At 44.3% G+C, this 144179-nt stretch overlaps 2 protein-coding genes across 5 annotated transcripts; one reads left to right on the top strand and one right to left on the bottom strand.

The window, feature by feature from the left end:
• Window positions 1-77449: 77449 nt before the first annotated feature.
• PTDSS1 (phosphatidylserine synthase 1) lies at window positions 77450-125850 on the bottom strand. The gene is made up of 13 exons (XM_053243482.1): window positions 125527-125850; window positions 112937-113028; window positions 108561-108605; window positions 106854-106978; window positions 105078-105236; window positions 101387-101538; window positions 99047-99188; window positions 95363-95475; window positions 94340-94405; window positions 90141-90240; window positions 87292-87360; window positions 86003-86072; window positions 77450-81595 (listed from the first exon to the last, which is right to left on the bottom strand). The coding sequence occupies exons 1-13, from the start codon at window positions 125703-125705 to the stop codon at window positions 81486-81488; spliced, it is 1422 nt and encodes a 473-aa protein (XP_053099457.1). The 5' UTR covers window positions 125706-125850; the 3' UTR covers window positions 77450-81485.
• Window positions 125352-143676, top strand: MTERF3 (mitochondrial transcription termination factor 3). 4 transcript variants are annotated; one of them, XM_053243486.1, is made up of 8 exons: window positions 125352-125371; window positions 129149-129482; window positions 133452-133601; window positions 134469-134658; window positions 139586-139733; window positions 141136-141207; window positions 142162-142323; window positions 143424-143676. In XM_053243486.1, the coding sequence occupies exons 2-8, from the start codon at window positions 129155-129157 to the stop codon at window positions 143616-143618; spliced, it is 1245 nt and encodes a 414-aa protein (XP_053099461.1). In that variant the 5' UTR covers window positions 125352-125371; window positions 129149-129154; the 3' UTR covers window positions 143619-143676. The 4 variants fall into 4 exon arrangements, with proteins under 4 accessions (XP_053099461.1, XP_053099460.1, XP_053099459.1 ...); XM_053243485.1 differs by lacking the exon at window positions 125352-125371 and adding an exon at window positions 125883-126139; XM_053243484.1 differs by lacking the exon at window positions 125352-125371 and adding an exon at window positions 125883-126174.
• The last annotated feature ends 503 nt before the right edge of the window (window positions 143677-144179 follow it).

Raw genomic sequence — 144179 nt, 5'->3', positions numbered from 1 at the left:
GGTACCCCTGGGTGCCTACCACCCACCCTGGTTTTGTGCCCCTAGGTGCTCTACATAGGGAGTAATCGGAGGGTACAATTCCCCATTATACCCTATGTAGAACCTTTTAGAACCGGTTCGAATTCGATTCGATTCAAATTCAAACCAGCTTCGAACCAGGGTGGGTAGGTTCAGTTTTGGTTTTGCTCAAACCCCCCCTGGTTTGGTTCGAATTCAAACCAAACAGGCCAAGCCAGTTTTGTGCACATCCCTACTTGTCTCAGCAATTTTACCCCATTCATACACCTATACTACTTACTTAGTACTATTATTTATATACTACTTTTCAACAAAAAGGTTTTCCAAGCCATTTGCACAGAAAAAGAATAATAATATGAAAATGGGTCCCTGTCCACCAAAGAGCTCACAGTCTAAAAAGAAACACAATATAAAATATATTGGTTGACATCCAGACTAATGACATGTGCATGGAATAATGTTTTGGGAGCACAATGACAGAGAGAAACTTTTCACCAGCCCCCCTTTCCCTCTGCTGAAGAGGGGTGGAGGTGCTGCCAAATATCCCTCTGATAAGACCATACTGAGAACTGTTGGTCTTGCCAGGATTCCGCTGCTCTGGTGCATGTGAATTCCTCTTTAATCATGATCTGAGGACCAACCAGCCATCTTCCCCACTAAGTGACCTCAGCAAAGGGTTGAGGAATTGGGACTTGCACCAGAGTTGTGATCTCAACTCAGGAATTTGGCTTTGGAAGTGATACAGGAAGATGATATCAGTAGTTTTTTCTCTCCCTTTCGTACACAGGCAGATAGCCAAGAGAGATGTCTGAAAATTATCTCTGAAAGCCAACCCACACTCTTTAAGGAGCTTTCATGTCCCCAGGCCATACAACAAAAGCCTAGCTTCAAACAACAAGCAGCTAGAGCTCTGCACAACTTCCCTTCCTTTTTAAAATCCACTGCACTTCAGAAGCTTGCACCCACATATTCCCCAAACTATCTGAGGTTAGGGTGAGTAATACAGCATAAGAAGAACAAATCACTGAAGCACAGCACAAATGTGACAAGCATAATTCTGGCCGTACCAGCTTCCTGGATTGCTCTACATTTCAAAAAGCTCTCCAACTAAACATGTAAATAAAGGACAAACTACGAGGCACTCAGCTAATTGTGTTTCTAAGGTAAGTGCTTCAAAGCAGAGGTGCCTCTTCTTTAACTGAAAACAACTACAACTGTTTTACCTGAAAATAGCTGATCCAGATTGGGATTGTGGAGCATGGAGGAGGGGGTGTTAATCCTTTTTCCTGGTGTGAATTCCTGGATGCAAATCATCCTTCTTCCCAAGCTGCTATTTCTCCTAGAATCAGCAGTTTGCTGCAAATTGAGCTAGACTTGCTTAATTTCAACAGGGTCACTGCCTTGACCCTGGATCCAAGACCCTCCCATGTGAGGGATGAGGAAACAATTCAGGGCATGAGACAGGGTGGGAAAACTCTATGACCCAGATCCTGGCTGACCCTGAGCCACATGAACCTCTGATGCTAGGAGAACCAGGGGAAGCCAAGGCAGCACCTCCACCACAACCCAAGGACTCAGCCCTATCTTTGACTTGGAGGAGTAACCTGAGGACCTGCCAATCCTAGTAGAGTTTTAGTAGAGCCCAAGCAGAGGAGATGAGGTTGTAACTTGGTGGTAGAGTATCTGCTTTGCATGCAGAAGGTCCCAGGTTCAATCTCTGCCATCTCCAGGTAGGGTCGGGAAAGACTCCTGCCTGAAACCTTGAAGAAACCTGAATCTTGCAGAAGCCACTGCCACTATAGACAAAACTGAGCTAGATGGACCAATGGTCTGACTTGGTATAAGGCAGATTACTATGTTCCTATGTTCTTCTCCAGTACCGCCGCAGCCAATACTTAAGAAATCAGGCAAGACTTATTTAAGAAACAGAATCTTCCCAAGGGCAAGGGTGGGACCAGTTTACTTTGTTTGGGTGACAGCTGTATACAACTGACAATGTGCTCCAAAGGCTGCTGGAGCAACATTCCCTTTATGTTGCCACACCTAGCTGCTTGGAGCTAGCCAAGGTTCTGACTCCCCTTTGGCACTGTCCAAGGTCTGGGTTGCTCCTGGATCCCTTCCTTGGCAGAGACCGCAGTCTAGCCAAGAACAGGATAGTCACTGCATCATGTGCCTTCAAATTATGTCCTGAGACCAGCAACATCTTCTTAAGACACCTGCATTTTAAATGACTTTCATATATGCTTTACTCTTGCATTGTAATGTATTTTGAATAATATACCACTGAATGGGGAACCACATGTTTCTCCCCCAGAGGTGGGTTTTTCAAAGGACCTTATCTCCCCATTAAACAGCTGTGTTATAGGAACAATTCTAGTACCAACCAAATGACACACAATCAGAAGAAAGCTTCTGAGTTATTCAGAACTCCTCCTCAGGCTCTACATAAACAGAGCAAAAGGGGTGGGGGTGGGGTAGGCAAGCAGGGCATGGTATGTAATACTCTTTAAAGCCCACATTGATTAGCCATGGGGACGGAACAGGGAAACTGCTAGGTTTCATAACTTCTAAATATGGGGCAAGAGTTACGTATTATCATCTCATCTCAGAAGCCCTGAGCACAGCCTGAGATTTGTGTTTAGCACTTAGTGAGGCTAAACTCCTCCAAGACTTCATCTTGACAGTTATAAAAGTGGAGTTTAGGGATAATTAAAGCAGGCTTGTGTTGATTAGGCCCTCTAAGTGATCTCAGGTTGCACCCAAGGCTTCTGGGATGAAAGAGAGAAAATAATAACTACTCTGTATTCATTCATTCAAAAGATTTGTACTCCACTGTTCTGCAATAAAATTTAAGGTGGCTATATTTAGAATATATAAAATCTAGCAGTTACTCTATTCTATCCTGACAGCTAATCAAGGGGATAGAGTAGAGTTTTACCATCTGTAAGGTGGAAAAATAGAAGTAAAAGAGAAACTTAGTAGCATTATTAGCAAATCTGGGACTTAATTTTAGAAGATGCACTCAGGAGATAAACTGCAGGTTTTTAGGGCTATGATACAATACCCAGTTATCACCACCATCCCGTTTTTTGTTTTTGCTTTGCTTAACATGATGAAGAGTTCTGAAGAACTTAAAAACTTGCTTAAGATGTTGGGTCTGTTTGGTCCTAATAAATGTATTACTAGAATTGTGGCATTTGGATTTTTTTTAATGGACCAACTTGGCTATATAAGATCTTTATTTTATAGGGTTAGGAATATAGGAAGAAGTCAGATCCTTGGTCCATCTAGTTCAGTATTGTCCATACTGACTGGCAGTGGTTCTCCAAGGTTTCAGGCAGGAGTCTTTCCCAGGCCTACCTCGAGATGCCAGGGACTGGAATCTGTTATGTTTTTTGCCAAGCCACACGGAAAGTTCCAAAATGCACACCATTCCCCTATGGGTAGTCCAGTTCTAGAAAAAGGATTCCAGTCTAGTTGTTGGAGTTTGTCTAGGATGGTTTGACAACATTAGGTCAACACTTGAAGTTCATCTAGGTTAGACACTCCTAACCTAGTTTCTAACCGGGAAGCAGAGGCACACTAGTCCCCTGACCTTGGGGACCCAGTCTGGTCCTCCAGGGTCCGGGAGAGCCTTCAAATGGCTGGGGCCAGGGGCCTCCAGCAGCTGAGCCACCCCACCCTTTCCCCACCAAAGCTCCATTGGCTTCATTGGCTTTCCATTGGTGGCTGCAGGGGGGAAGTGGAGCAGTCCTTCTCCCTTCTACTCCCCTGCTCCGGTGGCAGTGGGGTGTGAGTAGGAACAATGCTGAGCCCATCCGTTTGGGCCAGCATCTTTAAGCAACTGCGAGGTGCGCCTGCACAGTTTAGAGATCGCCACAAGCCCGTGATGGCACGGGCTTGCGACAATCTCAACTACTCAGGTGCTCCTCGCAGTTGCTTCAAGTGGTACATTCATTGCTGTTGTAATCGAGTCCATCCACCTTGCTGCTGGTTGTCCTCTTCTTCTCTTCCCTTCAACTTTCCCCAGCATTATGGACTTCTAAAGGGAGCTGGATCTTCGCATAATGTGTCTGAAGTATGATAGTTTGAACCTGGTCATTTGTGCCTCAAGTGAAATTTCTGGATTGATTTGTTCTATGATCCATTTGTTTGTTTTCCTTGCTGTCCATGGTATCCTCAAAAGTCTTCTCCAGAACCAAAGTTCAAAAGCGTCGATACTTTTTCTATCTTGCTTCTTCAAAGTCCAGCTTTTGCATCCATATATTGTCACAGGGAATACCATTGTCTGAACGATTCTAATCTTTGTAGGTGTAGACATGTAATGACATTTAAATCTCCTTTCCAAGGCCTTCATTGCTACCCTACCAAGTACTAATCTGCAGCATATTTCTTGATTGCTGGATCCTTTACTGTTGACAGTTGATCCTAAAAGGCAGAAGCTATCCACCACTTCAGCGTCTTCATTGTCAATTCTGAGACTGGCTGCTGTACCCGTTGTCATTAGTTTAGTCTTCTTTACATTTAGTTGTAGTCTTGTAGTCTCATTTTTTCACTGTGCTCCTTGACTTTCATTACTAGAGCTTGCAGATCATCTGCATTCTCAGTTGTCAGAGTGGTGTCATCAGCGTAGCGCAGGTTATTGATGTTTCTTCCTCCAGCTTTAAAAGCACACTCATCTTCTTCTAATCCAGCTTCTCTCAGTATATATTCAGCATATAAATTGAATAAAGAATGAGAAAGTAGACAGCCTTGTCTTATTCCTTTGCCGATCTGGAACCAGTCTGTTTCACCATGTTCTGTCTGGACTGTGGCTTCCTGTCCTGTATATAGGTTGCTCATGAGAATAATGAAGTGTTCTGGGATGCCCATTTTCCTAAGGATATTCCACAACTGGCATGGTCAACACAATCTAAGGCTTTTCTGTAGTCAATAAAGCACATATTGACTTCTTTCTGGTATTCTTTGACTTTCTCAATTATCCAGCGTTCATCAAAAATTGTTTCTCTTGTTCCTCAGCCTTTTCTGAAACCAGCTTGAACATCTGGCATTTCCCTTTCTGCATAGGGTTCTAATCTACATTGGATGATCCTGAGCATTATTTTGCTAGCATGTGAAATTAAGGATTTGGGGTATCCAACATATGGGTATGTAGACTGACCTCTTCCAATCTGTTGTAAGGGTGTGCACAGAACTGTCTGGCCCAGATTGGTTTGAGTCCTGTTTGGACTCCAACCTGACCAGCCAAGTTCAATCCGGCCATCATCAAACCCACCCACCCCCGGTCCAGTCTGGGGGTGGGGGGGCGTGGTTTGCTTTTTTTTTTTTAATTGAAAAAAAATTGAAAATACCTCTAGCCCCTTCAGGAGGTTTCCTGTAGGCCATTGGGGGTGGGGTCTGAGAAGGGTCCCCCTCCCCCCACCGGTTCACCGCAGCAGCCCGGGAAAATGCATCATTTCGGCCGGTTCAGGCCTCCATAATTGTGTGTGGTGGCCATTTTGGCCACTGCCATGCATGCGTAAATGGCCTCTGCAAGGCCTGGCATGACCAAGGGCCTCACAGACATCATTTGCGCATGTGTAGTGGCCATTTTGCAAAAAATAAAATGGCCACTGTGCATGCACAAATGACCTCTGCAAGGCCCTTAGTCATGCCAAGCCTTGCAGAGGCCATTTACGCATGCGCAGTGGTGGCCAAAATGGCTGCCACGTGCACTTACGGAGGCCCGAATAGGCCAAAATGATGCATTTTCCTGGGCCGCAGCAGGGATTTAAGAGGCCAGTGGGGGGGAGGGGGAATCTTCTCAGACACACACACCCATGGCCTACAGGAAGCCCCCCAAAGGGGCTAGAGGTATTTTCAATTTATTTTTCAATTTTAAAAAAAAATTCAAAAAAATTCAAGGACTTGTCCGGAGGTTCAGTTCCAGTCTGAATGGAACCAGGGTGGGGTTCGGTTCAGTCTCGAACCTCCGGACTGAACCCGTGAACCTACGGACCGGTCCACACATCCCTAATCTGTTGGCCACTGTGGTGTTCTCCAAATTTGCTGGCATAGTGTGGTTGGAGCCTTGACTGATTCTTCTTCTGTTGCCTGCCATATTTCTGTAGCTATTCCATCAATTCCTGTAGCCTTCTGACTTGGTAATGACCGGAGTGCTGATCTAACTTCATCTTCCCGTACTAGAGGTTCTTGCAAGTTGGGAATATCTTTTAGAGTATCTTGGATGTTGACGTCCCTGCTGTACAGATTTTAAGTATACTTCTTCCATCTCTGTCTGATCTTCTCTGAATCAGTTACTATCTGTCCTTTGGCATCCCTTAACATACCACGTTGAGGTTAGAACCTCCCTCTGAGTTCAGAGACCTTTTGGGAAACTTTCCTTGTTTTTCCGTGTCTATTTCCATCCTCAAGGTCTTTACAGATGTCATTGTAGTACTGCTCCTTGTCTCTTCCAACAGCTTTCTGAAATTCTCTATTAAGTTCCTTCCTGAGGTCTTTATCTTTCTTGACTTTGGCTTCTCTCCTCTTCTGGGCAATTTCCACCATCTGTTCTGAAATCCATTTTGCTTTCTTCTGTTTCTTGGTCTTTGGCAGTCTCTTTTCACATTCATCCTTAACAACTTCTTTGATTTCATTCCACAATTCCTCTGGTTCCCTATCAATGACGTTCAGAACTTCAAAGCAGTTACTGATGTTCTCCTTGAAAATGGTGGGTACATTCTTAAGATCACTTTGTGGAAGCTGGATAGCTTTGTTTTTCTGCTTTAGCTTGACTTGGAATTTGCACATGAGCAGTTCAGGATCTGTTCCACAGTCGGCCCCTGGCCATGTGTTTGCTGTTATAACTGAGCACTTCCACCTTCTTGCAACAATAATGTAATCAATTTGATTTCTATGTACTACATCTGGTGCTGTCCATGAGTATAGGCGCCGCTTTGGTTGTTTGAAGAATGTGTTAGCAATGAAGAGATCATTGGCTTGGCAGAAAGTAATAAGTCATTCTCCTGCTTCGTTTCTGTTTCCTAGGCCATACAGTCCAACTGTGCTTTCCTCCTTACCTTTTCCAACTTGCTAGTTGGAATGCCAGTCTCCATCCACCAGCATCACATCTTGCTTGCATGTTCTGTCAATTTCAGACTGAACTTGAGCATAAAACTCATCAACTTCCTCTTCTTCTGCATCAGTTGTTGGGGCATAGACTTGAAGAACTGTCATGTTAAAGGGTTGTCCATGAAATCTAATTGATATTAGTTGATCACTTACCGCATTGTACCCAAGTACTGTCATTGCTATATCCTTCCTGACTATGAAAGCAACACCGTTCCTTCTTTGGTTTTCGTGACCTGAGTAGTAAACGGTATGGTTTTCTGACTGTAAGTGTCCCATTCCAGTCCATTTTAATGCATTGATGCCCAAGATGTTAATCTATAGTCGATTCATTTTATCTTTCACTGTGTTGGGCTTTCCCATATTTATGCTTTTTACGTTTCACGTTCCCATTGTAATTCTGTCTTTGCAGCTTCAGATTTTCTTTTCCCACACAGCAACATCAGCTGCTAGACATCCAAAAGTCTTTAGTCTAACCATGTCATAAACACCATCGGTACTCTGAGAGATCCTCAGCAATTTCTCAGTAGCATATTGAGTACCATCTGATCTGAGGAGCCCATCATCTGGCACTACATCAACAATCATTCCATTTTGTCTATCCATATGGTTTTCTTGGTAAAATACAGGAGTGGTTTACCATTGCCTTCTCCTGTGGAGTATGAAATGATGCCTTTGTTGTCGTCACTGAAGTGATCGTCCACTTCCAACACCTTCCTATATCGCTGCTGCCCAATATAGATGCCTGCTTGCTTTAGCTGGGCAGCTGGGATGACCTTCATGCTTTGGGTGACCCTACTGGGAGTATACCTCCCGGCGTACTTCACTCATCCCTCCCAGGAACACTCCTCTCCCCTCCACGATGAGGCAGCATAGCAGGACTTGGGGGGGAGTCTGGGATTACTAAGCTGGGGTTACTCAGAAGTAAATGATTTAGTTCAATGGGCTTCCTCTTAAGTAAGAGTGCCTAGGATTGCAGCTGTAGAAGTGTGGCTTGCTTTTAGAGGTGTGCATGTACACAACAGATTTAGAAAGAATGACTTTACTTTACTGGGAAACAAAAAACTGTACAGTGCCTTGCAGCAGGAATCAGTAGGTTTGTGTCTCTTTAACATTCACAGCACATGTCGCTGTTGTCAGACAGGAGAGGGAAGGATGTGGGGGGCGGGGCTGAATCTCCGAGAGGTGATTGCTGTCAAAGAGAGGCACTTAACTGCAGCTAGGCAAGAGTCTGCCTTTGGGTGTAATGCTTCGGCGTCAAAATCACAGTTATTGGGAGTGCACCATTGAGGAAAGCTCAGGTCCCAATTGGAGTTTGTTGTGGCAAAATGGAGTTAACTTTTGAGGCTTAACTCATTGTGTGCATTCAGTCGTACTACAGTTAAAAACTCTGGCAACTTTAACCGCATATACACACACGCATATATATATATATATATATATATATATATATATATATATATATATATATAATATTTATATATATACACACACACACACATATTCTATACCGCCCAAAACTTGAGACTCTTAAATGTCACACGTACATTTAAAGTGTATGTGTGTACCAGGGGACTAAGTTAGTTGTGACGAACTTAATCTTCATGGATTTTAGTAGGATTTAGTAGGATTAGTAGGCAACTAATTTTGGTTTGATGGGGGCCAGAGGTAGCCTTTAATTGATGCAGAAATGTTTTCATTTTCAGTAGAGACACTGAGCTACAATCTCAGTACAGTCTTAAGTGAGGACATCAAATGCAGCATGGAATATGTGAATGAGTCATCACAAATCTAACCTCACAGATAAGGCAATGGTCACCATGCAATGGTTTTCAATGGAGTCATTTAGAACATTAAGCAATGAGTCATCAAGGGAAGAGTCATCTGCTGCTACATTGTGAACATGCACATTCTTTGGGGACAATACTGTTTTATTATGCCAATGAACCACAGGAAGTGCTCCCATATTCAAAGTACTATTTTCCACAGACTCATGAAGACATTTTTGCTTCCCATGTTGTAATGAGAAATTACAACATATTGGTCCACATTGATCTGCCCTGCAGCTCAAGAACAACAACAACAACAACAACGCCACAGTAGTTGTGTTGTGGACATTTTGCCAGGTAATTGAGAACATAATGTAATATTTCCATTCTCAGCTCTGGTGTCTCAGCACACAATCAAGAAGCAGTCAATAATAGACAAAGCGACTGAACTACAATGAGATAACAGTGTTGCTATTAACAGGGGCGGTTCTACCACTGGGCGACCATGTGTCGTGAACACAGGCCTCCCAATGTGGGCAGGGGGGCTGTGCGCTCGCTGTCTCCACAGCCACCACCATACACTTCCCTCTCTTTGCTCTTGTCACCATCAGCAAAGAGGTGGTGCATGGACAAATGACATCACCACTCAATGACACGGGCCAGGTGGTGATGTCATTAGCCTATGCTAATTAGAAATAATGTGAGCTGTGTTGCTACAGGATGTTTGCTAGCAGTGTCAACAGGGTCTCCACACTTATGGAGCCAGCGTGTGCACCATACTCTTTCACTACACTGTATGTAAGGCAGTATCTTTGAATTTCAACAGTGATTTCCCCTACAAAATGGCGGTGGGGAGGGGCCATAACGTAGTAGTAGAATACATGTTTTGCATGCAGCTACACTCCCTGGTGTCTCCAGGCAGGACTGAGAAATAGCTTTATCTGAAACCCTGCCAGTCAGTGTAGATAATACACAGTCAGATGGACCAATGGTCTCACTCAGCATAAGGCAGCTTCATAAGTAAAACTCCTGTGGGTCTCAGATAGGACTTGCCCTATGGTACCCTGAGTGAGAAGCCTCTTCAGATCCCCAGCCATTATTCAGCTTTTTGAATATCTATTTTTATTGCATTTTGTAGCTCCTTTCATAACCTTGATGCATTACCTGCATGCATGATTTACTCCTGTCATGTAAGCCAATACATTTGTATGTAAAGGTAAAGGTAAAGTTGTGCTGTCGAGTCGGTGCCGACTCCTGGCAACTACAGAGCCTTGTGGCTGTCTTTGGTAGAATACAAGAGGGTTTACCATTGCCGTCTCCCACACAGTATGAGATGATGCCTTTCAGCATCTTCCTATATCACTGCTGCCCGATTTAGGTGTTTCCCCCCATAGTCTGGGAAACATACCAGCAGGGATTCGAACCAGCAACCTCTTGCTCTCTAGGCAAGTTACTTCCCTGTTGCGCCATTAGGTGGCTCACATTTGTATGTACAGATCGATAAATCTTTATGTATTCATCTCGTATATAAGTAAATGAAAACAAATGTGCTTCCTCTAATTTTACTGGTCAATGACCGCAATAAACTTATCTATCTATCTATCTTTCTCTAATGACTTCTAAATCTTAAGAATAATGAAATGCCCATTGCCTCCCCAAGCCCAGTGCCCCAGATGGCTGCTTGGTTTGCCTGTTCTGAAATCTGGCCCCGATCCCAGGCTTCACATTAAAATCTTGCAGAAGGAATGCTCCTATGAAGAGAGAATACCTCCTGTTTTTCCAACTCTGGAACTGAGAAGTACAGACCATTCCAACATATCTCTCCGTCTTTTAATTGTTAAGGCTTTTCATAACTCTTTAGTTATCATGACCAACCTTCTATTTTAAGCCACTAATGGATCAAATACAAAGAACAAACTACAAAGGTTAAAAAGGGATTATTTCAATTGCTCCCTTGATTCAAAAATACTGCCACTCATTTTTAGACACTCCAGCACATTGATGTAAGTGGTGCTTAATTGGAACGGTCTTCTGTATGACTTTGGTTATAGACAGACAAAACATAACTTAGAACCATAAACTGTGTGGCTCATGCCAAGAAGAAAAGGCTGTAATTCACATTTAGCTTCAGCTTTTGAGGCTAACGATGCCAGCTGGCAGCTGGCCATGCTTTCCGTAATCTGTCTATCACATTTCTATCCCACCCTTCCTTCAAAGAACACAGAGTGGTGTTATTGTTTTGCTTTGTTCTGTTGATTTTAAATGTTCGCCAGCTTCTTAATTTAGCTCCTGAAGTTGCTTACAAAAGAAAACAAAACTTCATAAAGATGCATTAAAAATACATAAAAACAGAACATTTGGAAACTTCATAATAAAGATTATAGGGTCCTATCACCAATAGTGGTGTGCATGGTTCGGCCATTGACAAGGCCTCCAGACCGGTCCGGAATTCCCCTGGTTCGACGCTGGCAGTTTTCAAAACGTTCTTGGGACGGCAGAGTTCCTCCCTGCCGCCCCTGCCCCTCGTCTCCGCTGCTGACGAGTCGGAGATGAGCATGCGCGCCGCAAAGGGCGCATGCGCGCCACCAGCTCTGCCTACTTTTAAGCTAGCAAGGACAACGACGGGGGCAGGGACAGCAGGGAGGAACTCTGCCACCCCAAGAATGTTTTGAAAACCGCCAACGCCGGAGGGGGAAGAGCAGCAGCGGAGGGGGGGGGTAAGTACTACCACCACCACCCTTAAAGAGAAACTCCCCCCCCCCGTGCCGGACCATGGGAATTTCGAACCATGCACACCACTAATCACCAATAGACTTTACTTCCAGCAACAGAGCAGCCAAATCAATGGGCTCATTCACATGACGGGTTAGGAGAAGCATCCTACCCAAGTTTGGGAGCTGTGCGTGCTCCCATTTTCTGCAACAAGGTAGGAGGTGCAGGCAATGATCGTCTGCTAGCCTCCAGCTGGGTAGGAGGGTTTTTCCTCCTACTTTATTCAGCAGTTGAGTAGGCTGGAGCCCTCCTATCCAGCAGGAGGCTATCTGACAATCACTGCTGGTGTCTCCTGTTTTTCCCCTCACACATGAGCAGAAAAAGGGAGCCCACACAGCTCCCAGAACTGGATAGGTGCTTCTCCTACCATATTTAGTATTGTGTGAACAAGCCTACACACATACACCCCACTAAAAGTTTTCTACAGGAAACTGAGTCCTAGATTTTGCTGCAGGATGTAGAGGTAGATTGAACCCAGTTTCTAAGTTATGAGGAGAACTGAGAAAAGCAAAGAAAAAGAGTGTTATGGTTTTATCCTGTTCTTTTAAATGATGGTAGGATTCAGAAAGGGTCCCTAGGCTCCTTTAATTCAAGAGGCTTGTTCATGCAATTGCATCTAGGTTTAATGTGGGTTACCAACATTGAAGTGATTGTGTGAACCGATGCCAAGCTGGCTTATGGCCCAGGATTCTCTGGGTTCACATAATCACACAAACGTTGGTAACCCACATTAGATCTAGATTCAAACAATTGTGTGAACAAGCCTATGATCTTGTCAGCTTTCTAGTTTCAGGAGGGAAGAGGAAGGGAGCGGATTGTCAGGCAGTGTCTCTCACTCTTACATTTACCATGTATAGGCACTGAGTCAACTCTGAAAGGCACATACATGTTTTATTTGCTTTATGGTAGCGAACTATTGTCAGGACCTCAAGATATTTTGGTCTTTGAAGTGGACCATCAGACAGCACCCTTTCCCATTAATTAACATGGGCACAATTTCCCATGAAATCCTCTTTCATTTCACTAGGCCTGATGCAGAAGAGCCTACCAGTATATTTTGCTCTGGAGGTCAGATTTGCTCCCATGGGTCAGATTTGTTTATTCTTAGCAACACCCCAAAGGTGTTGTGGTTGCCATGTTTCTGGCAACTGTTGCTGGTGCTGCAGCTGTGGAATTCAGGTGCTGGAAAATGTGAATCATTATTCACAGTCTGTACTAGGCCCATTGGTCTTAATATTTGGAATAAGATTTCATGGTTCTCTTTCTCAATTTGCAACCTAATTTGGACTCTCCCTTTAATTAAGAATTGAGATGCAGATTACAGAACTGGAGCAAATCCAATAACATTAATGGCTACCCAAGGCTTTGGATCATAAAATTGCTGTCATGATGCAAATTAGAGCCGTATAAGCCACTAAAGGTACTCCAGCTGTACCATAACTTCTCGCCACCCATTCTGGATCCCGTGGGAAGCATCACCCACCATCCCTGGTAATCGTTTTTGACGTTAATACTTAACATAGGTCAAAACCATCTACTCTTGCTTATTTTTTGTGAAACAGGCTTAATAATTATTAACTCCAGCCTAGGTTATGAGGAAATGGATGTTAATTTGAACTTCCTAAGCAAACATTTATTCAATGTATCTTTTGAAAGTGTCTGCTTTGATTGTACTTTTATTTGACTGGGAAATCCTGGACCTAATCCAGCCTCCTTAGCCATTTCGACGAAGCAGAGTTGTACCTACTACTATAATATAACATTGGAATAGCATGACAGTAATTTGTATCGTATATTTCGCTGATAACGCTATGGTGTTTTGTTTGATGTGTGTTGTGTCATAGGCAGGTTACGGGAGAGGCAGTGGAGGAGGCTGCCTACAGTGGCAAATATCCCCCCAGTGGCATTTTTTGAAATACATAAATATATTTACATTATGTTTTACTTTTTCGTGTCTTGAAAACTCTCATTGTGGGTGGGAGGCCGCCCTGAAGGGACAGGGATGGCAGCAGCAGAAGCAGCCAGCAGACTGTAATGTTGTTGTTGTTATTGTTGTTGTTGGAGCTGGCATCCAACTTCTTCTGCAGACTGGTTGGCTGCTGCTGCTCCCGGGCTGGGGAAGGAAGGATAGGAACTGTGTCGGTGCTGTGTTAACCCTACATTATCAAGCCCACCGCCTGCTGGACACTGTGATCCCAATGGACTCAGCAAAACCCCCTCATGGTGAGGACCCAAGGAAGGACATCTACCACCATTTCCTGGGCATAATGGCGAGGGAAGAGGGTGTGGCAGCGTCTGACTTCTTAAGGCTGCCACTCCTGCATTCATTCCTTTGCAGAGATGCCCCCACCCCACCCCCAGCGCTCTTGCTGAGCTCAGGTTGCTTTGACTTGTGTCTATCGATCTCCCTCTTCCAGCTACATGCAGCAGCTTCTCACATGCCCCTCACTGATAGCAACACGGCTTGACTGGGCGGGCGTTTCTCCGTGCAGGGAAACCACTGGCTGCAGCATATGGGGTGGTACGCGGCACACAGAAAAGGGTGGCAAGTCTCCACAGCAAGAATATCCTCATTTCCCTTAAGTTATGGAAAGCGGGAGGCATGGCCATACCATTCCCCCTCCCCGCCATAGGTGGGAGGCCAGGGCCCTGATTAAATGCACACCTCCTCAGGACGAGGCCATGCCACACTCAGCTGGACTTACTCCCGAGTAAAGTTAACTCCGAGTAAAGGTTTTCAGGGCTTGCAGGCTTAAAAACAAGGAGGCTTGCCTTGAAGAAACTGGGAAGGTAATGGGGCGGGGTGCAAGGCCATTCAATCTGCCTTGCCAGGACTTACCAACTGGCCCTTCTGCCTCCTGTGGAGATTCCAGCCCAGACGGGGAGCAGCCTGCTTGTCTGCTGCCGAGATCCAGCTGGCTGGTTGCCAGCCTCCCAGACTGTTGAATGAAACTGCCTGTCGCATGTCCTGGGAACTGTTTGTGGGAAGAGTGGCTTTTCAGGCTTGCAGGCTTAAAAACAAGGAGGCTCGCCAAAGGTATAGCTGTCAGTCCACCTGTAGGGAGCTGCCAAAGAGGGCCAGCCTTTGGAGCCGGGACCTTGAGGGTGGGACTGAGGTCTGGGGGGTTGGGTTGGGTTGGGTTTGGTCGGGTCGGGCTGTGCCATGCCGTGCCGTTCTGGGCTGGGCCGGGCCGGGCCTTTCTGCAGGTATGTGTTTGGGCGCTCTTGAGTGGGATGGTACTGGGAGTGCGCCTGGCAGTTCTGGGGCAGCTATTACTATAGTTGTGGGGAATAGAAGAATTGGCACTGGCAGAGCAGCTGGCCATTACAGGAGAAGGGAAATAAGAACACATAAGAACATAAGAACAGCCCTGCTGGATCAGGCCCAAGGCCCATCTAGTCCAGCATCCTGTTTCACACAGTGGCCCAACAGATGCCGCTGGAAGCCACAGGCAGGAGTTGAGGGCATGCCCTCTCTCCAGCTGTTACTCCCCTGCAACTGGTACGGAGAGGCATCCTGCCTTTGAGGCTGGAGGTGGCCTGTAGCCCTCTGACTAGTAGCCATTGATAGACCTCTCCTCCATGAAGTTATCCAAACCCTTCTTAAAGCCATCCAGGTTGTTGGCTGTCACCGTATCTTGTGGCAGAGAATTCCAAAAGTGGATTATGCGTTGTGTGAAAAAGTACTTCCGTTTGTTGGTCCTAGATTTCCCAGCAATCAATTTCATGGGATGACTCCTGGTTCTAGTGTTATGTGAGAGGGAGAAGGATTTCTCTCTATCCACTTTCTCCATGCCATGCATGATTTTATAGACCTCTATAATGTCTCCCCACAGTCGTCTTTTTTCTAAACTAAAAAGACCCAGGTGTTGTAGCCTTGCCTCATAAGAAAGGTGCCCTAGGCCACTGATCATCTTGGTTTCCCTCTTCTGCACCTTTTCCAGTTCAACAATGTCCTTTTTAGATGTTGTGACCAGAATTGTATGCAGTACTCCAAGTGTGGTCACACCATAGTTTTGTATAAGGGCATTATAATATTAGCCGTTTTATTTTCAATCCCCTTCCTAATAATCCCTAGCATGGAATTGGCCTTTTTCACAGCTGCCCCACATTGAATCAACACTTTCAACGAGCTGTCCACCATGATCCCAAGATCCCTCTCCTGGTCCGTCACCGACAGCTCAGATCCCATCAGTGTATGCTTGAAGTTGGGTTTTTTCGTCCCAGTGTGCATCACTTTACACTTACCAACATTGAATCGCATTTGCCACTTTGTTGCACATTTACCCAGTTTGGAGAGATCCTTTTGGAGCTCCTCACAATCTGTTTTGGATTTCACTACCCAAAAGCATTTGGTATCATCTGCAAATTTGGCCACCTCGCTACTTACCCCTGCTTCTAGATCATTTATGGATAAATTAAAAAGCTCTGGTCCCAGTACAAATCTCTGGGGGACCCCACTTCTTACTTCCCTCCACTGTGAAAATTCTCCATTTATACCTACCCTCTGTTTCCTGTCTTGCAACCAGTTAGCAATCCACACATGTACTTGTCCCCTTATCCCATGACCGCTAAGTTTCCTCAGGAGTCTTTGATGAGGAACTTTGTCAAAAGCTTTTTGGAAGTCCAGGTATATTATGCCAACTGGATCACCTTGATCCACACACTTGTTGACACTCTCAAAGAACTCCAAAAGGTTGGTCAGGCAAGATTTACCTTTGCGGAAGCCATGCTGGTTCACTCCCAGCAGGGCCTGTTCTTCTATGTGCTTTACAATTTTATCCTTGAGGATGCTTTCCTCAAGGATAAATTACTAAAATCAGTAATTTAGTAACTGTTTCCACTTCCAACTGTTTGTCAACTCTCAGGCCTTGGGGAGCAGCTCCAACTACCCACAGAGTCTGGCCTTGCTCCTCTGCAATGCCAGTTCAGTTCAGAATAAGACCGAAATTGTCCACAATTTGATTGTGGATGAGGGAGCTGACCTGGCATGTATAACTGAGACATGGTTGGGGGAGGCGAGTGGTCCAGTGTGGGATCAGCTTCTCCCTTCAGGTTATTCTGTCATGGAGCAGGCTTGGGGAAGTGGGGGGAGGGGTGGAGTGGCTGTGGTCCATAAGAATACCATTTCCCTTACCAGGGCCCCTGTGAAACAGCTGACTTATATTGAGTGCATATTTTTGAGGCTGGGAACTAGGGATAGATTGGGATTCTGTTGGTGTACAGATCACCCCGCTGCCCAACTGACTCCCTAACTGAGCTGACCGAACTGGTTGCAGAGTTGGTGTTGGAGTCTCCTAGACTTTTGGTGCTGGGGGACTTCAACATCCACTTTGGGGCTGGCTTGTCTGGTGCGGCTCATGAGTTCATAGTGGCCATGACAACTATGGGCCTATCCCAATTATTTTTTGAACAAACTCATGTTGCCAGCCATGCACTCGATTTGGTCTTTTGTTCGGATCAGGGAGGTGTTCCATGGGTAGGGGATCCAGTGGTTTCCCCATTGTCATGGATGGACCACTACCCCATTAAGGTTGGTTTCACAGCCACAATCACCCCTGCAGGGGTGGTGGACTGAAAAAGCTGCTGGACCCAGCAGGATTTCAAAAGACCTTGGAGGATTTTGATGTTGGTGTGGCCGGTGATTATGTCTATTACCTGGTGGGAACCTGGAACAGGGAACTCATCAGGGCAGTAGACAGGATTGCTCCTAAGCATCCCTTCCGACCTGCTTCAAAAATGGTCCCTTGGTATACTGAGGAGTTGCGAGGGCTGAAGCGGTTGGGTAGGCGACTTGAACGCAAGTGGAGGAGAACTCCGTCCGAATCTGACAGGAAGCGGCATGTGACCCATTTTAAGGCTTATGCGGTGGCAGTGCATGCAGCGATCCTGGGTTGTGATGAGATTAGTTTCTGCTTTCTACTTCAGATCAGTCCCTGGGGTTGTTCTGCTAATGTGATGCTTTTAAGGGGTTCTTTGTTAACAAGAGCTCCTGTATTTGGGCCGACTTGGACTCCACTATTTCTGCAAGGTCTATGGAGGAGGTGTCCAGCAATCCTTCTTGCAGTATTAGATTGGATGAGTTTCAATCTGTGACTCCTGAGGATGTGGACAAGCTACTTGGGGTGATGCAGCCCACCACTTGTTCTCTGGATCCTTGTCCAACTTGGCGGCTTATATCTAGCAGGGAGATTGTTGGAGGTGGCCTAGTTAATATCATAAATGTATCACTGAGGGAGGGTAGGGTGCCCCCCTGTCTGAAGGAGGCAATGGTTAGACCACTCTTAAAGAAGCCTTCCCTGGACCCCTTAGCAATGGATAGTTACAGGCCAATCTCCAATCTCCCTTGGTTGAGCAAGGTGATTGAGAGGGTGGTGGTGAACCAGCTCCAGGCAGTTTTGAAGGAAACTGATCACCTAGACCCATTTCAAACTGGCTTTAGAGCTGGCTATGGGGTTGAGACAGCCTTGGTTGGCCTGATGGATGACCTTTACCGGGGAAACGACAGAGGGAGTGTGACTCTGCTGGTTCTTCTGGATCTCTCGGTAGCGTTTGATACCATCAACCATGGTATCCTTCTGGATCGCCTGCAGGAGTTGGGGATAGGGGGCACTGCTTTGCAGTGGGGATGGGGGCAAGCCTATCTGTTTGGCCTGGCCTTCCAAGGTTTTTAAGTTGTTGTAATTTGTTTGACCTGGTTTTCCAGGGTTTTTAACTGTTTGAATATTTAATTGGTTTTATTCTGTTTTTATAGTTCTGATTTTAATTGTTAACTGGTTTTAATGGTTTTCATTTTGTTGTAAACTGCCCTTAGCCATATTTGGAAGGGCAGTAAATAAATAAATAAATAAATAAATAAATAAATAAATAAATAAATAAATAAATAAAAATACACCTCCCAGCCCCCCCCCCACAAACTTGCAACCCTCATTCTGGAACTTGTGTCCCTCATTCTGGCAATGAAAAGTTGGCAACCCTACACCCAATTGAGTTTGACACCCCTGATCTAGGAGAACCTGATGGTTGACAACTTGATGTATAATATACAGTATCCATAGAAACTGAATTATTTTAATAGATATTGACTATCCTCCAGTAAAATCTAGACAAGTTCCTCTTCAGGACCGATGACCCTGGAGGTCATCCTTCGCTTGGAGGCCAAAGGCCCTTTCTCCTTCCTGAGGCCTTCCTTGCCTCTGGTGATGTTCCCTCGACACCCCCAAACATAAGAATCAATATGGTTAGCTGTGGATTTGTGTGTGCAGAAATTATTATTACTATTGTTATGAAACATATTAAACGGCACTTCAAGGTCTGTGAAATTGATCTACCTTAGGCAGATTGTCAGTCACTTTGCATACTAAGAGCTGAAACTCTTCCTATATAGCTTCACACAGTAAATGTGCTGTTGACGGTGTACCACTGCAGGCTGCAAGTGAAGAAGCTGATGCTGCAAAAAGGTCATCCTAGGGATCGCTCAGGAAAGAAACAGCAGTTAAAGGAGTTGACAAAAAGCGATGGGGGCGGGGAGGGACAACACGATCTGTCACCCTCACCCCCAGCCATCCTTCTCCATTGCAATCGGCACAGGTTGTGTTTTTTTAATTGCTCTTTTAAGCAACCGCTGGAGAGATTGTCTCCCCCCGCCCGACCTCCCTCTAACAGCCACGTGCTAATTACCCGCCCCTTATTTACAATACAGCTCTCCAGCATGTTGCAAGAAAAGGATGGGGAAGTGGGCTGGGGTGGGGGGTGGCTGCATGGAGGCCCCTGAGCCACCTCCAGCACCGGCTACATTTGATCTGGGCTGGGAAGTCTTGGAGAAGCGGGAGACAGGTGGTGAGTGATGCTATGCTATTGAAGACCGGGGCGGAGAGTGGAACCAGAGCTAAGATCCAGGCTTGTTGAAGGAAGAGCCACAGCCTGCGCTGGCTAGGGCTGGGGTTGGGGGGAGGCTTGGGGGTAGCAAATTCCTTCTGCCTACAAGTGGCAAAAGGGTCAATCTGCCCCTGTGGTGTGTGTGTGTGTTGTGTAAATTGGAAATGTTTCAAGTCATGGAGCAAAGATGATCCACTTCTGCATTCATGCAGTGCCACTCTGCTTACCATATAACTGCTACCTGAGCAAAGAGGCCCCTTTCGAAGTGGTGACTGCCTTACATTGAGCAGAGGGAAAGGAAATGACCCTATCCAACCCTAGCATCGTTCCAGTGGGTGCTACTGGTGTCTACCTCCTGTTTTGTTTTGGACTGTGAGCCCTTTTGGGATGGAGAATTCCCTTATGCTTTTTTCTGTGTAAACCTTTTGTATTGAAAAGCAGTATATAGAAACATAGGAAAGTGTCTTAAGCAGAGTCAGGCCATTGGTCTACCTAGCTCCATATTGTCTGCATTGACTGACAATGGCTCTCCAAAGTTATAGGCAGGAGACTCTCCCAGCCCTACCTGGAGATGCCAGGGCTCAGGGGCATAGCAAGGTTGGAGTGGGCCCAGAGACAAGATTTTTAAATGCCCCCCCCGCCCCAGCTCACTGAAGCTCAGCTCATGAAGTAAAGAAATCTTAAATGAGGCTGAATAGTGGTAACAAAAAGCATAGCAAAATTTACACACACACACACACACACACAACCAATGTGCCACAATAGAACAAACTGTGAATTGTGGACGATGCAAGTCATTTAATGGTACTAGAGAAAGACATGCTGTTCTGGTAGCTCCAGGTCTTAACACTCACATCAATTTTGGCGGATGAATACTACTGAAGGAAGCCCGGGTGGGTGCGTGGCTGGGGAGTCAGTCATGTGACTTGCCTCAGGGGGTCCCCAAGGCAGTGGCCCCCCAGAAAACTGTCTCCCCTTGCCCTGTTATAGTTACACCCCTGCCAGGGCTTGAACTCAAGACCTTCTGCACCCCATAATTCATGTTCTACCACTGAGCTACTACAGCCCCATCCCAGCTTTCCTCCAGGCCAAATAGTAGTTGCAGAAGGCAGGGAATGGAACTGCATGTGGACCATGGTGGGCAAAGGTGTAAGGCCCCTCCTCCCACACCACTGTCTTGATCCAGATCACCCTGCTCCACGGCTTCTATTTAGTGAAGAAAAGTTAAATATATCAACTCTAATTACTTGCTTAATGTAACCTGTAGTTTGGCTATGAGGGATGACCTCTGACGCATGCTTTGGAAGCAGAGCTATTCTGAAGCAAAATTCTCTAACACCTTGTCAGCATTCCTGGAGGGGAGGAATTCTCCCATTTCTGCCCTCCAGCACTAAATTCTAGGCGTGGGCACGGCCTCAGAGCTGGGGAAGGAGGGAATTTCATTCACTCTCTTCTTCTCCTGTCCCTTCTTCTCCTGTCACTGGGAGCAAAAAGGTCTGAACTCCTCTCCAGGAGACAGTCAGACACCAAGCCTGTCGCAGCTGATCTCTTCATTCTTGGCAGCCCCTGGCTTAAATAGATCCCTGCATTTCAGACACTCCTCCTCCCTTCCCACCTGCTCTGCCTTCTCTGGCTGGACAGGTGTCGTGGTCAGCCAACCCCTGGCTCCCAAAAGGGGCTTGTTCTCTAACTCCACCCCCTTCCCTAATATCTCTGCACCCATTTGCAGCTGTGGAGTTAATATCATTGCTATTCCCTCTCCACCAAGCTGCCACTTTCTGCGCTGTCCCTGCCCATCCCCCAGCAGCTGTTGGACTTCTCTCCGAGCCCTCCCTGACTCTTGAGAGATAATTACTGGGATTGCCTTGGCATTTGGAGCTCCCGGCTTCCCTTGGCACCCTGCAGTTTGGCTGGGTACACAACCCTGTCTCACGGGGGAGGGGAGGAACTCCTGACACACCTGCAAAGGAAAACAGGTCTGCTTATTTTAGTATAGGTACACAAAAAGTTTATAACATTGCAATGAACAGGTGAAATGAGGGAGACACAGATTCATGTTGGTACACAAACTGACATCAGTAATCTTGGTGTGAGTTCACACAATCACGCTAATAATGGTAACTGACTTTAAACCTAGTTTCAAACAATTGTGTAATCCAGGCTAATGACCATTGCGCTTTCCTTTAATGACATACTTCCTCCCAGCTCTGTGATCCACTGCATTCTGCTCCTGATAAGGTGTGGAGAGCAGGGGTGTATCTATGGTAGGGCAGGCAGGGCACGTGACCCAGGCGCCACTTGAAGGGGGGGCACCATTTTTTAAAATTAATTTTTTTTAAATGGCCACCAAAAACAAAATGGCCACCGCACATGCTCAAATGGCCTCTGTGAGGCCCTAGGCCATGCCAGGCCTCACAGAGGCCATTTGAGCATGTGTGGTAGCCATTTTGTTTTCAGCAGCCAATTTTAAAAAACAAAATTTATTTTAAACAATGGCCACCACACATGCTCAAATGATCCCTGTGAGGTGCTAGAGGCCAGTGGGGGGAGGGGAACCTTTGCAGACACCCCCCAAGGCCTTAGGGAAGCCCCCCAAAGGGGCTACAGGTTAAAAATGTTTTTTTTTAAAAAAATTAATACGTCACTGTACACATATTTAGTTTGGCACTATGTACAGAGAATCAGGCCTTGTGAATACTGAGCTGAAGCTTATGAGCTAGGATTGTATTCATTTGCTCTTACTTTGCTTCTTGTGATAAGTGAGTTAAATGTGGTGTCTTAATAAAATGGCGATTAATGGTGAGTTTGTCTTTGAATCAGTGTGAAATCCTTAATATTAAGGCCACTAGGAGTTTCTTGCTCTCTTTCTCTCATTTTAACTGTCTTTCTGAAATACTAGAATATATTTCAAGCAGTGACACAGTTTACTCTGAATATCCTTTAATTATTTTCAGAGTATGTGGGGAAATCAAATTCTCTATTTATTTTAAAAACTTACGTAATAGTGATGCTACAATGCATAGTAGAGAATGAGACAGGTACTTCTATTTAGTTTTCCAAGTACACCTCCACATAGTATTTGGGTATTTCATGAGCCCCAGCATACTGAAATTTGTAGTTTTCCAGCATTTTTTGGTCTGGCTATGTCCACTGCTATATAGTTTTTGAAATATTAAAAGATTAACGAGCTTGACTTGTATTGTTGAGCTGATATTATGGTAAAGTTATCTAAAAGATGTGTGTCAGATGTTTGGACAGGGGGCGCAATTTCAGTGCTTGCCCTAGGCGCTATTTTCCCTAGATATGCCTCTGGTGGAGAGTGGTATTTGTTTTAACTTCTACAGTTCTGCCTTCCTTGCCATCTTCTGGTATGCACAGTTTTTCTTGAGCATGCCACCTATTGATCCTCAAAGTCTCCATAGCTCAGAATGATCTTGCCACCTGGCTTTGCGGCAGAAGCACCTATTACCCTCAAATCAAAGCAAACATTCAACTAATTCCTTGTCTGACCCAGCCTGGCATGAAGCAAAACAAGTGCGTAAGCCACCTAACAAGGTTGGCCTCTGGCTCATAAAAATAATCCATCTCTGTATGAAAAGCAAATGCTTCATAAAACTGTCATGCTGATTTGAAAAACAATTTTACAACTCAGGAGAGGAATGCCCAGCCAGGATAATTCATTACACTGAGGAGGCTTTAATAAGGCAGCCAAAAAGCACAAGGGAGTTCCCCTTCAGCTATAATGGAACCCAGATGCCATAACAGAGCACATGCAGCCCTTCTTACAACCCCAATAGTTTTGATTCCAGTGCAAAATTCTTCTCAGAGGTCATTCCTCAGTATAACAAGCAGCAGAGGCCTGCCTCAAAACTTAAGCTGGGTGTCCACCCCAACTAGACACAGCCAGAGTAAACCTTACTCAGTAAGGTGATAGTTGAGGGAATTTAGCCTGGTATTGACTCAGCCACAAAATAAAACTGATAGCCAAATGTGTAGAAACTTATCTGATTGTATTGCTCCTTCGTGTCCAGTTCGGTGGTATGCCTTTTCCTGAAACTCTGCAAGTACAGGTGGACCTCATTATGTGCTGAACCGCTGTTTGTGGTTCCACATATCCGCATTGTGAAAATATGCACCTGACCTCAGCATATGTGGGTACAGAAAGGGTTAATACCCGTGTATCCGTGGTTCCTAAGTGGCCGGAAATGACAGGTCATTTCTGGCCACCATTTTATTTAAAGGAGTTATTTTGTGGCTCTTCTGTTTTTAAAAAAAGTTAAATGTGATGTTTTGAAGGAAATCCCTGAAATTTGAGGTTGGCATTGCTGGACAGTTGGAGACCTGCAGAGGACGCTATGGCACCTTTTTGCTCCAATTTCCATCATTTTTTGCTGGTTTGTGCCCTTTTTTGCCCTCCAGGAATCTAACCCACCCACCCCCCAATCCCCCTAGACTCAATGCCTCATTATCTGTGGCTTTGTTCTCCATGGAGAACAGTGGGAACAGAACCTCTACGGACAAGGTACACCTGTAAAAGAACCAGAGACTTCAGCCCTATTCATACGTTATGTTATACGTGCGTACAAATGGCTATGGACATGTACATATTTGTGTGTGAATGATTATGCATGTGTTCATTTCAGAAGTGAACCTGGGTACAGGCCTCTTGGGATGGTGGGAACAGATAGGAAGTATACTTCTCAATAACCCTGTTCACACATTTATTATTATTATTAATATTATTAATAATGTTCAGTGTACATATGTTCATTATGTTCAGTGTACATACAATTTGCATACAGTGTACACACATACAGATCTATGCATATACATTGTGTTCAATCAAGTGGTAGCCTTCCTATCTGTCCCTTGCGCTTGAGGGGGGGTATACCCAAATTCACTTTTGAAGTGAATGTATTTATTTACATGTGTTACATTTGTATGCATATACACCATAATGTCTGAATGGGGCAAATGTGTGTTGAACATAATGAGGCTGTACACACGAGCTGTCTGTAGAGCCTGAGAGGGTTTGGTGGGGAGAGCGGGCTTAGCTGGCTCTCCCCGCAGATGATCAGTCATGAAGCCTTAGGTGACCGGATCAGCCGCCCAAATGACTGCTACGGTCGTTTGGGCCGCCTATGCCTACGACTACTATGGCCGCCCAAACGACGACGATTGGCCACCCAAACATCACGGAACCAGTGGGGGCTGTGGGATCAGGGGCCGCCCAGCCTCCGGAAGTCCCAAGATGCCCTGCGCAAGTGTGTGGGGCATTCTGGGGGGACCCCCAAGGCTGGGAGGCATGTTGTTGCCTCCTGGTCGGTAGTCTACTTGTGTGTCACTGAGTGCCGTGGTGGCACATGATAAAAGAAAACTCACTCCATTAAGCTTGTTTAAGGGGAGGGGGAATTAGGCGGGCTAGCCGCCGTGGAACCACCAGGCTCGTCCACGATCCCGGTGGTTCTGATGATCACTAGAAAGTGGGCTAGGCTCCCTCAGCCTGCTTTCTAGTGGTTGAGGGAATAGGCTCAGTATGTGTAGAACTGTATGTGCATGCAAATCTGTAGATGCAGACACTGAGGCAATTCACACGATTGGCCTGGGTGGGCGGGGAGGGGGCGGTGGGAAAGCTGCCTTCACCTTCCCTCCCCTCCAGAAAACCAAGCAGGTCCTCTGTGGCACGCCTCCCACCTGCCCACATGGACAGCCTTGCTCTGTGCAACTCCGTAAAGCACAGAGTAGGGTGGAGAGATCCAGGGTTGGAACTTCTTGTTCCAGCCTCCAGACATCCCCCAGTGCAATGCACGGCACAGGCATTGCATTGGGGATCCCCCACTCAGGCGAGCACTCTATGTGCCCATCTCTGTGACTCCTCAGGCTGCACAGAGCCCAAGGAATCACACAATTCCCAGTAGCCAGGTTAAGGGTCCAAGAGCACCCTTAGCCTCAGCTAACAGCTGGGATGATTAAGGGGGTTAGGTGGGTGGGGAGCCCAGGCAGCATTAGATCTCACAAGCAGCCTAACCCTAACATCTGGAGGAACCCTGGTTGGGAACCACTTCCCTAAAGGGAATAGTTTACAGCACCCCTAGGTGGTCACCCATCTAAATGCAAACCAAGGTAGAACCTGCTTAGCAAAGGGGACAATTCATGCTTGCTACCACAAGACCAACTCTTCTCCTGATTCTAGGCCAAATCCGAATCCTCCACCATGGCCTGGTTTAAAGAACTGTTGCATAGTACTGGCTGCATCCAGAGAGGTGATCTGAGGGCATGGCAAACCTCTCACGGGGACAGCTTACATTTGGGCCCAATATGCAGCTCCATACCCAGAACTCCAACCTCTGGAAACATGTCGCGTAATGGGAGTGCTGGCAGCTCTCAAACTGCGGGGAAGCTAATGAAAGCAGTGCCCTGTGCACAAAAGAGGTTTTAAATGCATCTGTCCCAGTTTTACTTTTAATGAAATTCATGCATTTAAGCTACAAAAACAAACAGTTCCCGGGAACTCAGAGCGCTCTGGCTGGCAGGATAACATTCCTTATTCCCCAATCCGATCTCATCTGTAGTGAGAGAGGGCAGTTTAAGGAAATGCTGGAACATCTGGACAGCAGCTGATGGTGGCTCCAGGGACTCAATCAAAATATAGGAATATCTTTTTGCAGAAACCCGGACAAGATGACTGCATCCCAGATAGAAAGTGAGATCTTTTATGTGACTTTGGAGAAAACTTCCACTCTCTCCTTTACATCATTTTCCCTCCTTCCCCTTCTTTCACACATTTGATAAGCAAAAAAGGGGGAGTTCTTCTTTTTCAAATGGTGAAAGTAAGATTTTCAAAGTATCTCCGCATTTAGATAGTGCAGCATATATCATACTTGAGAGAAAGGGTCACACATTTGGCAATGTTCTCTCCTTTTGTTTTCAGAAATAAAAACAGCCGTTGAATACTATTTTCTTCCACCAGCTCTGAACTGTTGAGCACACACAAGCAGAACCCAAGGTGGCCTTTTAAACTCTCTTTGGATAAAACACTTTGCATTCTTCTTCCTCTCTCTTAAATGCCACCCTTTGGAGACCTTGTCTGTGCCCTGCAATCTGGTGCCGTGGAAGGCTGGACAGAAACCGCCGCAAAGATCTTTGGCATTTCTTACAAAGTAGATTGGGGGGCTGTTTTGACTTTTGTGGGGTGGAAAGAGAAGCTGTGCTGAATTATTAGCATTGTTTGGCCAAATATCCTTGACTCACAACAAAGGAATCTGGAGCAGATTTCAGGGCTGCCATAAGTTATTGATAGGGGAGCTATTTAGGGAGGGTGGGAGAGAATGTCTTCCCTACTCTGTGTTGCAGACACATGTTTATTCTTCAGGAGCATGCATATTTTGGGCTGTTTACATAGGAAGTTGCCTTATACTGAGTAATACCATTGGTCCATCTAGCTCAGTATTGTCTCTGCTCTGACTTGCAAGGGCTCTCCAAGGTTTCCGTCAGGAGTCTCTCCCAGCTCTGCCTGGAGATGCCAGGGAGTGAAACTGAGACCTTCTGCATACAAAGCAGATGTGATGATATACCACTGAGTTACAACCCCATTCCCTGAGGGGAATATCTTACAGCAGACAGCACTCACACATAGGACCGGGTCTCACGATCAGTGAGACCCGGTTTAGGGCGCTGAGCGGGAAGAGCGGGCTACGCCCACTCTCCCTGCTCACGAGCAGGCAGGGAGCCCTGGATGGCTGGATCGGCCGCCCACACGATGGCCAGCTCCGAGACGGAGCCAGCAGGGGCTGGGGAGCTCGGGGGCCACGTGGCCCCCAGAAGCCCCAGTATGCCCTGCGCGAGTGCGCAGGGCATACTGGGGAGACCCCCGAGCCGGGAGGCTGCTTTTAAGCCTCCCGGCCGAGGGTCTACTCATGAGTAGCCACGGCGCGGAGCCGTGCCACGGCTACTCATGAGCAGATAGCCTGGGTTTGCGGAACACTCGCTCCGCAAACCCGGACTAAGGGGCAGGCTACAGGAGCGGGTTAGCCGCTCCAGAACCACTGGCCCCGCTGCGAGCCCAGTGGTTCTTATGATCACAAAAATCGGGCTAGGATTTTCCTGGCCTGATTTTTGTGATCCTAAGAATAGCCCCATAGTTACCTATCCAAATACAAACCAAGTCAGACCCTGCTTAGTGTGGGGACTCCATTCCTTGATCCAGGCCAGCTTTTGAATGGGGCTTTATTTATTTGCGTTCCAGTCCTGGAGTAGAGGCAGGGCTAACAAACAGCCAGCAGCAAGAGCACTGAAAAGCTGTCTGCACTTGCCTCTCTGTATATAATATCTGTTTCATTAAACTACTAATAATCCTGATTCCACTCCACCACCTTGTCTCTGCACACCACAACTCTTCCCTTAGTTTCCACACTTAGCAAAGGAAATCCATGCTCACTACCACAAGACCTGCTCTCCTCCAGTTCTGCATACTTATAAGACACAGTGCTTGGCCCCATATGCTTGTGTTTTGGGTAGGAGTAAATGCCAGCCAAGGGACCCCTGATCTGGATGGAGACTGCAGTGTGGGAGGACAGTAGACAATTCAACGAGCCTGTGCTCTGGGTATGCACCTAACTGGCAAAAGTGCCAAAATAGGGATGATTCCCTACTGCTTCAAGGGAGAAGAAAAGCCTGCTTTCTCCTTGAGATGGTCAATCTATGCCACTTCAGACTGTGGATGTGGGTTCATGTGAATACTCCTTCATTAAAAAAAATATTCTCCACCTAGAAAACAAGCATTTCAGGAAGAAGGCTAGGATGGTACTCCTCTCTCTAACATCTAGCATTCTATGTGGAAGGAATGTGTACATATGATGGAGCATTCTAATCTATTCCATGACCCCCACCCCACCCCAATCTGCAGTCCAATTGATGCATTCAGTTGCAAGCCATCACGTGTTGAGCAATCAACATACATGTGTCTTCATACACACACAGACACAGAAGTTCCCATTCAGACCTTTAAAGAAAAAGGGGGGGGGAGGAGCTCACAGTTACAGCACTGAAAGCAGGTAGGAAATCCCACCCTGGCACTGGCACTCACTCCCTATCTCTAGCTGCTCACGGTTACTTACGGTGGTGTTTGTGTAAAAAGGGTCACACTGTAACTGTGATGGCTGCTACTTCCGTGATTGGCAACCTCAGGTGCCCAAGGCTGACGATCACAAAAACGACAACCATCAAAGCTACAGTGTGCCGCTTTTCACAGAAACGCCAGTGTAACCATGAGTGGCAATGTCCAGGGGGCGAGTGACAGCTGCAGGCCATGTCTCCCTACTCTTTGTGAGCACTGTAACCATGAGCGCCGCTTTGTTGAATAATGTGTGGAGAGTGCTAGAATCTCCTGGCAGGGCGGCAGTCAGATAGGAAAGATGCCTGCACAGCGGTGTGACTATAAGCAGGTGGATGTGTTGGGAGAACATGAGCCCCTATCAGCCACCCAAGAAAAGCGGGCGGGGGGGGGCTCACCTGCCTGTCTCTGGATTACCTGCCTGCCTTCCTCTATCCCCCAATTACCTGCTGCCTCCATGGCTGCAACACTAAATTGACATGTAGTGTTTCCCGTGGGTTTACTCATGTGCACATTCATTTTGCACCATTTTCACGATTGCGCAAACTGAATGCACACAACTTGCAACACGCACCTCGCATCGTTGCTCAGTCTATCAGCCACTAACCATTACCAGCCATTTAAAACTAACAATACAGTAACCAACTGCAACAGAAAATATGCACCATAGACTGAGAGTCCAAGGCCAGAAATATTTTGTGTTGAAAACACTAGATGGATATGTCTTCAGCCAAGTGATCCCTCATGTATGTATTTAGAGGTGGAGCAGATAGAGTACTTTAGCAGATCCCTTCTGAGCATCGATTCCAGCTCACACCAGGAGCACAGGATGTCCATACAAGCACGCCCACCTCTAGCTCAAGTTTACACTGGAAGGTATCGTAGCATGTGAAGCACCAAGCATTCAAGAATGACATCTGGTTTTCTGTGGCTTTGGACAAAGTAGTGCTGCTAATTTACAAGCCTAAATTTTTCCCCATCCTACCAGCTCATTTTCATCCTCTTCTAAACTGATCCCTTAGCACAACGGCACCCAAGAGCTATAGATGTTTGCTAAGTGCTACGATATAAAAGCATTAAGTGTAATTATCACACATTAGCCTTTGATTCATTTTGTTTAGCTAATTTGAATAACTCACCATTTGAAAAGGAAAGTGTCACTCAATTTGGAAAATGCAGGTGCTCTCCAGCCTTTGTTGGATTAACATATTTTAGCATATCTTCTCTGCCATTTTACATTTGAACAAAACAAACTGCTTTCAAAAGGAGCATAATCTTTTCTTTAAAGGAGTTTTTAAATGGCCGTTAGAAGGCTTATAAGACTCATAGGTCTGTCTCTGAGGGATTTATCCTTCAAGGTTATATTTAATTTAAAATGATTGTGCCATTAACTACACTCCTTTGTTGGTTTATTTCACCTGGCGGCTAGATCCCAAAAGGATGAGCCCCAGTTCCATCCACCCAGTGCTAGCAAATTAGTGCTTCAGTTTACTAGGCCAATTGACTCTTTTTAACTACCTTGATGCAATTTGTCTCATGCAATGTCACAAACCTGGGTTCGATAGTTGTTTCTTTCCTTTCTTCAGACCCATAGGTGCCTGTATGTTCTACCCAGGGTTCACCAACTTCAGTCCTCCCTCTGTCTGTTGTTAGACTACAACTCCCATCATCCTTAGCCACAGTGGCCAGTAATCAAAGATGATGGGTATTGTAGTCCAACATTTGCAGGAGGGCAAAAGTTGTGCAGCCCTGTTTTATCCTGTGAGAAAATAGCAGCTTCAGGGAGAGGGAGATTTTCACTGGGGAAATGGCCAGGAATTCCTCGCCCCAGGAATGTGGTCCCAACCAAATTCCTCACACAGTGGAGTCAGGAGCTGCTGGAGCTAAATCCAGAAACCCATGGCTCTGTGCATACCTGCTCCATGGGAAGATGCCATGGCTATGACTCTTGGCTTGACCACTCTTTTCTGACCCCTGGCTTAATAACTCAGCTTTTCTCACATGACAAACAACTGTCCAGATTAGGACAATATGTGGGCAGCAACATATTAATGTCTTCCTCCCACTGCTGCAATCCTGATCTGGATTGGGATTTTGTATGGCTGCAATTAAAAAGGCAAACACAAAGGCCCCAGTTATGAAATGGACACAGGAGAAATTCACACATAATGCAGGACCTGAAGTTTACCCATCCTGAGACATCTAGGGAACCTGAAGTTGGCTCTGCATATCTTGGTTTGTTGGAAGTAGCCAAGTTGAGCCAGAGGTCCCGTTCCCCCCCCCTCCAGTCAGGCCTCCCAATGAAACACTGGGTGCTATCCCAGCCTGCCTTGTGTTGCCTCATAGCCATTGGTCCCAATGGCAAAGGGGGTGGGCTCGCCTGGAGTGAACCAGATGTTCACAAAGAGTGTGGGATCAGAAACAATGTGCACCTCAGCACTTGGTTTGGCAAGCCACCTTCAAATCTTGGTTACATATCTCAGCTTTACACCCTGAGTGAACCTCAGGTTCCTGCCTTGGCCTGGGTTCAGACTGTTGGAGCTGCAGCTCCTGAATGGCATCGACTCTGAGCACTAGCAACCCTATTGACCGCTAGGCATACGAGGGGGAGAGAGAGCCAGTAAGGGCATCCCCCCTCTGACCATGCTGTTTCTACTTTACTTCCCCTTCGTTAGACTGATAGTCTCAGGTTTCATTCTCTCATCTGGAGAGAGAGAGAGAGAGAGAGAGAGAGAGAGAGACTTCCTTCTTCTCTTCCTGTGTGTAGCTAGCAGCAAGGCATGTAGGCCTTATCTATCTCCCTGATGGATTTCCTAAATAAACTACTTTATTTAGAACTTTAACTCCAGGTCTCCAGACAATATTAATTAGCAGTGCTCTGCTGACCGGTGCACTTCCGCTACAGCTGGGGTAGATAAAGAAATCCCCCCCTTCAAATTATCTAACATAGACAGTCACTGAAGCTGTTCTCACAACCAGCCTAACCCAGCCTGGGGCAGCCCAGTTGGGGTTAGACTGGTCATGAGAAGCAGTGGGATACTCACAGATCTCTTCGCTCCCCACCCACCTAATCCTCTTAAAGGAACCCACCTGGTATTTATTTATTTGCAATTTTGAGGCAGTTCCCATGATCAGTGGGAGCCACCTGGAGAGGCTTAGCCCACTCTCCCTGCAGACGAGCAGTCAGTCTGCTCCAGGTGGCCGCCCACACAACTGCCGGCTCTGTCACGGGGCCGGCGGGGGCTTGGGAGTTTGGGGGGCACGCGGATGCTGGAGAGACCCCCAAGCCAGGAGGCTGCTTTTCAGCCTCCCAGTCAGGAGTCTCCTCGTGAGTTGCGGCGGTGCGGCAACACACGATTTTTAAAAATGGGTTTGTGGAGCGCTCACTCCACAAACCTGGTTTAAGGGCAGGGGTAGTTTAGCAAGTTGCCCACTTAAGAACTACCTGGCTCTCAGCCAAGCCCAGTGGTTCTCACGATGGGAGAAAATCGGGCTAGCCTCCACTAGCCCGAATTTCTCCCATCGTGTGAATAGCCTCATTGTGTGTCTTCTCAGGCTTAGTTTAGCCCAAGGAGTCACAGAGACCGGCGCATAGAGTATCCGTCTGATGGGGGAATCCTCAATGCGACTTGTGTGTCGTGCATTGCATTGTGAGCTATCTGGAGGCCAGAACAACAAATTCCGGCCCCGCATCCCTCTGCCCTGCTCCATGCCTCGCGGAGCTGCATGGAGCAGGGCTGTCCGTGTGGGTGCACAGGAGGCATGCTGACGACTGACAGTTTGGTCGTCTGTGGAGAAGATAGGGTAAGAGCAGCCTTCCCCCCACGGCCTCCCAGCCCACCCACTGTGAGAATCCCCTCACTCACAGCCAAGTCAGTTACCAGGTTTGCAAGTAGGTCCTGCGCAGGTTGTGTGAAGTTCCCCACATTGCCTAGTTTGGCTCTTACTCTCTTTTGCATTCTGTTGTTAAACTTAATGAGTGGAAAGGGTCGGGTCTAAATCAAATGGACCTTCTAGCCAGTCTTTGAATTAGAGCTAGGAAGTGCAAAAAGTAACACAAGGATGCAGTTGTTAAAAGGTCCAAAGTTTGCTTTAGGGAGATGGGTGAAACTGTATGGAAGAACAATTCAATGATACAGCAGTCATCCAGAACACGACCACAACTGTATCAAAATCCATTGGGTTCCATCACAGCCTTCTTGATTTACTTGAGTCTTTGTAAAGAAAGAAGCCCAAGGGCAATGAATTTCAAGGAATGAGGAGAAAACACTCAAAAATCAGGTAATTCATCTTAGAAAAAGTTAGATTTTGATAATAGCTCTATTTATTTCAGACCAAGCAATATCCCGTGGCCTCAAATCCTTTTCCAAACAGGACACCAACACTCTGTGCTTCTAAAACACCCCTTAGTAACTGCTATCAGCCATGGAGAGAGAGAAAAACCCCACAACTTCTCAATCACTTTAAGATTCCAAAGCAATCAAGCTTCTGCTAATGGATGCCACTTATTATTCCAAGTGCTCTGCATGACACAGATGAGAGCTTTCTGAGGTTAGCATAAATCATTCCTGTTGCAAAATTGCCACCATTTCACAAGAAAAGCCTATCTGCTCTCGATACGATATGCCATATTATATGTACTTTAGAAGGAAGAAAGTCAGGGCTAACTTTCACTTTCAGTCAGGAGAAGTGAAAGACCTTTACACTTGCATGTAAAGGTTAGGGAGACATACACTAGCCAGCAAAAACAGAGTGGTTAACTGAAAGAACATCTACAAGCATGGTCTCTGCATTCGTTCTGCTCTGTTTAGAGCTGCATTTCAGCCTCACAACAAAACTGTGCAGTTGATTGTTTTGACGATAAGGCCCTTTAGAGCTGCTGAGGCTGGAAATGGAATTTAAATGGTGACTCAACATGGTAAGGTACAGCAGTATTATCTGCAAATGCTTGTCCCGATGGCCAAGTTTGTCCTATGCTTGCTCAGAAGTAAGTCCTGTTCAGCAAAGATCTCCTGCAACTTTAATTAGAAGCTTCATCCTTGTGGGGTTTTTTTTACTCTAATTGCTTCCTGTTCAGCATGGTGCAGCATTAGTGATGGATTGATGCATAGCCAGTCCATTCCTGTTCCTTGCAGGGACAACTATAATTACCAGTTTCCTCTCATTTTCTTCTTCTTCTTCTGTTTTTTAAATAAATAGTGGTATTTTTCAATTCAACAAAGAAAAAATGATGAGAGAAAACCAGTAATTAACCCCCAATAGGGAAAAGGAATCGTCAAATTAAGGGGCAATTCATCATTAATGCTGCACTGTGCTGAACAGGAAACAGTTGGGGGAGAAGCCACAATGAGGAAGTTTCTAATAAAAGAGATTGTAAATGCCACCCTTCCCCTCAAGGCGCAACAATAGCACTTTTGCCAATCCATCCACACTGGAGAGGCTGGCGCTGTGATTGTGTTTTGAACATGGGAAAGTATCACCACAAATTAGGTCTGAAAAAAGACAGAACAATACAAAAACAATGCAACAGAACCGACTGACAACAATTTCACTGGGATTCTCCATAAAAAGAGGCGAATGGGAATTCTAGGCTAAATGGCTATTGTAGAAGCAACAAGAGATTATTAGACTGTAGATAATGGTTTGCCTAAGGCTATCTTTGTATTTCACAGTTGAGCAGGGATTTGGGTTTGGCTTTCCCCTAAGCCAAACAATTTAGGGACTGTACCACACAGCAGTGTTCCCTCTAACAGGAATTCCCAGATGTGGACTACAATTCCCATAATCCCTAGCCAAAGACCACTGCACCTGGGGATGCTGGGAGTTGCAGTGAACAACATCTGAGGGAACACTGCCACACAGGCTTGTGATAGATGATGAGAGAGAGAAATATCCAGGAGATGCACATGAAGTTCAGGTAGGTTCTTAGGCCATTTTAATAAGGAATGAAAAGCTGGGACATCTATGCTACATCGCTATAGGACCTTCCCATGCTCTTGCTTGGAAGCCTTAGTGCACAAACAGATGGGTGGCAAACAGTACCACAAGAAAAGTCCCCAGTTCCACTAGGGTTCTGAATTCCACCCCCCACCCCCACTCAATGCGTGAAGTCACACCCACTCTAGAGATGTCAGGAGGTCTGATAAAAGGTGCTCATAAGAGCAAACACCCCCTGCTCAAATGCTAGTGAGTAGGAATAAGGTGAGTGAAGGACTGCTCATAGCTTGTTTTGAGTCACCTCAGTCCTCTGTGCCATTATCCTATGTGCCTCAGTCCTATGTATCATTATCCATCCTCGGTGCCATTATCTCCCCTTTCCCAGCTCCCAAATACTTACTTTGGGGACTGGAGGAGGTAGCAGCAGGCACTCCTAGGCCCTGACAGAGCATCTGTTCTTTCTGGGTACTGAGACCACCAGTCTCAGGATCTCTGGTAGGAAACAGACATTATTTGTGTCATTTCTGCTCGGGAAAGAAAGGGCCCTCAGAGGGTCTTCTCCTAATGGAAATGATGCAAAGAGCACCCATTTCCTGCCAAGGATTCTGGCACCAGAAATCCCAATCACAGGTGGGAAAAGATATTATACTGGATCTTTGAGAATGCCTGCTGCTTTGGCTGCTGCTTCCTTGCCTAGCCTCAAGGTAAACACTTCCAGCATGCTAAATGCAGTCAAATTGACCACTTTCTGAGTCCTCAAGCATTTGAAAGTGCTCGCCTGGAATGTGTGCAAAAGCTTGACCCTTTCAGGGGTGAATGTTGGGGGTACTCATGCATTCCTAAACCATGCATACTAAATTAATCCCATGGTTCTCCCGGCCTGCCTAGCAAAATACTGGGGCATCTGCATCTAGTCAACTTGATTGCCATGTGGCTTGTGACATAAGAGTTCTCAACAAACTGTGGTGGGGAGATGCTCCTAGTGCCAATGGTTGACCAAGTGGTGCAGTGAAAGAGCAGCCCAACTGACTGCACTGGTGCAGGAGGGAAGAGGCCATTTTTAATGCCTTCCTCTTCCCCAGGAAGTGCCACCCAAAATCGATATTCCTGAGGTCTGCACAACCATCAGGGGTATATTTCTGAATGGCCCAGATGGCTTCCTGGGGAAGGGAAGGCTGTCGACATTTTCCACTGCCTGCTCTGCTTGCTGCACCAGTGCAGTTAACTGGGAAGTCCTGTTAGGCTGCTTCCTTGCTGCACTGAAATATCCTTGCTCTGTATGGCAGCCTTTGGCAATTGTGTTCATGCAGCTTGTCAATGGAGTTGCATGAAGTGGACAGAAGAACTTTGTCTCCTTTGAGGAAGGAATGCACAACTATATCTGAACTTAACTCCTTGTGTACGTGCGGGTGCCCAGGAGATAATTGTAAGGTACAAAACTGTCAGTGGTGTCTCAGCACAAAAGCTATTAGAGCTGTCAGCTTTAAGCCATAGACCAATCAACTAAAGCTTTTTTAGTTAATTAATCAGCAGGACTGCAAGTTAAGGGCACACTTGTTTATTTTTCTGAAGCCGTTTTGATTCAGGTGCATTATTGTACACATAGGGGATGAAAAAAGGAAATGTCTTTCAGCCTTTCCTTCTCATACTGAGTATTGCATTGTATGTTCTCTCATATTAATTATGTTGTAATTTCAAAAAAATAACTTGAGGCATTGGTAGAATGCACATTTAATTTGTCAATCAGTCAATTAACCAGTTAAAAGACAGATGGTTAATCAAGGACAAATGTTTTCATCAGTTGATAACGTTAAATGAAATGCATGAACATGGCTGTAGCAGTAGCAACTGGACAATTACTTTGGTTGAGAGGAGTGCTAATATGCCACCTAAGAGAATGGCTGCATTCACACATAATGTGAAACCAGAGGTTGATGAACCCGTGGTTACAATTTGAAACCTTAAATTGCATCACAGACATTCATCCAAAGTCCAGCAACCTCTGGTTTCAGGAGAGAGTAGCCCCTCCTTCTTCTTAGTCCGCCAAGGCTGAATCCCAGCAAACCCCATACCACTTGCATTGCCAGACTGTAGGCAAAGTGTCAGCATGTCACTAGAGTTGCTGCAATTGGCCACGATCTTCAAGGGGACATGCCAAGCATGACCATGCATTTTCAGAACAGTCCACTCACCATCAGCATGGAAAGGGCATTTAAATCCTGACTGCCAAGGAGGGGATATGTATATGAAAGAGGGCAAAAGATCCTGAGGGGGTCTGGCCCACCATGACCTAGGATGCTCTTATGAAGATAGGAACATAGGAAGCTGCCATATACTGAATCAGACCATTGGTCCATCTAGCTCAGTATTGTCTACACAGACTGGCAGCGGCTTTTCCAAGGTTGCAGACAGGAATCTCTCTCAGCCCTATCTTGGAGAAGCCAGAGAGGGAACTTGAAACCTTCTGCTCTTCCCAGAGCAGCTCCATCCCCTGAAGGGATTATCTCACAGTGCTCACACTTCTAGTCTCCCATTCATATGCAACCAGGGCAGACCCTGATTAGCGAATGGGACAGGTCATGCTTGCTGCCACAAGACCAGTTCTCCTCCATACTTTATGGGTAAAACTTTAAGGGCTGTTTGTCAAAGAGGCAGCTAGGGAAGCACGTCCAGAACACTCAGGCTTTGATCAACCTACAGAGGAGGAGGAGTCCAGAACTCTGGAACCCACTAAGATCAGCTCTCCTCCCATGGACCCCTCCTTGGTTCTTTGGAAGTTGTGTGTTGGGATTGGAAGAGGTCTTCTTCTTGAGCTGGGTTGCTCAACTGAACAAATCAACATTTAAAACATTTGGAATGTGAAATGCCATTCTTTCCATTCTTGTCCATCTAGCTCAGTATTGTCTACACAGACTGGCAGTGGGTTCTCCAAGTTTACAGGCAGGAATCTCTCTCAGCCCTATCTTGGAGAAGCCAGAAAGGGAACTTGAAACCTTCTGCTCTTCCCAGAGCAGCTCCATCCCCTGAGTGGAATATCTTACAGTGCTCACAAGTGGTCTCCCATTCAAATGCAACCAGTGTTGACCCTGCTTATCCAGGGAGACAAGTCATGCTTGCTACCACAAGACCAGCTCTCCAACAAAGCAGTCCATGCAAACAAAACCATACTCCTGATCCCCTGGTGGCTTGCTGCTGGTGGACTAGTACTTTCATGAGAGGGCCAGTCTACTGGAGAGGTCCATTGGGTTAAACACCCGTGGTCTTCCATTGGACTAAGTGCTCATGCATTGTGCTAACCCAACAAAGGGCCCCCCGCTTGCGTGCCATCCCCACTCTCTCTGGTTAATAATAGAACTTTTTCACTGCAACCCCCTCTTCCACTGGGAAGCCTTGTATGGACCCAAAGGAGATTGTGATGTTCAATGTGTCAGAGGCTAGCTGCATGTGTGGACAAGGGGAACACTGGGTGCAGGAATAGATCTTTACTACCATTCAAAATTCCCAGGTTTGGGCTGGCGTTGTGCCGTATGCAGATATGCCACAGTGAGGAATCGCAGGAGAGGGGAGTCCCAATTTCTAGTTACCCCAGGAAAGCGGGGTCACTGTTTCGTGGAAAAAGCAAGAGTGTACATGTCCACATGGGAGGAAGGACCGGCAGGGAGCATGCTTGGACAGCTGCTGGGCCCTGATGGAGTGGCTGGTAGGGTGCTGAGAGACTGCTCGGAACAACTGGCAGAAATTTTTATGAAGATTTTCAATCGATCTCTGGCCCAAGCCACTGTTCCATCTTGTCTGAAATCCTCTACTATCGTACCTCTGCCAAAAAAATCTAATATAGATAGCCTGAATGACTTTCGACCTGTGGCACTTACACCCATCATAATGAAATGCTTTGAGAAATTGGTGCGGAATCATATTATGGCTTGTTTGCCAGATGGATTTGATTCTTATCAATTTGCATATAAGAAGAAGAGATCCACGGAGGATGCTGTGACTATGGCCTTACACACTGTCCTGACCCATTTGGAGAAACAAGGGAATTATGCAAGACTGCTTTTTGTAGACTTTAGCTCTGCATTTAATACTATTCTCCCATATAGATTGGTGCCAAAATTATTGGACCTGGGGCTTCCACCGTGCTTATGCAGGTGGATACTAAATTTTCTATCAGATCGTTCTCAACGGATCAGGATGGGCTCTCATGTCTCAACGGATCTCAGTATAAATACAGGGACGCCGCAGGGGTGCGTGCTGAGTCCACTTTTGTACACGCTTTACACATATGATTGTGTTCCCAATTACCTCAGCAATAGGATTATTAAGTTTGCAGACGACACAACTGTGGTTGGTCTGATTACTGCTGGAGAAGGGGAGTCGGCCTATAGGAAGGAGGTGGAGAGGCTGACAGAGTGGTGTAGGGAGAATAACTTATTCCTCAATTTAAAGAAAACAAAGGAGATCATTGTGGATTTCAGGAAATGCAAATTGGATTTCCAGCCACTCATTATTGAAGGGATTTGTGTGGAACGGGTTTCGGTGTTTAGATTTCTGGGAATGGAGCTGAGAGATGACCTGACATGGGGAGAAAACACCAAAGATCTGGTGAAGAGAGCACAGCAGAGATTATACTTCTTGAGAGTTCTCCGGAGGACTAATCTCTCAAGTAATCTATTGTTGGTGTTTTATCGCTGTGCTATAGAGAGTGTGTTGACTTATGGGATCTGTGTGTGGTTTGGGAGTTGTACAGCCAGAGAAAGAACACTGTTGTCCAAGGTTGTTAAGACTGCGGAGAAAATAATTGGATGTACTCTTCCTACCTTAGATCAAATCTATGCCACTAGGTGTTATAATAAAGCTGTGGAGATAGCGCAGGATCCCACGCACCCTGGAAACGATCTCTTTCAGCTTCTGCCTTCGAGAAGGAGGTATAGGGTCATAAAGACCAGGACCAGCCGCTTGAGAAGTAGCTTCTACCCAAAAGCGGTCTCAGCTTTGAACGCAGCAAAACACAGCGTCTGAGGGGTTTTTTGTATTTAGTTTTTAGAGTTTTTTAGTGGGTTTTTAGTGGGTTGATGGGAGGGGAGCGTATGGGTCTATGTTTAGATTATTCTTGTTAGGTCCTGTAGTAGTGGTTGTAGATTCTTTTCAATCTCGTTGTTCTGCACAGGACAATGACAATAAAGATCTATCTATCTATCTATCTATCTATCTATCTATCTATCTATCTATCTATCTATCTATCTATCTATCTATCTACTTGGCAGCAGTTGCCAAGACAGGGAGAGCAGTTTCTGGGGTACCTGTCCCCATTGGCTTTCCTGTTTAGAGCAACCGGGCTCAATATAGAGCCCCCATGGCCTGACACTCCCGTGAGAGAGTGGTGTGTGAGAGAAGGGGTTGTTTTATCATTATACATTATTAGTGATTCCGCCTGACACTCCGGTCCCCACAGATGGTGCCCCACTCAGTGGTCTTAAAGTCTCATAAGTGAGCAGTTTGCTCGGGATCAGCATCCATCACCATCACATATGAGGAGTCTCCCCGCTCAGTGTTGGCAATGCTGTTTCTACTGCCCAACCCCTAAAGCCTAGGGACCACACAGATACTCCCAAGAGGAAGGGGTTGGTCCCCCCTTCCCCAACTTATTTGTTCAAAAAATAGAAATTGGCTGTTCAGGTATACCTGGTTGGGGCTCCCTTTTAAACCTGACCTCAGGTACGCCCCTGCCATATATTTCCTTCTCAGTGCTCCAATGGGGTGCCCTGCTTAAGTTGCCACCTGGTGTGCATGTGCTTGTGGACATACATCATTGTTGCTTAATTCTCAAGGAGCAAAGCATTTCGTGTCTGTCCTGGGGGGGGGGGGAGAAAGGGACAGAGTGGGAATGCCCCTGTGTGACTTTGGCATTTGACAGGCTAACAAAATTGGGATGGGAAATGGTGAACATGGGGCATGGGATGGGACATGCTGGGCAACTGCATTGCTACATCGGAGACAGGAGAGGTGGGGCTGGTGCTCAGGGAGGTGGTCGGCGACAAGTGTTGCAGGCACGGAGCGGGTACAATCACCTGTCCCGCTGAATCTATGATTGTAGTTTCAAAATCGGCACAAAACCACTGTCATGGTGGCGTAATACTTTGGCAGCCAAACCTCAGTTCTCAGCTGTGGACCTTACTGCAAATCAAAGGTTCAAATTGGAGTTTGGTGAGGCAAACTGCAGGTCGTTTTCAAAAACGAAACCAAAGTTGCACACAATCAGACGTAACTAAGTTCCAACCTTTGCCCCGTGTAACTCCAGTTTTGCGTTATGTCCAAATTCAGCCAATGTAGAAAGGCATTCTGTGTTGGATATGTGACTCCATAGGCATGGACTCTTACCTCATTTATCTCCTATTGACCTCTAGGGGTGTTAGGAACAGAGGTAGAGAGTGTAGGACTACTCCCTTATTCTTTCTTCACTCTTGAATCTCTGCTCTGATTGATATTAGCAGACTGATATTCTTATGACACCCCCTTCTTCTAGTGTTCTCTTTGTTCCTTCTTCCTTCCACCATGAGGTAGCTAGTACAATGTGCAGGCTTTTCTACCTAAGTGTGTAACTTCTTAAAATAAACCTTTACTTCTTCTTAGCCCTTAAGCTATTGTCTCCAGATCTCCTCTATAAGCTCCTCAGACTGTGTTTCTCTGCAAAATAAGAAGTTGTTTCAAATTGTCCCCTACAATCTGAAGAATGCACATCCAAATGTGCACATTATTTGTATGAGTGGTTTGGACTAGTTGAGAAAGCTTGACCCTTTATAGGAACATATCATGAATTATGGTACCCGTCTCCTTGGGAGTTATTTATTTTATTTATTTACTTACTTACTTACTTACATTTTATATCCTGCTCTTCCTCCAAGGAGCCCAGAGCGGTGTACTACATACTTAGGTTTCTCCTCACAATAACCCTGTGAAGTAGGTTAGGCTGAGAGAGAAGTGACTGGCCCAGAGTTACCCACCTAGTTTTCATGGCTGAATGGGGATTTGAACTCGGGTCTCCCTGGTCCTAGTCCAGCACTCTAGCCACTACACCATGCTGGCTCTCTTTATTTTCATTGGTCAGCCTCAAATGATATGTGGCATAAACCCCATCCACTTGAGAAGATGTGAACCAGTGTGGTGTAGTGGTTAGAGTGTTGGACAAGGACTGGGGGAACCCAAGTTCAAATCCTCATTCAGCCATGAAACTCATCGGGTGTCGGGTGACTCTGGGCCAATAATGTATCTCTCAGCTTAAACCAAACTTCACAGGGTTGTTGTGAGGATAATCATAATAGCAATAGCAATAGCAATAGCACTTACATTTATATACCGCTCTATAGCCGGAGCTCTCTAAGCAGTTTACAGTGATTTAGCATATTGCCCCCAACATTCTGGGTACTCATTTTACCGACCTCGGAAGGATGGAAGGCTGAGTCAACCTTGAGCCCCTGGTCAGGATCGAACTTGTAACCTTCTGGTTACAGGGCGGCAGTTTTACCACTGCGCTACCAGGGGCTCCATGAACCATGTGAACCATGTTCACTGCTCCAGGCTCCATGAACCAGTGAACCATGTTCACTGCTCCAGGCTCCATAGAGAAAGACTGGGATAAAGACATAATAATTTTTTTTAAATCTATACAAGCAAGACTGACAAAATTGGCAAACGATAAGTATATGGAAATGCACAGTTCACACAGATCAGTGACATAACCAAATCAGGGACATAACTCTGATACTCAGTCTTATGAATGGTCCCTGATACAATTTATACTTGTTCCTCTGTCTCATATATGCCCTCACAATCATAATGTGTGACATATGAAGTAGGCAATGTTTATTAGAAGCTATAGGAATACCTGCTGATTTATGAGCCATTTGATCAAGAGAAGCACATTACGTCAGCCATTTGCATTTATGTTCTCCCGTCCCATCCCCACACCCAAGCTGTCATATATATATTTGACATATTTTACAATATTACAATACAATAAAATATTTTTTAAAAATATTTCACATATTGTTATACCGCCCAAAACCTACGTCTCTGGGCGGTTTACAACAAGATAAAGACAACATTAAAACATTAATTAAAAACAAAAACAAGAAATTTAGAACACAACAATTTAAATTTTTTAAAAACAATATTCTAAAACAACATTAAAAACAATCAAAACAGTATCAGTTAAAAGCCTGGGTGAACAGATGCGTCTTTAAAGACTTTTTAAAAAATGTCAGAGATGGGGAGGCTCTTATTTCACTAGGGAGTGCATTCCAAAGCCTCGGGGCAGCAACAGAGAAGGCCCATCCCTGAGTAGCCACCAGACAAGCCGGTGGCAAATGCAGACAGACCTCTCCTGATGATCTCAATGGGCGGTGGGGTTCATAACGAAGAAGATAATAATAAATAACATATATGACATTTTTCTGGGCCTCCCTGACTGCTCACTCACTCATGGGAATATCAGAATTGTTAGGGTACTTCCACAACAGACAGATAGCTGAAATATGATGCACAAATATTCCACAATGCCTTGCTTAGTAGAAAAGTCTGAAAGCATAATATTCTCTGTCAGTAGCAACTGGGTGGGGTGGGTGGGCATTAAACAAGCCGCAGGTGCAGTTTATTCCCATTCTTCCCTCCCCACCCAGGCGGCTGCACTCTGCCTTGTCCTTTCTGCCATGGTGTCAACCCCAGTCGCACAGTCCCGGTTGGGGAACTAGGTGAATAACCACCAAGAGTTAACCCTTGCAGTGGTGAGTCAAGGCAGAATGCAGCAGTTGGGGGAGGGGAGAGGAGAGCAGGAATGATGAGCCACACCTGAATTCCCTATTCTCATTCTTAGACTGGGGAGGGAGGCTTGGCAGAGGCAGGCAGGAATGTATCTTTTTAATTGTTGCAGAATGTATCTTATTAATTGTTGCTTATAGGCAGAAGAATGTAGTGTGAGAGTCTGATGTTATATAGTTTAACAGTCCTCGGAATGGAGGAAGCTGCTTTCCAGTGGCAGCCAGGAACACGTCCATGTTTGTGAAATGAGCGCCATAATATATCACGTGGGATGGGGACTGGGAAGTCACAAACTGAGGCTGATTGTAAAAAAAACTCATGTTCTGAAATACACATATACACACTGTCTATATATATCTAAATCTGAATCTATCTGTATCTATATCTAATATATATCTATCATACATACATACATACATACATATACATATCTGAACCTATAGGGCAGTTCACATGATCAGAACTTGGGTAGGAGACTCGTCCTACCCACGTTCAGGAGCTGTATGCACTCCTGCTTTCTGATTGTGTGTGAGGGGCTATTCACACAACTGCGTGGGCGGGTGGGCAGGTGGGTGGGTAGGAAGGAAGGCAGTGTTCAGTCTACCTTTCCCCAGATGACTGCTCTTAGCCCCTGCAGCGTGCAGGCTGCTCCCCCACATGACCAGTGCTGTGGGGAGCAGTGTGGCTCAACCAAGGTCGGGACTTGTTATCCTGGCCTCCAGGTATCCCACAGTGCGTTGTGTGCTGAGCGTGGTGCACTGGGGAATTCCCCCAGGGGACGGGTGCTCTAGGAGCCCATCTCTGTGTCACCGTGAGCTACAAGTATCCCACACTGACACACGATCCTGGGAACCGGGTTAAGGGTGTGCTTGCTTTGGCACTGGGTTTGGCGCCACAGCACCGCTGGGATCCCTGCAGATCCTGGTGGTTCTCACAGGCAGCCAAGCCCAGGGCTTGGCTGCTCGTGAAAACAGCCTCTGTGGGTTTTTGTGTGGTTTTTTTAAGGGTAGGAGGCGGGGAGCTTGATTGTGTGCTAAGCCCCAGCTGGTTAGGATGAGCACACCCTACTCAGATTCCGTCCCCAGCTTCAGAATGAGGAAGAAGGAAAAACCATCTTGCTCAGCTGGAGCTTAGGTCACAAAAAAGCTCCCTGCTGCCTACCTTGTTTTTAACTCACAGACTATCAGAAAACAGGATAGATTTGCACACAGCTAGCAAACGTGGGCAGGACTTTGGGCCTGCGCATCTCTGTCTCTGTCTCTGTCTCATCTCTGCACCTATTTATTCTCACTGCTGCAGTCAGACACAAAACCGCTCCTACAAGAGCGATTCTTGTGTGTGTGTGTGTGTTTTTAAAAAGGTGTTTGCTGTTTCCATATTAGTCCACTGTTCTGGCATAGGACCTGCAATCATTAAATACTTGAATGTCCACATATCCTAAGGGCAACATTACCTTTGGAAATACTGGCAAACCTGTGAAGCTTTTATCTTACAAAGGCAAACTGTGTGGGTACGAGTAGCTATGTACTGTTCTCCCATTTCCTGGTACCACCACGTCATTTCATGATAAAAGTGGCTTCCTTTGGACATATCATTCATTTGGCATATCTTCTAATAAAACAACAGCTCATGGTTCACTCTTAACTACTTGGAAACGAGACCAAATTAAAAGCACTGAATGGGTCACGAGGGCTGGAAGTGTGAGGGTAGGCGGAAAGAGATTAATAGGACATAAGGATCTTTCTACAAGCTTCAGTTCTTGGCATTTTGTCATTCAAGTGAGAACCATAGGATTCCAGTGAAAGAGCAGGCATGAGATATTCAGTGAAGAGAGCCAAGTTCCAGTGCCAGCCTGGTCATGAATTTACCAGTGGACTCATGATGCCCCAGCAACCATGTTCTGAGACACAGAGCAGCCATGGCTAACACTGCACAATAGTAGGGCTTGTTCACATGGCCGGTAACTGGGTAATCCTACCCAGCTTCAGTAGCTGTGCACACTCCCGATTTTCTGTCAAGTGCAAGTAAAAGGCAAGGCAGAAGCTGGGGAGCATGAGCATCGCCTAAGGGTCAGCTGGGTAGGATGAATGCACCCTACTCAGATTCCGTCTCCAGTTTTAGAATAAAGTAAGAGGGGAGACTGTCCTACCCAGCTGATGCTTAGCAGATTAGCACACTCCGCAGCTCCTACCTTGCTTTTTACTCACACATTACCAAAAACTGGGAGCATGTCCTACCCAGTTAGCAGCTGTGTGAACAAGCCTAGCATTTTTAGAAAAAAACAGCAGCTGAGATTGTGGCACTGGCAGCTACCTAGAAAGAGATAGAAGGCTGATGTATTTGTTTTTAAATTGATAACCCTCCCCATTATGAGGTCTCAGGGCAGGTTAAAGAACCCTAACCCTACAAGAGAAGCAAAACAGAGGACGCATTCGCATGTAACATGGAACTGCAAGTCCATTGGACCTGCTGTTCCATGCCTCCCCCCACCCCGGTCTCCCATCCAAATTCAGACGTTGAGGAGAGCTGCCTCTCTGTCAGCCTGCACAGCCAATCGAGCTGGAGCTGAGGGAGGAGCTTTCTCCCTCAACTCTGTTTCCAGGGTCAACAGCCTGTGGTTCCGAATTCGGACGTACCACAGATTGCTTGAACCTTGGGTTGAGGTGAAGAAACTTAATTCAACCTGAGAGTTCAGATTGGAGTCCCAATCCTGAATCCTTGGTTTCATCGCTGTGCCTGAGTGTAGTCCCCTGATTCGATATCCCCCCGCAGATGGTTACGTCCACGGAACCGCAAGCCTATTCATCTGCAGTTCCCCATTACGTGTGAACGCGGCCAGAATTAAATGTTACAAGCTGAGCCCACACAGAGTATCTGTGCACCAGTGCACTCAGATTTCCCATCCCCTCAGTCAGCCTTCCCCACCCCAGAGACTTGGCAGGGCAGCAGAAGGCCCTCTCCCTTGGCCTTTCCTCTAACCCAGGGATTCTCAAACTTGGGTCTTCAGGTGTTATTGGACTTCAACTCCCATAATCCCCAGCCTCAGTGGCCTTTGGTTGGGGATTATGGGAGCTGAAGTCCAATAACACCTGAGGACCCAAGTTTGAGAATCACTGCTCTAACCTTAGTGATTTAAATATATATAGATTGTCACTGAAATTGACTAACTCATCCCAGAGACATAAAGGCCAGCTCATACAAGGAGGTCTCACAGGGCTTCTGAAACGGACTCAGGCTTCGACTTTGGTGAGTTTGTGGCAGGTCATACAAAGATGAACAGCAGGAGGTAAGCTAGGCTGACAAATAGTGACTGGCTCCATAGCTGATAAGGGCTCTCTGGTCGAAAACTGTCTCTGCTACATCACACTGCTGCACTGTTATGAAATCATAGATTCATAGAGTTTTAAAGTTGGAAAGGATCTTGGTGGTTTTCTAATCCAACCCTCTGTTCAGTGCAGGAAACTGCTACAACATTCCTAACAGACGGCTGTCCAGCCTCAGTTTGAGTATAGCTCTTACAGTTAGAAAATTCCTCTAGCCTAAATCTGTTTCCTTGTATTTTCAGCTCATTGGTTCTAGTCCTGCCCTCAGAAACAACAGAGAATAAGTTCACTCCTTCAGTGTCACAGCCCTTTGACTATTGGAAGAAGGCTATAAGATCTCTCTTTAGTCTTGTCTTCTCCAGGCTAAACATGCCCACCTCTATTACTTCATAGGATTTATTGGGCTCTCATTAATATCAGGTTTTAAAACAAGGCCATAGCCTTTATTTATTTATTATTTTATTTAAAATATTTCAATACCGACCAAAACATGCATCTCTGGGCAGTTTATGATTATATCCTCTATAATAATCCGCTAAGTGAGTGTCCGTGCCTTTCGAACGCTGGGGTCTGCGTCCGTGTCTCCCTGGGCTGTTCTGGGCGTGCGCAAAGTGCACGCCCAGAACAGACCGAGGGAGACACGACCGCCAACACCAGGCAGCCATGCTGGCCGGTTATATTGCTGCCGCATCTGGGAAGGGAAGGGAAAGACGTCTGGGAAGGGAAGGGAAAGCGGGAAAGCCGCCGACCGACCGCCAGCCCTCCCAGCTGTCCGAGTCCTCTTCTCCCGGCCCCATGGGCGGCCATGTTTGCCAAATTGTTGTCCCGATCTTTTTAAATAATTGCTGCCACGTCCGCCACCGCCGCCCGCCCGCCCTCCCAGCTGACCGAGTCCTCCTTTTCGAACCCCCCCCCCATGGTTAAGTGCCAAATCAGCCCATGCAATTGCCCCCGCGGCGGCCGCCACCGCCGACCACCCGCCCGCCCTCCCAGCTGCCCGATTCCTCCTTACCCGTAAAAGTCCATATTTTGAGAAGGAGAGAGGAGCTCGCAAGCAGAGCTCCTCTCTGTGCAAAGTCACTGCCCGAACTGGAGCTATGGATGCAAAGGACGCAATAGGCGTCCTTTGCGCCCAAAGCGCCAGATCGGGAAGAGGCTTTACAGAGAGAGGAGCTCTGCTTGCGAGCTCCTCTCTCCTTCTCAAATTATGGACTTTCATCGAAGGAGAGACAGAGGGACAAGGGAGAGGGAAGAGGAACCAAAAAAGCAAGAGAGGAAAGGGAAAATTAGAACAGGGTGGAGGACAACAAAGACAGAGATAAAGAGAGAGAGAGAGAAAGAGAGAGAGAGACAGACAGACAAAAAGACAGACAGACAGCAAAAGAGAAAACAAGGAATGAGGGAGAAAGACAGAACAACAGATAAAAGATAAGAAATAAAGAAGGGGGGGAAAGACGAAAGAGAAGGGATAGAAAATAGAAATGAAAGAACGCTTAAAGGGGGGGGGAACAGCTAGCGCCCGTTATTATAACGGGCTTAAAAATACTAGTGGAGAAATAAGCTTGGCATGCAACTGCAAGAAAAGAAGAAAAAAGAAGAAAAACTGCAAGAAAAGAAGAAAAAGCTCAAATCCATCATATGTACAGGGGGTTGGTTAGGACATCTTATCTCAGAGTTAAGAACTTGTTTTGTAGCTGCTTTCCTCATAGAAAGAAAACATAAGTATAGTTAACGAAAGATTTATTCATCACCAACTCCATTTTCTCCTCTCTCTCCCTTTTCCTTTCTGACTCCACCCCCCACACTCCCTACAGGAGCCCCACTGGGACACAAACATCCAGTCAACAAAACACAAAAGATAACTAGACTACAACAGAGCTGTATGTACTCAATAAGGATGTTACAATTCCTTGTAACTTATCCATATTTACCACTCACTCTCTTATCAGTCCTCCATCCAAAACATTTTCTGCAGACAACCTCAGCCCTTTAGCTATTTTTGGACTATAACTCCCATCACTCCCAGCCACAGTGGCCAATTGTCAGGGATGATGGGAGTTGTAGTCCAACATCTGCAGGAGGGCCAAAGTTGTGCAGCCTGAGTTTAGACTCTCCCCTATGGAAAAGTCCTATACCACCACCAAGCAGCTGAGAACTGAAAATAATACAGGTTACTTGATTATCGCAGGGGCTTCATTCTCTGCTACCACTGCAAATGCCGAAATCGGGATAATTGGAAACTTGCACCTATGGGAATGATGGGGTTAGGTTCCTTAGTAGATGAACAAGTGCTAAAAATGCGGGGAAGCTAGCAGGGGAAGGGGGAGAGACAGAAATAAGAGGAGTACAGCACTGTACCTTGACCACTCCAGCTCTCCAGCTTCTCCAGTAATGGCCCTCCAAACTCTCCAAATCCTCTGAATTCTTCCAAAAAATTCTCCAAATTCCAGGGGGTAAGTCTCAGCATGGCTCCACACTACCTCCAGAAGTGCCTCCACCAGAAATGCCACCAGAAGTGTGAAACGTGTGCACAGGAACTGCAAATGTTGGAAATTCACTGCGATAATGGACACTGGGTATGTATATAGCCCAACTGAGAATATCTGAAACCACAAATGGAGAACCTGCAATAATTGAGGGTCTCCTGTAGTGACATTTCAGGACTACTTATACTCTGCCTTCGTTTGTAAAAGAGTTTAAGCAAAAGGTCATGAAAGAAGCTGTTCATATTGTAAATCCAATAATCAGGATAAATTTAATATGTATGTCCTAAGACAAAAGCCAAGGTAAACTCTTAGAAGAATTGTTTTTCTGAGGGCAGCAATATAGCTTTAAAAGAATGGTCTAGAACCTGTCCCGGTAAGGAAACCATATTGACCTGAAGCCATTTCTTCCTCCTAAATGTACGCCAATAAATGAACTCCACCCCCCACGCCAGAAGGTTAAATAGAAATGTCTTAGTACTGTAAGAAGCAGGGTGAAATAGCCATCTGGGTTAGATTGAACTAAATCTACGGTGAAGCATGGGAGGTTATGTAGCCTTTACAGTGGGCCAAACATTGATTTCAGGAGGGAAAACATGAAACTGAGGCAAGACGGTCACTCTCGAGCCTGAAGAGAGAAGACTATCCACCCTGCTGAGAAAACCAAAGAAGTAGGCTTAGGCCTGTGCCTCAGACAGATAAGTGCTTCCGCCATCTCAAGCTTGAAAAAGAATAAGGGCCCTCTGGGGTAGAGTTGCCATGCCCCTTGGAATTCCAGGTTTAACGTGGATTTTAAACATCTCACCCAAATGGCTTAGCCTGTCCAGATTTGCCCGGATTTCAGCTTTCCTTTAAAAAAAAAAAAAAAGCCAGGCTCTAACCCTTGTAGAAACGGAGTTATCGAGCAAAACGTGCAGTCACTATTCTGCTCAAAAATTATTTTCAAGCCAATGTACATGATATGCAAATTAGGCACCCGGATTTGGAAAGCCAGAATATGGCAATCCTACCCTGGAGCAATTTATGGCCAGAGGGTACAGAAAGGTAGCCTTGGGCCTGTGTGGCAACGTTGTTGTAATATGCCCTTATTTTATTTATCTTATTCCGCATATTTTTATACCGCCCCAAATGCAAGTTCTCTTCGTCACGTCACGGCTGGATTACTGCAACATGCTCTACGTGGGGCTGCCCTTGAAGAATATTTGGAAACTGCAGCTAGTGCAAAATGCAGCAGCCAGGATTTTATCTGGGGCTTTTCACCTTTAAAGTCTTTAACGGTTTGGGCCCGGGATAACTGAGGGACCACCTGCTCCCAAGGGTTGCTGCCCACTTGACGAGGTCATCTGAGGGGGCTCTGCTCTGGGTGCCAACAATGAGGCAGGCTCAGCTGTCGTGCATGCAGGACAGGGCCTTCTCTGTTGCTGCCCCCAGACTCTGGAATGCTCTCCCAGTGACTATTCGCTCCTCAGTCTCCATCACAGTTTTTAGAAAGCGTGGTAAATCTTGGCTTTTTACCCAGGCTTCTGTATGATTGTCTCTACTGCTGCTTCTTTGTATTTTGTATAGTTCTTACGCTTGTATTTTAAATATTTTTAGTCAGATTTGTTTTTTATATTTTAGCTTAATATTTTAATTGTGTGTCAATTTTTTAGTCTTGTTTTTATTTTTTATTTTTTGTGAACCGCCTTGGGATTGTTTTAATGAAAGCTGGTATACAAATTTAACAACAAATAAAATTAAATAAAATAAACATCCAGCCAATAGGTGGCACTAGCATTTGCTAGTAGTGATCCTAATTGGAGGCAGAGTCCCTCCCTGCCTCTACTTCTTGTTGAACTTGTCTCTTCCTGTAAGACAATAAAGGATTACTTTCTAACAGCTGCCTTCCTCTTAACTCTCATGTCAGGGCCCATGTCAGAAACAGATAATAATTGTAATAGTATGTTGGGGGCCCTTAGCTTTGTGGGGCCCTGAGGCAGTTTGTCTTTGCCTTCCCACTCCACTGCTCTCTTGCTCATGACTGTTTTTATTACAGGCTGGTTTCTATGTACAAAAACATTCCACTCCCTTGCAGGGTCCCTGTCGGAGAGCCAGGCCATACACAGTGGGCAGGTTTTCCCCTCACCACACCACGATCTCGTGCAATGTGTTACATTCCCTTATAGGTTAATTGCAAAAATTTACTTCTGTGGGAGAAAGTAAAGGGGTGCACTGAAGGAAACCAAGGAGGCACACAGCTAAACTCATTTTCAACCTTTGCTGACCTCAGTTCTTCAAGCCTTTGTAAACCAAGCTGCTACTCCCTGAATAGTAGGGATGTGCCCAAACCGGTTTGGTGGTCCTTTTCCAGACCACTGGTCCGCTGGTTTTTTAAAAATTAGTTATATATATATATATAAAACACAAACGTAAGTTCAAATTCATTTAAACGACTAAGCAGATAATCAGAAAATTGAGAAAGACAAATGCAAAATTCTTCTCACCTCCCCCACAGAATCCTTTCCAGCATTCTCACAGAATGCTCACAAAAAGGTAGAAATAGCAACTGAGTAGGGATAATAAAGTAATCTGTGTCCCACCCAACAACTATGGCCACATTCGCATGGAACCTGGACCCATGGGTTCAATGGACCCACGGTTCTGCTTCACTCTACTGTCTGCATTCAAATGAAATGGAGAGTTCCTTTTCTCCAGTCAGCGAGACTACAGAAGAAGAGGGGGACCTAGCTGTGCGGGCTTCCTTCTTGCTTGAAGGACAGCCCACACAGCCAATCATGCAAGGAGAGAAAGAGAAGCTTCCTCCCTCAACTCCGTTCTGGAGATCGCAGCCTTCTGTGCTGCATTTGGATGCAATGGAGAACCCTGGTTCTGAGCAGCGAAACTCACTACAAACTGATGGTTCAAATTGGAGTCTCTGGAACGAAACATTGGGCCACGGAAGGAACAGGACCATGCATTCAGATGTCATGGTAGGGAATGTTCTGGCCCCTGCAACTCCAGGTCCCCATTATGTGCAATTGCAGCCAATGTGACTGGAAAGGAACAAGAGAGGCTGAGCAAAGTTATTGGGCAGGATGACAAGTCATTTTCAAGGGACTCTTTCTTCTCCTCTGTCTTTTCCACATATGGAAATTATTTCATTCCCTTCCTTTTGTCAGTTTCAATGTTACATTGTTTGCCATTGGAAAACAGCAGGGGGGAAGCTTCCGAATAGCTAAATCTCTTCCATTTGGATATTGCTGATTCAATTCTGAAATATTCGGAGGTGTTGTGATTGATTTGGAGATAGAGATTCATTGGCAGATTTGGCCTGAATCTCAGGCAAAACGAATTGCAGTCTGAAGCTTTGCACAGCCCTAATGACGTGGTATAAGACGACCTCATGCCAATATTACGCCATAAATTGTGTGCTACCCACCATGGCTGGCCTACTGTCTCATCTGCTGTGCAGACAGGTGGGAGATTTATGCAGAAACAGGACAGAGTGAAAGAGTACATTCTACGCTCCCTGCAAAATGTTGCAGGTAGGCACAACCTCAAAGCCGGTTCATAGAGCTGGTGGCATCCATACAGTTGCCTCCAGGAGATCATTCTTCCTTGTAACAGCTTCAGCTACGGCAATCTTTATCAAATGATGTCACAGGAGACTGATGTGCAAAACAAAGTCTACTACTTAACATTGTGGAAATGATACTACCATCACTGAGCACAAATGGCTGCTTCTGCATTTCAGTTCTCTGTGGCTGTTGAACTGCTTCTCTCCATGCACCCACTCACAATACATTTTGGTTCCTACTGCTTACATCTTCCCAGTTTTAGGAAATATTACTCTCTACATTTTATTGGTTTTCTTATGCCTATGCCTCTCAATGTAGTTGTAGGCATCTCAGTTAGGGGTGTGCATGGAACCAGCTGGACGGTTTGGTTTATGTCAACTGGACCCGGACCAGACTGGGCCAGTTCTGTCCGGCATCCCCTCGACCCTCACCCCCGGTTCGGTCAGGGGGTGTGGTTCATGAGTTTTGTTTTTAATTAAAAAATAAAAATTTACACTTACCCCATCTGGGGGAATTGTCTGAGGTGGTGGGGGGGGGGTCCATGGAGGTTCCCCCTCCCCCTGCCAGCCCCCCTTATTTAAGAAATTGTATGCTCTCTGGCCTTTCCCCCTCGGCGCGGCAGCCATTTTGGAGGCCGCCACACCTGAGCAATGGGCCTCTGCATGGCCTGGGTCATGCCAATTTCTTAAATAAGGGATGACAGTGGGGGGAGAGGGAACCTCTGCTCCACCCCCACCCCCCGTTGCTCTAGACAACTCCCCCAGAGGGGGTTAAAAAAACCCTTTTTATTTAAAAAAACAACCTCACAAACACACAGGGGGGTCAGTCCGGGGTCAGATCAAACAGGAGGTGGTTCAATTTGACCCTGAACAGTTGAACTGAACTAAGCCTGGGGCTGAACTAAGCCTGGGGCTTACAAACAATCAGCAGCAAGAGCATAGAAAGTAGTCTGCACTTGCCTCTCTGTAAATAATATCTCTTTCATGAAACCATTACTATTCTTGCTTACACTCCACTGCCTTGTCCGTGCATGCCACAACTCTTTCCTCTGGATTCTCACAGTACCCAGGTTCACTTTTAAGATGGGTGCAGGCACAGTAATTCACACAAGAACCTGTACATGGGTATAGACACCAATGTAACATCTGAATAGGGCTTCTGACTTGTCTGTATCTGAGGCAGATACATCTGCATTCTCAGTGGGTTCATCAGATTTTTAGTGCTCTGCAGATTTTGTGTGTGTCTGATATAGGACAGCTGCAAAATTGATCAGTGTGAACTGAACATGATCATTGAAGCCATTGAGGCTATTCCCACAATCGGTAAAAATTGGGCTATGGAAGCCTAGGGAAGTGGGCAAGGGAAGCCTAGCCTGATTTCTCCTGATCGTAAGTAGCAACGGAAGCCACAGAGCCCGCCGCTAAACCCGGGTTTAAGGCACAAGTGGGTTCCTTGATTGTGTGTTATTGCAGGGCGGCTCCACGCTACACCAATTCATGAGGCTACAACAAGCCTCCTGGCATTGGGAGGCTCCCCAAATGACACTGCGCACTCATGTGGTTCTTTCAGGGACTTCCGGGGACCAGGAGGCCTCCAAATCTCACCGCTCGCTCCGGCTCCATGATGGAGCCGGTAATCATTAGGGCGGCCAATCTGGCCACCCAGGGCAGGCTGCCTGATTGTCTGTGGGGAGAGCGGATCAAACCCACTCTCTCGCAAACCCTGAGGTGGGTCTCACAATCAGTGAGACCCGCTTTTGCTGGGTTTGCGGGCTAAGCCCACTCTCCCCACAGATGAGGAGGGCGGGAGCCCTGGGTGGCCAGATCGGCCACCCACACGACTGCCAGCTGGCAGGGCCTGGGGAGTTCAGGGGCTGCGCGGCCCCCGGAAGCTCCAATATGCCCTGCGTGAGCGTGCAGGGTGTACTGGGGAGACCCCCGAGCTGGGAGGCTGCTTTTCAGCCTCCCGCCGGGGGTCTACTCATGAGTAGCCGCACCGCGGAGCAGCACCGTGGCTACTCACAATCCCAAGAACCAGGTTTGCGGAGCACTCACTCCGCTAACCCGGTTTAAGGGGCAAGCTACTTGAGCATAGGCTAGCCCAATTTTCTACAAGCGTGTGAATAGCCTCCCCCTTTCAGCTCTTCACACTGCTCATGTGAAGAGCCTCATTGTGTTGTTCAGTCATTTCCCCAAGTGTTCTAACTCTTATCTCGACAAATAATGATAACTGGTTCTTTTTTGCTTTTTATCTTGGAAAGTTTGACATCTGGTAAATGAGTATACTAAGTCTTCAATTTGAGCACACACGCCTGGCCCATAAACAGCTTCTCGAGTCCCTGTTTCACATAGCTCATTTCCCAGTGTTTGCAACTACTGGATTTGACTCACTTTATAAAGCATAATCTGCCTTGATTACCACCTTGTGGTTTTTTGTTTTCATTTTTTCCCTACAGCTCAGTCCCTTTTGAAGTGTATCCCTTCGTGCAGGGGTGGAAAACCTACAGTGCTCCAGCTGTATGGACTACAACTCTCAAACTCTCACAACTCTTCCAGCTGCAGTTTATTGACATCCTGAAAACCAGGATATCAAACCATGGTTCAGATTAAAATGCAAGCAGTAGAAACGTTTGATCTCCTCCCTTCGTGTGATGCAGGAAGAGAGGGAAGGGAAGGGGAAAGAAACCTGAGGCTGGTTTAGATGACTGTCTGAACTCATCTGGAGCTTCCAGTCATTTCCCCAGCATTTACTGAAATAGTTTAACTTCCAATCCTTTTGAAACCTATAAAGGTTTTGCATTCATTTGAGCCCTTGGGTCACTTTTAAAAATCAGTGCTGTGATCATTTATCCACATACCACATCTTCCAAAAATGAAGACATAATGGGGTTATTCACACGCGCAGGCAAAACCAGGCTAAGGATTTTTCTTGCCAGTGCAATAAAAACCCTGCCCGTTTTTGCCAGCCCGTGTGAACCACCGGGAGCTGTGCGGCTTCTGGCAGTGGCACAGTTGTAAACCTGCTTAGGGAGCCCACCACTTACCCTGGGTTTTGCCACTTAGTCAGCCACTTAAACCGGGCTTGGTGCTCATGTGTTGGTGCCATGCAGCTCAGTGTGGCACCTACACAGAAGTAGCCTCCTGGCCAGTGCCAGGAGGATCCGTATAATGCACCATGCTCTCATCACACGGTGCATTATAGGAGTTCTGGGGGCTGGGAAGATGCATCCCAGTCCCCGACCCTCCATACCGCCAGCAGTCACCAGCAGTTGTCTAGGCAGGTGATCTGCCCACCCAGGAAAGAGCCCTCATTCAACGGCCTCCCATGAACATAGGAACATAGGATGCTGCCATATGCTGAGTCAAACCATTGGTCTATCTAGCTCAGTATTGTCTTCACAGATTGGCAGTGGCTTCTCCAAGGTTGCAGGCAGGAATCTCTCTCAGCCCTTTCTTGGAGATGCCAGGGAGGGAACTTGGAAGCTTCTGCTCTTCCCAGAGTGGCTCCATCCCCTGAGGGGAATATCTTACAATGCTCACACTTCTAGTCTCCCATTCATATGCAGCCAGGGCAGACCCTGCTTAGCTAAGGGGACAAGTCATGCTTGCTACCACAAGACCAGCTTGTGATCTCACTGATCGTGAGAAAGGGCTCTATGTGTTTTCATCTGTTTATACTAGTATGAACATATCTTTGCCATGAGGTTTTCTCTCCACTTTTAGCAAAACGATTACATTTGCTACATTCTCTGCATTCTTTCTCATACACTGGATGGGAAGTTATGCTAGGGCTCATGCCAAACTTATAGCTCGCCTTTGTCACTTCTGCATACCTCGGTGGAACTTCTTTTGTTAGTGCTGGGACTCGCTTTGCTTTGAGGCTCACTGTCTTATAGCTTTTTTCAAATGTGCTTTTGCACAGTAGGGTATCTGCTTGTTTTTCTGCTTTCCCCGCCCCCCTCAACCACTTTCTTGCCAATCTATTGGCTCAACATATATCCATTGCACATGCCAGTGTGAGATCAGTACCTCCCAGCAGTCTGACTCAGTGTCTGATTGTTTACAATGCAATATGCAATTTTTAATGAGTGACTCATATAGCTCTCCAAATTCAGACGTTTGTGTTAACAGTTTTAAATCATAAAATTGGTCTCTGCTTTCTCCTTCACTTTGAGCACTGGGGAGAATTTGTGCCTTGTGTACGCACAGATTGTGTTGAACACACATGCAGTAGTACACTTCCTATCTGTACTTTGTATTTGAAGGGGCCTGTACCCAGGTTCACTTTTAAAATGAGTGTTCACATACAGTCAGATATTATTTTTTTATTTATTCGATTTCTATACCGCCCTTCCAAAAATGGCTCTGGGCGGTTTACACAGAGAAATAATAAATAAATAATATGGATCCCTATCTCCAAAGGGCTCACAATCTAAAAAGAAAAGAAGCATAAGATAGACTTTATTTACAATAAAAGAGGTACATGAATGCAGTCACCTGTACTACATAACATCTGCATAGGGCTAATAAACTTTCAACATCTATTACACTAGGGCTGCACAACTTTGGCCTTCCAGTTGTTGTTGGACTACAACTCCCATCACCCCCAACCACAGTGGCTAATAGTCAGGGATGACAGGGTGGTTGTAGTCCAACAACAGCTGGAGGGCCGGAATTGTTCAGCCCTGTGTTATGCAAATTAACACATTTTTGGCAGACTCAGAAGGTCTCTAGGCATCAAGTGACTGGAAGAGGAATGGTACCTTTACAGAGGTAACACTAGAAAACTGGTCTGTTGTTCAAGGTTGCCTGTGTGTGTGTGTGTGTGTGTGTGTGTGTGTGTGTGTGTGTGTGTATACGCATGTGTGCATGCATACAAGGGGGGAGTTCTTGCAAGCACTTTCAGACCACATGTGATTAACCTGCAGGAGCATCTGGATTTCTGACCAACTCACTGGCTCTGTGCACTGACTTGCTAAGGTTCCAAAGAAATGCATGCATGAGGTCAGCCCAGTCAAGTGCAGGTACTGTGCCTGCACTCTGAGGCATTCCACTAGACTCAAGAGAGCCCTGTTCTCCCCACTCCCACTCAACTGTGCAGGGAATGGCTGGTCTGTGCCCAGCTCCCATGTGTCCATCTAGCCCTTTCTCCACTTGCCAGCTATTTACAACATTTATATCCTGCCTTTCTTCCATCATGGTTGTAAACAAGGGATTTGAGGGCAAGCACCCACCCAGGCACTGACCAGATCCACAGCTGCCTAGCCCTAGCAAGATGGCCACATCAGATACCCTCAGACCATGTACCCTGGGATCCAAGTTACTCATAGAGGTCATTCACACAGTCAAAAACTGTGTTCTACCCCGGGTTTGGGAGCTGTATGTGCTCCCAATTTTTAGGTGTGTGGAAGCAAGGTAGGATGAAAAGATACCCAGGTTTGCCTCCTACCCTGCTTCCACACAATCACTTCTACCCAGGTTTTCCTCCTACCTTGCTTCCATACAACTGAAAATTGGGAACACACACAGCTCCCAAACCCAGGTAGAACACAGTTTTTGATTTTGTGAGTGACCTCACTGTCTCAAGCATAAGTAACTTGCGCAGCACAGAGATTGGGGGGTGGAATGGGGACTATGGAAAGAAACCCCAGAGGGACTCCTCTATTCCCTGCAAAGGCTTCACAGCTGCCTGCACACATGGGTGGTGGGCTCTGTGGAACTCACTGCAACCCCTTTGTGTGCCACCCTCCTGACTTCTGCAGCAACTTTTCCGAACAGCAATTGAATGCAGCTTCGATACACCTAGGCTGGGGTGGGCTGGGGAGTTCATACGAGGGAACCATTTACAGCAACATTGGGGCAGTGACAGAAGGTCCCAATTCATACAGCCAGTGGCATTATTCAGCTTTTCTCCTGCCGATTCACAGTTACTGCACATTATATGCGCCCTTTAAAAGTAGCACTCTGCTGCAGTGTTCAAAATGGCTTAACTTTAGGCACTTCCTGCCACAGAAAATCTGAGGAAGCTCCAAGTTAGGTTAGAAGGTGCCACAGACAATTGATTGACTTTTCATCCTTAGCGCAATAGTAGTTGCTAGCTACTAGAATAACTGGGGGAAAGAAGAACACTTGAATGGTATGGCAGCTCACTAGGTGACTTTGGGCCAGCCACGTATCTCTCAACCTAACCTACCTCACAGGGTTGTTGTGAGGATAAATACTTGTACACCACTCTGGGCTCTTTGGAGGAAGAGCAAGAGATAGAGATAGATAGATAGATAGATAGATAGATAGATAGATAGAGAGAGAGAGAGAGAGAGAGAGAGAGAGAGAGAGAGATCAGCAAGTGATAGAAGGATGAACACCAAACATCAGCAGCAGCAGCAGCATTTCACTGGAAGACACAAACTTTGGAGACAATAGTTTCTTTCTCTATAGTCCAGTAAATGTTTGACCTTGGAGAAAGCCACTGGGTTCTTGTTCACTTAGAATTCGTCTGTTTGTAAATTCACTGCAAAAGAGGACACCAGAGAAAATCATCTGGTGTGCATACGGAGGTGCTTGGCCAACACATTTTTTAAAATGCACAGAACAAGAGGGGTTTAAATTATTTGTCCCTATGGCAAGGCAGGACCATGGCCAAATTGCAGACAGATGCGAAAGTTTACCGTAAGCAGATGCCAGGAGGAAATGTGTGCTGTGAATGCAAACATAAAACATAACCTGGTTTATGAGATCCACTCACATGTAGCAGAATTAAGTTAGTTGCAGAAAGGGAGTAATTCATGTGGTGCCTAAAATACAATGGACACAGGCCGGCCAGCACATGCTTGAATGGTGGCCTTTAAATCACTCTGCCCTACCAGAACTGCCAGTGGAAGCGTGAGTGCTCAGAGGCCACTGAAGCCATAGCAGGGAAGACATTCCACACATTCCAGAAGAGAAGGTGTGCTAGGAGAAGCCTGTTAACTTTTCACAGAGATGTCTAAACACAAAGTCAGCAAAACAAACAAACAAACAAGGAAGGAAGCATCCCATGAAAGAGCAATGAAGAAGACCAAGGACTGGGTCTCACGATCAGTTAGACCCCGTTTGTGGCGGTGAGTGGGGAGAGTGGGTTAAGCACACGAGCGCGGAGGGAGCCCTGGGCAGCTGGATTGGCTGCCCACAAGATCCGGGACAGAGCCGGCGGGGGCTGGGGAGCTCAGAGGCTGCGCGGCCGCCAGAAGCCCCAGTATGCTTACACACTGGGGAGACCCCCAGAGCCGGGCGGCTGCTTTTCACCTCCCCTCCGAGGGTCTACTTGCGAGTAGCTGCGGTGCGGAGCCACGCCGCGGCTACTCACGATCAGATAGCCCAGGTTTGCAGAGTGCTCGCTCCGCAAACCCGGGCTATGGGGAGGGCTACAGGGCTGCAGCCGAGCCCGGTGGTTCTCACGATCTGCAAAAACCGGGCTAGGCTCTCCTAGCCCGATTTTTGCAGATCGTGAGAATAGCCCCCAAGTCTTAGGATGCTGGAAATGGTACAAACTTCTTTACTGATGTAATTTAAAATTCAGTAACAAAGTCTTGAAATCTTTTAGGTGGTCTCCTGTCACACTCACCGCTCCTAATTCTTGAGTTCTCTGACTCAGGGGCTATTAGTAATGCTTTTTTTCCCTGGTACAGAGAATTGTCCATCACTTTCATCAGCTTCCTCCGTGAGATCGAAACTGGAGGCAAGATCAAATTCCTCTGTAGTTCCTCTCTCCCTTTTCTCTTGTCTCATAGTATGAATGCTGGAAAGTCTTGAAATGTTCTATTTATTTATTTCCATCATCCAATATGACAGAATCTCCTTGGATTTCGATTATTTGTTTTGATCCAGAATATTGGGAACATCCCTTTCTCACTTTATAAGGCAGTTGTACTTGAACCAAGTCGCCCACCTGAAATGTTTGCTGTTTCACACCCGGTTTCTGATCCACATACAATTTCTATTTTTGTTGCTTCTCCCTTACCCGATCACCACCAATTTCTGCATCCTCAGGGTGAGACGACATGGAAAGCCCTATCAGTTGTTGCCACTGGGTATATTTGGTGGTAGTTTTGTCTCCTCTCAGCTGTTCAAAAGGTGATTTTCCTGTAGTAGAATGAGTAGTTTGATATGCAATGAGAGTTTCATGGATTGTCTCTTTCCATGGTTCCTATTGTGTAGTAGCCAGTTGTAAACTTTCTTTCACTAATCTGGTCATTCTTTCTACTGTCATTCCCTCAAGGATGGTACAAGGAAAGAGTGCTGTGTTTTATCCCATGGTTATGCAAGTATTGCTCCATTTCAAATGAGGTAAGCTGTGTTCTATTATCAGTCACTAGTTCTTTAGGAAGACCTTTTCTTGCAAAAATGGCAGTCATGAACTGGATCAGCTTGTTTGTAGTAATGTTGCCAGCAAATGAAACTTCTGGCCACCTGGAATAGTAATCCACCATCTCTATTTGATAATCTGAAAACAAGCCTTGCAGGATACATCCCAGTTAAATGCTACATTCTTTTTAAAAAGACAATGCAATGGAGCAACCTTTGAGGCAAATTGACTCACAAATTTAGAGAAATACTCACAGAGTCCTAAAAATAATCGAAGTGCATCCTTGTTGTGTAGCTCTAGAGCTTCCCAAATAGCTTTCACCAAGTCTGTTTTGAGATGTACACAGTCTAAGATATTGTGTCCCCCAAGTATATCACAAAGTGTGTGCAAAACTGACATTTTTCTGCAGAGATAGTAAATCCATGTTGTCAGAATTTCCTTAAGACTTCTGTCAGCATGCTCTTCAATGGTTTTGCCATACACTAAAATGTCATCCTAAAAGTAAATGATGCCATCCGTAGTCCCAAAAATGGCATGCATCATTCATTGAAATACCAAAGCTCCAGAAGCTAATCCAAAGGGCAGTCTTATATATTGAAAAAGACCCTGTGGGGTAATGAAGGCAGTAAGAACTTTTGAGCAGAGGAATTTGATGATAGGCTGAAGACAAGGCTAAAGTTGTGAACATGGAGGCCTCTTTCAGAGTAAGCAGCATTTCATTGATATTGGGTAATGGATGACAATCCACTACCATGTTGGAGTTCACATCTCTTAAATCTACACACATTCAAAGTGCACCATTTGACTTCCATACAAGAACAATGGGAGGGACCCATTCTGTTGAATCAATGGACTCTATGATGTCAGCATACTGTAATCTTAAGAGTTCCTTTCTAAGTAGTTGGCACAATGCTATGAGTATGTTCCTCACTTTGTGCTGGACAGGTATTGCATTTGCCTTCATCTGAATTTTATGTTTGAAATGTATGGCAGTGCCAAGATATCAGCAAAAAAGTCCAAGAAATCAGCAGTCATATCAGCATATGGATTCTTTACCCCCTGTAATACGGGTTCCATGCTATTTGGGTCTAACACGACTCATAAATCTTTTTTATGTTTCCAGCCCAATACTGAGACTCCTTTTTGTGACACATACCCTTTCCCTTCTGCAGTACATCCTTTGTATTCCAGGACAGCAGTCAAGTATCCATTGATGGTAATAGGGGAAGCTGCATATTCCCATGGGTGTATGTCTGAAAGCTGCAGGTACCAAACTTCCCAACTAACTGCACCAGTGTAGTGGGGAGGCAGCCATTTTTGACACCTGCCCCTTCCCATGGAAGCTCTCTGTGCTACCTGAAAATATGTCCCCAAGGACTGTTCAACCTCAGGGACATATTTTTTGGTGGCACAGAGGGATTACTGGAGAAGGGGAGAGTGTCAGAAATTGCTGCTTCCCCACTGCACCAGTGCAGTTAGTTGGGAAGTTCTGTTAGGCTGTTCTCTCACTGCCATGGTGCATCCTTACTCTGAATATCAGCTATTTGTTGTTATTGTTATTACATTTATAGTCAATTATCTCTCAGCCTAACTCACCTCACAGGGTTGCTGTGAGGATAAACATAACTCTGGACTCCTTGGAGGAAAAGCTGGATATGAATGCAAATATGTTTGTATTATTCCTTTTAGGAGCCCAGGTTGGCATACATGGCTTATCTCTTTTTTCTGTTGGCCTCACAAAACCCCTATGCAGTAGATTAGACTGGAAGACAGCTCACACCCCACTTCAAATTTAAGCTGACAGTGAACTTAAAGAAAAATATGTATGTATTCTAGCAACCGTGCATAAAGCAGCCTAACAGAACTTCCCAACTAACTGCACTGGTGCGGTGGGGAAGCAGCAATTTCTAATACTCTCCCCTTCTCCAGTAATCCTTCTGTGCCACACAAAAATATGTCCCTGAGGTTGAACAGTACTGGAAGAGAGCACGATGGAGGAAGAAGCCCGTTGGATTATTTTCAGAACCCAATCAGTTCTATTGTTAAGTGGTGGTGGTGGTGGTGGGAGAAAACCAATGCCACTTGACAATAGAACTGATTGGGCTCTGAAAATAATCCAACGGGCTTCTTCCTCAATTGTGCTCTCTTCCAGTACTTGCTTCCTCCTTTTAAAATGATTTTTTTTAATGAACTTGCATGCTTTACAAAAATGGGAAAAACCTTGACTTGGAAGTGAAGTGGTGTAGAGACCAACTCTGTAGCTGCATAACTCCCACTGTATTGCACAGAGTGCCACATGCATGACTATTTGCTCCATGGGCAGGAGTCATGGGTGTGTTCTCGGTGCACGGAGCTCCTGGCTCTCAAGAAACAAGTTCGTTCCCCCAAGATCAAGGTGGCGGATCTGGAGAAGCTTAGAGAGACAGAGAGGCATGTGGATGAGACCTGCAGGGACGTGGTAGAGGCATCCCACTCCAGGGCTGATAGCTCCTCTGCTGTTAGGGAGAATGAAGGTCTCGGGGAAGGAGGACATCGTTCTGAGGAACAGGGAAATGCTCTTCCGTGGATGATAAGCCCATATCCTCTCGCACAGGGGATACTCCTCTGGGGGGTGGGAGCCTCGTACTGGGTGATTTGATCATTAGAGGTATAGAGAGATGGGTTTGTGACCTGCATGTTGACCGCATGATGATTTGCCTGCCTGGTGCGAAGGTTGCAGATATCACACCGCATCTAGATAGGCTGTTAGGCAGTGCTGGGGAGGAGACAGCTGTCGTGGTGCACGTTGGCATCAACGATATAGGGAAATGTAATCAGGAAGTCCTGGAAGCCAAATATAGGCTGCTAGGTAATGTATTGAAGTCCAGGACCCCCAAGGTAGCATTCTCAGAAATGCTACCTATTCTACGTGCAGGTACAGCCAGACAGGCAGAGCTGAGGGGTTGCAATGTGTGGATGAGACGTTGGTGCCGGAAGGAGGGGTTTAGATTTGTTAGGCACTGGGATACATTTTGGGGCAAGCAAGGCCTGTACAAAAAGGACGGGCTGCACTTGAACCAAGATGGAACCAGACTGCTGGCGCTTAAAATCAAAAAGGTTGCAGAGCAGCTTTTAAAATGATGCCTGGGGTGCAGAGGAGAACCACATAAAGAGCAGACAGAAGACTGTGCATATAGGTGCTTTAAGCCCATGCCAGAAGCCTCTGAGCCAAGACAGGTGAGCTGGAGTGCTTGGTTGCTAACACAGAAATAGATATAGTGGGCATCACAGAAACATGGTGGAACAGTGAGAACCAGTGAGACACGGTTATCCCTGGATATAAACTCTATGGATAGGACAAGGAGGGGCACCTTGGAGGTGGAGTAGCACTGTATGTTAAAGAAGGGATAGAATTTGACAAGCTAGAAAACCTAGGTGGACCGGAGTCCTCCACAGAAACCCTGTGGGTGACAGTACAAGACCTAAAAGGAAACATGCTACTGGGGACGTGCTATTGCACTCCAGATCAAAACACTAACAATGACTGGGAATTGCAGCAGGAAATCAGGGAGGTGTCAAGGGGAGGCAGGGCTGTAATAATGGGTGACTTCAATTACCCACACACAGACTGGGTAAATTCACAGTCAGGTAATGACAAAGAGGTCAGATTTCTAGATACGCTGAATGACTGTGCCCTAGAACAGTTGGTCATGGAACCGACCAGAGAGAAGGCAACCTTGGATCTTCCTGAGTGGCACCCAGGACCTGGTGCGTGATGTCAGTGTCATTGGCCCTTTAGGGAACAGTGACCATAGTGCAATCAAATTCAGCATACATGCAGGGAGAGAATCACCAAGGAAGTCTAGCACAGACACTTTAAATTTCAGAAAAGGAAACTTCTCCAAAATGAGGAGTATGGTGAAAAAGAAGCTGAAAGGGAAAATCAGGAGAGTCACTTCGCTCCAGAATGCTTGGAGTTTACTCAAAACCACAATACGAGAAGCCCAGTTAGATTGTATACCCAAAGGGAGGAAAGGTACCACTAAGTCCAGGAGGATGCCAGCATGGATAACAGGTACTGTCAAGGAAGCCATAAAAGGGAAGAATACTTCCTTCCGACATTGAAGGCCTGTTTAAATGAAGAGAACAGAAAGGGACACAAACTCTGGCAAAAGAAATGCAAGGTGACAATAAGGGAGGCAAAAAGAGAGTTTGAAGAATATTTAGCTAAAAGCATCAAGGGGAATGACAAAAACCTCTTTAAATACATCAGAAGCAGGAAACCTGCCAGGGAGGTGGTTGGACCATTAGACAATGAGGGAGTGAAAGGGATTATTAAGGAGGATATGGAGGTTGCAGAGAAGCTAAATGAGTTCTTTGCATCCATCTTCACAGCAGAGGATACTGAGCATATACTTGTTCCTGAACCAGGCTTTTCAGGGATGGAAGCTAAAGAACTGAGTTAGATAAAAGTGACAAGAGATTATGTTCTAAACTGTCGGGAAAAACTGAAAACTAGCAAATCTCAAGGGCCGGATGGCATCCATCCAAGAGTCCTCAAAGAACTCAAATGTGAAAAAGCCAACCTCTTTGCTAAAATATATAACTTATCCCTGCAATCGAGCTCTGTACCGGAGGACTGGAAAGTAGTAAATGTAACACCGATTTTCAAAATGGGATCCAGGGGTGATCTGGGAAATTACAGGCTGGTTAGCTTAACATCCATTCCAGGCAAATTGATGGAAAGCATCCTCAAGGATAAAATTGTAAAGCACACTGAAGAACAGACCCTGATGGGAGAGAACCAGCATGGCTTCTGCAAAGTGAAATCTTGCCTCACCAACCTTTTGGAGTTCTTTGAGAGTGTCAACAAGTGTGTGGATAAATGTGATCCAGCTGACATAGTATACCTGGACTTCCAAAAAGCTGTTGACAAAGTTCCTCATCAAAGACTCCTGAGAAAACTTAGCAGTCATGGGATAAGGGGACAAGTACATGTGTGGATTGCTAACTGGTTGAAAGATAGGAAACAGAGGGTAGGTATAAATGGAGTGTTTTCACAATGGAGGGAAGAAATGGAGGGAAGGCTACAAGAGGGGTTCCCCAGGGATCTGTATTGGGACCGGTGCTTTTTGATTATATTCATAAATGATCTAGAAGCAGGGGTAAGCAGTGAGGTGGCCAGATTTGCAGATGATACCAAACTCTTTCGGATAGTGAAATCCAAAACAGATTGTGAGGAGCTCCAAAAGGATCTCTCCAGACTGGGTGAGTGGGTGACAAAATGGCAAATGCAGTTCAATGTTGGCAAGTGTAAAGTGATGCACATTGGAACGAACAACTTCAAGCATAAGCTGATGGGATCTGAGCTGTCGGTGACTGACCAGGAGAGGGATCTTGGGGTTGTGGTGGACAGCTCGTTGAAAGTGTCCACTCAGTGTGTGGCAGCTGTGAAAAAGGCCAATTCCATGCTAGGGATCATTAGGAAGAGGGTTGAAAATAAAACGGCTAATATTATAATGCCCTTATACAAAACTATGGTGCGGCCACACCTGGAGTACTGCATACAATTCTGGTCACCACATCTAAAAAAGGACTTTGTAGAAGTGGAAAATGTGCAGAAGAGGGCAACCAAGATGATCAGGGGCCTAGAGCACCTTTCTTATGAGGCAAGGCTACAACACCTGGGGCCTGTTTAGATATCTATAAAATCATGCATGGCGTGGAGAAAGTGGATAGAGAAAAATTCACCTCCCTCTCATATACAGTAACACTAGAACCAGGGGTCATCCCATGAAATTAATTGCCTGGAAATGTAGGACTGACAAACAGAGGTACTTTTTCACACAACACATCATCAACTTGTGGAATTCTCTGCCTTATGTTTCTTTTTAGATTGTGAGCCCTTTGGGGACAGGGGACGATCTTATTTGTGTATTATTTATTTTGCTATGTAAACTGCTTTGGGAACTTTGGTTGAAGAGCAGTATATAAATATTTGTAGCAGTAATGCTCCATGCTAAACATAAATGAAAATGAACCTACAGAGAACCCCCCCTCTCTATATATGTATGTATGTACGTACATATGTGTGCATGTATGTATGTATATGTATATATCTTAACACTCTTCATATAACAATCTTTCTATATCTTTATTGATGCTTTTTCGTGTGGTGTGTGTGTGTGTGTGTGTGTGTGTGTGTGTGTGGATAGATGGATAGATAATAAACTGCTTGCTTGTCAATATCCCCAAATACTGAGCATTCCTCCCCAAACAGCCTCAGCTGTGCCTCTTGCCTTCACCACCACCCTTAACATAGTGACAGTAGAAGACATACCAACTTAGCCAGAGTACACCCCCCACCCCAAAACAGAGTGCTGTCCCTTTAACTGAGGCCTGGCGTTTTCTAAGGAGGTGATGCCTAAACACTCTAGGCTAGTTTTAGATTAGAGAAGAGACTGCAGCCCTCCTGCAGGTGTTAGCTGCAACTCCGATCATTCTTGGCTGCTGGCCATTGTGACTGGGGGATGATGGGAACTGTAGTCCAACAACAGCGGGATGCCACAGCTCTGGGACCCCTGCACCAGAGCAATACTGGAGCGATGCTCCAACTTCCTTGCCAAGGAGCTGCCTAAGGAAGGAAGTTCCCTTTGCCTCCACCACCTCCCAGTGTGCTGTCCCAGGTCCTGGTGCTGAGCTAATACTTGACAATCCACCTTGCTATTGCCTGCCTTGCCAAGCGCTGCAATCCACCCACGTTCAGGACTGGCTGGTATGATAAGAATGGAAGAAGAGCCTTGCTTGATCAGACCCAAGCAAGGACCATCTAGTCCAGCATCCTCTTCCCCACAGTGACCCACCAGATACCTCTGGAAAGCCCATGAGCAAGAGATGATGAAGCCTTGCCCTCTCTCCTGCTGGAGCTCCCCTGCAACTGTTATTCAGAGGCATCCCCTGCTAACTCAGCAAAGAGGCACCTTTTTAAAGTGGTGATTCTCTGTATTGAGCAGGGGGAGAGCAACTGGCCCTATCCATCCCCAGCACAGCATCCTTCCAGTGGCCATTGCTGGCAGAGGCGTATCTAGGGAAAATAGCGCCTAGGGCAAACACTGAAATTGCGCCCCCTGTCCAAGCATCTGACACCCATCTTTCAGATAACTTTACCATAATATCAGCTCAAAAATTCAAGTCAAGCTCGTTAATCTTTTAATATTTCAAAAACTATTTAGCAGTGGACTTAGCCAGACCAAAAAATGCTGGAAAACTACAAATTTCAGTATGTGGGGGCTCATGAAATACCCAAATACTATGTGGAGATGATTAAAGGATATGCAGAGTAAACTGTGTCACTGCTTGGAATATATTCTAGTCTTTCAGAAAGACAGTTAAAATGAGAGAAAGAGAGCAAGAAAATCCCAGTGGGCCTTAATATTAAGGGTTTCACACTGATTCAAAGACAAACTCACCATTCATAGCCATATTAGCAAGACATCACATTTAACTCACTTATCACAAGAAGCAAGTAAGAGCAAATGAATACAATCCTAGCTCTTAAGCGTCAGCTCAGTATTCACAAGCCATGATTCTCTGTACGTAGTGCCAATCTGAATATGTGTACAGTGTCTTATATTATTTTTTTAATTATTATTATTTTTACCCATAGCCCCTTTGGAGGGCTTCCTAAAGGCTGGGGGGGTTGCAAAGATTCCCCCTCACCCCACTGGCCTCTAGGGCCTCGCAGGGACCATTTGAGCATGTGCAGTGGCCATTTTTAAAAATAATCTTAAAAAAAAAAAAGGCCACTGAAAACAAAATGGCCACCGTGCATGCTCAAATGGCCTCTGCAAAGCCTGGCATGACCTAGAGCCTCACAGAGGCCATTTGAGCATGAACGGTGGCCATTTTGGTTTTGGTAACCATTTTTTAAAAAAATTACAAAATGGTGCCCCCCTTCAAGTGGCACCCGGGGCACGTGCCCTGCCTGCCCTACCCCTAGATATGCCCCTGATTGCTGGTGTCTATCTTAATTTTCCTGTTTAGATTGTGAGCCCTTTGGAGACAGGGAGCCATTTTATTTTTGTATTTATATCTATGTAAACCACTTTGGGAACTTTTGTTGAAGCGGTATATAAATATTTGTCACATTCTTATTCTGAAAATGGAGGTAGTCTATAACCCTCAGGACTAGTAGTCATTGATTGATTTATCCTCCATGAATGTGTCTAAGCCAAACTTAAAGCCACCCAAGCTGGTGGCCATCACCAAATCCCATGGCAGAGAATTCCATAGATTAATTATGTGCTGTGTGAAAAGGGACTTCATTTTGTCAGTCCTAATTTTCTTGGTAATCAGTTTCATGCAGCTTCATCCCTGGGGCAATTGCAAGGATAATGGAATCAGACACATTACCACTTTCGCAAGCAAAATTTCAAGTTAATGCTATATTTGCCCACTGATAAAAGAACATATCCTACTATAAGGCCATCTTTTTACAAAACCCTTAAGTATCATAGTGTCTGAAATGTGCATAATTGGTAATGGAGTAAGAACTTGTGTCCAAAAATTCTGATTCCATTACTGCCATATTTTGCATGTTTCTGACACTATAATATTCAAGAGCTGTTTTGTGTGTGTGTGTTTTTTAATGGCCTTAATGTAGATGTTCTCTTCTCTTGCCAGTGGTCATATAAAATATCAGCTTGAAAATCTGCATATGGCCACAGTCATTGAAAAAGTGGTGGCATGCATGATTCCGTTACCCTTGGCATTGCTCGCTTGCTACTTGGCTGTGGCTTACATGCAGGCTTCAGTCATCAACAGAGGAGCTAGAGGCAAAAACCTATTAATCTGCTTACGAGCAGCCTTCTCCTACTTCCTTTTACTGGACCTGCTGGGAAACTGGGGACCGAAAGACTAAGGCAGCCAAATTAGTCCCAGCTGTGCCTCATTCTATGTCAGCAAGGCAAGACTGAAGAGAGTCCTGCGACTAACACAGCTGTAGCTGGCAAAGCAAATCACATTAATTTGCCTTTGGGTTCTCTTCTTATCCTCTGTATGACTTTGCATTAGCTCCAGACATAATGCATCAGAGTTTTTGAGCCAGATCGCCACAGGCTACATACCCATCGCACCAGCCCGTGCTACAATTTGTAGTTTGCAGAAGTGCTTTAAGAGTTTCCCAGTGAAAGTGGCCACTGAAGTGTGCTTTAAAGGTTATTTCATCACCCACAATAGAACTGCCTGGAAAAGCCATGGGATTGTAGATGAAAGCAGAGGTTCTTTCTTCCCTCCATCTCTCTTCCTTATACAATTGAATCTTTGGTGCGATGATGAGATACAGGACATTTCAGGGTGGCTGAGACTTGCTGGAGATCATGCAGCAAGCGCCTTATCACAGAGGCACAAGATTCCTGCTCAAAGACCACAGCTGAGTCCTTGCTACAAAGCTATCCGCACATTTATTTGGGCACACTGGCCATTTCTCCATTACTTCTCGGCTCTTTTTCTTTCCTCTCCCTGATACTTTGGGTGGGGGGAATATTGCACATGCGGTCAAGGGGAATGTGCTGATCACAGCACATTCCAAATGTGGCGAAATCAGCTGGATGTGCAGAAATGCCTCTGAACCGACAATGTTTCCTTCCCTGGCACCGTTTTTGCACCTTGTGACACCTCCTGCTGGTACAGCACATGCAGCTGAAAGAAAACACCCAAAGCATAACAGAGCTAATACAAAGCGACCTGAGGAGAGCTCAAGCGTGCACCAGCTCTGCTTTTGTTCCATGTAATGGCATGGTGCTTGCAAGCACCCAGAATTATGCTGGTGAAAGGACTGCGTTAACTAGAAGCATTTGCTGGAAAAGGCACTTCTGTAATCAAGAAAATTGTTGCAATTATGCCTATGCAAGTGCATGCATTTCTGATTTGCATGGTGATCATCTCCACTTTGTGGTCAGTGATACCTCACAGGATGGAGCTAAATACTGAGAATGAGCCCCTATGGACTACTACTATTATTACTACGACTATTTGCATCTCATTTTCCAACAAAAGTGCTCAAAAGCTATTTACATAGATAAACAAACATAAATAAATAAAACTGGTTCCCTGTCCCAAGAGGACTCACAATTTAAAGGAAATATAAATACCAGCTGCAGCCACTGGTAGGACACGGTCCTGGAGTTGGATAGGGCCAGTTGCTCTCCTCCACTAATCATAAGAGAATCACCACTTTTACAGGTGCTTTGCACAGTTGGGGTGTGTGTGTGTGCGTGCACATGTCTGGTTTTTTGCACAGTATGTTTCTGATTTACAAGAACAGCTCTAACAGTGCAATTTTATGTATGTTTACTTGGAAGTGAGTACTGCTGAATTCAATGAAATTTACTCCTTAGGAAGTGTATGCAGGATTTCAGTTTTAACAGCTTAAACAAACCCTGTTTTACACCTCCCTGGATTATTAAGTATATGATCCTCTCTAGCTTCTAAAGAAAATGAATATTGTTATATTCACCGATCACTGGACATCACTTGTGCACTTTTATCCTCATTATTAGAACATTTTCTTCGCCATGAGCCGCACTGCTTGTTAAGATCACCTGGAGAGGTTCATCTGAGGGTGCCACCAACACACCTGGAGGCTACTCGGGAACAGGACTTCTCCATTGCGGCCCCTGGACCTTGGAATGCGCTCCCTGTTGAAATAAGAGCCTCCTCATCTCTGGCAATTTTTAAAAAGGCACTAAAGACACATTTATTCACCCAGGCTTTTAATTAGATTTATCATTTTAATATTTTAATATTGAGTTTTTAATGTTTTCAATGTTTTAAATTATTATAATTGTTAATTGATCTGATGTTTTAAATGTTTTTAGTTGTAAACTGCCCAGAGATGCAAGTTTTGGGTGGTATAGAAATATTTTTTATAAAATAAAATAAAATAAAATAAAATATTGATGGCGTTTGTATGCCCATTCTTCTCTTTTCCTAAATATTGATTTCAGTCAGGGGCAGCTACCAATAGTGTGGAATGTCTCTTCACAAGCAAGGTCATCACCAAGATGTTTTTTAAAATGGCCATGATGCCACATGGGGGCCCGGTCCATGTGCCCACTCTCCTAGAAGGCACCATGATTTTCCCCAAAGGAAAAGAGGTTCCCTGTCATATTTCTGGAATGGCTTGGCCTAGAGTTCTGAAATTTGGCACAAATGTAAGACAGATTATCAGGACTCCGTGTATTGATTTTAAAGCAGAACAGTCAATCTGTTGATTTTTAATGATTTTTTTGAATTTAAAAAAAGTCAAAAAAAGTCAAAGTGGCTTGTTTCATGGCAGAAAATTACAAAAATTTCTGGAAATTAAGTCCCCCCACCATTCTGGACCACAATTCTAATCTCATTTGAAGGAATCTCCCCTTTGCCTTTATAAAAAAGTGCAACATACCCCCGCTTTGCCCAACCCTTTACATTTCCAGAATAGCTGGGCTTAGACTTCTGAAATTGGGCACACATATAGTCCAAGATGGCAAGACTGTTTATTTTTATTTCAAGAAAACCAGTCAATCTTGTGATTTTAATGGAAGATTGGAAACCATTTTTGTTGTATCTAAAGAACTATTTTCCTACTATGGACTTTACAGCAGGGTTTACAGCAGGTTTTGGAATTTACAGCAGGGTTTGAAATTTAGTAAAAATTGCAGGTTGGGTAGATTAACTGTGTTTTTAAGGGTTTAAATTTATGTTTTGAATTATTATTATAGCAAGGGTAAATTTTATAGCTGATGATTCACGAAGAGATGTGTGCGGGAAGTCCACGTTTGTTTATTTGTTAATGGTAAATATTACTATTGTTAAAATCAATAAAAATTGAATTTGAAAAAAAATAATCTTGCGATTTTAATGAATTTTCCCCTACTGCAGAAAAGCTGCCAGAAAGAGTTCTGTCCATCTAGTGAAAGTGGAACTGTTATATCTGAATAAACAAGCAGCATTTTTTTTTTAAGCAAATGCACTAAGCTCAAGTTGGTTTGTGATGCAAAAGCTCTGCATGAGAACTGTGAAGCAAAGGGCGTGTTGTGGTTTAAACTCCCCCACCCCTTATGAATACACTATATGTACAAGTTGGTTTTGTGTTTGGATGATGAAGCAACGGACACGTATTGAGGCGATTCTCACGATTACCCGAAAGTGGGCTAAGGGAGCCAAGCCCGCTTTCGGGTGATCGTGTACTGCAATGGGAGCCACACGGCTCCCAGCAGCAAACCCTCTCAAGTACCCCTCCCCTTAGTTCAGGATAGCAGAACGAGTGCTCTGCTAACCCGGGCTTCGGGATCGTGCGCCGCCATGGCGCGGCTATGTTCCGCAGCAGCACATGAGTAGATCCCCGCTGGGAGGCTTGTGTGGGGCATCTTGGGACTACTGGGGGCCACACGACCCCCAATCCCCGCTGGCTCTGTGACGGAGCCAGCAGTCGTGTGGGCAGACAATCTAGCTGCCCAGGGCTGCTGCCTTGATTTTCTGTGGGGAAAGCTAGCTAAGCTGGCTCTCCCCGCTAACTCCCTTACGGCGAGTCTCACTAATCGTGAGACTCACCTCATTGTGTCCTAGTTAGTTTGTGAATGGTCATGAAGCTATGTGAATCCATTGAGGCTTGCATAGTCTTCTTCTTCTTCTTTTGGCAAATGAATTCTGGCCCAGATCTGTGAGTTTGTGAAAAATAATCACGAAAATATATAGATTGTTGGGGGGCTATATAGATAACTGGGGGGCTATATAGCCCCCCACCCCAAATGTACTCTGGCCCAGACCTCTGGGTTTCTGGTGAAATCAATATATAGGGAGAGAATGCTTATTTTGTGGGTAGGTGTGGGGGCCTAACTAATCTCATTAGGTCCAGGCTCCAAAATTACCCAGCTGTACCTCTGGCTGCGTTGACCTTCAGAGTCAGATATCATTTGCACAGACCAGGCAAAATAAGACTGTTCTCACATTTGAGCACTGTGAATGTTTTTTCTCAGTTACTATATTAGCCTGTGAGTATTTAATGCAGTAGTTTAAGTGTTTAAGTTCAGAAGAACAATCTAATGCAGCAGAGTTGGTATAGCTCTCTTCCATTCCATTGCTTATTTGAATACTTGCCATGTAAGGGTTTTTTTCCCCTTCACTCACACAGCATACCAACATTTCACCAACAAAAATAGGGACATGCCTATGAATGTAGGGGATGTAGCCCAGCAACTTGGGAGAGGGGTGTGCATGGATTGGTTGGGGGTGGTTCAGTCTGAATTTGAACCAAATTCAGACCAAACCAGGTATTCTAACCAATTCCGTCAAACCGATCAGCTCGGCCAATCAGTTCAACAAAGCTCATACCGGTTCACAATCAAAACATATAGCCCAGTTTGCAGCTGTCCGTTTTGTTATCAAACCAGTTCTGCACATCCCTAATCTGGAAGGTGTGATCTATAATGTATAGCGCGTGTGGCCAGGCAGCCTGGGAGGTGTGGCATATCATTCAGATTACAAGCATGTCCCAGAGAGAGAAAAGATAGCAAAGTGCAGGCAGAGCACATTATTCCAAACTACCAAAGCAGAACAGCCAAGGCCATATCCACCAATATTTCACAGATGAAAACAAGCAAACACTTGTAACAACCAATTCTCAGATCAAGGATTACTGCCCAAACCTCCCACCCACTATTACCTGTTGCTGAAGACTGGATTCTACCCCTCTGTGCTGTGCGTGCCAGCAAAATGCCTTAGCGTGATGCACCCACTGACATAGAGTTACACTAGAGATACGGTACAGCCACCTTCCCGTTTGGAGACTTAATTCCTAGAGATTCTGAGGGAGCGGAATCTTGAAGGATGGCAACTCTAGCAACTTGTGAAACAAAAATGGGAAAAAGGCATTCCCAAGAGGCAAAATTAGAGACGGTGATTTACCGGGGCAGATTCCAGAAAATGGGGACTGTCCCTGATAAACAGGGAGCCTATGAGAGAGAGAGAGGTGTAAGAAAAGAACCGCTAGAGCAGCAGAAGTTATCTCACTAGTAGCAGCAGCAATAACGAAGACTTGTTGGCAGTGCATTCTGTTTTCCATGGAATCTGTCTCAGGGACAGTTGGAACATCATGGATAGAGAAGTGTTTTGGACATTTGAACTAGCCTTAACATGGAGTAAGAAGGGCACAATTCTCCAGATGTGCCTTAATATCTGGATTTAGAGTTGTGGCATGTTTCCTTCCAGTGTCTCAGAAGGGGAAAAAAAAAAAAAACCACTTTAAAATCTCCTAACCTCTAGCAAGATATCAAGTTTCCTTCCTCTCTACACATTTCAAAGAGACCTCCCAAGAATCAACAATCCCCCATGAACCACATTTATGAAAAAATTGTTTGCAAACCCACTTGGCTGACAACAGAGCAATCTGCTGTGGCTTACTCTCATATGATTGGTGCAGGCAAAAGTTTTTAAAGGTGTGATCATTTTTCTCTGAAACTGTTTTGATGGAAATTAGTCTTTTGAGCATTTTTATTCCTCACCTAGATACCCTATTTTCTTAAAGGTTAATCTCCCTGTCACCTGATTTAACATCTATTTGCAGAGAACAACATATAAGATTCACCCATGAGTTCTTCATGTCGTACAAACACACACTTGAAATAATCCCCCCAGCAGGTCATTTTGCTTTTATCTGCAATCTTACCCATACACCCGCGCACACACACACACCCCAAAGATTAATTCCATATGTGTGCTGCAAACATATGCAAAGACTAGCATTAACATTATAGCAGAGTAGAATAATTCAGTGTTCATTAATTTTCATTCCTTCCCATACAGTTTATTTCTTTCCAAAGTGAGAAGCTAAGCTTTACAGCCTTACCAGATCATAAATCAGATTCTTGAATACAGGATGAGCTAAAGTGCGCCCCCTTGTGTAAAGGAGCCAGTCATACCCTGCCCCCCCCCCCAACTTTGACAAAGTAACTTGAACAGGTGAACAAGCCAATACTGGATGCATATTCAATTTAGAAGTGAACCTAGTTTTGCTTTTTTACATCGAGTTCTACTGTCTCCTTGAAATGTTTATTTGTTGTCCAAGTTCTAAATGCTAGAAGGAATACAGAAACTGCCTTAAAGTGTGTGAGACCATTAGTCCATCCAGGCCAGCATTGTCTACAGTACACTGACTGGCAGCAGCTCTGTACAATGTCAGACAGGAGTCTTTCCTAGCCATACCCGAGGATGGCATAGATTGAACCTGGGACCAAGACTCAGGGAAACAAACATTAAAGAATGCAATTCCCCAGCTGCTTTCTGAAGTACTACAGTCCATTACCATCATCTTAGGCCTCTTCCACTTCAGTCTGCTGCATGTCTAGACTTGATCAGAATGGCCAGAGATTTAGAGGTGCATGGTCAAGAGCTGCCAAGGTGAGGCAGGTGCAAATAACACACGCTGATTTGAAATATCCAACCAAATTGTTGGCTAAGGGATTATTTTGGAAACAAGGAGGCCACAAAGTAGGGCTGTGCCCGGAACTGTCCCGGAGGCGGCAGGGGTGCTCCCTTAAGGGCAGGGGAGGGTGCACTTACTCCTCCTGCTGCATTTCCCCTGCCAGTGCTCCATTGTATCAAGGCCCCTCGGGGCGGCAGCATACCTCCCTGCTACCCTGTTGCCGTCCTTGGCCGGAAGTACCGGAGAAGCGTGCGCCCATTTGCCCCGCACATGCACACACTCAACGGGTGCACTCGTGCCCGGTATTTCTGGTCACAAGGTGGCAGGGAGGTACGCTGCCTCCCTGAGGCCTTGATACAATAGAGTGCCGGTGGGGGAAATGCGGCAGGCGGGATAAGTGCACCCTCCCCCACCCTTAAGGGTGCACCCTCGCCAAAACACAAAATGGCCCCGGTGGCCGAAACGTTTTGGAGGCTTCTGTAATGGCCTCCGAAACGTTTCGGGCTCAAGCCTAGAGGCAGGCCATTAGCTAGGGAATACTGAAATACATACACACACACACACACTCTCTCTCTCCCTCTACTGTTCTCTCTCAAGCATTTAAGGAGTGTTTCACTGAGCTGAGCTCATCTGGAGATGGAATAGAGTTAAATTATAGCCACCTAACACTGAGATATTATAAAAGACGGAAAGGCTCTGAGACATCATGCTTCACTGTACAACATATAGCTGAAGTGAGAGATCAAAAGTGGAACAAAAGGCGGAAAATAGGTGTACAAATAGATACAGCCTCTGTCAGGGACAATGACAGGTGCACCGTTGACACAGTATAGCCTATTAGGTGGTAATGTTTTTAACAGCAATCAAGTCTTTAATAAAAGAAACATCACATTCTTTTCAGGAATTTAGGACTTTATTTTTCACAGGTGAGTAACCAAAAACAGAGCTGAAACCAAATTCCATGTATTTATTAGGTATTGTATTTTATATATAACAGTGCTCTACCCAGGTTTAATACTGGTAGCTGATAATATGTTTGCGCTGAGTGGCTGGACCTCTCTCTTATTATTATATGCCCACTTGGCACTCTTGACCTTGGGTGTGTGTGTGTGTAAATGCCTCTTTGCATCAGAGCTACACAGAAATGCTAGAGCCTGTTGCCAGTGTTCAGGCCATGGCTTAGCACAGGAGTTCTAAACCTGGGTCTCTAGATAATGTTGGACTTAAACAAGGTTGCACAACTTCGGCCCTCCAGCTATTTTTGGACTACAACCCATCGTTCCCAGCCACAGTGGCCAATAGTCAGGGATTATGGGAGTTGTAGTTCAACATTTTCTGGAGGGCCCAAGTAGTGCAGCCCTGGACTACAACCTGTGGACTTTCATCCCCAGCCACAATGGTGAAAGGCCATTGTGCTTGGGGGATGATGGGAAATGTAATCCAACAAGATTTAGGTTCCCAAGTCTGAGAACCCCTGCAATATCAAGTTAGGCTCCCCCATCAATGACTGGTAATATGGCACAGTCTCCAGAGGAACCAAGACCACATCTTTTCCAACAAGCACACTGTAAATGATTAGAAAACAACTAACTGGAGTGTACACAAGTAGGAAAGTTGGTGAAATGGGATGAGGGACATAAGAAACTGAAGCCAAGTTCAAAAGCATGTAAATGGGAGCAAATACAGGAGTTCCAGAATTTTCCATACAAGGGTGAGAGTGCTATGCAGCTCATTAGTGGACTTCACCAGTTATGGGATCTTTCTCTCTCCAGTCTGACATTTTATTCCTAGACTTGATCAAAATTCTTCTTTCTATTTCTACTGGTCCATTTTTCCATGGAATTTTTTCCCTTTTCCATGGAAAATAAAATATGGGGCCTACATAGTATCTTGCAAGCAGAATATGAGCTGAGAGAACGCTTGTCATTATGAGCTAGGAAAATGCGGCATTTCACACAATACTTGGAGTCTTTACATAATTTACATTTAAAAGGATGGGGACGGAATTACCACGGGGTGGTATGTGGATGTGTTCCCTCTTTTTCTCTGCCACAGGGATTAGGAAAGGAGTATGCATCTTTTGGGCTCACTCATGCAAGATCCTTTTATGATTCCTATAAAAGCAACAATACAATAGGTTACAGGGGTTAGGATCCAAAGAGGCCAGAGTGTATATACAAAGCACTTTTGTGCATGCACAGAATTGTGTGTGCTGCTGGTTTGCCCTTCCACTAGTAGCCCCTAAATGCCTTGTAGATTGCTGCTCTGGAGGGCTCTTCAATCTTCAGGCGAACTTTCCAGAAGCTGCAGGGAGTTACTGCTGGAAGGCTGAACCGCCCCTAAGTAAGGATGTGCTCCATTCTAGGAGCGCCGAGCCAGTTCCATGGACCGGCATTCAAGCCGATTTGAAGGTGGAGGGGGGATACCATTAAGGGTGGGGGGTGGTGCTCTTACCCCTCCCGCCGCATTTCCCCCACTGGCACTGCAGTTTAAAAGGATCCAGCAGGGCGGCAGCATACCTCCCAGCTGCCCCCGTTGGACCAGAAGTGCCGGATGCGTGTGTGCACATCGTGCTCATGCACACCTGGCTGCCACCCCGCCAGACCCTTTTAAACTGCACTGCCAGTGGGGAAAATGGGGTGGGAGGGTTAAGATCACCTTCCCCCACCCTTAAAGGCATCCCCACTCAAGCTGCCTCTCACCAGCTCCGTGTACATCCCTACCCCTAAGCACATCCCATCTACTCCACATGACCTTTTTTATCCCATCCCTAGTAAATGTTTATGCCAATTCTGGTTTTGCATGTACACGGTGTACAATGTAGGTTTCTGTATACACAAGCGCTCGTTTCAATTGATAAATCTGGCTTTTGTACATGAAGCTGCACTGTGTTCCAAGGGCGGTGTCTCTCATGAAGAGAGTAAGTACATTATTATTGATTTCAACAGGCAGAATTATTATTATTTATTATTATTATTATTATTATTGCACAACCTAGGCTCTGCAAAACAGGGCAGTCTCTATGGGAATGTGGATAGCAACACTAAAATGAACAGACGAAATGTTTGCAGGAACATTAACATCTTCTGGCTTTGGTCTTGAATAAACAGAAAAATCACATTGGTCTGCCTTGTTGGAACCAACTCTTAAGGAATTAAGAGCTAAGACTGAATGAACTGGAGAGTCCAGACCAAATACATTCAAGAATTATGCAGCATGCTAAGAATACATGGAGGTAATGATACACAATTTGGAGACCATGAATGAGAAAAGCAATATTTGGGGGGGGGGGGGAGATGTTCTGAGTGCACATTCCCCATTTAGCATAGTTGCAGCAAAGAGGATATAGCAGCTTTTGATGCAAGAGTTTGCACATTTATGATTGAAAAAACAGAGCTTTCTGTGGATTAGCAGCTACACAGCAAGTGTATTCAAAAAGCTGATTCTCTGTGGCACATAAAGTCATGGATTATGGTGTTCTTTTTTCTATTTACAGTCACGTCACTTGTCTGCTGAAGTCCTTGCAGTCTTTCAGATCTTGTGGTGTGTATCTTGTGGCATATCACAGCAAACAGCACTTTCCACAGGAAGCTTAGTTGTTAGTTACTGGAAAGATGTGGGTTCTTACCTAACTTGTCACCTTTGCCAATTCTTATGGAGTTATCAGTCCTACAACCTAGTTGGCACATGCAAAGAAATACCCACTGAACACAAGAGAGAAAGTCTAAGCAAAATTGTCCCGGTTCTGACCGTTTAAGCACAAGATCTAAATAAGCCTCAGGGTTTAATACTTCATTATTAGAACTGTTGCGTTTTTTTTAGGAATTACCCAGTTTACCAATTTTGTATTTAAGAATTTAATTTTCCCTTTTCAAGAAACAATGAAACAAAACTGTTTGAGCTTTCCGAAACTGAGTCTAAGCTATGAAAGAATAAGTGGAGTGAACGTGTATAAATGATTATAAATTTAAAGAATGAAGAACATCCAGGAAGCTATCGTACTCTTCTGGATAAGCCATCTTATCAGGCCAACTGGGGATTCCAAAGCCTCTAACAAGAAGCTTGCTTTAAAACTGGGATCATTTTGCTGCAGCTAGAAGCTGAGGTCTATAGAGAGAAAAAGGTTTGAATAAGCAAGGTGCAGCTAAAGCGATGATAATACACAGGAAACATTGGAGCTGCAAGAAAACAAACAATGTGTATATATACACAATTAGACCTATGTCCCTGGAGCAGGAGACCCTTCCTGGGTAACAGAATCCATGATATTCTGAGATAGGAGTGAACACAACGAACATTTAGCAGAGTTAAATGAGTTAGAAACCATATAACTAACTGTCCAAAACCAGGAAAACACTTCCTAATAGCACCCTGCTGATTGAAATGTGGAACTCTTTTTTTCTTTAAAAAGCACAGGCAAGCTGTCAGATTGAGAACAAAGGCAGAACAGCTTTCAGTCAAAAGAAGTATTAAAACAAACAAAAATGTAAAACAATTGTTTAAACCCCTACAACCAAACAACAAACAAAACCAACTGGTTGTTAGTTAACTTTGGGTTATCATTCTCATCTAAAGAAAGGCCTTCAGAAGGCATTCACACTACTGGAACAAAGACTATCACACAAACCCCTCAGGAGCAAGCAACTATTTTGCCTTTAAACACATTACTACTGTTTTGAGTGTCAAATGCAGAAGAGGTTAGACTGAAACCAGTGACTGGCAAGTGATAGCAGCGAATGACTGGTAATACATGGATGAGCTCCATCTCAACAAAGGTGGAGGCCTCTGGTTGCTGAAGATGTTGTCCTCCTCCTCCTTCTCCTTCACTTCTCGTTGGCCTTCAAGCAGGGAATTCAGCACCAGGCCCAGTTTTGCTTCTTTGCTCTCAAGCACACTTCCGGGACAAACCTAGAAGCAGTCTGTTTCCCTATCTCTTGCCAATCCCATTGGTTACTTTTGTTTTTGAATGGCGATTCCGTCTTCTAGATGAATGGCTTTCGCTGTTGCTTGAGTGTTTAGGTGGACTGTCTTCCATTCCTAACAAACAAACATACACCATGCAGTTATTTTAAAGAAGATCCTTCTGTTTCTTACAAATTTAATCCCCGGATTCATTAACAGAAACTGATACAATTTTGTTGAAACTGGCATGCCACCTAGTGGCTCAACTACTGTTTTATTTCTCCTCCCACCCCCCATTAAAAGACAAATGTCCATCCAATTACAGTGTACTAACATCCAGTATTCTAAAATCTTTCATCACTCCTTATATTAGTAAACAGGAGGTAGTGTGAGGATGTACTGGGAGCATAAAATGGGAAGTGGAAAGGGCTGGCACAGTGCTCTGGAGTTGGGGAGAGCCCATACATTTGCAAGAAAATCTTGATTTTAAAAAGTAGGCGAAAGTGAGTCTCAATAATCCTTGGGAACCGCCGCCCCCCGCATGCACACATCAGCAAAATCCATGAGTTGTGCTTGTCTACTCTGAGGATCCTCAACCGCTAGTAGTGGCTGGTGGTGGGAAAGGGACAGGCTGAACAGAAAGCAAGATGAGGAAATGAAGCCAGCTCCCCTGCACTCCTTGCTGAACAAGTAAGTGGTGGAAGTTTTGCTCATTTAAAAGGCTTTGCAGCCAGTTGGATGGGGAACAGTACGGGCAGAACTTTTTGCACTTGCACTTGCCAATTCAGCCAGAGGTACAGCAGCAGAACCCCATTTCTGCATCTGAGACCACAGCTCAAACAGGAGGCTTTAAGGCAGAGCTGCACAAGTTTGGCCCTCCAGCGGACTCGCATCATCCCCAGCCACAGTGGGCAACAGCTAAGGATACTGAAGTTATAGTCCAGCAACAGCTGGAGGGCCAAAGGTGCGCAGCCCTGCTTGAAGGCACCCAACAGTCACTGGTTGTTGATTTTTTTTTTAAAAAAAGAGGACTGTAAAACCACCAAAATCAATACAGTTAGGAAAGAAAAACAAAACAATAAAGGGCATATTTTATATCTGAAATTACAGACCAATCAAAATGCACGTTTACTTGCAGAGGAGCTAAACAGGAGTACAGTGATTGGATGGGACCTATGTGGCCCACACACCTGCTACCCAGAATTATCTCACATGTGCAAAGAAAGTAGGGGAGGTGAAGTCAAGAGAGAGAGAGGGTGCAGAAGCTACGTGAACGAAGCAGGAAGCCACTACATTAAGAATTTGGAAGCAAAAGCAAAAATGGCCAACATGTTGCACAGCAGTGCAGGAGCATTTCTGTTCAGCTGCTCCTGCTGTGTGCATGAAGCGCCGGTAGCACTGAATAAGAGAACTCTTGAATAGATACTTCCATCAGCACAGCTGCACTTGCACTGCACTATTTACACTGTTCCATTGTAAACAGCATGGCACAAGTGCAAATGCACTGATTTAATTATTGTACAAGAGTGCTCATGTGCCACACTGCGGGGGCTTAATAAGAAGTGCACACTATTGACAGTTGAGCGGAAACGCCAGCGTACCACTGCATGACATGTTGGACATCTTAAACAGATCTAAAGGGGAGGTGGGACTGAATGGCAAATGAAAGCAAGAAAAGGCTAAAGAAAGAAATGGGGGGGGCATAGACACTTATGTAATCCGTAAAAATTTAGGAAACAAAAGTGTAAAAGATAATTTAAAAGTAATAATGTTTACTTAACAGCAGTGCGTCCAAAGGAGAGCAAAGAAATAGAGATTCTCTCACAAGCAAGATTTTCCACCCGGCAACATCGAGAGAATGCATTTTATCATATTTGGAGACAGAATTTTGTGAAAGAATTCAACATTCTTAAAAAATGAAAATAAGATACTAATTACAATATTTTCCAAGGAGGTGGGAGGAATGGACAAAATGCATACTGCACTCTTGGAAAGAAGGATGCAAAGCATAAGTTATTTCCTTGAATAGAAGAGAACTCTGAATTTAAGACGGCCTTCCAATTTCTAACATTGAAGAACTTGGAGGAAAAGTAGTCTTGGATTCAGATAAATGAAGTGAGAAACATTTTTGAGCTACTGTGGAGGGAAGTCCCTGCTGGTTCCACTGGACCTCTCAGCGGCATTCGATACCATCAACCATAGTATCCTTCTGGACCGCCTTTTGAGTATAGCGACTGGATGCACTGCTTTCGGGTAGCTTCGGTCCTTTCTTGGGTGTAGGGTCCAGAAGGTGGTGCTGGGGGACTACTGCTTGGTTTGTTGACCATTGGCCTGTGGGGTCCTGCAGGGTTTGGTTTTGTCCGGCTTGCTGTTCAACATCTACATGAAACCGCTTGGAGAGGTCATCTGGGGACTTGGACTGAGTTGTCAGCAATATGCAGATGACACTCAGTCCCCCCCCCCCTTATCCTGTGATCCTAGGCAGGCAATGGATGACCTGAATCGGGGTCTGGAGGCTGTGATGGGCTGGATGTGCGCTAGTAAACTGAGATTGAATCCAGACAAGATGGAGGTGCTGTTGGTCATTAGGAGAGTCAATCGGGATGAAAGGATTCGACTGGTTCTTGATGGGGTTGCACTCCCCTTGAAAGAGCAAGAGTGCAGCTTGGGAGTACTGGACCCAGCTCTGCTCTCAGGTAGAGGTGGTGGCCAGAGGTGCTTTTGCACATCTTCAGCTAGTGTGCCAGCTGCATCCCTTTCTCAAGAAGGCAGATCTGGCCACAGTTACCCACACTCTAGTCACATCACGGCTGGAATACTGTAACACGCTCTGCGAGGGGCTGCCCTTGAAGAATATTCGGAAACTGCAGCTAGTGAAAAATATGGCAGCTAGGATTTTATCCAGAGCTGCCTGCTGGAATCATATTACTCCCATTCTGAAAGAGTCTGCACTACCTACCCATTTGTTTCCAGGTCCAATTCAAGGTGCTGGTTGTGACCTTTAAAACCCTTAATGGTTTGGGCCCTGGATATATGAAGGAGCACTGCTCCCAAAGGTTTCTGCCCGCTTGACAAGATCATCAGAGGGGGGCTCTGCTCCGTGTGCAGATGGTGAGAGAAGCTCGGCTGTTGTGCATTTGAGAGAGGGCCTTCTCAGTCATTGCCCCCAGGCTTTGGAATGCTCTCCCAGCTGGCATCCGCTCCTCAGCCTCCATCACAACTTTTAGAAAACAGGCTAAGATGTGACTCTTCACCCAGGCTTTTAAATGAGAGTATAGCTGTTTCTGCTGCTCTGTGTTTTGTGTATTACTGTTTTATATAGGTTTTAATACTTTTAAATAGATATATATTTATATTCAATAGTTGTACTTCTAATATTTTAATTGTGCATTGTTTTAATTGTAAACTGCTTTGAGATTATTTTAATGAAAAGTGGTCTAGAAACTGAAGATGGATGGATGAATGAATAGTCAAGGTGATGAGCTGCGCTGCAGAAATGCAGCTTACATGGATGAGGATAGGGAGGCTGACCTCAATCCAGAAAGCTTAACAGCCAAAGCACACAAGCTACCTCTGCAGGCATGGCTAAGAAGCAATTTCCCCCTGGGCCCATGATATATCACCCTGCCAGCAGCATCTGCAACACTTGCTATGCTGGATGGTGCAGCAATTGATGCAGGGGTTAGGGTTCTGTGCATTAGGGGTGTGCACGGTCCGGATTCCCCTGGTCCGGCACGGGGGGAACTGTTACTTTAAGCGGGGTGGTGGTGGTAGTACTTACGCCGCCCCCCCCCACCGCTCTTCCCCCTCCGGCGCTGGTCCTTTAAAAAAATCTTCTTGGGGCGGCAGAGTTCCTCCCTGCCGCCCCTGCCCCCATCGTTGTTCCTTAAGGCTTAAAGAGAGTAGAGCTAGCGGCACGCATGCTCCCTTCGCAGCGTGCGCGCTCGTCTCTGTTGCTGGCGCACGCGTGCCGCAGCGACAAAAACAAGTGCACGCGCTGCGAAGGGAGCATGCGCGCCGCTAGCTCTACTCTCTTTAAGCCTTAAGGAACAACGATGGGGGCAGGGGCGGCAGGGAGGAACTCTGCCGCCCCAAGAAGATTTTTAAAAGGACCAGCGCCGGAGGGGGAAGAGCGGCGGCGGCGGCGGGGGGAAGTACTACCACCCCCCGCTTAAAATAACAGTCCCCCGCCCAACTGAACCGGGGGAATTACGGACCGGTCTGGAGTGCTTTTAAATAGTGCCCAAACCAAAACCATGCACACTACTACTGTGCATAGCCTCCTAAGGACCACTGCAAAGACCAAGATGCCTCACATATAATTGTGCTCTATGGTCAAGTATGGGGAAAGTGCACCGCCTGAGGTAAATTAACGAACATCTTGGAAATTCAATTGTGGGACCTGCTGAAGAGGGAACAAACATTATATCGATGTCTGCCTGTCCTATGGCTAGGAACCCAACCTCTGCACTGTGCAGGAAGGAGATCAATGGCAGATGAATAACTGGAAAGGGGGCAGTATGTAAGACAAGGCACCCGTACCTCTAGTAAACTTAGAGTTAAGCCAGCAAGCATCTGGGATGTATGAGCTGTCCTCGCTTTCTGATAAAGTCTGTGAAGAGAAAGAGGATGTCACTGGAGTAGTTAAAGAGCAGTTTCACCTTTGCAATTAGTGCTTCTTGCCTCCAGACTCTGGAACATGTAATTTTAAAACAGCAGAGAGAATAGAGCAAATGCGACAAGCAACACAGGCTCCCCTGACCCTCCCAGGGTTATTCAGGTCTAACAGCTGAGAGGACAAGGAACCCTAAAAGAACAAGGCTGAATCAGCTCTCCTGTGCTGTGTTATGTAACCCAAATCTTCCTCCAAAGTTTGACATTACCGTTTGCCCTTCCATCCAGGTGTGGTGACCTTGTTTATTTCTCCAGCTTACAGTTATGCCCATACAATACAAAGGGACTGGGGTCTGACAGTTCTGCTTAGCCCACAATGGCCTTCCCACAAAGGATGGATTTGCAGGTTCATGCAGCAGCCTAAATGCCATGTTTTTCCTTTATGATCTCAATAACTTGGCTGACATCCTAACTATCAAAGTGTCAATGCTCCGTGAGATGCTACAGATGAACACAACAGCACTGGAACTCGAATGGGGAAGTTTTTTTAAAAAAACAATAATAATAATTTCCCTGCAGAAGCCCTCTATGTCACTCAAAAATACATCCCCAAAAGTTGTGCAGGCCTCAGTGACATATTTTCAGGTGACACAGAGAGTTTCAGGGAAACAAGGTGTCAAATTCACACTTCCACATGTGCCAAGGCTGTGTTAGTCTGGAACACATCTGCAGCACTGGCACATTCCACAGAGCACTGTCACTTTATTAGGATGTTGGTCCTTGTCTACAGGCACATGACAGAAGGGATAATTTCCATGGATTTCAGTGATGTAATATACACATCTGAGCAGAACATCATCAAATAAAAAAGTGGAGGATTTAAAAACAAAACTTTTAAAATGGTACAAAGGTTTTTTTTTTTTTAAAGAAAGCCTAGAATGCACTGCAGTTTGTGTGTGTGTGCGTGTGTGTGTGTGTGTATGTGCGCAAATTCTTCTTTGATATCCAAGAACGGGGCTTAAACCTTGTTGAGAATTGAGATTCTCTGCTGCACAATGACATCTCTGTGCCTCTCACTACTAGAACTGGAAATGGCAGCATCCCTCCATCATGCAAATCCTCTTTACCCTCAATGGGCTTTGACAAAGGTTCTTTAGCATAGCATACATGGAAATTTGCCATTCAGAGCAAAATTAAGTGTTTCCCACAAACATTACCTTTTCTCGCTGTCCGTAATGATCTGCATACCAAACCATTCCATATAAACACAGAAAAGTCGTAACAGCCTACAACATTGGAGGTGGGGGAGAAGAAGGGGTAGGGAGAAGAGTTAGACCCTAATATAGTTTTACAAAACCAGAGACTAAACTTTTGTTGGTTTGTTTAATGGATTTAAACATCAAGGCTATTCTCACAATGGGGCAAAATCGGGCTAGTGGAGGTTAGCCCGATTTTGCCCCATCGTGTGAACCACTGGGCTTGGCTGCAAGCCTGGTGGCTCCTAGGCAGGTAACCCACCTAAGTACCCCTGCCCTTAAACCAGGTTTGCGGAGCGAGCGCTCCACAAACCTGGTTTTAGTAATCGTGAGTAGCTGCAGTGCGGCTTCATGCCGCGGTTACTCACAAGGAGACCCCCCCGGAGGGGAGGTGAAGAGCCGCCTCCGGGGGTCTCACCAGCATGCCCTGCGCACTCGTACAGGGCATGCTGGACCTTCCAGCGGCCGGCTGCTCAGCCCCTGCCGGCTCTGTCACGGAGCCGGCAATCATGTGGGCAGCCGATCCAGCCACCCAGGGCTCCCTCCCTGCTCTGCTTAGCCCGCTCTCCCTGCTCACCCTGGTCTCACAGATTGTGAGACCCGGCTCATCGTCTTTTGACAAGTGACCTCAAGGTGGCTTACAAAGTATTGTGACAAATATGATCAGCAAATGAAGAAGGTAGACAATGCTGGCCAGGAAGTAAAATTCAGGCTCTTTTCCCAGTATAGACAAAGGACTACTACTACTACTACTACTGACATTTATATACCGCTCTTGAACAAAATTCTCAAAGCGGTTTACATAAAAAAATAAAGAATACATAAATAAGATGTACTACAAACTTATGTCAGTTTCATATCAGTTTCACTGACATGGCTTCCCACATAATGATGGGGCTTGAAGTCTGGGGAAGTGATTCAGAACTCTCTGTTGAGAGTTCTCTAGCCTGCTTCACAGTTTAAGCCTGTAGAGTGGATAAGGTTATAACCATTTAAATAAAAGAGTATTAGGGAATAAGTCCGCCTCCCTTTACTTAAGTGTACAGCCTTGTTCCAACACAGTTTACTATGACTTATTGAAGCTCTTAATGCCTTTAGGTTACTTGACAACAAACCTTAGTCCTGTACTATGCTATCAATCCTGCAAAGTTAAGTTACGTCAGTAGTAATGAATGCTTAAAGCAGGCTTAGCTGAGGATGGCATTTCATTCTGAACTCCTGTTGACCTCCAACCAACAGAGCACGGACAGCTCTCCACCTGCCTCCCACTGGACTCCACCAGGCTCAAATGTCCTGCTGTCATCAGAAACCATGTTCTAAGGCCATCTTGGCAATCCTTTGCATGCTTATGTGGAAGCCCCACAACGAATTCAATGGGACTTCCTCTGAGTAAACCCGCATGGGAGTGGGCTGCAAATATTTTACTGATTGGATCTTGGTCTTCCTCTAAAAACCAATTTCTAAAATAGTGTTCTGTTTATGTCTCCATTTCATGACTCCTACATACCTCTTCTCACCTTCGCATTGGTTATAGTGCCACCCAAAAGGCAGTTGACAGGAAGCTACTTTATACTGAGTCAGACCATTGGTTAATCTAGCTCAGTACTGTCTGCACTGACTAGCAGTGGCACTCCCAGCCCTACCTGGAGATGCCAGGTTCTGCATACCAGCATTCAGATGCTCTTCCACAGAGCTATGGCCTCATCCCCTAAGGGGAATATCTTACAGTGCTCACATGTAGTCACACATCCAAATGCAAACCAAGGCAGATCCTGCTTAGTAAAGGAGAGAATTCATGCTTGCTACCACAAGACCAGTTCTCCTTTCTACCAGCATCAGTCAAGGCAAAAATGGGGCAGTCAACAGCTTCTCACACATCAATTAGTACAGGAAACGACACATGAGAATTTCAGGCCAACTTTTCGAAGGTCTGCAGATTTGGTCCAGCAGCACCAATATTCCTGCAAGGATTGAAAGCAAAAGCATTCCCAGGCATCTTGTTAATTCTGAACGAATAATTCTCTACAAGTTGCAGAGAGGATTGCTTACTAAGTTCTGGACCTGAGCAGTCTGCCCAGAGAAAAGCTGAGTTCTGCAACCTTGTATTAATTATGAAAATAAAGAGAAATGCAAATTTCCCCTTCTCACAGAAGGCATTTTGCAGTTTTTGCTATTCTGAATAAGGTGTTCTGTTCTGCTTGTTGTGGGAGGGGCACCTAAGCTATGGCCCCAACCCCCGAGAATTCTACTCAGCCATTTTACTGTTTTTTTTCCAGCAAGCATGGCCTAAACACTTTGGAGCATATCTTTAAAAGCTGAACATAAAATGAATGCTGAAATTCTTGGGACGCAGAATTTGGACCCAGTACACATTTGGAGGGGGGTGGTTGTCTGCGCTTCCACGGAATCCACAGCACATACGCAGCCAGCCCTGTTCAGAGCTTGGTACAACCACTGAAGCTTTCTCTCACATATGTCCCAATGAAATTAAGCACACTGGAATAGCACAATAGGTACTTTGGTATTCCCATTCATTTCAGTGGGGCTTATGCGAAAGAAGTCCCTATCGAAATGTACTCATTTTTGCTGTTGTAGCACATGCTTTTGCCCCAGGAGAGTTTCAACACAGCAAAGTTATGCTAGCAGTTGGTTGCAGCTACCGCAATAGATTCCAATTTCATTGAGCCACTGAAAAATATCAGGGAGAAATGGCCATCATCAGGACATAAGCACAGTAGCTACCTCTTGATGTGTCAACCAAGGGGCAAAGCATGAATGTGGGTCAAGTAAGAGAGAAAAGTGCCACTTACTACACAGAGGAGCCAAAACACAACATATAATATTTGTGTTTTGGAGAAGAGCTCTTGACCAAATTTGATGCACACAATGGCTTCAAGAAAACCGATAACCCTGAAAAACAATAGAGGAACAAGAGAATAGGGTGAGTTTTTTTTAATTTAATGCAGATCACATTTACAAGGGAAGGGAGGGGAGCATGGATAGGGCCCTAGCTCAGTGGTAGAGAATGTGCATTGAATGCAGAAGGTCTAAGGGTCATTTCCTGGCTTCTCCAGGTAGGGCAGGCAAAGACTCCTGCCTGAAACCTTGGAGAGCCGCTGTCAGTCTGTGTGAACAATACTGAGCTGTATGAACCCATGGTATGACTCAGTATAAGGCAGCGTCCTATGCCCCTATGTAAAATTAGTTTACCATGGGACTAATTGGTGACAAGATTACCATGACAAAAGATAAAAAGTGCGATAGAGATATGTCCCGTTACATTAATTGTCTGTGATCACATTTAGAAAGCCAGTGTGGTGTAGTGGTTAGAGTGCTGGACTAGCACTGAGGAGACCCGAGTTCATTCAGTCACTGATAAATATCAGTGACCTGAGTTCAAATCCCCCTTCAGCCATGAAACTCACTGGGCGACTCTGGGCCAGTTGTTTCTCTCTTAGTCTGATCTACCTCACAGGAGGATAAACCTAAACCAAGTATACTGCTCTGGGCTCCTTGGAGGAAGAATAGGATATAAATGTAAAAATAAATAAGAAAAATATTCATGTTCAGAGCTTCCTAAATCAAAAGACAACTGGAACTGATGCAGTATAAAAAGCTACCTCCCGACTTCCTACTTTGAGAGCATCAGGCAGTTAAAAATCTGCTACTGAATACCTTTAAAAACTACAGATACAGTACAACTGGAAACACTAGTCCATTATTATTTCTACCAGGCACTGCATATTTACACAGGCTCCATGAGATGACCTCTTTCATGTACTTTTTTAGAAGCAGTAGTGCCATATGGGGACAAAGTGGGCAGACACTTCCATCCAGGGGTGGCAGCACTGTGCAAATGGGCAACGTTTCACTGAGTTTGTGTAGCCAGCCTTCTCCAGAACAGAGTCCTTCCACCTCTAGGCTCATATCTGATGGAGAGGCCACTTGGATAGAACAAAATGTGACAACATCCTCAAGGCTACCTTTTTCAGGGAGATAAAGACAGGCCACATGCAAGAAGTGAGCAATTAAAGCATTGTAAAAGGACAGCTTCAAAGCAAAGTTGACATACTGTGATCTAGATCTTGTAACCTGAAGCCAGAACTGAGTGAGCTGCCAAAGAAAGGTGAGGCAAAGCACATCATGCTGCTATACAGAAGTGGATAAGGACAGTCCTCAGTTCATAACTCTATTCATCTGCAGTGTTTGCAACAGAAATGGTGCTTCCCGTAGGCTTATTTAGCTACTGAAGTTCCTGAAAGACATGGGAAGCTGCCTTATGCTGAGTCAGACCATTAGTCCATCTAACTCAGTATTGTCTACAATGACTGGCAGCGGCTCTCCACTGTTTCAGGCAGGAGCCACTTCCAGCCCTACCTGGAGATGTCAAGAATTGAATTGATCTTCTGCCTGCAAGCATGCAGATGCTCTTCCACTGAGCTATGGCGCATCCCCTAAGGAGAATATCTTACCGCGTTCACCTGTAGTCTCCCATCCAAATGGAAACCAAGGTGGACCCTGCTTAGCAAAGGAGACACTTCATGCTTACTACCACAAGAACAGCTCTTCTACCCTAAGATGTGTTTACAATGAAAGCCCACTTCATCAGTCTAGTTTGTGGAAGATGATGACACCGCTCTAATTCAGAGTTGCTACGTTGATGGTTTTTTCATCAGTATTTTTGTCATGGTTTTTCTGGAACTGGTTGAAGTCTGGCTTCAACAAGTTCAAGAAAAGTGTAATAAAAAGCACAAGCCTCAGTACAACCTATGCTCTTTCAGAGCTCTCTGTTAATTTCAACAGGATTTGTACAAAAGAACTTTTCAGTGGATTGAGCCTTGTATTAACTAGCAAGAAAGGAGTGCCATTTGGAATTTTTGTCGCAGTAACAAAATGTTTTGTGCTGATCCTGAAACCTTCTCAGTCTACACTGTTTCAATGCCAGGGGTGCTGTTCAACAAACACCTCTTGGGAAAGAAGGAATATTCTTTTGCAAGTATCTTTTTTGGTCTAAACTGGAACCATCACTAGCTGTTCTAACATTAAGAATGAGACCATGAAGACAGATTGGACACAGCACAAGTGAGGACAGAAAATGTTCCTGTGTGCAGCAAACTCAAATCATTAAACCAGCCTGTTTAAATTGGCCAAGGCATGAAGCAGGCGTTAAGAAGTCCCTCCATGCCTATTAGCTCAGCATGACCTTCTCTACAAGGGCAGACAATGCTGATCTGAACACTGCTATTTCTGTAACTTCAAGATCTCAAAGTCTCCCTTTAAAGGGCTTGGATGTTTTTATACAGATTTGTTTCCTGTCCTCTGCTATGCTTGCGTGTGAGAGCGAAAACAGTTTCAAGAGAATCATGAAGACTGAAAGTAAACCTCAAGGCCATCTAATTCCATCCAAAACAGGTTTCTTTACGCTCCAATATCCTCCCCCTGCAAATAATCCAGATTACAGAGTGCCACATGTAGAAAACAGGCTGTACTGTGCCAGAATACTCAGACCAAAAAAAAATAAAAATAACCCAAACCCTCAGTTAATAATTGCTATGGCTCAAATGAATGAGCGGAACTACTTACTCAAGAAGTACACTTACTGGACAACTAATCTGTTTCAGAGGATGGATTTTGATATTTTTATAGCAAATTGAGCCCCGTCTTAGGTGACTAGAGATGTGGACAGTGTTGAAGCCAGAAAATGGAGCCCAAGGGAAAAACCAGATTAGACACAGAACTGTGTTTACATTGTGGAACCTTTTTACATTTACAATGTTTTATGTTTGTACTATTGAAAAATCTATTCTGAAAACGGGACTATTTTTTTAAAAGTGTTAAGGGAGAAAAAAATATAGGTGTGATGCCCATTCCCAATTACTGAAGTGCCACAACAACCCTGAAAAGCACTGGCTAACGTGACAGGCAGTGATCAGTCAATGCAGTCAGAGCTGCCTTGAGGCATGGAACCTTCCGAGTAGTTGCCCTCCAGGCTTGATGAGCAGGGCAGTGCGCTGGGAGGGAGACTAGGAAGCTATTTTCACTTCTCTCCCCTCACCGCAAAAGTGCTGTTCACTGCCAGAAATATGTACATGAGGATCGTTTATATTTTATTTAAACTGCAGTACCGCAGGAGTTTGACATGCATGCACAAGAATTGTAAAGGAGCTCCACCATGGATCCCACTGATAATTTCCCAGCTGTTATATCTGAGCTCAGCTCTATATATGGATAGGCTTGGACTGAGACTGCCTCCAACTGGTTTCTGTCCTGCTCATCCTATCTTCCCTCAGAGAGAGGGGGTGTGGGAGGAGAGGGAGAGAGAATGGGAACCCAGAAGAGAAAGTCTCTTAGCTAAGTAGGGCATGGAGGAAGAAGATAAACTGCACTGTACTCTGGTTTGCTTCTGAGCTTTTAATTTCTTGTAAAGAAATAAAATAGGAAGAACTAGTGAGATTTTTACAGGCATTAGCCAATGTCACAAAATTGTTCAGCAGTTCCAAATAGAACAGCACCCAGTGTCATAACCACAGTAACTTGCGTGTTAAGTACCTGAGAGATATCACAGGAAAAACAAACATCTAAGCCAGGAGTGGGCAACCTTAGCTCTCAAGCAGATGTTGAACTACAAGTCCTATCATCCCCAGCCACAATTTATTGTGGTTGGAGATGATGGGAGTTGTCGGCCAACAACAGCTGGAGAGCCCAAGTTGTCTACCCCGATCTATGCTCTTTGTTGGCCCCAGGATGTAATCTTAAGGCACACGATGCAGCCATCTTGCAAAAGCTTAGGAAGCCAGTAGTCTGATCAGTACTTGGATGGAAGATGCCCAAGAACCCCATGTACTCTGTGTTGGGCTCCATGGAAGGAAGTCTAGATATAAATGTAACACATACACTGCGTATCAAAGCCAGGGGGCTTAAAGTGGGAGGGGTTTTTTTAGAGTAAAGATGGTCTTCTCACAATTTAAGAGCACAAAAACTTAAATCCCCAATTACAACAAAAACTTACCCAAATACCCAGCACTGCGTTCCAACCCTTTTGCACTGTGTGTCTGTGAGGTACGCATAGTACTGTCTGGAACAAGAGACAGAAACATTCTTCAGTGAAATGCAAAAATATACATTTCAATTATAAATAGGAAAATAAGCATGCTCCTCTTGTGGTTGCTTGAATTCAAAGGAGCTTAATAAGTTAAGAGCATGTCACACCATGTAAAAGGTTTCTGAGAGGGTTACCAGAAAATAAGGCAAGTGATTCCACAGAGCGGTAAGAGCAGAAAAGATCATTCCCTACCCCCAGGACTAGCAAACATATCTATTTGCAATCTTAACTGTGGAGTTTGCATAACACGTGTATACTAATGATGGAAATGTAGTAAATTCCTCACAGTACAGACAGGCATACAACTGAGAATGGGAAGATCAGCAGAAAAGCCGAGCGTTGCATGCAGAATCTTGACTGATCAGAGAGAGGCAAAAAGTAAACACAGTCCTAACTTTAAATCATTGTTTCCCCTATAAAATAAAGATCTAATTGAAAAAATAAAGGAGAAATGTAAGCCGGGCTTAAAGTTTAAAAAGTGATCCAGGAGAAAAATCTTTTGAACAAGGTAACAAAAAAAGAAAGTGTGCAGGGGCGCTTTGAGAGTGCGCCTACCAGGACATCCTCAACAAATGTCGCTTAATCATGTATGGAAGCTGTTCCATCTGAATAGCCTCTAAAATACCAAGTATTTTGAGTGTGTGTGTTCAGGAACCATTTGGATGAACAGCCCCCACACATGATTAAGGAATGCGCTGGGAGAGCATCAGGATGTCCGTGGAGGACATCCTGATGGGTATGCTCTCAACATGTCTCTCCTGTTCACATGTGCTGTCAGGCCCTATTGATTGAACCACCCCAGTGAAACAGAATATCCAGGGAGGGCCCTGGAATATCTTGGGAGTGGGGGCAGCCCGCTGTACCCAGAGCTCTGGCAGGTTTCCAAGCTACTGTACAGTGAGGAAAATGAAAAACAAACCAAAAAATTACCTCACGGTGGGCGCAGTGATGATTCCAATGAAGAGGATCCTACCCCAACTTAAAGGGTGACTTGCTTGGAAAACAAAGATATGTTTCAAGAAAAATGTATTCAACTCAGTCAGCTAAAAAGAATGAACAAGAAAAAGAGAGTCAGCTAACACCATTTTTTATCCTAGATGAACAAGACAGACAGGATGACTTTTCAGTAACAGCTTATAGCTTCTTTGAAGATAGCCAGTACACAGCACTGCTAACAGTCTATGGAGCAACTATGGTATTTTAAATCCCATGAGGAACAGTTTTAAGGATAGGATGGTTTTATATATTTTATTTATATATATACCGCCTGACTCCAAAAGCTCTAGGCAGTTTCTGCACTCGTTAGATAACCAGTTTGGAATCTATTCTGGAGACACACGAAGCATTAGGCCTTGGGTTGCTTGTTTATATCAGTAAGTTAGAGTTGTAAAATTGTGAAGTAAATCTGCCTTTCTTCACAAAATAAAGTTTATCAGGGCCTGCCTTAGCCTTATGCAAGCTGAGAAGGCCCACATGAGGTGGCAGACTTTGTGGTACCATTAAAGATAATCACACTTTTCAACTATTTAACTTAATATATGCTCACCACCCATGAGAATGCTATTTAGATTTTCTGCCTCAGACATCAAAATGTCTTTGGCTGCCTTTGTATTGTGCCAATGTTCGTCTAGATGTTCATCTAGATCATGTCTCATTTTGTGTGAGGGAGCTATTTTCTGGCTTGTGTTTGTTTTTTAAAATGGGGGGGGGACACACAATATTTTTCACGGAAAAACCTGCAGCTTTTGGGGGACATTGCTGGACAGTTGAGGACAGACTGAACATGGTAGGGCACTTTTGCCCACATTTTAAGGCCATTAAGCCCTGTTTTTGCACTTTTTAAAAAAACCTCTAGGAACCTAACCCCCACGATCCCATAGACATAATTATTCAGTATATGCCATTTCCTTATCCACAGTAATTGTGGAGAATGGAACCCATGTGAATAATGAGGTTCTCCTGTAATTTTAATGGCATAAATATATTCTCTTGATTCCTTAACGTGACATGTTTTATCACACTGGACACGATCTAGGAAAAGTTAGGCATACTGAAATCTCATTATTAGGATTTAGGTATTCCTTGCTTTCTCTGCACTCTGCCCAGAGTCTGCTCTTTCATAGGCTCGATGTTACATTTTACAAGATGAACATATTAGTGTCACAATTGCAGGAATGTTAGTCTTTTAAGAAACCCAATGAAAGACAGATCCTTGCAGAACTGCCCTCAATAAGAAACTCAAGGAACCAGGCAATACCACCAAAACAGATTTTCTCCCTCCTTCACCAGACCACAGGTATGTGTGGGGCTGCTAGTGGGCTTGAGACCCAGTAGGCCTTGCATGCAGGCAACCCACTGTATAAACAACCAAGTCCCACAAGGGTAGCCTTTGTAATTTGCACAGCCATGGTGACCTGCATGGTGGCACCATGACCATGCAGATCACTAAAACTTAAAGTATTTCTACCCTTGTTGTCTGGTCTGCCAGTAGGACCTGCAAGGGGACCAACACAGTAAAAATCAAAACATAATACATTTATTAAATTGTGCCAGCTGTGTGTAAAAGCCCCATATTAGAAGTGCCAAGAGTAATCTGAATGAGAATCCAAGAGTAGTTTCCCCCCGGCAAGTTCTTTGATGTTAAAAATCAGGTAAAGGTAAAGTGTGCCGTTGAGTCAGTGTGGACTGCTGGCGACCACAGAGCCCTGTAGTTGTCCTTGGTAGAATACAGGAGGGGTTTACCACTGCCTCATCCCACACAGTATGAAATGATGCCTTTCAGCATCATCCTGTATCACTGCTGCCCAATATAGGTGTTTCCCATAATCTGAGAAACATACCAGCGGGGATTCAAACTGGCAACCTCCAGCTTGGTAGTCAAGCCATTTCCCAGGGGGCATCTTAAATCCAGAATCACCTTTCTTTGGGGTATATACATGTACTTTTTTTTTTTTTTTTAAGGGGATTATGTTCCTACCTATCATCGCAAATGCTGAAAAACGTGATATTTGAAACCTTGTGCCTATGGGAGCTACTGCAGAACCTAACCCCATCATTCCCATAGGGACAAGGGAATCCTTAAATTTAGTCGTCTTTGATTTGGGTAATTCTGTTCTTCAAACATCAACGTCTAGGTCCTTGTTTCTTTTATTTATTTATTTATTAAATAAATAACCCGAAAAGGTTATTGGATCCAATAGGATTCAGAGAAGCCTTGGGAGGGTTTCAAGTTGGCTCTGCTACTGATTCTGTTGATGCTCTGTTGCAAATATGGAATACTGAACTCACGAGAGTGGTAGACACGCTCCGAAGCGCCCTCTCCAATCTGCTTCAAAGTCATCCTGGATTCCACAGTTATTGCAGTATCTATTGTAGAGGTGTCCAGCAACTCCTCTTCTAGGATTACATTGGATCACTTTCCGTTTGTGACTCCTGAGGATGTGGACAAACTGCTTTGGACTGTGCGTCCTACAACCTGTTCTCTTGGCCCTTGCCCAACTTGGCTTATTTCATCTGGTAATCATATTATCAGAGAGAGGGGCTATTCTTACGATCATAAAAATCGGGCTAGGAAAATCCTAGCCCGATTTTTGTGATCGTAAGAACCACCAGGCTCGCAACCATGCTCCGGTAGCCTGCCCGTTAGCCCGGGTTTGTGGAGCGAGCACTCTGCAAACCCGGGCTATCTGCTTGTGAGTAGCCACGGCGCGGCTCCGCGGTGCAGCTACTCGTGAGTAGACCCCCCAGCCAGGAGGCTTAAAAGCAGCCTCCCAGCTCGGTGGGTCTCCACAGTATGCCCTGCGCGCTCGCGCAGGGGGGGCTTCCGGGGGCTGTGCGTCCCCTGAGCTCCCCAGCCCCCGCCGGCTCCGTCTCAGAGCCGGCCATTGTGTGGGTGGCTGATCCGGCCGCCCAGGGCTCCCTGTTTGCTCGTGAGTGGGGAGAGCGGGCTTAGCCCACTCTTCCCGCTCACCCGTTTAGAACTGGATCTCCCTGATCGTGAGACCCGGTCCAGAGTCTGATAAATGTTATAAAGGCTTCTCTGAGGAAGGGCAGGATGCCTCTTTGTCTTAAGGAGGCTATTATTAGACTTTATTTGAAGAAACCTGCATTGGACCCACCAGAGTTGGCTAATTACAGACCCGTTTCTAATCTTCCATGGTTGGGCAAGATGATTGAGCGGGTGGAACCTGTTTTCAAGATGTACCTGTTTTTCCAGGCTTTTAACTGAAATTTTAAATTATGTAATGTCTTCTGAGATTGTTTTTACTTGTTTGTGAATTTTAATTGTTTATTTGGGTTTACATTTGCTACATTTTAAAATTTGTACACCGCCTAGAGATGTCTACACCAGGCGGTATAGAAATATGATAGATAAATAAATAAATTTAGCACATTTACAGACCACCCAAAACTTATATCCCTGGGCGGTTTACAATAAAAACCTTTTAACAATTTGTCCTTAAAAACTAAACTAAAATATCTATTTCAGCACACTTCCTAGTTTATGGTATCATCTCATTTACTTATACAATTATGGCATAAACCCTTCTGATCAGATGCACTCAAGGCCACAGCTGAAACTCCTAGGCTTTGGTGTCACAGGGATTGTCTTACCTGCCAGATAATCATGAAAAGGTATACTCCAGCCACTCTCTGAAATGAAGACTTGGGATCAAACCAGCGAACATACGTCCAGCTTGCTGGAGTGAATTGCAGCACCGCTCTTTTAATTTTACCTGTGGTGGTGTGAATGTCCCTGAAAACAGGCAATGATGACAGTAAAAAGAAGGAAACCAATACTGCACTGCTGCATAAACAAGTCATGATACAGTATGGGCCTACCACACCTTTATTCACAGCAAGAGGCTACGTGCATCTGCCAGAAAAAGTTGTGTTACAAAGCAGGCCCTAGTAACCATTCTTATTACGCAAAAAGGAGATTACTTTCAAACACAGTCTGCCCAAACGCACACTTTTTCACATTCATGCTTCACTCCATAGCTGCAAAGCAGAAAACTGCAAAGCGCTCAAGAAAAATATGCCCTATGCTACTCAAATAGACGTTTCAAATAACACTAAGCTATAGTGCTAAAAAAAACATCCCTTCTGAGGAAAATATATGAAGGATGTGATTGTGGGCAACCCTAGCCAACTTCAATCATTTTATAGTAGTCCTTCCAATGAAAAAGAAATGGACATGTTCAACTTTCATATGTATTTAGGGCTTTCTTAAAGAAACCTGAGTTCTCTCTTACACATAAACACTAGTGCCAATTAGAATGGCATGTGCCAGGATCCAAGGGCCATCTCTCAAGTACTTCCTCTTCCAACATATCTCCTTGTGCCCCTCAACAGCTGCTGAAAGTTGGGGGACCCTCTGGGAGCAGGGATGAACAACTCTTGCCCTCCTGCAGATGTTGGCCTACAACTACCATCATCCCTGACTACTGGCCACTGTGGCTAGCAATGATGGGAGTTGTAGTCCAACAATAGTTGGAGGGCTGAAGTTGTACAACCATGCTCTGAAGCAATAGTCAATAAGGATGTGAAGGGATGGGATTATATGCCCTCAGCAGTATCAGAAGGGAAGTTTAGAAATATGGGTCAACATGATAGGCAGGCATAGGAAGGGCTGTGGGTCCACAGGAATGGCTCATTGCACAGCCAAACTGTTGGGCGGGGGGAGCAATTTTGGCTTCTCTCCCCTCCCCCCAAAAGCCCTTTCCATTTGCAAAAATATGTTCCTGAGGCTTGTTCCCCCTTTTGCACCCATTCAGCCACACAATGAGCTGCCACTGCAGAGATACTGGAGGCTCCCTGTGGACCTGCAGCCCTCCTTATGCTGACCTTCTGCTGTGCATCATGTTGGCCATTCTTTTTAACACACATCATTGCATCTGTGGCAAAGGGGTAACAGGGCAGCATAGGATCAAGGCCTAGAACTGTGCTGTTTCCACTAGGTCAGTTCAACATTAGAGTACGAGAAGCCTCCTACCCTAATTTGGGAGCCAGATGTGCTCTCGATACTTGTTTGTGTGCTAGGAAAAATCAAGGCTGGAGGCAGGGAGCATGATAGTCTGTTAAGCCCCAACTGGGTAGGACGAGCACGCACTGCTCCGATTGTGCCCCCAGCTTCTGAATGAGGTAGGCGGGGAAACCATCCTTCCCAGCTGGGGCTTGACTGACGATCAAGCTCTCCACCTCCAACCTTGTTTTTATCCAACACACGATCGGAGAGTGAGCCCAGCTCCCAAATTAGGGTAGGAGGCTTCTTCTCACCCCAATGTTGATCATATGAACTGCCCTACTGTGAAGCAATACAGAGTGTAGCAGAACAATGCAAAAAATAATTTCAGGGGGAAAGGAAAGAAATGAGTGAAATGAAAAAACTATAAACACAGTCATTGCCTTTCTGACTATCCAATCATTTCTTTGGATAAAAAGAGCTTGAGACTGAGTATTTTGTTTAGACGATCAAGAGGTAAATCAGAGGTTGGCGAGAATTAAAAGTGAAGAGAGACTATGAATCATCATGGGATAAACAATATTGTAATCCATCAACAGCATTACAATTCATCAACATCATGAGGAAGTAGAGTTTATAAATTCACAGCAAGCACACTAATTTAGCAATCACCTAAGAGAGTGAAAATTATTTAGGTAGGCATAAATAAAGGAGACACATTTTGGGGAGTTACAGCCTACTTAAATAAATCTAAAGTGAGGTTTTTGGTAAATCCAAGTTGAAAATCCTAGTCTAGTAAACAAGTGCGTATTTAGCATTTTCCATATTATTACGAATATATAAGGATTAGAACAATAGATTTAAGTGCTTAGGCAGCCTGCAGCAGGGCAGCCTCTGCAATTTAGTTTCCCCATGTTACATTATATTTCAGAGTTTTAACACTACAGTAGCATTAATACAATTATTATTGATTTGTACTTGAGACCTACTTGAAACTTGCCCAGTGATAGGTCCTCATCTCCAAGAAACGACAAACTACCATACCCAACCAGATGCCACCCCCGTTACATAGCAGGATGTCCAAAATGACTTGATCCCACCAGCATTCAGCAAAATTAGGCAGTAGATGCATGAAGAACAGCTACAGAATACAGCAAAAAGATTCTGGGTGAGGAATTCATACATACACAGATTTCATTTTAAACACAAGCATCTGATTTTACATAAAAACAGGTTTTGAAAATACAGAATTAAAAATTGTTCATGTAACAGGTGAACTTTAGCAAAGATTATCAACCCATAATTTCAGAGGTCTCGATCAGCTAACATTTCTTTACCAGAAATGAAAGAATTATTGTGCTTTACCTCTAATGTTGCAAAATACAACAATAATAGCAATAACATTTATTGTTATTGTTATTGTTATTGAATGCTAAACTGGTTGCCAAGAAAAGTGCTAATACTATCCACTAAACAGAATAATCCTATTACACCTAGTGAATTCAAATGTATGCACTGTTTATATTTGCCATGCTTCAATTACAGACAGACTTAGTTTTTATTTAATGTTAATTTTAGTTAATATTATAACCTGGGGCATAACAGGGCAGGATTTACTCACTGCTAAATGCTAAGAATTTCATTCACTATGAAATTCTGTCCTTCAGAACTTGGCAACTTGGCTAACTACCAATCACCAATGGTGGCTTTAGGAGGCTAGTATCTATGTAAAACTGGACTTTCTCCAACTAATTTGATATGAGCTAGTTCAGATGGGAAGTAGCTTCTAGGACAACACAACCCGAAACTAAACAGTGATGAAAGCCTCAGCCTGCCAGCAGCTTTCCTTTGTCATCTAAAGAGTGAAAATCCATATAAACCTTTTCTGATTAGCAGGTATTCAAAAAGGGGGCATCTAGCATTCATCCACTGATGCAGCTTCCAAGCAAAAGGGATCTTAACATTTCCACTCAGTGAGAGGAGACTGGGAATTCCAGATGGATCCCTTGAAATGTGAGCTTGATTTGGAGCTCAGGACACAGTGCTAAGCAAGTTATTCAATCTGAGCGAAAACTCAAATTGGGAAGAGAGAGGGGGGGAAAGGAGGATTCCTTGAAACAGAATTAGGTCATCTCCTTGATCCTAAGCCTTTGCTGCGGTATGCTTCCTTTGTACTTGCTGTTTTTTCAACCAGAGCAATATCATGTGTTGCATCACATTGCTCTGGGGTACTGGCTAAGCATGTCCTGCCATCAAATACTCCAGTGCTGGCACAGATAAGAATTAGGATCAGGTTGTTAGGAAAATTCTGACTTTGAGAATCTATGTCTAATCTCAAGGAGACAATATCAGAGACCCAGAGTTTTTTCTGTATTTTCTTAAGCACAAAATTCTATTCACTGTTACATACGTCTATCTTCACACAAGCAATTGACCTACCAATTCACTGCAAGATGCATTTGGGGCTTGTGTGGGGAGAGTTGCCAATTCCCCACACAAGCCCAAATATTAGCCGTGGTGGTTTGCTCATACCCCAAGAGCAGTTTCATTAACAACAACAAGCACATTTTCATTGCTGGGAGCATGCTGAAAAAATGCAACATGTTGCACACAGAGGGATCTACGAAGTGCCACATGACACCATCGGATAAGGCACTATGACATTTGTAAAGAACTCCAGTCAAACTACATGGGAAGGGGCACTCCAGAGAGAACTAGTAAACACAGAGAATGGTTTAAGCTGCTCACTTGATCCAAGGCTGTTCACATGTGAACAATTTTAACGCTGGAAAAATATGTTAATATTTTTGATTCGTCTCTAGAATCTGTGTGGCAGATAGGGCTTCAAACTACCAACTGAGATTTCATTCTACCTTGTTATAATGTTTGGCTTGATCTAAGGTGAAGCACACAATACTTTAATTCCTGCCCAACATGGGAAGATCAGTCTTACGTAACTTAATGCTTTGACCCAAGGGCACACAATTGTAGATTCTAAAGATAAACGTAAAAATTGAAGCTTTGGTACTGATTTTCTCTAATGCAGGTCACAGTAATATGACCTAATTACATCCTAGCTTTGATCAAGATTGCAAGAGCAAAATTACCTCATGACAATATTTTAAGGCAACTTATTCATTTGATTTATATACTGCCCTTCCAAAAATGGCTCAGCCCTCCAGTTGTTTTTGGACTACAACTTCTATAATTCCCAGCCACAGTGCCCAATAGTCGGGGATTATGGGAGTTGTAGGCCAACATCTGCAAGAAGGCCAAAGTTGAGCAGCTCTGCTTTAAAGTAATATAAACAATTACTAAGAAGTGGCAACCCAGTGATTACATCATTTGGCCACTTCTCTGATGGTTATGAGCTTGAAATTCACTTGGCTGCAGACAGCATGAATGACTTCCATGGTAAAGACAATGGGTGAAATCCAAAGGTCTGCACATGCAGAGACTTCCCATTATCTTATATGAAGGAGATCTCATGTGGATTTCTGATAGTATAGATCATGGATAGCCAACTTCCGTTTTCTCAGGAGCCACTCTATCTTCCAGACAGTGGTCTGGAGAACAGGAGTGTTTACTACCACACAAACAGAATGATCCTATTGTTTGGGCTCCATAAGAGAGTTGACCTCATGGCCATCTACAGGGGGAGAGGGGGCAGTCACCCCACTCCAGACTGAGCCAATTCCCTTTGAATTCAATGGGGCATACTCCCAGGGAGGGAGGTATTGAATTACTGCCTTTGCCCGCCCCATCCCCCCTGGAAATATCCTGTGGATGCCTGTGGTTGGCCTCATCTAGCACTAAAAGTTTCACTGTTATTAAGTACAGGCGCTCAGGCATCACACACACGTTTTTTTTCTTAAAAGTCAAATTGTGGTCAGTTTGTTAACCATATATAGTTTAATAACAGCGTTAGCAGCTGCAATTGGCTCATGGGCTGTTAGTAGCCTGTCCTTTGTGCAAATGGTATATCGAAGTGAACAGCAAAGTCCCTGTGCACACTGAGCTCTTCTTATTCACTGGAGCTGCTGAATCAGTGACTGATTTATTGGGCTTAGTAAATTAGATTTTGTTGACACATGGTTCCAGCCACATGATTTCTTCATGTAGCCTCAGAAAAGTGGGAAACTTTAATAATAAAGGTCGGCTATAAAGGTTGGCGTGGGGGGAGACTGACTTTGATTAGAAAGTGCCAGTCTAAAATGAATATTGCAAATGGTGCCATTTTGCTACGAGTTCTAGTGTTTCAAGAGACATATGTTATCATATGCACCAATGAGTAAATACAACACCACTATAATGTGTGGATTGCCTCAGTTGGTTCCATATATTAACTGAAGCAATCCACACATTACAGTAGATAGGCTATCCTATCTAACACCCAAACAGGAGGAAAACTTCATAGAATATCCAGCATGTGTATCAACTTAAGAATTTAACTACATCTGTAATGTCAACAAACTGCTAGTAAAGCCACACCAATGATCAAATTAGACATACCAAATCCCAAGGATATGTACTTCCTTCCAGAAACAATGACATTTTCTAATGCTCATATTTAGCTTTAGCTGGGATGCAGCTGTCAGCATGTTCTTCTGTGTGCTAGAAGCATCAAACAGCAACATACGCCCTGTGCTGTGCGTTCATATCTTTTCACTGTGAACCTACCTCAGTGAGCTCCCAGGTGATGCTAATAGTCCAGCAAAGCCCATAGCTGCGGATCAACAAAGCCTTCATTGCCCATCCCCAGAAATGCCCAAAAGCAAAGATATCAAAATGGCTCAGGATTCGCTCCCAAGTGATAACATGGCAATTCACAGCATATTCCTGTTAATTATTTAAGGGAAGTAGGAAGGGAGGGAGGGAAGGAGAAAGAGAGAGATCATCAGTTAGTCTATCCTGGAACCATTTAAAAAAGAAATAAAATTGCAACGCACTAGACTACAGTATCAGAGAAGCATCTTCTTCTGGTTTATAGTCTATAATAGCCTATAAACCTAAGCTATAATAGTGTAGCCTTCTACAGGGGCTGAAGTTCATTATCATTCTGGATAATAGTCATAGATAACGCCTACGCTCCATGAAATTGTTTTTTAAACCCAGTTAAATCCTACTGTTCTCATTGTATCATATAATTAATAGTTTGCAATATGAAAAAATATTCCTGTTTTACAATCTTGTCCCCTGCTAACTGAGCAAATAGGCACCTTTTAAAAGCGGCGATTCTCTTTATTTAGCAGAGGAGAGCAACTGGCCCTATCCATCCCCAGCACAGCATCCTTCCAGTGGCTTTTTATGTTTTAGATTGTGAGCCCTTTGGGGACAGAGATCCATTTTATATGGATTTTTTTTTAAAGCAGTATATAAATATTCATCACATAATCCTGAGGGATAATTACTTCCAGGGTTGGGTGTATTCTGAGTATTCTGTGACTAACAAAACCCAGATTCTGTATCAGGATAATAATAATAGTAATTATTATTATTATATTTATATCCCGCTTTTCCTCCAAGGAGCCCAGAGCAGTGTACTATATACTTCTGTTTTCTCCTCACAACAACCCTGTGAAGTAGGTTAGGCTGAGAGAGACATGACTGGCTCAGAGTCACCCAGCTAGTATCATGGCTGAATGGGGATCTGAACTCCGGTCTCCTCGGTCCTAGTCCCGCACTCTAACCACTACACCACGCTGGCTCTCCAGACTGTGCATCCAAAATAGCCAAATTGGACAACTTACTTGTTATACAAATTAGCTTATATTTACTCTTTTGTATTATTTACTAGGGAGCTATAAGGATTACAACATACAGTCCTCCTGAATACATTGCCCTCACTTTGAATTAGCTTTGTTTTCCCTCAGTGGCTGACTGCATGATGGTGCCATTGTTGCTAACGTGGAGCTATTTTTTCAAAGAATGCCACTCTTTGAATACAGCCAATAAACCAGTGGAGCACTGTCACTACCATCTGAATGGGTGCTGGAAAGAGTGTGCCTTCTCTGTGCAGTGTCCCCCCCAGCCCAAATTGCCCAGCCCCCACTAGATCACTAAAGAGGGGGACACATTTCATAAGAGGAGAAAATGTTCACAAAATACAGTCCTTTGCTTCATCTCAACCCTACTAAAATGCTTTACACTTTCCTGTTACGAAAAATGCTGCAACCTGTTGATCATTTTAGTATCTTTCGGTATATGGAAGACATTCCATATCTGAGTTATTTCTGTTATTTTTCCCTGTACACTGTTTTTGAGACAGGGTTATCGGAATAATATCACATTATGTTGGAAGGGCAGAGAGATGACGTGAGAATTTTTTCTACAGATGATGTGAGAAATCTGAATTATTTTCTATCCCTTTCCAAAGAGTTCATGCAGGCCATTCAGTTTCTAATACAGAGATACTGCATCACTAGGACAAAGGTGCCAAAACTTTCTAATACACACCATGATATCTGCTTCTCTTGTCGCATATCGGAGATTAGGGTCCAGCCAGTACATCACTGATTTCACCTGCTCGAAGTTAAGAAAGAGCAGGAACACCAGAAACAGAAAATAAAGAACACTCAAACCTGTTGGAAAACAAATTCAGATAGGACATTTATGGTGGGCGAGATATCTAAAACATTCATTCAAAAAGCAATAACCAACAAGCACACACAGCAATGAGTTCATAGATCTCTGTCAGTAGAACAGTTTGGAGTAATAAAAAAGTATGCCTGCCCCCGCTCCCAAATTAAAGAGTCGGAAAAGAACTCCAAATTCTTTGCATGAGTGAGTATCACAGTTTACCTACAGTTTGCAGCTATGTAATTGTTTAGGGAGTTGTGTTAAGAGTTTTGTATTGAAGGTAAGGCATTTTGCTGCCTCTCCTTTCCTACCACCACAACCACCACTGTGGAGAGACTGAACAAATTTCAGAGAGACAACATTCAAAAGACAAGTTCAACACTTGAAAGGAAAGAAAAGGTTTAATCCATCATTCATGAAGCAGATGCGACTTTGTGTAGGTTTTTGAAGGGCATCCAAAAGTGTCTTCATGATGGAAACTTAGCTGTAGCCTTAGCAGCGGAATTACTGCAGCTGCTGCAAGTGCCTACAGATTATAATTACAGAGGGCGACGTTTTTTAAAATACCTCAGGGCTTCAGCAAGCCAAGCTCTATTTTCCAAAGCATCTCAGGAACTCTTGGGAACTTTCCCCAAATCTTTCAATAGGTTGAATCTTAACCGTGCATGTAAAAGTTCACTAAGGTAACGAAAGAGGGAAGGTTTGCTGCGCCTTCTTCCCACCTCCAGCTTTGAACGCTTGAGTATTATAAATGAAGAGACAAATTTGGTACAGTTGAGTTTTCAGGTCTTGCTCTTCTTTCGTTTATTACATCAACGTATCTCAGTAAGAGTCGAGTATACTCATATGTAAGTACAACTAAGCTCAAATTGAGGATATGGACTAAAGAATGTTTGGAATGGCTCGACTGATGTTCAAAATATGGATACAAAAGAAATTCAAGGAGCATCAAGAAGGAAGCCCCAAAGTGCTTTAGGTGTGCAAACTCTTCTTGAGATGATACAGGAAGGGTTTTACAGCTTGGTTCCTTTGTTAAATAGTGCAGCCTTTGTATCAACTTCTTGAATGTTTACTTACACGGTTAATGTTTACTTATATGTAGATAAGAGAAATCACCCTAACAACTCATTCTGAATTACTCCTTTAATTTGCTCAAGAACAAAATGTAAACCTTCATTTAAAAGGGGAACAGACTAACCATTCACCATGTTTTAATACCGATATACCTCTGCAATGATATAGAAGGCATATAATATATCAAAGACATGTATAGTCAGCAGAGAAAATAGCTGGTATTTCAAAACACTATGAGGCCCATTCACATGTTATGTTCAACACTCGTACGAGTGTACAGTGTACACAGGTACAGTCATTCACATGTTATGTTGAACACAGGTACAGCAGTACAATTCCTATCTGTACCAGGCATTTGAGGGGCCTGTACCCGGTGTCACTTTTAACATGAACGCAGGTACAGTCATCATCATCATCATCATCATAATTCAATTTCTGAATTATTATCATGACATGTAGAGCATAGTGTCTGAATCAGGCTATGAAGGCACATCTTTAAAAAAGACTTACCAAAAACCATGCGCCATATTGCAGGGTGTGGGCGAGTAAAAGGGCCTGTGGGAAGAAATACTTGTTAAATGAAAATTAACTAATGGATAAGAAAGAATTGCTAAATTAAGTCTAAACATAATCTGAGGGAAATTTAATGCAATATTGAGCCATTTAGGTTTTGTACACAAGCTTTCAAATGCGAGGTGCTCATCTAAAACCACAAAAGGGGCTGTTGAGCCGGGGCTGCCACTACTGTTCCGATAAGCACAAATATTCTCAGCATTTGTCAGGGAGTAACTACACAAATTGTTTTATTTATTTGCTTCCTTAGGCTGCCTTTCATCTTTTGACCCAAGGCAGCTGACAAAGAGCTAAAACAATGCTCAATAATTAACAACAAATATAAGAACATAAAGAAGAGTCCTGCTAGAGCAGATTAAAGGCCTATCTGGCCCAGCATCTTGTTTCTCACAGTGGTCAACCATTTGTCCCTGAGAAGCCCACAAGCAGGAGATGAATACAACATTCCTTTCCCACATTCCTTCCCTGCAACTGGTATTCAGGGGCATATTGCCTCTGAACCCCATGGCTAGTAGCCATAAAATAGGGTGGGAACCAGCTATAAGCAGACAGAGGGACAAATACAACCACATCTACAATCACAGCTTAAAAATTCTCTCTCAAATCCTCTTATGAACTAAAGACCTAGAGGAAGAGGGTGGTCGGAACCTGCCTGCAAAAGGACATGAGGGAGCTGAGAGCACAAGTTTCCACAGGGAGGGAGTTCCACGGTCTGGAAGCAACCACTGAGAAGGCCCCACCCTGTGTGCTCAACAAGCGGGCCTCTATCAATTACTGGGATAACTAAAGAGCAAGCCTTCCTAGGCCTTTAAAAGAATATTTATGTATTTAGCGCATTTTTATACCGCCCCAGTTTACATAATACAATACAATATAAAAATTAAAATTTAAAACAAAAAAGAATTAAAAACAGTTTAGAAATCTAGTTAAAAGCTTGTTTGAAAGGATGCATTCTTAAAGTCTTTTTAAAAGCTGTCAGATCTGGTAAAGCTCTTATTCTGAGTGCCAGTGCATTCCAAAGGCTCAGGGCAGCTATGGAGAAGGCCCAGCCCCGAGTCGCCACCCGACAAGCTGATGGCAACTGTGGATAAACCATACGAGGAGCATCTATGCACTGTCTAGTAATAATTAAAAAGCTAATATCTGATCATCTGGGAGCTGGAGAGTAGAAGTGGGCAAAAACCAAAAAAAACCACGGTTTGGTTCAAATTCAATCAAATCTCCAAACCAGCCCCAGATCGAGGCGAACTGGTTTGGCACGAACCGCTCGTGCACACCCCTACTGGCGAGAAGGAATGTTTAATGCAAATAACTCTTCAATGCCCAAAAGAGCCACGAGACATGGGCCTTTTGACATGCCCAAAGATAGCACATAATACTGTTGTATAAAGCAGAGCTCTTTGGTCCTGAACATTCGTTTCTTTCCTCAGTTTTTAATGCTTGTTGTCAGATTACTTTGAAAAGGTGTTGTTTTGTTTTGTTTTTAAATTGTTCAGCAATTTGCTCCAATTGTGGTGTACAGGATATACAGGTGGCTTTCGTTATTTGTGGGGGTTCCGTTCTTGCCTATAGGCGCCAATACGGAAACCGTGAATAATGAAACCTTACTCCTACGGGAATCCAGGGGTTAAGTTCTTTAAGCTAAAAAAGGGCCAGAAAACCCAGGATCCGTGGATAATGAAGGCCACCTGTACATATATAAAGAAAAGGAATCAGGTGATTGACAACATTTGACTACCTGCAGGAGAGTCAGAGAGGCCACCTAAAACTCCCAATAGGCCGGACATTAGATAACATGCAGGATATCAAGTATCATGAACACAGGTTGAATTCATGTGGAAAATCATTCCTCTCAGCTACACAACTGAAATCAATACCTTTTAGAGACACTGCTAAGATCAAATACAAATCCAGATTATGTGACTCAAAGGAGCTTAATTCGAGGTGTCTGAAGCCTTTCTAACCCTCAATACCTTGGGTTGCTGAAGGCACACATCCGCTTAGCTTCATGATCTTTCCATTAAGGGTTATTTATGCCTGCAGTTATCAGGTGTCTGGCTTTGTAATGTATAGTTCAGTGCCTTCAGCATAAAGAAACAGTACAGTGCAATTCCAATTATTCCTAGGGGATATCAGAGATCGTTTGATAACCAGCAGTTTGAAGGATGGAGTGAATGCTTCTCTGAAGCCCTAGCAACAGTTCCACACTGGGGAGGTATTCCAGCTGCTGCTAACTGCTTGTCCTGTAGCCCGGATACAAAGGTTGGTCATACTGGCACTTGTAATAAGGGCAGCTAGCCAAGGGAGTTAGAACAAGTGCTCTTATCAGAAGCTACATCGCCCTGGAATCTATCCAGTTACTTGCCAAGAATGTTCGGTGTGGAGCAGAGCTATTGCTTCAATCAGAAAGTGCAATATACTCCACTTATACCACACGGTTACTACACATAGTTGTTTTACTGGACAGGAGCCAGCAACCATCTGCTGCAGACAATAATGCTCACAGCTACCATCCATCCCCATACCAGACACAATGAGATCATACTAATGTTTCCAGGAAAAAAGGAAGGCAAGTAGGTACTGAAAAACTGAACAGGGCTTCAGTTAACTGAGATTTACTGGATGCCGTTTCTCTTTCATACCTAAGCCTTTTACCTTAGGCCTAATTATTTAAACCATGCTTTCTTAATCTAGTGCTAATGACAACAGGAATAACGACTGCTATAGTCAAAATGCTATCTTCATGGGATAATCTGGGCAACAAATTGGCCTGGGGTAAAAAGGAAAATCTGTTAAATTCAGAAGAAAGGAAGGGGAAAAACATGTTAGACTGCCATCCTATGCACACCTACTTGGCGGTCAAGTCCCATGGAATTCAGAGAGACTTACTCCCAAGTAAACATGCATAAAATCTAGCTATTAGTGTCTCAAGACTAAGAGAAATCTGACTTGCATTACTCCCAGTTACAACTGGGGAGTTATCACAAGTCAGTGGTAGAGCATATGTTTTGCAAATAAAATGGTCCTGGTTTTAATTCCTGAAATTTCTAGTTAAAGCACCAGTAGTTCAGAAAAAGAACTCTGAAAATTTGAAGAGCTGCTGTGGCTGTGGCTACTACTTACTACTACTAATAATAATAATAAATAATAATGGACCACAATTGAACTCAGTGTAGAGTTTTCCCCATTGTAAAGAAAAATTGAAACAATAATTTTTGCCCTGATTGTAATCCTAAACCTATTTACTTGAACTATTTATTTATTGAAACTTCTTATATACCCCTCCTCCAAAGACTCTGCCCTACTTATGTCAGTGGGACTTACTTCCAAGTAAGCATTCTTGTAGGCACATCTTTTATTTTATCCCCATGAACTCTCAGACCACTTCTTGGATTACAACAATAATAATACACTCTTTTCCATTTCAGTTTCTTTGGTTAAGAAGTAAAAAGAAAAAGGGAAATGTCAGACTCAGAGTGCTTTACATGCCTAATCACAAGAAAATATTTAATTTAATCTCAGTCACTGCTGCTGAAAAAAAAAGGGAAGGAAATGTATCCATTTTAAAAGTGCCGTACTCTAGCTGAAAACCCTTAATACAGAACCAACCTGTATTCCGGTGCTATACCTGTTCAGAGTTATTGCAAATGACTTTTATGTGTTTGCTGGCATGATGGAGGGCAAGTTGCCAAACATCCTCCTATCCAGGAAGAGCTCCCCTACCAAGTGTCCTCTGGGAAGAACCCAAACAGTACTCATGTTAAGGGAGAAAAGAGCAAGCAGAGCAGGAGCTTGACACTTCCTTCCACTAAGGACCCAATTCTGTCAGCCAAAGAACAGTAGTATATAAATAACTCCACACACATCACCAGAAGACCACAGGGAAAGCTCCACTAAGAGGCAGGATCTGTTCTTGTTTGGCAACCCCAAAGAGGAATATTTCAGAACTAGTTAGGAGAACTCCGGTATAGAAGAAGACTGATCTTGCATTCCTTTTCCATTACACCTTGAATTTATCTTCCTGCCCTGTTTTGCACTTGGCACAACACCAGCTGTTCTTCTGGAGACCCCTCTGAGCCAGAAGCTTTATCTCTCAAGGTGAGAATCTCAAGGAATTATATTGGGAGACTGACTGATGCTAAGCTAAAATATCCTCCAAGCTCAGAGCAAACAATGCAGATCACTACTGCAGAGTCGTAACAGGGTAGACTGCTCTAAAACTCCCCAGGCACCTTAGGAGACTGAGATGAGTTGCTGAAAACAAGGCCAAAAATACCCTTCAAAGGCACACAAATACATATGAAGTTACTTACCATTTGGAAAAGCTAATACACTGATGATTAGAAAGAAGAAAATCACAGAGAGGACGCCTTTCCAAATATTATCTTCTGGGGTTGAATCATCCCTAAAAAGAGAGAGTTGGCAATTTAAACCAAAAAATGAGGTTAAAAGATCAGAGTTTTCATCTCAGCTATGAAAAGCTAACTTAGGTAGCCTCAAACTCAACTGACTTATTTTACTTAGCACACTTCTGCCTGAGTTAGTATGACAGCAAAGCTAAACATGAAATCAATACGCACATCTGCAAGCTTCTGGGCCCTATCAGAATTCAGCCGTTCACTTGCATGCCTGCCCCAGTGGCTAAAGTATCTGGAATGAGGGTCAGGTTTTGTCCCCTCTCAATCTGGGCCATGTCCTTGACTGCATTTGTAAAACTGAGTAGTCAAAGGATGAGGATCATTACTGGCCAGAAAGTCAGCCTCTAGGCTAGCATACAGAGACTCCACTTACATCAGGCATGCTATCTGTTACCAGCTATCTGGCAATACTCCCTTATAGAAAGATCTTTTATACTGCCCTGGTCTTATGCCAGACGAAAGAAAAGAAAACGGAGTACTGTAATGTGGCTGCTAAATGGGGGTATACGGGACTCTTGTGCTGTCTGTCTGCATCTCTCCCTCTCTGACACTCCTTTTGAGAAAGTTATATATAGAGGATGCAAGAAGGATTCTTCTGGAAATGCAGAGGGTCATTGTCTGGGCAATCACTTTCTGGATTAAAATCTATTCTGGAGCATCATACATAATTCTATAACTAAAATCTTGTTGCTAGTGCACATGACTTAAAACAAGAGGACCATGTATTTCAAACATGTTTCATCCTGAGCATGTCAAACTGCAAAATTCAAGTGCAGAAAGTTCATCATACCTTAATAGCTAGATCATAGGTGGTCAGCCTGTAGCACGAGTGCCTCAAGACAGAGTTTGAGGTATTCTTTAACAGGAACAGGAAAACCCAAAAGCACAGATACGGCATAGAGTCAGGCCTATACTTCTGCCTCATGTTTCAGTATTGCACTGCTGCTACTCCCTGTTCCAGAAGATTAGAGGCAAAACCACCCCAAAGCACGAGGACCTGTGTATGTACTACACTGCATATCAAAGTAGCATTATCTTATACTTTGGGTGACTTGCAGAACACTTTCCAAAAAGACTGGCCACCACTAAGCAAAGCAAAAGGTATTCCAGTGCATGGCATCTGATTCCGCATTCCCCCCTAATTCTTCCACCTAGAAAACGCTGATGGTCCACCTTATCCCAGCTTTGCTTTGGGTCAATATGCTGCATCCAGTATTTCTTTTATGGGCAATGTTAAAGGGTACTCCCAGGATAAGCCCCCTTCCTCAGTTATTGAGAGAGCTGTGTTAGAAGGGCCATGTTACAGAGCACTGGTTTTCGATGGATGGGTCAAGACATCCAATGTTACACCATGATCTAAGGGGGGCCATTCCAGTGACTGAATCACTCTTTTCTTTGTTGGTGTTGTTCAGAGGGTGTTTCTTTTTTTTTTTTTAAGGAATAAAGTGGGGGACTAGAAAGAGAGAAAGAAGAGTGGGGGAGAAAAAGCTGGACATATAAGGTAAAAAAAGTGGGCTCCCTGGTACAACTTGGAACTAAAGGTTATCCCAGGCTTTTAAAAGGTTAAAGATTATTGTTCTAGAGCAGGGGAGTCAGCAACTTATGGCATGGGTGTCAAAAGCAGCACGCAAAATGATTCTGAAAGGCACTCACATGGCTAGGAAGACCGGCTGCTACGATGCCTGCTGACTGCCTCTTGTTGGTGTGTCACGGCTTGCTGTAGCAGGCAGAGGACATTCAGGGTCAGTGGTGGAGGTCTCTCTGGCTGTGCCCGCCTGGTGGCTTTCTCCCTTAAATGTGCACGTGCAAGAGAGAGCCAGCCAAACAATCAGCACAGTCAGAGAGAGAGACCACCACTGATTCTGCATGTGTGCCGTCTGCATCCACATGCAGTGACAGGCCAAACAGAGGCAGGCAGCGGGCACTGTAATGGCCAGTCTTCCTCACACTCTCACTCTCTCCCCACTCCAGCAACTGTGCTTTGCCTGCTCCTGACATGGAGGAAACAAAGCACAAAGGTTTGCTGAAGGATAGAGAGACAGACCAGTTGGCAATGGTTAATGGTGGTTGGAAACAGTGCCAAACTCCTCCAGGACGAAGAGAGGGGACAATCAGAGAGTCCAGGGGCTGGGAGGCATGGCCAGTGATGTGGAAGGTGGGGCAGGGTCACAGCCTGGTTGAGGCAGGGGTAGGGTGGGTCTAGCAAGGCAGGGAGGCCAACTGCACTTCAAGCGGCACCCCTCCTCAGGCCACCCCAGAAGACATGGCGGTCTCCTTCTGAAAGGCTGCCAATCCCTGTTCTAGAACCATGAGCATTATGGCATTAGCATTACATTTTGCTGTAAGAGGCTATAGGATGACCTCTATAATGGGGATCACAAATGCTTTTAAACCTTTAAAAAAAAATGCAAGGTCTACCATCACCTTGTGCAGTGTTCCCTCTAAGGATTGTGCATGTAAGTTTTTTGATGTCCACTCAGTAAATTTTAGATCCTCTCACTCAGGTTGAATCAGGAAGGCCCCAATCTGAATGCATGTGTGCACACACTGCCTTGATACTGCCACCTAGGACAAAACTCATTCCGCGCAGAGTTGGAAAAAAATCAGAGGAAATACTGATCTTGTAGATATTTGAGGCCTGGAAAAGGAAATGTAGAAGATGCTGGCTTTTGGCCCTGTGTGCGGAATGAGTTTTGTTCTGGGTGGCAGTATCAAGGCAGTGTGTGCACACGCGGATTCAGATTGGGGCCTTCCTGATTCAACCTGAGCGGGATCTAAAATTTACTGAGTGGACATCAAAAAACTTACATGCGCAATCCTCAGAGGGAACACTGCACAAGCTGATGGTAGACCTTGCATTTATTTTTTTTAAAAAAATTTTTTTTAAAGCATTTGTGATCCCCCATTATAGATGTCATACTGATCTTGTAGATATTTGAGGCCTGAAAAAGGAAATGTAGAAGATGCTGGCTTTTGGCCTAATGTTTTTACTGTTCCTACTAGTATTATACTCTCCAGGCTTTTTAAAGGTTCTAATAGTTACTTTTTAAGATTATACTGCTTTATGCTTTTGTAAGGCACCTCAAGTATATTAAAGGTAAAGTGTGCTGTGAATATATTTGTATAACCTATATTATCACTAATTGACGCCTTTGTCACTCATAAAAATGCAGGCCACAATCTTTTATTGAAGTGATGCAGATTTAGGGCATCTCAGCTACTCAGTAAGAAAAGTGAAGACACAAATGCAGGCTCTTTGAACCAGAGGCTACTATGTAGTCAGGATGTCTAAATAATATGTATGGATTTTTTTTTTAAAAAGCTGTCAACATCATGGCAGAGATGATATCCTTAGACCCCTGCCTTGAATTGTCACCATTTTCACTTTTTTGTTTATGAATGCAAGCACTGATGCACTTACTATGTCACTATCATGTTTTGTCAGATTCCTAGTGCATTTATCTGGGGTGAAAAAGATATTCAGAGCCAAACTAGAAGTTACACACAGAAGCTTCCACTATTTCCATGACAGCCCTATTCAGACATACATAATCTCTGAACGTTTTAAATTTTTAATTGCTGTTAGGGGTGTGCCTGGAACCACTCCTCCGCGTTTCGGAGGTGGCAGGGGTGCTCCCTTAAGGGCGGGGAAGGGTGCACTTACCCCTCCTGCCTCATTTCCCCCACCGGCGCTCCGCTGTATCAAAGCCCCTCACAATGGCAGCGTACCTCCCTGCCACTCCACTGGCATCCTTAGCCAGAAGTAGCTGGAAGTACCGGGCACACGTGTGCCCGTCGCGCGCACGTGCGTGGCAGATGGGCACACGTGTGCCCGGTACTTCCAGCAATTTCCGGCCGAGGACGGCAATGGGGCGGCAGGGCGGTACGCTGCCACCCCGAGGAGCTTTGATACAATGGAGCGCTAGTGGGGCAAATGCAGTGGGAGGGGCAAGTGCACTCTCCCTTGCCCTTAGGGGAGCACCCCCTCCTCCTCCAAAATGGCCCCGGTGGCCAAAATGTTTCAGAGGCTTCTATAATGGCCTCCAAAACGCTTCGGGCACATCTTTAATTGCTGTTTAAATTTTTTAATTGTGGTAATCTTTGAATGTTTTGAATTTTAATTGTTTGATAACTGGTTTTATTCTGTTTTTATTGTATTTTTTGTAAACCACCTAGAGCCTTTGGAATCAGGCAGTATAGAAAATACATAAATGAATTATGTTGCAAGAGTGTACAGATGTTTGTACATTTTTTCATGTGTTTTTTAAATGAATGATTGTACCTGCATTCATTTTAAAAATGAACCTGGGTACTGGTCCCTCAAATGCATGGTAAAGATAGGAAGAGTACTGCTGTACCTGTGTTCAACGTAACGTGTGAATAGCTGTACTTGGGTACACTGTACAGTTGTACAAGTGCTGAATGTTACATGTGAATAGGGCTTCCGTTTAAAACCAAAAGCTGCTTGGGTGGGTCTAATCAGGAGCAGAATACTGACTAGGTGTGCGTGGAGAGATGGTGCTTAACCCTTTCCCCACAGGTGATTATGTTGAGTGAGGAAAATATAAAAGACTCCCAAAGGATATCTGACCTACCACCGCCCAGAGACATAAGTTTTGGGCAGTATAAAAATATGTAAATAAAATAAAATAAAATAAAATAATAAATATCTTGAAACACTGGTTAATACAAACATCCATCTAGGCACCCTTAGCCCTCAGCATTGATGTGCGCATGACAAAACAGGGCTTGCTAGCATCAATGGCAAATGCATGTTTTCCTAATCTGCATTTGCTGAGTAGGTCAGAGCAGGCAGACAGGAAGAGAGCACTTACTTAATGCTTTCCTACACTCAGATCTTTGGTGCAATCCCCCCTGAGGCCTATTTGCAGTCTGGAAGCCCAGCTCAGGGGGGAAGTAGTTTACATTTATTTATTTTTAAGGTCTGAGGGGCAGTTGACCTGGAGAACTGGCAGGAAGAACTGAGATAAGCACCCCTTCTAATTCTGCTCAGAAAATGCCTGTTTCTGCCTCCTGGCTTTACAAGGCAAACAGGGTGCAGTGAGTCCTTTATATGCCTTGTAAAATGCAACTGAAGGAGTTGCCTTTAGCTGACACCCACATGCTTTCTGGTTGCTCCCTACCACCATAACCTCTACTTTCTAAGGACTTTACCTTTGTGGTACACAGCACATAGTACCTGTTGGAACTATGGGATGGCCAACTGGCAGGCCAGGCCTCCAACATAACTTTATGGCTATAAAAGCTGTCTCAGTGGACTAGACCAAGAGCACTCGGTTTCCCACACAGTGGCCAAATAGGTGCCTCTAGGAGTGTTTCTCAACTTTATCATTCCGAGGCACATTTACGTTAAAAAGAAGAGGAAGAATTATTTGGGCATGCCCCCAGCTCTGACACACCACACAATATGAGCTTCCTGCCTTTTCTGGCCCAGCAGCAGGCATTGTTCTTCTGGGCACAAGCAGTCCCAATGAAGCTAGTCAGCTCCTAAAGGGGCGAGTCTGAACTCCTTGCTTTTGGAGCTGGCTGACTCCGAGTGAGTCAATGTGGCACATGGCTGGGAAACAGGATAGCTGATCTCATCCCACACCTTGCCCTACCAAATTCTGATCAAAGTACAACAAACTGTCCTCTGTTGTATTTGTAAGGAAAAGAAGGACGGGGAGAAGCTGGCCACCCCTGCAATCTTAAAAAGAAGTAAAGAAGTTATAATAATCTCTCTGAAGTAATAAGAACAGTATATTTCAACAACCAAAATTAAAAAGAATCTGAAAAACCCAAATACATGTTCGACGACCAATATTCTCTAGTATCTTCTCCAGAAAGGAGACAAAATCTGTAGCCACAGTGAAAATGCACTAAAGAAATACCCAAAACAATTACACTGAGAGTGGAAAGTTCCTATGAATGAAAAAGTATCATGTGAATTGCCCCTAACAATGTTCTGAAGAGGCAACACAGAATTTAATCCTCTCACCACCCACTGCCCCTAACCACTACCAGAATTAATTTGCCACAGTGACTGGTTACTTTTTTTAAAGCATTGTTTTGTGCTTCACTCCTGTTGCAAAGGAGATGCTTTCCTACTATACTGGTGATATGCTTTTTCAGCCCTTGACCCTAATCAGGTTCTCTGGATGTATTTTATCATTCAGAGGAAGTAATTATGAAAGTAAACATATAATTAAATTAAATGAGACAAACTAAACCAAATAAAATCAACAAACATGGAGGTACATCTTTTCGTGGCAGCCCAGCTCTGCTACTTCCAGACATGCAATCTGGAAATAATATTTTCAAATCTTTCTGGAGATTAATATCTAACATAGTATTAGGGTGGTGAACATGATCTCCACCCCCCCACTCCTCATCATTTTATCCTTACAACAGCCCTGCAAGGTGGGTTAAGCTGAGAGTGATTCATCTGAAGTCACACAGTGGTTTTCATGACTGGCTCAGGATTTGAACCTGAGTCTTCTAAATCCAAGTAAGACAGTCTAAAAATAAAGTATGGGGTTTTGTTTTGTTTTTTGCTTCAGAGCTATTTATTATTTCTTAAAACTATGTCTATCCCATCTTTCTGCCCCAACATGAGGCCTTCGACAGCTCACAGACAGACCACAATGGTCTTCCATAGTAGCAATTTAACAAAAAAAAAAATAAAAATAAAAGCAGAAAACACAGCATCAAAGACTACAAAACACACACAGCAAGGAAAATAAATCAAACACAAGAGGGCCAACCCCTCCCCTACCCCCAAAAAATATCAGGACCCAGGAAAAGCTTATTCTAATACTTGGCAGATCAAATGGCTCTCAGAACAGAAAGTCTTAACCAGGACCAAAATATCAGCAGGGAGAAGGTTAGTTAGATCTCCAGGGGAATACCATTCCAAAACCAGGGCACAGCAACAGAGAAGATCTTGCCCTACTTTCCAACCAAACCTCAGAAATTAGGGGATACGCAATAGGGCTTATCTTGCTGGCTTCAAGAAACAGGCATGTTCATATGGGAAGAGGTGGTCCTTCAGGTAACTATGGTTTATAGTCACTTGCAAATATAATGGATTGACTGATCAATCAACTAACATGTCTTTAATTAGGCAACAGCCTTACTACTTAGAGTTACAAGATGCTCCCCTGCATGCACACTGAAGTCAGCCGTACTGCAATGGTTCACATTCATTCTGGGCAGATAACAAAATGGTAACCATAAGCACCATGAAGTCATTTTCTGACAGAGAAAAATACAAAATAAAACAGAAGTTCAAACTGGTAATTGTAGAGATAATTAGCAGTCTTGTATGTAGATGACAGCCTCATCCTAAAGTGGAATTAGCAGCGTGCAGGGAGCCTTCATGCCAGAGCAGGTCCAAGGAGGGTTCCCCTTTCAAATGCTCAGGAAGATGCCTCCACACCACCAAGCAGCAAAAGTGTTAAATCTACAACCAAGACCAGGTAAAATTTGTAGTCAACACAATTTACTGGGCAGGTTCACACAATCTGCCACAAATAAGGGTAGTGGGGAAATGTGGGAACTGGCAGCGTGTGTGCTCCCGGCAGGCATGTCTTGAGAACCCGCTCAAGTCCGGTTCTTGAGTCCTCTGCCTGATATTCTCCCGAGATTCTCCGCCCAGCTTCAAATCTTGGTTGTGGAAGTTGGGAGAAAGTTGGGCAGAGAATCTCAGGAACCAGACTTGGGTGGGTTCACACAGCATGCCTGCTGGGGGCACATGCTACCAGTTCTGACATATCCCTGACATCTTCTTCCCTTCCTCACTAGTGGTGGATCATGTGAAGCCACCCACTATGTTGAGACTAAAAGTAATGACCAGGACCACTGATCTATCTAGCTTAGAACTGTCTTCTAAACTGACTACAGTGGCATTTCAGGGCTTCAGACAGGATCTTTCCCTGCTGGAGACGCCAGAAACCTTCTGAATGCAAAGCATGTGCTCTACTAAAGTAAATGTAAAGTGTGCCGTCAAGTCGATTTCGACTCCTGGCGCCCACAGAGCCCTGTGGTTTTCTTTGGTAGGAGGGGTTTACCATTGCTTCCTCCCCTGCAATATGAGATGATGCCTTTCAGCATCTTCCTATATCGCTGCTGCCCGATATAGTACCAGCGGGGATTTGAACCAGCAACCTTCTGCTTGTTAGTCAAGCATTTTCCTGCTGTGCCACTTAAGGTGCTCTACGACTTTACTACAATCCTATCTAATCCAATAAAAATACAATCCAATAAAAATAAATTTGATAGATAGATAGGTAGATAGATAAATAAATATATATATCTCCACAAAGTTGAATTAGAAGCCCCAATTTGTGTGCATTCCCAATTTCCCCCCTGCTTTTTTAAAAGTTTCAGTTCTGTAGTAAGTGGTGCACAGCAAAATTCCTTTTAAAAAAGGTGAGCCGAATGGCTGCAATGAAGCCATGGTGCATTATCAGAGGATTCCGAGATGAAGAAAAACACAAGACCAGGAGAACAAACTGTGTGACTCTGGTACAGACAATTTGTTCAGTTCTTAGTTTAATAGGAAGGATGTTATTTATAGATATTTGGAAAATAAAGTAAATTTGATAGAGATAGCTGTTGATTACCACATCCATGTTGCCAAGTCAACCCAGATTAAAACTTAGTCATTTTGAATCTATTTTTAAAATGTACTTTGAGGTTTCAGAAAATGACTGAAGCAAATTAAGAAGTTGGTTGACATCATATAGGATAGCATCCTCGAAGGACTTGGAGAAACTACTGAAAAGGGTCAGAGATGGGGAAATCATGTGTCTGCCTGAGAACTGAATCCTTCCCTGTAGCATCGATGTATATGCCATAAAGTAATGTTGGTATAGTAGGCAACAGATTGGCCGATTGGCTGCCTATTATTTGATTACAGCAAAATATTGTAAAATATGCCCTGAAACAAACAATTCTTTTAGGTATATGCAAGTCTACCAATATAAAAGTCAGCAACTGTTCTTGTGTCTCTCATTCATATACATGTGGGTAATTTTTATAATTGTTTAGTGTGTCATTTCTTTGTATCAGAGCAACACAACAGCAAACTGACTTGGTGCTGAGCAGTTAAGATACTCTTGTCTTAGAGAGAGAGAACGGAGAGAGAAATAGATCTGTCTAAACATTTCAGACCTTAAATATCTGGGATTATTTCACAACACATGAACAGTCAAATGACCAATCCTAAAATAGAGCAAGGTAATCTGGAATTTGTGTCTTCCTGAGATCCCAGTCATTTATAGAGCAATGTAAGCAGTGATTATAACTGCAAGAACCTGACAAATAATGGTCCAGCCCAGAACACTGGGCTGGACCATTATGGGAAGGAACAGAAATGTGGAGGAACATTTAAACAAAGGTTTGGGTGAATGGGCACAGAAAACTGGTTTGGGCACAGAAACCTGCTGGAAAAGAGACATCTAAAGAACAGCATATACACTGCTCACATCACTAAACAGCAATCACTGCTTCTAATAGAGGGGCGCACAACTCAAATGCCCTGGTGGAAATTTTATGCATGATAATTACTGCATTAAAATTCATGATTTAAAATATTAATAAAAGTGAGGGGATGGGTTGGAAACTGGGGGAAAGGCAAGGGGAAAGAGGGATGGTGTCAATAGGTTCTAGTCCAGGGGCAGGGGATATCTGGTCTCAAGTGACCAACTGCATTGAGCTGCTGCTACTCATCAGTGGGACAGGCCAAGAGCTCTTCATGGCTCCTGCTGTTGCTGAAGGATATTCTTATCTGGGGGCTAGTAAAAGTGTTCCTGAGGGCTGAATCCAGCCCCCTGGCCTTATGTTGTGCAGGCCTGTTCTAAAGTCTAAACTGAGAAGCAGAGAACTAAGCTAGAGTCATCAGTGGCCAGCAAGAATCTGAGGAGACCCTAGAGAAATATTATGCCTCAGTAAATGAGTTAGTCTCGAGGATGCTGCAGAACTGTCTTCTTGCTCTCTGCACCAACAAAGCTCCTGTAAGGCTCTTGAAGTCCTAAACCAGGAGCTCTGGCAGCAAAGAACAGCTGCCTAGCTCGCTGCCGAGACAGCTCGCAGTGAGAGGTGCTCACTGACCTGAGTTTTGCTACTCCACAGCATCCCCATGACAGTGGTCAGGAAACAACCATCCCAAGAAGAATCAGGTGACCTGGGGGACCAATAGTGTCCTTGCTGGCACTGTATAAGAACTTCCCTGGCTTGGCTTCCCAGTCTAGGCCTCTCCTCTCTGGGAGAAAATGCTGACATTTCTATGGCTGTCTGCTTTGGCATTTGACCACCAGCCCATCTGCCTTTGGAACATCAATAGTCTGCTCTAGAACCTGACCAACAGCCTGTTTGCCCATACTGGGCCCTGACAGCAGCTCATCTAGTAAGGATAATGTTTTACTAATACAATGGATTAGTTTACTTTATAGTTTTAATATTTCTGTCCTCTAGCATGGAAAATATGAGCTGTTGTGATTACTGTCTCCTATTTTCTCTTATTATTATAAAACAATACCTGCCAGTTGGGACCACTTCCCATATTACAACATTGGAACACAGAAGCCATTTTAATATAATGAGTTAGTCTTGAAACTGAAGTCTGGGAAATTTAGGACCAACAAAAGGAAGTACTTTTTCACACAGCACATAACTTATCTATGGAATTCTCTGCCACAGGATGTGTTGATGACCACTAGCTTGGATGGCTTTAAAGAGGGCTTAGACCTGTCCTCTGTGAATTTGTCTATCAATGGCTACTAGTCTGGTGGCCACAGGCCACCTCCAGCCTCAGAAGCACTTATAAATACCAGTTGCAGGGGAGCAACTGCAGAAGGGCGGGCATGCCCTCACCTCTTGCCTGTGAGCTTCCCAGAGGTATCTGGTGGGCCACTATGTGAAACAGGATGCTGGACTAGATAGGTCTTTGGCCTGGTCCAGCAGGGCTGTTATGTTCTTGAAGATGCTGCAGAACGGTCTTATTGCTACTACCAACAAAGCTCCTGCAAGGCTCCTGAAACCTTGCACCAGGACCAGTGCGCATGTGATCTTCAGACTTATTTTGTGCTTTCTTGCATTCTGTGCAGTGGGAAACTGCAATTGGTCACAAACACCCAGTATATGCATACTATGTGCACAGAGGAAAAACTTGTAGGCACAATAATTGTGCATAAAGAACTACGCTTCATACTAATTCCTAAATGTAAGGCATTTATGAGCAGGAACTTCGTAAGGTGAGCTAATGTGGTGCTGTGGGTAGAGTGTCAGACTAGAACTTAGGAGTCTCAAGTTCAAATCCTCACTCAGACATAAAAATCATTGGATGACCTTGGACTAATCATTCTTTCTCAGTCTGACCTACCTTACAGGGCTGTTGGGAGGATCCATGTACACTGACCTGAGCTCCTTGGAAGGAGAAGAGTAACAGCCTGAAAACCATCTTAAGTTTAAGAAGAAAATGATCTAGTCTTTTTGACCTACAGCTCTACAGACAACATCCCCACTCTATAAATGAGCCAACACTTTTGCAATACAGTGTCAGATGATGCACTTTTCCCAGGGAAAGGTTTCAAAACATCTGCCAGCTAGAGCTGTCAGGTGCCTTCCAAAAACAAGGTTCTCCTTCCCAAGAAGGTATTCATGGTCTCCAAAGAGGAACAATTGCTAGCAGGCATGCTTTGACAAGAACAGGAATAGGAGGAAATTATTTACAAAACTTTCTATATCAGCTTACTGATGGAGTTGTGTAAAACCTGTACAAATTAAACTAACATATCTAGCCATTGTATGAAACAGAAAGTCGCCTCTAATGAAATTCCTACCTTACTAGCCTGTCCAAAAGACATTCTCCCCTGTCCAACTTTGTCTTTTCCTGGTTTCTCCTTTACACCTTTCTTTCCTAGGGTCTCGCCCCATTCATTTCAGCATTTAGCATGTATCCCAGAGTTGTCCTCTGACTGCATCCTCTCTATCCAGTCTACTAGAGTGTACGGGGATTCTCAATCCCCGTACACAACCCTTAATGGTCTAATTCTAATACACCCTCAAAAAGCTTTATCAAAGTTAAGGGGGGGGCGGGTGTTGCCATTGTGACCATCACATTTATATGCTCCCTTTTCTTCTGTGTCACTCAAGACAGCATGCACGAGGTCTCCTTTCCAGGGTCTGACCAGTCCCAGCCCTGCTCCAGAAGGCTCCTGCATCGTCTCCCTTCAGGACCCCGGGACTCGTCAACACGAACCCCGATGCCATTACACGGGGGTGGGGGGGCAGCCCCAATTCTGCCCTATATGGTTCTCCTACTCCCAAGTAAGCCTTTCCCCTGATCAAGGCGCCAGCGCTGTTGTTGCACCAGCACTGGGAGGGCGACGATCCCCCCACCCCACCCCCCGCAGGCAGCCCCCCATCCCTCCCACGCCCTCCTCCTCCTCCTCCTCCTCGTCCCTTTCCACTGCGGGCGGCACCTGGTGAAGGCGAAGGCCATGAGGCTGAGGATGGTGAAGCTGAGCAGGGTGATGGTGTGGGGCCGGTAGAAGAACTCCAGCGTGATGTCCTCCACCTGCTGCTCGTTGATCATGCGGAAGTGCAGCCGGTAGTTCACGTCGTTCTTGCTGAGGGTCCGGCTCCCCACACACGACGCCATCGCTTCGCCTGCCGGGCGGTGGCCGCCACGGCTCCTTCCCGCCGCCGCCGCTGCTAGGAAGCGAGCCAAGGCGGGAGGGCGGCCCCAGACAGCGCCGCTGCGGCCTCGCGAGGAGGAGACCGAGTGCAAGCAAGGGGATGGGAGAGAGGAGGAGGAGGAGGAGGGGGCGGCGGCGGCAGCAGCAGTTGCCTCAGAGGGCCGGGCTTTGCTTTACCGCCGCAGGCCACGGGGAGGAGCCGGCTGGGGAGCCTCGCCTCCTTCCTTTGCGTCAGAGGCCTCGGCCCTGAGCGGAGGAAGTGTTGGCTGGGCTGGCCCGGGCCGCTGGCCAGGTCGGTATCCCTTGGCGGGCCCGCACGTGAAGCAAGGCGAGGCCTGGAAGCCTGGCGGGAGGCCCCGAGCCAGCAACAAAGGAACACCCCGCTGGACGCCCACAGGTGAAGGCCTCGCTCTCCGCGCACGCCCCTGAGAGGTTAGTCCGCCAGGGGCTTAGTTAGTTACTCTCGGGTCCCCTCTGCCCCCCCGCCCCAGCACATGCAGAGAGCTTCGCCCCTGCCCCTCGGCTGGCACGGCGCCCTCCGCGCAAGGGAAAGGCGCCCCAGGGACGAGGCCCATTATCTGCCAAGCGGAAGGTGGATGTCGGCTTCTTAATGGTTCGTCCCAGAGAGAGATTTTGAGCAGAAGCACGAACAGTGCCATACTTTGTGTGGCCTCCTGCTCAGCATGTTTGCGGGGGGGGGGGGGGTAATACTGCTCGTGTGGCTGGCCAGTGCGGTGGCTCCCAGGTGCGTCTCTGCAGAGAATTGCAGGCTTGTTCTGCAAAAGGCAACGACTCAGAAGTAAGCTTCGCTGAGCAGAACTCGGTGAGGTTTATTTCTGCGTGACTGTGTTTAGGCTTGCAGCCTGGGGGTACAGTTTGATGCACCTTATGTAAGTATAGTGTGCCGCCGAGTCGGTGTTAGTCTGGGAAACATACCAGCGGGGATTCAAACCCGCAACCTCTGGCTTGTTAGTCAAGTCATTTCCCCGCTGTGCCTTTAGGGTGGCTGGTCAAATATGTACCCAATTTTTTATATATATGGTTGCAGTGTAAGCCACCTAATGGTGCAGCGGGGAAATGCTTGACTAACAAGCAGAAGGTTGTCGGTTCAAATCCTCACTGCTACTATTTATTTATTTTTTACATTTTATATCCCGCTCTTCCTCCAAGGAGCCCAGAAACCTACATACTTAGGTTTTTCTTCACAACAGCCCTGTGAAGTAGGTTAGGCTGAGAGAGAAGTGACTGGCCCAGAGTCACCCAGCAAGTATCATGGCTGAATGGGGATTTGAACTCTAGTCTCCCTGGTCCTAGTCCAGCACTCTAACCACTACACCAGGCTGGCAGCAGTGATATAGGAAGATGCTGAAAGGCATCATCTCACATTGTGCAGGAGGAGGCAGTGGTAAACCTCTCCTGTATTCTACCAAAGAAAACCACAGGGTTCTGTGGTCACGAGGAGTCAAAATCGACTTGACAGCACACTTTACCTTTACCTAAGGCTGCAGTCCTGGTGTACCCTTATCTTCTACTATTACTACAAATATTTACATACTGCTTTTCAACAAAGAGTTCTCAAAGCAGTTTATAAGATATTTCCCTGGCTCTAAGAGGGGTCACAATCTTGAAAAGGAGCTGTGGACATCAGCAACAACCTCTGGAAGGATGCTGCACTTGGGACTGGATAGGGCGAATTGTTTCTCCCCTGATAAATATGCAATCAATAAATAAATATGAGAGTCATCAATTTCTGGGATATGCTGAATTCAACTTATTATTATTTATATATATATATATATTTTTTTAAAAAACAACCTTTCATGACAAGTGTATTCCACACTTTTTCCAAACAGCTCAGGGCAGCATGCATGGTTCTTTCTCACAACAAACCTGTGAGATAGATTAGGTTGCAAGAGAATGATGGGCCCCAGATCACCCAGTGAGCTTCATGGCTGAGTGGGGATTTTAACCTGGGTCTTCCCAGCCCTAGTCCAACCACTCTCTATGCCACACAGGATTATTTCTGAACAGTGGTCCCTCTAATTTTTGTCACCTCTGTGTGGAATGAGCTTTGTTCTGGGCGGCAGTATCAAGACAGTGTGCACACACATGCATTCAGAATGGGGCCTTCCTGATTCAACCTGAGCGGGATCTAAAGTAAACTGAGTGGGCATCCAAAAAGGTGTGTCGTGCGCACACCTTAGAGGGAACAGTGTTTCTGAGTAAATGTGCAGATGAGTGAGTGGCAAATCTAATCCAGTATCAGTTGGAGGTTTGCTTTATCTTTTTACTTATAAGTACTGTTGCCCCCACATTTCTGATCTGTGTTCAGTGCCCTGGCTCACTTGGCTCAAAAGTTGTTGTATTTATGGTGTTTTTATAATTTTTGTTTTAACTATTAACTGATTTTAATTGTTTTAATGGTTTTGTTTTTAATTGTAAACCGCCCTGAGCCATTTTGGAAGGGTGGTATAGAAATTTTAATAATAATAATAATAATAATAATAATAATAATAAGTGGGAAGGACTGTTTCCAGTGTATCTTTTAAAGTTAGATACTTCTGTTTATAACAACATTAAGGCTGCCATTTGTTTGCACATTTACCAAGTAGTGAGTCCTACTGAACACAGAGAGACTAACATCTGAGTAAACACACCTAGAGTGGGCTGCATGTGTATAAATAATTTAACATTGCAATTAAGTTAGCAGAAATTATCACCAAATGTATTACTATCCAGCTTACTTGCCCAAATATAAGTTTATTAGTAAGAGTCTGCAAAAGAGAGATTCCATGCATAGCTACCATGCATAGTTCTTAATTTGCCACAGCTGCAAGATGCATACAATGCTGCAATAATTAAGTTTAAAATGCTGGCATTTTAAAAATAGTGTTTTTAAGGGCCAGACTGCATGTTAAGATACATGCATAGTTCGGCCGTGTGTGTGTGTATTTAAATAGCAGCCACGTGTTTAAATAGCAGGATGGCAAATCAGGTTCATGGCATGCAGGGACCCTTTCCTCTCACACTGAGGTCCTGACCAAAGCATTCCCCCCAATCTGCTGTTTGCCTTTGCAGCAGGGAAGCTTCTAATGGTGCTAATTCACTTTGTTTTTGGCGGGTGGGGGGGATATTAACAATGCATTCATCCAGGACATGTGCAGTATTGCTTCAGACCTATGCTCTAGGCTTGGCATATGAGCAATTTAAGTAATGCTATTGTTTGCTTTGGCCTTTGGCTATGAGCAATAAAGTTTGTGCTTTAATACAGTTACAGAATGTGCTTCAGTTCTTCTTCAGTGTTAATTAAATGAAGTCATTAATTTTCATGTTAAACCTCAATGAGCACAATTTTGGCTTTAATATATTCCTATGACCCTTTTCCTGTAATGATCTCTTATTACAGAATAAGATGGCTTTATTGACTCAGCGAATGTCCAGGTGCTGTCCTTTGCTTAAAAAATGCAATATTGTGACCAGTACAGAACAACTGAGAAAACAATCTATCAAAATATGGACATCTTCTCTAAAGCAACCAGGTTTACTGACTTCAATTCATTTCAGACGCTCATGTCAACCATTGTCAAAGAACTCTAGATCTTTACTTTTTGATAACCTCATACAGTTCTGCAGTTCAAGTACTGAATTGAACCGGAGTCCAGAAAATAATTCACTTTCTCTGGTTAATAAACCAGAAACTGAAATAAAATCTAGTTCAGATAATGAAGCTTTGTATGAAGGTAAGTAATGGATAAACCACATAGGAAAATAAGGAGCTTTTAGTAGGTTCTCCTGCCACTGTATTAAAAATTGTTACTTAAATCTCATTTTTCTTGCTCATTCTAAAGGGCTGCACAACTTCGTCAGTCCTTCAGCTGTTGTTGGACTATTTATTATTTATTTATTTTTACATTTATATCCCACTCTTCCTACAAGGAGCCCAAAGCGGTGTACTACATACTTAAGTTTCCCCTCACAGCAACCCTGTGAAGTAGGTTAGGCAGAGAGAGAAGTGGCTGGCCCAGAGTCACGCAGCTAGTTTCATGGCTGAATGGGGATTTGAACTCGGGTCTCCCCGGTCCTAGTCCAGCACTCTAACCACTACATCACGCTGACTACAACTCCCATCACACCAGACTATTTCAACTGTGGCCTGAGATGAGAGTTATAGTCCAACAACAGCAGAAGGGCCCGAATTATGCAGCCCTGTTCTAAAGGATTGCTTACAAATGAATGCCTATTGGTTTGAACTCTCAAGGGTTTGATCATGCTTGTTACTCAAACTGAGTAGCAAGGTATTTTAAATATATTATTAGTGAGAAATATTTTAAATGTGCTTGTCCCAGTACCTGATGGCAGTGTCTTAATGGGAATATGTGTTAGATGGGATGTGCACGAACTGGTTTGGAGGCCCAGTTACAGATTGCCAAACTGGTTCGAAGGATCGGCAGTTCAACGGCCGGGGGAGTTACCTTTTAAGGAGCAGGGAGGGTGCCCCCCCCAGCCACGTTTCCTCCACTGGCGCTGTGTTTAAAAACAGTCCTGCAGGGCGGCAGTGTACCTCCTTGCCACCCTGGTGCACCCCCCATTGCCAAACCGGCCACTGCCAGTTCTGTGCACATCCCTATGTGCAGGTGCTCCAGTATCTGTGCTGACTTCCTATTATCTTGCCAAGTACTGGTTTTAAACTATAACTTCAGTAATCACTTGTGCTCTGTACCCAAAAAGTGGTTTTCTCTCTTATGTCTATTGTGATCTCTTAGAGAAGCTAAGAATACCCAGTAAGCAATAGCGATACTAAATGTGTGCTATAAGCAGTTAGAGAAGCTTTGAGGGTAGCTGCTCCACAGCTGCAAAATTCCCTTTTACAAGCCCTTGTTTGGTCTGACACTCAGTGATTGGGATTGAGCCACCTAGTGGTGGTGGAATTTAATATTAGTCATTCTGGATTTTATTGTATTGTTTCCTCCCTGATAGTCTGCAAATATAGAATAGAATAGATGAGAACACTTTACATTGCTCTCTTTATTTAGAAATATATAAGCCACTTTTCCAGATGCTCAAACACTTGAAATGATTGAACACCTTTTGAGGAGTCTGTCAGCCTAGACTTGTTTACCATCCTTAGTTACAGCTGTGCAAACTGCCTTCTGCCTCTGCAACTAAAATGGTATTGTATTCCTGGCAAGGGGGCAAAGTTAATTATGTTTCCTTAAAGAGTTTCCTTATAGTGTAGTGAGCCCTGGGCTGCGGTGGGGAAGATCAGAGTTCAAATCCCTAATCAAGCACAAAGCTCCTTCGGCCCAGTTGCACTCTCTCAGACTAACATACATCCCAGGGATGTTACGCGGATAAAAGTGGGGCAACCCACATCTCTATATGCCACCCTGAGCTTAATGGAGGGATACAAATGCGAGTAAGAAAAATTAGTTCTTTCCAGTTCTGTCCCAGCCTCTGGACAGTTACACAGAGTTACATTAGTATTCATTTTCTGCCGATGCTTTTGGCTCCTAGGATGCCACACTCCATGGTCGGCCATGTCTCAGTTGATTCCATCTATGCCATTTCCAGGACCCCACGCCAAGTCCTGTAGGTGTTCTTGCACAACAACACTGTATGGTGTTAGGCCCAATTCTGTGGGTAGTGGTTCTAATGATGGCTTTTATGTCAGTGATGGCTTTTATGTCACTACAGGGCAAAAGTTATGAGGGAGCTGAAGTTGCCCATGGAACTAGCTAGTAGGCCTGTGTGCTTCAGTAAAATCTGAATTCCAGTGTTGGAATTCCTCCCCCACCGGAGGCAGTAGAAGGCAGAGCAAGTGCCCCGGGTAGCATCCTGGTGGGGGGGGCTCTTTAATTCACTGCCCAGCCGTAGCACCGGGGTGGCTGGGAAGCCCATGCACTGCTGGGAAAATACGGACGCTTCTAGGTATTGGAGTCCCATGCAGGACTCCTCAAGGAGAGTTTGCCTAGCTACCCCATGCCAGTGCTGGGCAGTGAATTAAAGGCCCACCACCACCAGGACGCTACCCTGGGGCACTGTTCCCTCTACAAGTGATTCCCAGATGTTGACAACTCCTCCCAGAATCCCCAGTTGCAGTGGCTTTTGCTTGGGGATTATGGGAATCCCAGTCAACAACATCTGGGAATCCCTCTTAGAGGGAACACTGCCATGGGCACTTTCCCTGCATTGTATTGCCTCCCGGTGGTGGGGGCAAGCAATTCCAAAATCAGAATTCCAATTTTACCAAAGTGCACAGGTCTATTGGCTAGTGAGCATCTGATGAAGTTAAACTTTTGCTGCATTAAAACTAGCTAGTTTTTAAGGGGCTGGCATACTCTTACTCTTTCTTGTTGGCTTTGAGAGTAAGTCTGCAGTCCTAAGCCAGTTACTTGGAAGTAAAATTTGTCAACGGTCAGAAGAATGTATTTCCACAATGTACGTGTTAGAGCTGGGGTCTGTCTACCTCTGTCATCCAGAACATAACATTGAAAATGTGAGCAACTGAATCAATGAAAGAAAAAAGGATGCATTTGTTGAATGGCTTGTGGCAAAACTGAGTAATATATGGGAGACAGATGAAAAGGTCTACCAACTAAATGCTGCTTTACCACAGTAGAATGGCAAAAACCAAAAGGCGTCTTGTGGCGCCTTTGTAGACTAACTGATCTATTGTGACATAAGCCTCTCTGGACTCTAGTCCCACAAAAGCTGTAACAGACTAACATAGCTACCCCTCCAGAGTTGCCAGAATGGGATTCCTCAATAACCATGCACATTCTGCCTCACAGGCTCCACCTGCTACTGTCTTGCCTGTTTTGTTACTTTTAAAGATAGCACCCCACGTGCTATTAAAATTCCTACAAATGTGATACTAAATGTAGTAAGTGGAAGTTCATGAACAGTCTGGTCTGGTCAAAATAATCAGTATGAAGCACAAAGTAATCAGTGTGAATTAAGCAAGGGAACTAATGGGTGTGTTTTCAAGGACTGGAACATAGGAGACAGGCGGAATCATTCTAGCTTTACCCAAAATCTATGCACTTAAACTAGTCTGTTTAACTTGTACACCCCATGGTTTTAAATAAACATGAAACATCTATGGAGGTTTCTCAGGCAATATTCCAAAATGCTCTAATCTTTTCCTCTTTTCTTTCTCTGTGTCCTTGTACTCTTGTCTGCTCTGTAACTGTTGTACGATACATCTTATTTTTAGAAACTTTTGAGTACAGTTCTTACACTGAGACTAATTCAGAAGCAGGTAACATTTATCTTGCCTGTTTGAGTAGACCTGTTCTCTCAGTGGTTTGTGTTAAATAAGCCCACTTTCCCATACATGTTGAGGAGGAGAAGCTGAAACTGCGAAGTTAAGCAATTAGTCTCATAATCATCAGAAAACAATAGAACTGTCTATGCTAATGTGTGATTACTTTTGTAATATGTCGATCAGTTAAATTGTTTCAGAAAATCTCAGGTGCTTAAAATTAGAGAACGTTCAGCAAGATATACAAGATCAAAATATTTTCAACCAGAAAACCGCCTTTTCTCTGCAACGAATTGTCCATTCATGAAGAGATAGTTGCTAAGAATCAGAATTGCATTTAACAGGCTGAAGTAATGTTGGTAGACTAATGTTGGTATTTCAACATGTGTGTGGTGTTTTATCGATTTCCCCATTGGCTTCCCCCACCCCCACCAATGACTTTCAGATAGGGATGGTGCACTTTCACTCGCCTTGGAGGAGATTTCAGAGGACGAAGCTCTTCAAATCATAGCTGAGCCACCACTTCCTCTTGAATCTTTCACACTTCAAGATTATATTGATCATTCAGAAACACTGCGCAAGCTAGTGCTTCTAGGTAAGGATACCTGTGCTTGGCAAGCTCTTTGGGATATGCTGGAAATGTTTCACTGAACATCTTGTTCTGCCGAATAATAGCAAATCACAAATTCCTAGGCATAGCAGCCTTATTGTAGCATGTGGTGTTGGCCACATTGGTGTTCAACTGACCATGCAGCGGGTGTGGCCAGCCTATGCAGGCAGCAGTGGGGGCAGGCTGCCAGCAAGTCCCCTGCGCCCTGATGGTGCAATCATATTTTAATTGCTGGAGTGGCTATAACCAGTATTGTTCTGCAAGGGTTCTTTTGGAGAGTGACATTGATCCATCCAACTATTTCGAAGTGATATGAATCTTAAAGATCCCAGTAAGCAAACGTTAACTCCTGAAGCAAGTATTGGGGCCCATTGTGCCATTAGTGCAGCATGTCTTCTTTAGCACTGCCTGATAAATCAGGAGTTCCTGAGCAAGCCATGGTCATGTAGAAAGGAGTGCTTCCTATAGACCCAGAACTTGTTGAAGCTGTAAAGTAAAGGTAAAGTGTGCCGTTGAGTCGGTGTTGACTCCTGGCGACCACAAAGCCCTGGGGTTGTCTTCAGTAGAATACAGGAAGGGTTTACTATTGCCATCTCCCGCACAGTATGAGAGGATGCCTTTCAGCATCTTCCTATATCACTGCTGCTCGATTTAGGTGTTTCCTATAGTCTGGGAAACATACCAGCGGGGATTTGAACCTGCAATCTCTGGCTTGCTAATCAAGTCATTTCCCCGCTGAAGCTGTACATGCGCTTTAATGTTTACTTGTAGATATATATGCCATAAGACTAAAATGAAGCTTATTTTATTGAGTATCCAGCTACAGCAGTGTCTTTGATCAATTTGCTGCAGGGGTTGATTTGTCCAAAGTGGAAAAACGTCCAAGTGCAGCTCAACTTCTTCTAAGGTTGGACTTTGAAAAAGATGTTAAAAAGGTGCTCCTGTTCCTTAAGGATGTTGGTGTGGAAGATAAGAAGCTTGGAGCATTTATTACTAAAAATCCTTATATTCTCAGAGAAGATCTGGAAAATCTAGAGACCAGGTAAATGACTTTAGTAAACAATTTATTGTCCATATAAGAGTGTAATCTTTTATTGCCTTATAGGGACTATGTGTAGTGTGCTTCAAGCAGGCAATTTTGCAGGTGGGGAGAGTATTGTTGGATTCTGTTCCATAATTTTAGGTGTTTTGCATAGACAAATGCAGCAAATGCTATCCATAAGATGATCAAGGCCATTCATTATTGCACATAAATATTCCTGAAGGAAGTACAAAAATTATCATGGATTTTGCATACACTATTTCTGTTTTTTACTTAAGATCTTTCCTGTAGCTGGGGAAGAGATTATGAATATTTATATACCACTTCTCAACAGAAGTTCCCAAAGCAGTTTACAAAGAGAAATAAATAAGATGATTCCCTGTCCCCAAAGAGCTCACAATCTAAAAAAGAAACATAAGATAGACGCCAACAGCAGCCACTGGAGGGATACTGTTCTGGGGGTGGATAGGGCTGTTTGATCTGCCCCTGCTAAATAAAGAGAATTACCACTTTTTAAAGGTGCCTCTTTGTGCAGTTGGCAGGGAAACATGGACAACTACAGAAGTGTTCCTAGGTCATTTTGGCATGGCGGGGAGAGTTGAAGTTATTATAATTTCAGTCGTTTTATTAGAATTATTCTTTGTGCCCATCGGACATGATAAAGCAAAAAAAAAAAAAAGCAGTGGGAAGTTGGCTGACATTTCACTTGCCTCACCCTTCTGTTCCAAGGCTTGTTATGAAGTGGCTGTTTTTTGTAGCAAAACCCCAGTCCTAGTACTTCTACAGGGAAGATTTTGTTCCATTCAGTATTGTATCTTAAGCATAATGCAGTTAACACGAGCAAACAGAAGCATCAAATCTGTTTGTCTAAAGTGAAAGTGACATTCTTGCAATTGTCAATATGTGCTGCTGAGAGAAAATGTAAAGCCAAGCAATAAAAAGGGGTAGATCAAGAGAAACTGAGTAATTCTATTTGTCCAGCCTAGACCTTGTATGATAACCTACTCAGTCAATGTGAGCAATGAAACACTTGCCCATAAAAGTTGAGATGATCTCTTCTGAATATAAAATATAATGAATAGGAAAAGTGGGACTTTGAATTGACTAGTTCTAGTCATCTGGGGCAGATTTACTTAACCCTGTGTATGGGGTTCTGCTAGCGCTGTAGGAAAATATGTATACTTCTGTTACCCACCACATCTTTCGTTGAAAGCAGTCATTTAAGGAACTCTTCTTTTTTTTTTTTAAAGGTCCACTTAAAAGTGTTTGAGACCTGACCCAAACAGTGTTTGCTTAAACCTAGTTAGCATGGATTTGCCACATTAATGTGCTGATAAACCAGCACAAATGTTTTGAACCTGCCTGCAGTAGTAGCACAATCTGATGCAACACAAGCAGGATGCTCTATTTCAGGGTAGTGGTACTCCAGATGTTGCTGAACTACTGTTGCTGGAGTACCATAGGTTCAGGTAACCTGTAGTACTCCAGATGTTGCTGAACTACAACTTCCATCATCCCCAGGCAGTCCTATCTCTGTTCTAAGTATGTTACTTGTAAAGAGGATAAAGGGAGGCCTATTTACCCTTCCCCTCCACAGTGTCCATCACTAAGTTCGGTAATATCTGGTAGATCTCTAGCTTCTTTAGCATTTTATAATTTTCAGTTTTAATTTGAACCTAATAATTGTGGTAAATTTATTTACACAGTCAGACAGGTGTTATTGACTGGTTTGTTTTATCCAGACATCGAGTCCTTCCCAAGGACCTGGGATGGCTGAATTTTGTTGTTGTTGTTAATTCAATTTCTATACCGCCATTCCAAAAATGGTTCAGCGCGGTTTACACAGAGAAAAAACAAGCAAATAAGATGGAGCCCTGTCCCCAAAGGGCTCACAATCTAAAAAGAAACACAAGATAGACACCAGCAACAGTCACTGGAGATACTGTGCTGGGAGTGGATAGGGCCAGTTACTCGCCCCCTGCTAAATAAAGAGAATCACCACGTTAAAAGGTGCCTCTTTGCCAAATTGACTTTAAAAAAAAATTAGTTAATTTTATTACTTTCATTGTATCTGTGTCTATCTTATTGTGAGCCGCCACAAGCAGTAGTGCACTGGAGGGGTGGGGTATAAATATTTTTAATAAATAAATATTGTCAAATGTCCATTGTCTGGCTTCTAGAACTAAAGAAAATTTGTCAAGGCCTGGTATAATCTCCCTGCCTCTGCAAGCCAGAATTTATTTTGATGTGTGTATGTAAAATATTTATACCCCGGCCGTCCAGTACACTACTGCTCAGGGCGGCTCACAACAATAAAATATATACAATGTAAAATTAACCAAATTAAGTACAGAGTTCTTACCCACTACAAAGTTTGCTTTGGTGACTTTTCCCCCCAGAGAACAAAAATTGTGCTCTGGTTCTGTTTGAAAATATTTGTTTGGTTTCAGGGAATGTAAGTCCTGTAAAAAGCAGTGTGCTTAGCTTAAGAACCTGTATGCTGAATAAGTGTACTGTTTCAAATAGGTGGTGGTCAAGTTTTCAAAGGAACAAGAGCTGCAACTGGAGATAGTGACATATGGGGAGGGGCTTTTAACTTGCATGATTTGGTAACTGTCAATTAGTGTTGTGTGTGACTTCTGTCACAGATGGGGGGGTCGGGGGTCAGAAATAGGGCATGCATAATAAATGATGCCTAAATATTTCTGCACCTATTTAGACAATATGGGTCATCTCACTCCTGGAATGACTTACTGCTATGAATCCTGTGTTGCCAGAGAACAGGATACATATTATAATAAATGTGCCATTTGTTGCTTGAAGTAAACATTCCAGTACTCATAACAGTTCTGACAGTTGCAAAATATCTGTTCTGCAGCTGCACCACAAATGTTCATTTTGAAATACTGTGTTACTAATGCATAACTTATAATATTATTAATGCATAACTTAATCTTTTATTTTATTTCTCTCTCTCTCTCTCTCTCTCTCTCTCTCTCTCTCTCTCTCTCTCACACACACACACACACACACACACACACACACACACACACACACACCCCTTGCAGAAGTTCATCAGGGGAGAGGAAAGGAAGAGGGAGACTCATCTGATCAGTTCAAACAATAATTTTGCAATTGGTCATTCAGGTGTCTCTCTCTCTCTCTCTCTCAATTTAGTGAAAATTCTGCCATCTGTTCCTGAGTGATTTTGGGGTTTGTGCCAAGCAAGTTTTTGTACTTTTTTAAAAAATTGAAAAGCAATTAGAACATTATTTGTTCTTTGCATATGACTCGGTCATAATCAAAATGAAAGAAACCTCCTTATTTATCCTCTGCCTGGTAGTGGTATACCACTGGAATTATAGGGGTGAAGAAATTGTTTGCTCAATGCTACCAAGCTGGAATTTGAGCCCCATTTTCTGAGTTCTAGGATTGATACTGCCCATAACCATACCACTTAAGCCCTATTCACACATGATGTTCAACTCTTGTGTGTGCAGTGAATGTGTGTACAGATCTGTGCACAAGTAGTTATTCACACATTATGTTCAATGCAGAGACAGTCATTTACTTCCTATCTGTATCCTGCATTTGCAAGGAACTGTACCATGATTCACTTTTAAAGTGAACACATGTACAGTAGTTCACATAAAAACATGTGTAAAGAAATCTGTACACATGTAACACAATGTTTGAATGGGGCATTAGACAAGCAGGTTTTAGGAGACTGAAATCACCCATTAATAGAATTCTACCTTGAGAGAGATGTCCAACCCATTGGAGAGCCTTCACCTTAGCTCATTATAATGCCTTTCCATCAGCTTGGTTGGAGGGGGATACAAAAAGATACCCTATCACCTGTGCAAGTGTTCCTGTGGATCAGACACAGTTGATAATTTGGCTCATATTTTACTTCATTGTAAATTTTACAGCACTCCACGTAGCAAATTTGATTTGACCTCTGTTAGAGAATCTTCAGGGAAGACCAATGGATTTTTATGTAACTTATCTCCTTGCAGATAAGACTGTATTTGTTACTTCCTGTGTTGCTAGATTTTGTGCCATTGCATACAAGATGCGTCAAGCAATGGTGAAGCCCCCACCACCATCAGTTAGGAAAGGATGTCCCTGATGGGTAAACTCGCTCTACCTAAATGCAACTGTAGTATCTGACAGACTGTACCAACTGCATTGAATGTCAATTCTGTATATAATGCTGAAATCTGGTCAAGTGCCGTAATAAAAGTATTGATTGATACGTTGAGAGAAAGAAGCTTCTTTTCATAGGTGCAGCCCACTAGAAGTGGAAGTTCATAGTGACATAAGCCCTTCATCCTACTTCAACAAGCTTAATCTGTGCTCATTTGAGTGGTTGTATGCCAAATATTGTGGCTGGTGTGTGTTCAGCAGCAAAGGGATGTAGAACTTCAGGACTGTTGCTCCTTTAAAAAAAAAAATTAACAAAAAGGCTGCTCCAGTTCCTCAGACCCTTCCCTTCCCTTTTTTTTTTTTACTAACAAAAGTTGCTTTAATGTTTCCTTTACTGTAAGCCATTTAAACAATTCCAACAGTACCAGCCCAGCACAGATATATAACTGTTATATATAATAAGGTTATATATCTGTGCTGGGCTGGTACAGTTGGAATTTTTTATAACTAAATACAGCTGGAAATCATTAAAATCAATCTTAAGTATTAATGTTTTGCACTAGCATGTTTATTTCCTTTGTCATTAATTGGAAATCATGATATTTTGCTTTTGTTACACCTGCAGACTTTTCCACCCTTCTTCTTGGCAGCCTTGCTTGTTTAATATTATTAAAACATCTATCATTTTGATAGATGCTGCTGAGAAATTGGCACAGCTGGATAAATGGTCGTCTCTATTTTCCATCTTTAATTTAGATCTTTCTTCCTCTCTTTTTAGGGTGGCTTATCTGACATCAAAAAAATTCAGCAAGGAAGAAATTGCACGAATGGTCTCAGGGGCTCCATATTTACTCCTCTTTAATGTGGAAAGATTGGATAATAGGCTGGGTTTCTTCCAAAAAGAACTTGGATTAAATGTGCAAAAGGTACCTTCCTCCACTGGGATAGTCTAGATGGTTTCTTTGTCTGTCTAATATTTATATACTGCTCAACTGACCTGTGTCCCCCCAAGCAGAACATTAGACAAAGAACCTTAACAAAAATAAGCATACAACTCATACAATTTAATAGCTGGTAAGCTGATGCAGAATCAGCAGAAGTCAAGAGAAGCAGAAATCAGACTAAAAGTTTGCTGTAAGAAGGTTTTCGCCTGGCACCTAAAGGGAATACAAAAGTTGCCATGCAAACCTCTCTAGGAAGCATATTCATAGATGAGGGACCATTACTGAAAAGGTGCTCTCCACCTGTCACACCATTGTGTGTGCTGACACCCAGAGTGGAGTCTCCAAAGATGACCTTAAAGAGCAGACGGGAACATGTCTGAGAAGGCATGGTCTTGAGCTGTCTAGGGCTTTAAAGTCGCTAATGCTCTGAACTGGATCTGGAAAAGAACTGGCAGCCAGCACAACCAGTTTAATTTCAAGGTTATTGGAGTGGTGTTGGGGCTTATATTGTTGAGGAGACACTGCAAGCGAGTAGAAGCTACCTCTGGAATTACAGGAATTTGAAACAGCCTCTGAAGCCTATCATCTAGAAAGTGTGTATGAGGCTATGTAGACAGGACAGCCCAGTTCACCCCATATGGCCAGGTGATTTCCAGATTGTTAGAGGATTGTTAGACATTACATTGAAAGAAGTTTCACTTTATTTGGAGTAACACTGACATACATCACAGGAGAAACACATTAACTTGGAATTTCAAATAACAGAAGAAATGGAATGGAGGTTCAGCTGGGCACAGGGAACCATCTCCTGAGAACATGCCTAGCATAAGTCCAGTTGAAATGAATGAGAAGTGGCTACATGGTGTGAAATATATGTCATCTGTTGGAGATGATAGTATGCATGTTTTGTTTTTTTTCTTTAAAGGCATGATATTCTGTAGGGAAATTATACATGAGTGATCCTGAAGCTGAGGCATAATGACTGAGGGCTGCTTCACATGTTTTTACATAGGTACAAACAGTACATTTGTGTATATATATGTATTTCATACTATCATGAGTTGATGTGACATGAGTGTTTATTTTGTTGAAATTTACACATTTGGAAGCTGCTGCATAGATGTAGTCCTATTAGAATAAACAACATCTTCACACAACATTTCCATAAGCCAAAAATATCCATATAGGAAAAATATGACATGTGGAATGTCCATCCTTGCATAATGAAGAATTCTTCAGCAAGTTATTCAATGCTATCTTTAAAGTGTCTACGTAGGAAAATTAATCCAGCAGAGAACTGTAAGCACGAATTTTATCTTGAGCAGATATTAGTTAATATAAACAACTTTGGATATTTTTTGCCTTATTTGTGTTTCAACTGTAGACTCGAGATTTAGTAACTCGTCTTCCAAAATTGCTGACTGGCAGTCTTGAACCTATTAAGGAAAATCTGAAGGTAGGTCTGCTATTGTTCTAACAATACATTAGAGCTGTTAGCTACTCTAGAAAGGCAGCATTTCAGTTTTTAGAGGTGAAAGGGAATGCATAGTTCAATCGCTTTGCACAGGCAGCAGCAGCACTTTTAGGCTTTTCATGGAACTGTGAGTGGCTTGTGAGAAGTGTTTCAGTCCTATGAGTTAATGCACAACATCATCATAGGATTGGATGGTAGTGTACTGAAAAAAACATACATCCGATTGCTTTACAGCAGGGCTACACAACCTCAGCCCTCCAGCTGATGGACTCCAACTCCCATCATCCCTGAGTATTGGCCACTATTGGTAATTGTAGTCCAACAGCAGAAGGCCTGAAGTTATGCAGCCCTGCTTTACAGGGACCTGTATCCCAAACTGGTATTTTCCGTGCTGCCTTCAGAAAGCACAGTTGTCTGCAGCAGGCACTATATGTGATAGTTTCATGCATGAGATCCTGAGTGTTACCGAATTGGCCCCAAAGTTGATACATCAGTGTAACTTTTCACTTTCTTTTGGTCCCATGAAGGGACTGACCAAATGACAATATGGCATATTGAAGGCTTAAGCACAAGCAGTGAACCTAAGAACATGTTGTACAAGTTGAGCAAAATTACTATTTTGGACTTTCCAAATCACTTAGTAGTCAGTTGTATGTTTCTAGTGAAAGGGTGAACCAGATTTGATCAAGAAAAACTTTGATGATCTAAAAAGCATGGACTAAAGAAGAATTTTACAAGCAGTTTGTTTCATTATGAGTGACCTGCATAATTGTGATGGAAGCTTCTTTGTTCATCAAGCCAGAGTACTCATCATCACGTATTCATCAAGCCAGAAATGTCTGACTGGTCTGCATTGAATACATAGTCAGAATATAACCCTTTTCCCAGAAGTGTTTCAAAGTTGCTTGATGGGCTATCACTATTGCTGTCTTTCAGGTGTACGAGCTTGAACTTGGTTTTAGTCAAAATGAAATTCGGCACATTGTACACAGAGTCCCCAAGGCTTTAAGTGTTCACAAAAGGAAGCTAACAGAAACATTTGATTACTTGCACAATGTAATGGGCATTCCCCACAGCATCATAGTTCATTTTCCTCAGGTGAGATGCTTGAATGTTAACTTGTGAACCACGGACAGTATAGCCAGAGGTTTGAAATCTGGTTTACGGGAGGTACTAAGTGGATTCTGTGCTGGGCTTTGGGCTGTTCAACATTTTCATACATGATTAGGAGGAAGGAGTAGAGTGGGTGTTTATTTAGTTTGCAGATGACACAGAGTTAGTTTGGAGGGAGGGGAGATAGCTAAAACCTTAGAAGACAAAATCAAGATTGAATCTATAGCAAGAAGAAACAAGAAGTTCACCAACGTAAAGTCCTGCATTTAGGTAAGAAGTCAGTGAATTGCAATGAAAAAGAAGTAGATTTAGGCCAGACGTTAGGAGGAGTTTCCTAACTGTAAGAACTGTTTGGCAAGGGAGCAGTCTGCCCCCTGCAGTAGCAGGCTCTCCTTCTCGAGGGGTGTTACATAGGAAGCTGCCATATACTGAGTCAGACCATTGGTCCATCTAGCTCAGTATTGTCTACACAGACTGGCAGCGGCTTCTCTGAGGTTGCAGGCAGGAATCTCTCTCAGCCCTGTCTTGGAGAAGCCAGGGAGGGAACTTGAAACCTTCTGCTTTTCCCAGAGCGGCTCCATCCCCTAAGGGATCTTACAGTGAGAACAGTAAGCACATCTTACAGTGTTCACACATCAAGTCTCCCATTCATATGCAATCAGGGCAGACCCTGCTTAGCTAAAGGGACAAGTCATGCTTGCTACCACAAGACCAGCTCTCCTTCGCATCTTTTAACAGCATCTGTTAGGGATGCTGCAACAATTTCGGCACTGAACCGGGGAATGAACCAGAAGACCACCTAGTTCCTTCCAGCTCTAAACTCAGTGATTCTGTGAGCAAGATCAAACACAAAACTATGTCATTTTCTAACATTTTTAGCAAATGTGGTTTTTAACCATAAATATCATAAAGCTCAATCCTATTCGTATTTACTTACACAGACTGAAGGCTCATTGAAGTCTCATGGATTTCAATGAGGCTTGCAAGTAAGTGTATGTAGGATTGTAGTCTTGGTCATTTAAAATTATTCACCTTAAATTTTATATTCTCTCATTCTCTCTCGCTCTCTCTCTTCCCCTTTGTAGGTTTTTAATTCAAAGCAACTTCGGATCAAAGAAAGACACATGTTTCTTAAATTTCTGGGGAGAGCACAATATGATCCAAAGCAGCCTAGCTATATCTCCTTGGAAAAACTAGTATCCTTGCCTGATGATATATTTTGCACAGAAGTTGCCAAAGCAACAGTACAAGATTTCCATAAATTCCAAAAAACATTGTGAAGTTAACATATGTAAAAACAAAAAGACTTTGTTATAAAATAAACATGATTGCAATATTTGTAATTGTTAATTTTGAAGTTAAAAATAACTTTCCCATCAGTCCGATCTTCAGATGGCACTTTCAAAATCCCTCTGCTGAAAACTATGAAACATGGAACCATTTTAATGAAAGGCGGTATACAAATTTAACAATAAACAATAACAATAAATATGGGATTTCCCTTATGTGCCTATATAGATTGAGGGCCTCTGGGACAGGAAACACTTTTTAAAATTCCTTTTGCTATGTAAATAGCTTTGAAAACATTTTAATTGAAAAGCAGCACATGAATAACGAATATGGTATGTAAGCTTTGGCTATTTTATATGTAAGTTATGGATTTTGATAACTATAGCATAAGAAACTTCACATTTTGCAAGCTTGTTGGGAGTTGGTGCATACTTAACTTAGGTTTTCACATTCAGCCTACTAAACAATAGTAATTGTTGGGCATGACGGTTCACAGTGAGATGGAGCGGTTCATTATGATATTTATGTGCATATGGAATGCAACAGGCATA

Source organism: Hemicordylus capensis, chromosome 4 (assembly GCF_027244095.1).
Source record: "Hemicordylus capensis ecotype Gifberg chromosome 4, rHemCap1.1.pri, whole genome shotgun sequence".
Classification (NCBI taxonomy): Eukaryota; Metazoa; Chordata; class Lepidosauria; order Squamata; family Cordylidae; genus Hemicordylus; species Hemicordylus capensis.
This window is presented reverse-complemented; position numbering and strand designations above follow the sequence as displayed.

What these genes read in the sequence shown, in the direction of transcription:
- PTDSS1 (XM_053243482.1), bottom strand. Translation starts at nt 125,705, where the DNA reads ATGGCGTCGTGTGTGGGGAGCCGGACCCTCAGCAAGAACGACGTGAAC. An exon ending in ATGGCCTTCGCCTTCACCAG is followed by an intron (nt 113,029 to 125,526) that starts GTGCCGCCCGCA and finishes CTCTCTTTTTAG; the next exon opens with GGATGATTCAACCCCAGAAG. An exon ending in TGTATTAGCTTTTCCAAATG is followed by an intron (nt 108,606 to 112,936) that starts GTAAGTAACTTC and finishes TTCTTCCCACAG; the next exon opens with GCCCTTTTACTCGCCCACAC.
- MTERF3 (XM_053243483.1), top strand. An exon ending in GCGCAAGCTAGTGCTTCTAG is followed by an intron (nt 133,602 to 134,468) that starts GTAAGGATACCT and finishes AATTTGCTGCAG; the next exon opens with GGGTTGATTTGTCCAAAGTG. An exon ending in CTATTAAGGAAAATCTGAAG is followed by an intron (nt 141,208 to 142,161) that starts GTAGGTCTGCTA and finishes GCTGTCTTTCAG; the next exon opens with GTGTACGAGCTTGAACTTGG.